Source organism: Pristiophorus japonicus, chromosome 1 (assembly GCF_044704955.1).
Source record: "Pristiophorus japonicus isolate sPriJap1 chromosome 1, sPriJap1.hap1, whole genome shotgun sequence".
In the NCBI taxonomy this organism is placed as follows: Eukaryota; Metazoa; Chordata; class Chondrichthyes; family Pristiophoridae; genus Pristiophorus; species Pristiophorus japonicus.
In genome coordinates, this window is record NC_091977.1 from 50,726,939 (window position 1) to 50,848,834 (window position 121,896).

Here is a 121,896-nt window from a genome sequence, read left to right on the forward strand (position 1 = left end):
GACTGCAGCTATTCAAGAAGATGGCTCACCACCACCTTCTCAAGGGCAATTAGGGATGGGCAATAATTGCCAGCGACGCCCACATCCCGGAATGAATTTAAAAAACATATATCTTGTCATAGGTAGTTAATGAGGTAATGTCTCCAGTGGTTCGAGGCCTGGCCATGCATAGCCATTGCAAAGTAAGTACTAATATGTGGATATATATAATATATATATATTAAAGAGATATATGGCTATTCAACCTAGTACACCTATTCTTCCACCCATGACCATTCTCGACTGGATTCTGCTGATTTTCCTTGCATTCATTTAAATGAAACGAAAATTAAGCAGGCTGTGTAATGGCTTCATAATCCTTCCCACCCAGTTTTCCTCTTTGCGCTCTGCACAGGTGATAATTTGTGCCCAGTTGGTACAGATGAAAATCTACGCCTGCCATGTATCCTGAACAAACTGCTGCAGTGGCCTCAGGATTTCTAGCTCAGAGCTTCACCATCAAGAGTTACAATCGTATTTACTTTAAGTAATGCTTTCTGGAAGGCTAACACCACTTGTGTTCTGTAGTTGCACTAGGAAAATCATGGAACGTAGTTGACTGTCCAACTGTTAACTGCGTACCTAATTTTAGCCCAGGAAAAATATACATTTTTAAGTGTAATAAACAGTAAAAACATACACATGCACACAGTATACAGTATGGAATTCGTGAAAAATAATAAAGCTGAGCGCTGAGCACAACCTAGCCTTCTGTCGACACATTGCAATGCAGATAACATGAAACTTGCCAATGTTGTAAACAGACTTTGGCCGGACATAGACAGACTGGTGAAATGGGCAGACACATGGTAGATAAAATTGAATGCAGACAAGTTTGCAGTGATGCATTTTGGTATGGAGAATGAGGAGAGGCAGTATAAACTAAATAGTACAATTTTAAAGGAGGTGCAGGAACAGAGACCTGAGGGGGTACGTACACAAATCTTTGAAGACAACAGGACAAGTTGAAAAGGCAGTTAACAAAGCATACGAGATACTTGGCTTTATAAACAGAGGCATAGAGTACAAAAGCACCAAGCTATGCTAAACATTTATAATCACTGGTTAGACCCCAGATGGAGAATTGTGTCCAATTCTGGGCACCACACTTTAGGGAGAATGTAAAGACCTTAGCGAGGGTGCAGAGATTTACTAGACTGGTACCAGGGGGGCAACACGTCAGTTATGTGGAGAGACTAGATAAGCTGGGGTTGTTCTTCTTAGAGGAGAGAAGGTTAAGCACTTTACAGCCAATGAAGTACTTTTGGTGTGTAATCACTGTTGTAATGTGGGAAATGCGCAATCAATTTGCACACAACAAACTCCTACAAACAGCAATGTAATAATGACCAGATAATCGTTTGTTTGTTATGATGATTGCGAGATAAATAATGGCCAAGAGACCGGGGATAACTGTCCTGCTCTTCTTCGAAATAGTGCCATGGGATCTTTTACGTCAGGAATAGAACGAGCAGAAAAGGCCTTGGTTTAACATCTCATTTGAAAGATGGTACCTCCAACAGTGCAGCACTCCCTCAGCACTACACTGGGAGTGTCAGCCTAGATTTATGTGCTCCAGTCCCTGGAGTGGGACTTGAACACACAACCTTCTGACTCAGAGGTGAGTGTGCTACCCACTGAGCCACAGCTGACATAAACATGAAGGACATATTTGGCAGGTGAGGTAACATTTAAAATGATTTTTCAAGATAATAAATGAAATGCTCACACATACAAATGAACAATTGCCATGCCAGCCTGTAACTGTTCACATTTTAAGGCTAAACTTACATGGAAAAACAGCCCAAAGACATGAACAGGATAATGGATTGTACTGTGGAAAGCCTTTAATTACACATGAACGTAGAATTGCCAAGCATATAGGAATAGATGTACATAAGACACTGTACCTTTGGAAGTTGAAAAACACCTAAATTAAACTATATTAAAAATATAGGATCCAAAATTCATGGGCCCCCGGTTCACCGCCAGAAGTGAGGGAGGGTCAGATTTCCATTCGCCAATCTGTTGCAGCCCCGGTCTGGTCCAAATTTCCTGGGTTAGAGTTAAAGTTTCAAATTGTGGGGCTAAAAGGTTTTGCTTCTAACGTGCAGAGAGAGTATGCAAAGGAGGCCAGAAGAAGAACAGCAGGTGCAAGCTGGCATGTAGGGCCGGAGGAGGTTGCTGAGGGAGAATGAGGTGAGGTCATGGCTGGGGTTGCAGATGCAGATGTGGCCAATGACATTTTGGATGCATCAGAGTTTATATAGGATAGACCTTGTGGTGACAAGTTAACTTGGAGGTGACAAAAGCATGGGTAAGGGTTTCAGTAGCAGTTGGGGAGAGATGAGGCAGAGGTGCGTGATGTTGTAGAGATGGAAATAGTTTGATCTTGTTGACGAATAGGATATGGGGTTTGAAGCTCAGCTCAGGGGCAAACAAGCCCAAAATTGTGCACGGTCAGATTCAGCCTGAATAACCTGAGGAAGGGGTAGAATTATGGGTTAGGGAATATGGTTTTTGGTGAGAACCAAAAGAATGACATCTGTCTTGCTGATGTTAAATAGGAAAAAGTTCAAGTTCATCCGTGACCTGATATCAGGCAAGCAATCAGAGAGCAGAGTGGTGATTGTGGAGCCAAGCATGGTGGCAAAGAGATAGAGCTGAATGTTGTTAGTGTATGTATGGAAGCAATATCAATGAATGATATGTCAGGAATAGAACAGAGCCACACTCAAGGTAACCATGCAGGGCAGGAGAAAAAGTCCTTGCTGACTACGCTCAGATAAGCAAACAAAGTACCATGGAGAAATGGTGGAGGACGATGGAGTAGTCAACTGTGTCAAATGCTGCGAAGAGAATGAGGAAGACAAGGATGGCTAATGTACCATGGTTACAGTCATGTTGTTGCTGAATTTGACTAGGTTGGTGCTGTGGCCAGGGCATAAACAGACTGAAGTGATTTTAGCAGTGAGTGATGGGAGAGTGAGCAGAGAGCTGGGTATTGATGGCATGTTGAAGAACCTTGAAGAAGAAAGGGAGGTTAGAGATAAGGCAATAGTTAGAGAGGACAGATAGGTGGGATGTTTAGAGGCAGAGGGCTTGATGATGGTAGTTTTGAAGGGTGGAGAAACAGTTCCTGGGGAAAGGGAGCCATTTAACAATGCAAGAAAATATTAGGCCAAGGAGGTGATTATGTGGCTAGAATTTGAGTTGGGAGGGAATCGAGGGTACAGGAGGTTTGTCTAATGAAAGAGATGAGCTTGAGAAGGAAGGAAGGAGTTGGGGAGAAGCTACAGAATAATTGGAGGGCATGTGAAGTACAGGGAGAGCTGAGAGGTGGCCATTGGTAGAGAAGGAAGAGGCCAAAGCAGCCAAATTAATAGTCTTAATCCTTCAGACAAAAAGTCAATGAGCTCCACACGCTTGACATTGGAGTTGATGATGGAAGAAGCAGAAGAAGTTTGTAAGATTTTGCTTTATCTTATTAATTAGTAGGTTAAAGAGCCTGGATTCAGCAACTTTAATACTTTATTACAGAATATAACCATTTATAAATTATAAATATAATAATAAATATAATATTTAATCTCTGCCTTAAGCAAGCAAGTGATATATGCCCACATACTACAACCATGCAACCCATTGTCCACACCTTGGCATTTGGTCTTTAGTTCAAGCTTCACACAGGCCACCAGGATGACCTAACCTTTATACTCACTAACAGTGCTGGAATGGTGATAACGGAGCAGGCCGGGGAGTGGAAGGAACAGCGTGGCGGCCTAGCCCAGCAGGCTGAGTGGCCCTGGCCCCCGAGCACCATCGGAGCAGGCCGGGGAGCGGAAGGAGCAGTGTGGCGCCATACCACTCCAGGGAGCAGCACGTGCTGGAGCAGGAGATCAACGGCAGTGAAGAGGGATGTCACAAGATCATAAGAACATAAGAATTAGGAATAGGAGTAGGCCATCTAGCCCCTCGAGCCTGCTCCGCCATTTAACAAGATCATGGCTGATCTGGCCGTGGACTCAGATCCAGATCGGTGATTGGAGCGTGGGCAGGTACAGCAGGAGCGGCGAGGTCAGGGCAAAGGAGCAGCGAGAGATTGTAGAGCGATGTGATCGGGGCCCAGAAGAGGCGCGAATTGCGGGGCCCAGAAGAGACGAGGGCCCAGGGGCAGCACGGGCCAGCCCACATTACGATATGTGTGTGCACTAGGTCCGTGCAGCAGAGCTGGTCTCCAGTCGTCTTGGATAACCCTTGCCACTGGACCAAGACCTAGCTCTGTCAAGCCCGTGTGGTGGCTGGTGTGCAACGGCCACCACACGTTAAAAAAATCCACGCACAGGCATCTTCCACCCTTCAAGATTTAGTTCGGGATTTGAAACTTTAGGTCCTTCATTGAAACACCTGTGAACTTTTTGACGTGGAAGCAAGTCATCCTCGATTCGAGGGACTGCCTATGATGATGACTCACTAACAAACAGACCATGTCACCTGACAGACCCTTGACCATGCTTGTTTTTAAACAGAAACTAGGCCCTTTTTTTAATCTGCGTTTCCCAAGGTCAATCTGGCAAGCTCAGCTCTTTCCAATATTTCTTCATCATCCCTAAACTACCTTACCTGCTGTCAATTATATTAGAGTATCAAAATCACATGTAACAAAATCATCTGATCTATTCTATTATTCATTCTGATTTAACCTACTTTATGATTAACCATAGACCGTCATATCTTTTGTTGTTTCTACCTCTTCAATTGCTGGCTGAGTGTCAAATTTTTTGTCTCAGTACTCCTGTGAAGTGCCTTGGGACCTTTCACTATGTTAAAGGTGTTATATAAATAAAAGTTTGTGTTGTTGTTGTCTTTGCTTCTCTTGTTCCAATGTTATCTGTTGTAAATGGTTACAGTTCCTTATCTCAAGGTCTCCAGTCTGTTTTCTCACAGAACTCATTGTACTTTCAAGCTAAGAAAGACTTCAGTGGAGAGGGTTTATCATTGCGACAAGAGGGTTGGCATTTACTTGACGATAAACCAGGAATAGTATCAGGATTTGGCAACGAAAACAGACAATGGTATGCAGACAAACCAGATGGTCATGTGCTTAAACATATAAAGACATGGGGCTAGAACCTCCACTTTTGAACTTATCGCCCAAAAACGGGCGTTATTTCCAGCATGGGCATTAAAAAAGGGTTTTCAGATCGCCGGCTTCTCGTCCATTCTCAAATCACCTAGTTTACATTTTTGAAAATGGGCATTACCGCGACCGATATCAAATGGGCGTTAGCGTTAATTTTTTTTGACCTTCTGCCATAAAGTGTGGCCGTCGTTAGCAACGGTATGGCAACGCTCAATTCCCGAGATTCTGGAGTCAAGGGTCACCATGACATGCGCAGAAGAGGAGACAGAGAGAGAGAGAGAGCTCAGAGACCCTGAAAGCGTGTGTGGCTGTGATGTGTGCTTGTTTGGCTGTTGTGGGAGGCACGACGGAGATTCACCAGCAGCAAAAATCCCACTAAGCACCAAGAACATAGTTGGCACCTAGTTTTTGTCCAAAAAAGAAGATATAAAATGGAAGGGATGGAGTAGGCCCTGGAGCCAGTAGCCAGGAACACCGGTGGCAGAGGGCTCCCAGTGGTCCCGGAATGTCGCACTGCACCCCAAGGTGCCGCACCCCCATTGCCAACCACACGAGAACCAGCAGCAACATCTTGCTTCTGGCTCAGAGCACGTTCCCACCTCAGGACCATTCTCTCCCGTATCCATCCAAGCAGCGCTTCGGCCGTAACCCCCCCCACCACCAATGAAGCATCATCTGAGGACCTCCTCGGCCAGGTGGCTTGGAGTTAGGAGGGTAAGTGTAAGGGGTAGAGATGGGGAGGAGAAGCGGGCGGGGGGGAGGGGGTGGGAGGAGGGTTGGTCTGTACAGAAATACTGATGATTTCAGATTAATGTTCGGTTTAAATGATTTTTATTTAACAAAACCTTGCAGCACATTGGCTCAGATAGCTGCACCATTACACGCTGGCGATTCCTTAACATTAAAGGGTATCATCACAACTTCAATCAACATAAACTTTAACTGTCACCAAGGTGATGCCCGCCATTGATGTATGACCTGCACACCCAGCAGTGTGTGAGCCTTGTAAATAACACCGTTCTTTCAGACAAAGCGATCATTGATGAGCTCCTGACGTAAGGCTCTTGCAGCTATCATGCCACCATGTGCCCTTTCATGCAGTGTACAGGGGGGCGGGGGCATGGCTTCAGCATCAGCCTGATTGTCTGGCCCGATGTCAGCATCCGCCTCCTCGTCCTCCTCTTCCTCTCTCTGGTGAGGTGGACTGTCAGGCTCATCAGGCAATTCTTGTCCCCTCCTGATAGCCAAGTTGTGCAGCATGGAGCAGATCACCACGAATTGAGCTACCTGCTCAGGGTGGTATTGGAGCTCGCCGCCTGAATGGTCCAGGCATCTGAAGCACTGCTTCAGCACTCCAATGGTTTTCTCCACGATATTGCGAGTTGTTCTGTGGCTCTCGTTGTATCGCCTCTCGCCCTCGGTGTGGGTGTCACGCAGGAGTGTCATCAGCCAGGTGGCGAGGCCATATCCTTTGTCCCCAAGTATCCAGCATTGACCTTGTGGCTCATTGTTAAACAAGTCAGATACAGTGCTCTCATGCAGGATGTGCGCATCATGGATGCTGCCTGGAAATTGAGCATTCATTGCCAGTATAATTTGCTGGTGGTCAACAACCAGCTGGACATTCAGGGAGTGGATTCCCTTGTAGTTCCTGAAAACCTCAGCATCCTGAAAAGGTGTCCGCATCGTGATGTGTGTACAGTCTATTGCTCCCTGCACCTTGGGGAACTTTGCAATTCTGGAGAAACCAAGAGCCCTCTCATTCTGTGCCTCCCTGGTCATAGGGAAGCTGATCAAGCCCCTCCTGCATACATACAGGGCTTCAGTGACCGGACTAATGCAGCGATGTGTGGCAAATGTCGCCAGCTGTGGCCTGAAAAGAACCCGAGGCATAGAACGACAGTGCCGCGGTGACTTTGACCTCGACGGACAGTGCAGTTCTGATGGTGCTGGCAGACTGCAGATCTGCCCTTATCAGCTGGCATACCTCAGTGATAACCTCTTTGTGGAAGTGCAGTCTCCGAAGGCAGGTGGTGTCGAGCAAGTCGAGGTAAGACTGCTTCTCTGTGTACTTGCGGGGGGTGTAACGTCTGGTCCTCCTCATCTGTTACTTCGTTCATTGGGCACAGTGCAGCGTTCCTTCGGTGATGTTGAATCTGCTGCATGTATTTGGTCACCAAGAGAGGGCGAGACAGTTCAGGCCCCATTGCAGTAGCTCTCTGTTTTCCATCGATTGCACACGAACAAGGAATGTCCCGACGAACACACCTCTTCAATTCCAATCGGTCACAGTGTGGTCAAGATGTTTTTAGAGATGTTCACGCCAACTCCAATGATCTGCAGAGTACATCCAAACTCCGCCGAGGTTGAAGCACAGCAGCCTTTTAAAGGACGCGACATGTGATCTAGAACATGGCGTCCATAACGCTGTGATTCGTCCCGGTTAGTTCCACTTTTTGTGGGTGTTTTTTTTGAGCGAGCGATATTGTGAGCGAAATGTGTTCGATGTGGTGAAATTGACGATCGCTGATCTCTATGGCCGCTAGTTTGGGTAAATATGCTCTTTTGCCGGGCGTTAATATTGAATTTGCCTATCCTGCTGATTCTACCCGAAAAAAGTGGGCGGGCAGTAATATTTTTTTTCAGCGTTAACCACATGGGGAAAGTAACGCTCGGCGATAAGTTTCCATTTTGTACCAAAATGGGCAATATATGGGCGTTATATGTCATTTCAGCGGTAAAATGGGTGTTAAGTGGGCGTTAAGCAGGCAAAAAAGGTGGAGGTTCTAGCCCATAAACATATAAATTGTACAAGGATAGCCAAGGAAACAGTGGGGGCGATTAAGGACCAAAAATATCTTCTTGTGGAGGCAGAGGACATGGCTGAGGTACTAAATGAGTATTTTGCATCTGTCTTCACTAAAGAAGAGGATACTGCCAATGCCATAGGAAAGGAGGAGGTAGTAGAGAAATTGGATAGGATCATAATAAAGAGGAGGTACTTAAAAGGTTGGCAGTGCTAAAAGTAGAAAAGTCACCTGGTCCGGATGGGATGCACTCCAGGATGCTGAGGGAAGTAAGGGTGAAAATAACGGAGGTTCTAGCCACAATCGTCCAATCCTCCTTAGATATGGGGGTGGTGCCAGAGGACTGGAGGACTGCAAATGTTACACCCTTGTTCAAAAAAAGGGGTGAGGGATAAAAATGGCAACTACAGGCCAGTCAACCTAACGCCAGTGGTGAGAAAACTTTTTGAGACAATAATCCAAGAGAAAATGAATTGTCACTTGGTAAAATATGGGTTAATAAATGACGCCTGCACAGATTTGTTACAGGCAAATCATGTTTAACTGACTTGATTGAGTTCTTTGATGAAGTAACAGAGAGGGTTGATGAAGGTAGTGTGGTTGATGTTGTGTACATGGACTTTCAAAACATGTTTGATAAAGTACCACATAATAGACCTGTTAGCAAAATTGAAGCCCATGGGATTAAAGGGCAGTGACAGCAGGGATACAACATTGGCTAATGGACAGAAAGCAGAGAGTAGTGCTGAATAGTTATTTTTCAGACTGGAGGGACGTATACAGCGGTTTCCCCAGGGGTCGATATTAGGACCACTGCTCTTTGACATATATTAATAACTTGGACATAATTTTAAGTTTTCAGATAATATAATATAAGTGAGGCACTAGCTTAAAACCTTAGACTAAATACCCACCCTGTCGGTTACGCTGAACCAACCCCCTTCCCAGAATCTAAGCCTAGATAATGGAAACCCTTCTAAATAAAACCCTCTCCCGGTTTGGTCAGAACCCACAGTTGGAAGCCTCCTCACACACACACGTGTTAGCCTGTGTCTTGGACACTTGCAGTTCCTCAGTAGCTGAACACACTGGTGGTCTTGGGAATTTCCAGAGGTGTATGTAGGATATAATTACCAGCCCTTGTTGTTGATTCACGCAGTCCTGGGTCCGTTCGACTCTAAAGACAAAACCGTGCTTAACAGAGGCATGCAGAGGTGCAACATGACCTGGGTGTCATGGTACATCAGTCATTGAAGGTTGGCATGCAGGTGCAGCAGGCGGTGAAGAAGGCAAATGGCATGTTGGCCTTCATAGCTAGGGGATTGGAGTATAGGAGCAGGGAGGTCTTACTGCAGCTGTAGAGGGCCTTGGTGAGGCCTCACCTGGAATATTGTGTTCAGTTTTGGTTTCCAAATCTGAAGAAGGACATTCTTGCTATTGAGGGAGTGCAGCGAAGGTTCAACAGACTGATTCCCGGGATGGCAGGACTGACATATGAGGAGAGACTGGATCGACTGGGCCTGTATTCACTGGAGTTTAGAAGAATGAGAGTGGATCTCATAGAAAAATATAAAATTCTGATGGGACTGGACAGGTTAGATGCAGGAAGAATGTTCCCGATGTTGGGGGAGTCCAGAACCAGGGGTCACAGTCTAAGGATAAGGGGTAAGCTATTTAGGACCGAGATGAGGAGAAACTTCTTCACTCAGAGAGTTGTTAACCTGTGGAATTCTCTTCAGCAGAGTTGTTGATGTCAGTTCATTGGATATATTCAAGAGGGAGTTAGATATGGCCCTTATGGCTAAAGGAATCAAGGGGTATGGAGAGAAAGCAGGAAAGGGGTACTGAGGTGAATGATCAGCCATGATCTTATTGAATGGTGATGCAGGCTCGAAGGGCCGAATGGCCTACTCCTGCACTTATTTTCTATGTTTCTATGTTTCAATGCGATGAGGCCTAGAGAGTTACGTTCAGTTGGTATGGCGAGGCGTTCTTGGAGAGTTGACGGACGCGTAGCCATGCGGGAAACCCCGTTCCAGATGGTCGAGAAAGTAAGCAATGAATCCCTCAAAGCTCAGCATGTTTATCATTGGCCTACTCCTGCACCTATTTTCGATGTTTCTATACACTGTATAATGCACAAAACTGGCTAGGTGATTCCTGGTTACCATAGTCGCAGAGCTGTTAGTTGGTCTTCCTGGTGACGTCTCTGTCCTGGATTAGTTATCTTGATGAAAACAATGGTAGGCCATTTCTGTAGATGAGCAGTTATCAAAGTGCTAACTGTTTGTGGAGTTCTTGACTGCTCCTTCATTGAAAGAGCCCAGAGGGGTTACATTTGGCCTGCAAACCTCATTGTCCATCCAGACATACCGGCTCCATGGACAAAAGGTGTTTTTTCACAAATCACACAAAGTTTGAAATGATAAGGCCTCTGCCTTTCATGATGTCAGCATTGAGACTGGTCCTATGGCAACCCAAAAGACAGACAGCTCCTGCTATACTTCACAGAAACCAAAAAACAGTCCTTTTAAAGTCCAAGAGTCCAAACTCTATTTTGAAATGCAGCCTTGTGTGTCTCCATTTTAAAAGAGTACAGATCCATTTTAAAAGTCCAAAAATCCTTCCAGCCCATACACACACTGATGTTGGTACTGGCCAAAGTCTACAAGTACAAAAGCAAGGAAGTTATGTTAAACCTTTATAAATCACTGGATAGGCCCCAGCTGAAGTATTGTGTCCAATTCTGGGCGCCACATTTTCGGAAGGATGTCAAGGCATTAGATTTTCTAGAATGGTACCAGGGATGCAAGACACCTGTTGCATGGAGAGACTAGATAAGCTGGGATTGTTCTTCTTAGAGGAGATTTAATAGACGTGTTCAAAATCATGGAGCGTTTTGATAGAGCAAATAAGAAGAAACTGTTTCCAATGGCAGATGGGTTGGTAACCAGAGGGCACAGATTTAAGGTAATTGGCAGAAGAACCAGAAGATGTTAATTTTTTTTTAATGCAGCGAGTATGATCTTTAATGCACTGCCTGATAAGGTGGTGGATGAAGATTCAATAATAACTTTCAAAAGGGAGTTGGATAATACTTGAAGATTTTGCAGGGCTATTGAGAAATTGGCAGGGGAATGGGACTAATTGGATAGCTCTTTCATAGAGCTGTCACAGGCATGATGGGCTGAATGGCCTCCTTCTGTGCTGTATTATTCTATGTTTCTATGAAAGATATAGAGGTCGAAATGATACCAGTGAACAGTAGGGAGAGGAGACCACAGAGGTAGAAGCAAAAGAACTACTGAAGAAGTTAAGAGTGATGTCATGGCACATGGAGCGATAGAGGAAGGAAAGAAAGGGAAAATACTTACATTTATATGGATCATATCATCATAGTAAGTCCCAAATTGTTTTACAATAAATTAATTACTTATGAAGTGTCATCTCTCTTAAGCAGGCAAACATGCCAGCCAAATTTATACACAAGATCTCACAAGCAGCATATGTGTGGCATTAATCTGTTTTTAGTTAAGGAAAGCAGGTTGGCCAGGAAAGGAAATTGAAATAAAAATGTAGGAAATAAAAATCTGCCAGTCAGCATCTGTGAAGAAAAAAGGCAGAGAGTAATGGTGTTTTGGGTGTGTATCTGTTTATTTCTTCGCCATCTGATTGATGAAAGTACACATCTTTAAAAGTAATCCTTCCAAAAACTATTAGTGGTAGACAACAGGAACAAAATGGGAACTTCAGAGGTAAGAGGAGAAGATGGAGTGTCACCTCCAGTGGCTGGGTGAAATAAATCTTGAAATATACCCTGGAAGCCTTGCACGAAAGTGTGCTATACAGTCACCATCTTAGTCTTCCAATTCAAAATACTAATAGCCAAATGGGTGCTAACAATGATCAATTTGCTCTCTTCATAGAGCTTAGTGGACCAAGTATGGCACCATTCACCAGAATATCGGTGCTAAGCGAGAACCTAGATGCAGTCACCATACATCTATTATTTATTGAATTGGATGAGGCAGCTCAAGCTGAGGCACAAGGCAAAGTTGCTGAAGGTGTAACAGACATGGGGAGTACAAAGGGGCAGCAGGTCTGGGTGGGGAGCCAATATTCTGCATGCCTGTGATGAGTTGCCGCATCTTAGTGAGCCTGCTTTCCGACATGGAACATGTTAAGTAGAGATTTGACTCCACGCCCATGGCAACACAGAGGATAGAAGAATGGTTGCCCACACTCCAGCCTCTTATTAAGTAGGAAGCAATAGCTCCATTTTACCCAAAGGAAATCCTGTAAACCTGGTTATTTAACAACACCAGTACAGCACTTTTATTGATCACATCATGCAATTGTATTCATGTGTAAGTGAGATTGTCAATTTATCACTAATTTTCAAATGTAATTTGTAGCTATGGGGAAAGGGCAGGGGAATGCGACTAATTGGACAGTTCTTTCAAAGAGCCAGCACAGATATGATGGGCCGGATGGCCTCCTTCTGTGCTGTATCATCCTAAGAGTGTATGAAACATCCAGAGGTGGAAATTATACTGGTAATCAGTAGTGAGGGTCTTGGTGGGAAAGAGGGCATCAAAGGTGGAAGCAAGAAAATTACTGAAGTGATGTCTTGGAGGTTAGAGGAAGGAAAGAACGAAAGGGAAAAATTTACATTTATATAGCATCATATTGTATCCATGGTATGTTCCAAAGTGTTTTACAATCAATTAATTACTTATAAAGTGTAGTCACTCTTAAGTAGGCAAACATGCCATCCAAATACGTACACAAGATCTCACAAGCAGCATATGATTTGAATGGTCAGTTAATCTGATTTTAGTTGAGGAAAGCATGTTGGCCAGGAAAGGAATTACCATAATCTCATTTCACTTATAGAGTTTTCTATCCCATCAGTCTAGTTTGCATGCATACTCTGGTCTGAGAGGTTAAACGTTAGCATGTTAAACCAATGCACTACCCAGTCTCCAGGACCCAGATGGGTTGGAGAGGGATCATGTGGTGTCCACCAGTACACTTGCTTCACTGCAGAATGGTAATCATAACATTAATCAGACGAAACAGATTATGATTTACAAAAGCAAAATACTGCGGATGCTGTCACTTTAATTCTCCGTTCCACTCCCACTCTGATCGCTCCGTCCTTGGCCTGTTCCAATGAATCTCAATGCTAGCTCGAGGAACAGTACCTCATCTTTTGTTTAGGCACTTTACAATCTTCTGGACTCAACGTCGAGTTCAACAATTTCAAACCATAACCTCTGCCCCTATTTTTAATTTTTTTTCCTGTTTTTTACCCTTTCCCACAGCAGCAGTTGATGATTCTGCCATCTCTATTTACACCCTATCTAGACACATCGTTTGTTTCTTAACTTGTCCCATTACCATCTCCTTTTGCTTTGCACCATAATCCCCTTTGTCGCTTAATCTCTTCTGCCTTCCACCCTATCACAGACCTTCCTTTTTGTTCTTTCCTCTCCTCCCCTCCCCCTGCCTCTATACTTGCTTAAAAACCTGTTACATCTCTAACTTTTTCCAGGTCTGATGAAGGGTCATCAACAACAACTTGTATTTATATAGCACCTTTAATGTAGTGAAACGTCCCAAGGTGCTTCACAGGAGTATTATGAAGATTCAAAATTTGACACTGAGCCACATAAACAATAGATGAGTTAACTCTGTTTCACTCTCCACAGATGCTGCCGGTTGAGTATTTCCAGCGTTTACTGTGCAGATTATGATTTAGGTTTTTTTGTGTTTGGGTGTGTTATGTATGTAAACATTGTAACTATGTGAGACTTGACACCAGAGGGCGCAACTGTTGGAGGCTCAAGGGTCACCTGCACACCTCGTGCAAGGGAGTATAAAAGGCTGTCTGCCATGCTGCTTAGGAGTTGTATTAAAGAGACTAAGGTCACATCAGTTTTAGCTCATAGTACTCAGTCTTGTGGAGTTCTTCCATATATAACAGGGTGGACCATTTGTACATTTGCAGTGACCTCCTAGAGGGTCACTTACAGTGAAACCCAATGCCAGTTTACCGGTTCACTCTCAGTCCCCAGGCAGGTTTAGCTTCTGGCAGATTTAGTACTTGGTTAAGTCAGTGCCACAGCTGAGAACTGGCAAAATCCTTCCTAGAGGTAAAATGGGAGAGTGAGACAATTCAAACACCACACATGAGGCAAGACAGGTGCACTCTGGATATATTCTCACCAAATGTACAGACTCCATCCAAACCTCTTTCTGCGAGTGGAATGCTGAATAAGAAAAATTACATTCGCTTAATTTACCCCTATGTTTACATCTCCTTCGTTATTCATTAAAATACTTGCATTTCTGTAGCGCCTTTCACGACCTCAGGGCGTCCCCAAAGCACTTTGCTGTCAGAGAAGCGCATGTGACGTGCAGTCCACTGCTGTAATGTAGGGAAATTATGCTTTGTAAAATGGGGCGGGGGGAAACATACAATGGAATACAAGCTAAACCCCAAAAAAATCTGTCAATTTAAAAACAAGATCCTAGGGCAAACTTCCACCTTGAAACAAAAAACATACGGCCAAAAAAAACCCAAATCAAAATCAGAGAACATGTTGTATGCAGATTTTAAAAAGAGTTCCCCTTTAACAATGGTGACTGAAATCTGCACCACAGAAACTGACGTCTCCGGAAGTGAATTGTTATCGAGGACGGAGTACAGAGAGAAAGAGAGGCAGAGGGAGTGATTTGGAGCCGGGCTCCGCCTGTATGTGTGGTGTGTGTGGACGGGAGGCTGGCGTTTGGCTGTTGATTCCGGGGCTGCCGCTTTTTTCTTTTTTGTTTGTGTGGCTGGAGCGGCCTCTTGGCATATTCCTCCTCCCTCCCTCTCCAAAACCCCTGCTCGTATTTAACCTGGTCCCCAGATCATGTTGGGCAGGGGGCAATCCGGCAGCCCGATCTTCCTCGCCCGTCTCTGAGATCCCTGGCTTCAAGCGCTCGGCTCACTCACTCACTCACTCGCTCGCTGGCTCGGCGGATTCCGGTGCTGTCGGTCGTGTAGGTTTCGCCTCTTGCAGAGATGTCCCTGCCCTGTTGTGCATCACAGGTAAGATGTCTTTCCTCATGCATTACCCATGGGGATTTCCACAGATCTGGAGGACTGAGTCATCCGCGTTTTATATATATATATATATATATATGTTAATATGCACCGTGCCTTCTACTGCTGCTGTTTGTTTAACCTTGATTTTTTTTGTTGCAACAAACCGGGACAGGGTGCTAGTGTCAACAATCGCTAACCAGTCCCTGCAGACCCGGGGCTCTGGTTGAGGTAATATTGCTGTTTTAGCACATGTCAGGCAGAGTTGGGGTGGATGGAGGTTATTCTGTCTGGCCCTGGGGAGATTGAGAGAGAGAGAGAGAGAGGAAGGAGATGGTCATCTCTCATCAGGCGGATCCGGCTGTATAAGTGTCTTGTAAACATTGCAGCCAGCCATCTCCCGAGTCTTTCCATTTAGCAGCATTCTGTATTGGTACATGAACTCAAGTGGAGAAAATTGTTACCATACAGCGACACCCTTAACAGTTAATAGATAACATGCCTGAACTCGTTTAAAGTTATTCACTCGGTCCCAGCCAGGTAATCCCGAGAATGACTCATCCTATTCCGTTTTAGTCACTTTTCAAAACAAAAGCCCACTGTTTTTGGATCTTGTTGATGGTGGATTAGTTAATCCGATTGTGGATATATATATTTTTTTAAGGGATTGTTTTCAGTTTTGTAAATACAGACGGTGTTGCCACACTAATCAGTAATTCACCAAAAACATTCCAAATGGATTTGTCTGTAACTACAGCCAAGGGACAAATAATGTGAGTAAAATCACTCTCAGCGCTTGACACATCAAAACGCTTGCTGTCCGCCGCCTTCCACATCCAGATACTGGGATATGTGGAGATCTTGGCACAGCTTATCCTCTAGACTCCAGAGTCTGATTAAGAATTCTTGGGGCCCTGGAGACCCTAGCACCCCCTTCTCCTCCCCCCCTCCCCAACCCCCCATATTCATTAAAACTCAAGTGTGCATAATAAAGTGCATGAAGAAATAAGTCCATAGACGTTACATCAATAATACAATAAGCCATATCACAATATATTACGCTTTAAAACATCTGCATGGGTCTCCTGAGCACATGCCCTGTTGGAAATGTGAATAAATATTTGAGGTAGAGTGAGATACCTGGCTATGAGGAGAGCTTAGGAGAGTGGAACTGGATTTGGATTGATAGTCTGAATTGTCTCCTTCTATAGTTTTATTGGAGCTTGCCAAAATTATTAAAATAATCCTGACCCCAGGAAGTCAGCTGAGAATCAGTGCCACAGCCATGTGCCAAGCAAATGCCCTGTCCTGTTGTGGTGGGGGGAGGGGCAGGGCAGAAAATAACCTCTTTTCCCTCCTCCCCCCTTGTATTTCAGACATTTTTGTAACTTCCAAAAGGTGGATCATTAATGAAGATTTGATTATAGAATCATGATTGTCTACCTCTGAGGGGGAATGCTGTAAATCCTAATTCAGTCCTGGGGCTCTGCCACAAATATTTGATGCTCTTGAGGACTCCCTCCTAACTTCCTAAAGACAGTGCTGGCTACCCAAAAATAAATAGTAATTACATTTTCTGCAATGATAGTACATTATAGAGACACAAATAATGTCAATAAATAAATAAATAAATCTGATGATTTGAAGAAGTACAATTACATGGAGTTAAGGTACAGATCAGCCAGGATCTAATTAAATAGTGGAATAGGTTCAAGGGGCTGAATGGCCTACTCCTGTTTTTATGTTGTTGAGCCCTGGGGTCTGGGGACCCTTAATTTTCTTTCATTTGCCTCTTTTGAAAAAACAAACTGATTCTGGGCTTCAGTTTTTCAAGGGTCTGCAGGCAATTCCTCCTGTAATAGATAACTCTTGTACTAAAGTGAGGAATTGAAAATAGTCCATTTTGGACATTTTTGTAATCTCATCCTTCAGATCATGAACTATATTCCAGGCTGTGAAGAGAAGCAAGAGAGGAAATAGCAGAAGCCGTGACCATCATTTTCCAATCCTCTCTGGCTACAGGTGTGGTTCTGGAGGACTGCTAACGTTGTACCATTGTTTAAAAAGGGAGAAAAGGATAAACCGAGTAATTACAGGCCAGTCAGCCTAACCTTGGTGGTGGGAAAATTATTGGAGGGACAGGATAAATTTTCATTTAGAAAGACATGGATTAATCAAGGACAGTCAGCATGGATTTGTTAAGGAAAGGTCGTATCTGACGAACGTGACTGAATTTTTTGAGGAGGTAAGAAGGAGGGTCGATGAGGGTAGTGTGTTTGATGTAGCGATTATGGATTTTAGCAAGGCTTTTGATAAGGTCCCACATGGCAGACTGGTCACGAAAGTAAAAGCCCATGAGATCCAAGGCAAAGTGGCAAGTTGGATCCAAAATTTGCTCAGTAGCAGGAAGCAAAGGGTAAAGGTCGATGAGTGTTTTTGTGACTGGTGTTTTGGAAGGATGTTTCCAGTGGAATTCCGCAGGTCTCAGTACTAGGTCCCTTGCTTTTTGTGGTGTATATCAATGATTTAGACTTGAATGTAGAGGCTATCATTAAGAAGTTTGCAGATGATACAAAAATTGACTGTGTGGTTGATAATGAAGAAGAAAGCCATAGACTGCAGGAAGATATCAATGGGCTGGTCAGCTGGGCAGAACAGTGGCAAATGGAATTCAATCCGGAGAAGTGTGAGGTAATGCATTTGGGGAGGGCTATCATCATCATCCACGCCAAAAACAGGACGAGTTCACAGGTGTTTCAATGAAGGACCCGAACTACATCCTGAAGGGTGGAAGATGCCTGTGCGTGAATTTTATTAACGTGAGGTGGCCGTTGCACACCAGCCACCACACGGGCTTGACAGAGCTAGGTCTTGGTCCAGTGGCAAGGATTACCCAAGACAGGGAATACATAATAAATGGTAGGACACTGAGCACTGTAGAGGAACAGAAGACATTGGAGTGCAGGTCCACAGATCCCTGAAGGTACCATGACAGGTAGATAAGGTGGTTAAGAAGGCATTCGGGATACTTGCCTGCTGAAGCATAGAATATAAGAGCAGGGAGGTTATGCTTGAACTATATAAAACACTAGTTAGGCCACTGCTAGAGTACTGCGTGCAGTTCTGGGCACCACATTACAAGAAAGATGTGATTGTACGAGAGAGGGTACAGAGGAGATTTACGAGGATGTTGCCAGGACTGGAGAATTTTAGCTATAAAGAAAGATAGGATGGGCTGATGTTGTCTTCTTTGGAACAGAGGAGGCTGAGGGGAGACCTAATTGAAGTGTGTAAAATTATGAGGGGCCTAGATAGAGTGGATAGGAAGGACCTATTTCCCTTGGCCGGGGGGGTCAACAACCAGGGGGCATAGATTTAAAGTATTTTGTAGGAGGTTTAGAGGGGATGTGAGGAATATTTTTTTCACCCAGAGGGTGGTGGGGGTCTGAAAGGGTGGTAGAGGCAGAAACCTCATAGCATTTAAAAAATACTTGGATATGAACTTAAAGTGCTATAACCTGTAAGGATATGGACCAGGAGCTGGAAAGTGGGATAGCTCTTTGTCAGCCGGCTAGAAATGATGGGACGAATGGTCTCCTGTAATGTAAATTTCTATGAGATCATTCTATCCACAATTCCTTGGTACAGCGCAGGCTATTAGTTAATAGAAACATAGAAACATAGAAAATAGATGCAGGAGTAGGCCATTCGGCCCTTCGAGCCTGCATCGCCATTCAATGAGTTCATGGCTGAACATGCAACTTCAGTACCCCATTCCTGCTTTCTCGCCATACCCCTTGATCCCCCTAGCAATAAGGACTACATCTAACTCCTTTTTGAATATATTGAGTGAATTGGCCTCAACAACTTTCTGTGGTAGAGAATTCCACAGGTTCACCACTCTCTGGGTGAAGAAGTTTCTCCTCATCTCGGTCCTAAATGGCTTACACCTTATCCTTAGACTGTGACCCCTGGTTCTGGACTTCCCCAACATTGGGAACATTCTTCCTGCATCTAACCTGTCGAAACCCGTCAGAATTTTAACGTTTCTGTGAGATCCCCTCTCATTCTTCTGAACTCCAGTGAATACAAGCCCAGTTGATCCAGTCTTTCTTGATATGTCAGTCCCTCCATCCCGAGAATCAGTCTGGTGAACCTTCGCTGCACTCCCTCCATAGCAAGAATGTTCTTCCTCAAGTTAGGAAACCAAAAGTGTACACAATACTCCAGATGTGGCCTCACCAAGGCCCTGTACAACTGTAGTAACACCTCCCTGCCCCTGTATTCAAATCCCCTCGCTATGAAGGCCAACATGCCATTTGCTTTCTTAACTGCCTGCTGTACCTGCATGCCAACCTTCAATGACTGATGTACCATGACACCCAGGTCTCGTTGCACCTCCCCTTTTCCTAATCTGTCACCATTCAGATAATAGTCTGTCTCTCTATTTTTAATACGAAAGTGGATAACCTCACATTTATCCACATTATACTTCATCTGCCATGCATCTGCCCACTCACCTAACCTATCCAAGTCACTCTGCAGCCTCATAGCATCCTCCTCACAGCTCACACTGCCACCCAACTTAGTGTCATCCGCAAATTTGGAGATACTACATTTAATCCCCTCATCTAAATCATTAATGTACAATGTAAACAGCTGGGGCCCCAGCACAGAACCTTGCGGTACCCCACTAGTCACTGCCTGCCATTCTGAAAAATACCCATTTACTCCTACTCTTTGCTTCCTGTCTGCCAACCAGTTCTCAATCCACGTCAGCACACTACCCCCAATCCCATGTGCTTTAACTTTGCACATCAATCTCTTGTGTGGGACCTTTGTCGAAAGCCTTCTGAAAGTCCAAATACACCACATCAACTGGTTCTCCCTTATCCACTCTACTGGAAACATCCTCAAAAAATTCCAGAAGATTTGTCAAGCATGATTTCCCTTTCACAAATCCATGCTGACTTGGACCTATCATGTCACCTCTTTCCAAATGCGCTGCTATGACATCTTTAATAATTGATTCCATCATTTTACCCACTACTGATGTCAGGCTGACCGGTCTATAATTCCCTGTTTTCTCTCTCCCTCCTTTTTTTAAAAAGTGGGGTTACATTGGCTACCCTCCACTCCATAGGATCTGATCCAGAGTCTGTGGAATGTTGGAAAATGACTGTCAATGCATCCGCTATTTCCAAGGCCACCTCCTTAAGTACTCTGGGATGCAGTCCATCAGGCCCTGGGGATTTATCGGCCTTCAATCCCATCAATTTTCCCAACACAATTTCCCGACTAATAAGGATTTCCCTCAGTTCCTCCTTCTTACTAGACCCTCTGACTCCTTTTATATCCGGAAGGTTGTTTGTGTCCTCCTTAGTGAATACTGAACCAAAGTACTTGTTCAATTGGTCTGCCATTTCTTTGTTTCCTGTTATGACTTCCCCTGATTCTGACTGCAGGGGACCTACGTTTGCCTTTACTAACCTTTTTCTCTTTACATATCTAGAGAAGCTTTTGCAGTCCGTCTTAATGTTCCCTGCAAGCTTCCTCTCGTACTCTATTTTCCCTGCCCTAATCAAACCCTTTGTCCTCCTCTGCTGAGTTCTAAATTTCTCCCAGTCCCTGGGTTCGCTGCTATTTCTGGCCAATTTGTATGCCACTTCCATGGCTTTAATACTATCCCTGATTTCCCTTGATAGCCACGGTTGAGCCACCTTCCCTTTTTTATTTTTACGCCAGACAGGGACGTACAATTGTTGTAGTTCATCCATGCGGTCTCTAAATGTCTGCCATTGCCCATCCACAGTCAACCCCTTAAGTATCATTCGCCAATCTATCCTAGCCAGTTCACGCCTCATACCTTCAAAGTTACCCTTCTTTAAGTTCTGGACCATGGTATCTGAATTAACTGTTTCATTCTCCATCCTAATGTCGAATTCCACCATATTATGGTCACTCTTTCCCAAGGGACCTCGCACAATGAGATTGCTAATTAATCCTCTCTCATTACACAACACCCAGTCTAAGATGGCCCCCCACTAGTTGGTTCCTCGACATATTGGTCTAGAAAACCATCCCTTATGCACTCCAGGAAATCCTCCTCCACCGTATTGCTTCCAGTTTGGTTAGCCCAATCTATATGCATATTAAAGTCACCCATGATAACTGCTGCACCTTTATTGCATGCACCCCTAATTTCCTGTTTGATGCCCTCCCCAACATCACTACTACTGTTTGGAGGTCTGTACACAACTCCCACTAATGTTTTTTGCCCTTTGGTGTTCTGCAGCTCTACCCATATAGATTCCACATCATCCGAGCTAATGTCCTTCCTAACTATTGCATAAATCTCCTCTTTAACCAGCAATGCTACCCCACCTCCTTTTCCTTTTATTCTATCCTTCCTAAATGTTGAATACCCTTGGATGTTGAGTTCCCAGCCCTGATCATCCTGGAGCCACGTCTCTGTAATCCCAATCACATCATATCTGTTAACATCTATTTGCACAGTTAATTCATCCACCTTATTACGGATACTCCTCGCATTAAGACACAAAGCTTGTTTTTTTAACACCCTTCGTCCTTTTAGAATTATGATGTAATGTGGCCCTTTTTGTTTCTTGCCTTTGTTTACTCGGCCTTCCACTATTGCTTTGTATCTTTCTACCATCTGTTTCTGACTCCATATTACTTCGCCCTGTCTCGCTGCATAGGTTCCCATCCCCCTGCCATATTAGTTTAAACACTCCCGAACTGCATTAGCAAATGTTACCCCTTGGACATCAGTTCCAGTCCTGCCTGAGTGCAGACCGTCCCTTTTGTACAGGTCCCACTTCCCCCAGAACTGGTTCCAATGTCCCAGGAATTTGAATTCCTCCCTCTTGCACCACTGCTCAAGCCACGTATTCATCTGCGCTATCCTGCTCCCTCTACTCTGATTAGCACGTGGCACTGGTAACAATCCAGAGATTACTACCTTTTGAGGTCCTACTTTTTAATTTAACTCGTAGCTCCCTAAATTCAGCTCATAGGACCTCTCCCCACTTCTTACCTATATCGTTGGTACCTACATGTACCACGACAACTGGCTGTTCACCCTCCCTCTCCAGAATGCTCGGCAGCCGCTCCGAGACATCCTTGACCCTTGCACCAGGGAGGCAACATATCATCCTGGAGTCTCCATTACAGCCGCAGAAACTCCTATCTATTCCCCTTACAATAGAGTTCCCTATCACTCTTTTTCCTGCCCTTCTGTGCAGCAGAGCCACCCATGGTGCCATGAACCTGGCTGCTAGTGCCTTCCCCTGGTAAGTCATCTCCCCCAACAGTATCCAAAACGGTATATCTGTTTTGGAGGGAGATGACCGCAGGGGACTCCTGCACTACCTTCCTGCTCTTGCCTTGTCTCTTGGTCACCCATTCACTATCTGTCCTAACCCTTACCTGCGGTGTGACCAACTCACTAAATGTGTTATCCACAACATTCTCAGCATCGCACATGCTCCAGAGTGAGTCCATCCGCAGCTCCAGTGCCGTCATGCGGTCTGTCAGGAGCTGCAGCTGGACACACTTCCCGCACAGATAGTAGTCAGGGACATTGGAAGCGTCCCTGATTTCCCACATAGCACAGGAGGAGCATGACATGGGTCCGAGCTCTCCTGCCATGACTTTACCCTTAAATTAATTTACTTTCTAAAATTTACTTAAACACCAAACAGCTACTTAGTAGTTCGCTGCCAATTAAACCAATCTAAAAGTCAGTCTAAAAGAGAGTTATACTTGCCAGCTTGGCTGTGACGTCACCTCTCGATTTCTCATCCCTCTATCTTTGTCTGCAGCTGGTTGGGCTGGTCTCTGGGCCTCCGTCTCCAACTCTCGCACTCCTTATCAGCTGCTCTAGTGTCAGCACTGGTAGGAAAAACAAGACAAAACAGCACCTGCTACTCTCACTTGCCTTTAAAACTCACCCACTTACCAAACTCACGAATGCCACTCTATGCTGCTGCACTCCATGCTCTGCACGAGCTGCCTCTTTTTAAACTGCATCTAGGTCCGATGACTCACTACTGGTCAGTCATTTACAGAACTGGTTTTAACTAGCTGCTAATTGCCTCCTACTGGTGAGTTACCTTGTTTTTCTCTGCCTAAGCCTGAAAGATTCCCAACTATTTAACTTTTCCCCTTTAAATTAAACTGCTACTTACTTAGAAGCTACTGGCAATTGCCACTAATAATTTACTCCAGCCTCCAAATGGTTTAAAGAGAATAACCCTTAAAACTCACCCACTTACCAAACTCACACATGCCACTCTATGCTGCTGCACTTCAATAGTTGAAGAACTTTGGCTGGCCAGATATTTGACTAGTTTTAATTAATGGAGCATACACTTTGGAGGCCAGTTGCTTGTGATATATGTCCCTTTTCCCTCAGCTGGAGTATTGTGCCCAATAATAGGGCTCAATTTTACCCAGTGATTTGCGCTGTTTTTTTTGAGCAGGCTGGTCTTTTTGGCATAAGTGGGGAAATCAATTTGCACCAACGTAACTCAGTTAGTGATGATTTTTTTAGGTCAGTTTTTTTTCCCAAAGGGGGCGTAACCAGCCACCTACGCCAATTTTGGCCAATTAGGGAAGTTTGGCCAGCTGAGAGTTACTCCAGTTGTGCTTAATCCAGCGTATGTGGCCTCTGCAGAAAAACCTTCTGGAGAGTTAAGGAAATCGGCACAGCAGATGCCCGGACACACTAAAAGAATTGAAAAACACATAGCAACAACTTGCCTCCAATCCCCGCCCAAAGGCTGTCCAGTCGAGAGAGAGAGAAAAAAATAATCCGGGGACCGAGAATGGGACACGACTGGGAGAATGGGGACCGAGAAGGGGACCGGACTGACAAGCCCTTTGGGCGGGGTTGGAGGTAAGTTGCTGCTATGTGTTTTTCAATTCTTTTATAATGTGTTGGGAGCTGGCTTTATGCTTCATTTTGCAGCCTCAGCTCGCATTGTGTCCCTGGTTACCATGGCAGCATGATCTTTTTGGTGCAGTTCAAGGTGCAACCCTCAAAACTAAAGGTCGGGTTACGCCATGCCAAAATGAAGAAATCCAACGGGGAAACTTATAATTTTTTTTTTGCTGCAATTAGGCCCCCAAAAATTGGGCGTAATTCTTCAAGTACGCCAAAAAAAATGCTTTGGGGAAAATTGAGCCCATAAACACCATACTTTTAGGAATGCCTTGGAAAGAGTGCAGAGGAGATTTACCGGCATGGTTTCAGGGATGAGGGACTTCAGTTTTGTTGAGGTTGTTCTCCTTACAGCAGAGAAGGTTAAGGGGAGATTTAATAGAAATATTCAAAATTATGCAGCATTTTGATATAGCAAATGAGAAGAAGCTGTTTCCAATGGCAGAAGGGTCAGTAACCAGAGAACACAGATTTAAGATAATTAGCAAAAGAAAAGAGGGGAGGTAAGGAAATTATTTTACAGCGAGTTGTTATGATCTGGAATGCACTGCCTGAAAGGGCAGTGGAAGCAGATTCAATAATAATTTTCAAAAGGTAGTTATGTATATATACTTGAAAAGGAAAAATTTGCAGAGCTATGGGGAAAGAGCAGGAGACCAATTGGATATCTCTTTCAAAAATCTGGCACAGTCATGATGGGCCAGATGGCCTTCTTCTGTATTCGATGATTCTATGACATCAAGTTACAGCTGACTGATGACATTGAGTCTGTCTGTTAGATAATCCAAAGAGCCCCTGAAGTGCTTTCTGTATTTACCACTGAGGTAGACAGAAACAATTGCAAACAATCAATATTTGATTGTCAAAGGAGATGAGAAAATACACTTGAATTTCTATAAAATCCGCCACCGCTTGGAGTGCCACCCAAAAAAACGCTAATATTATTAAATTAACGCCTGGTGGGAAAAATGGGACTTGCACGCAGATTCTCGGCAGAAAACGTGATCCTGGGCAAATTGGGCGGTTCTTGATCAAATTAGGCGCTACTTACTCAAATTTAGTCCAATTTGGGCCTAGGGAGGGGGCAAAACACACAAAATAATTTTTCCAAAAAGTAAAAAAATCAGAACATTCTCGGGAGCCTTTTCCACTTAATCGCTGTAAAAGAATTTTACAAGAATAATAAAAATCACTTTAATTTAGCTTTTTTTGCAGGGCTACTTACCTACCGCCCAGCTCTGGTTGCTTTCGCGTGGGCAGTTTTTTTTTCTACTCCTCTATGGGTCACCACTGAGACCAAACTTGGGCGGTAGCATTTTTTTCGGCAATGCTCGCCGGCGGTCCGCTCCCCAGCGGTATTTTGAAACCGCCTGCGGAACTCTGTGAAATTTTGTGGAAATTCTGGGCAGGGTGGTTTTCCACCAAAAACGAGCAGTACCACCGAGAAAATCCGGCAGAAATGGAGTGGAAATTCTAGCCCATAGTGTTATCGTCCATGATGCTGTGTCATCTCAAAGCCGTGGGGCGAGGGAAAAGAGAGTAAAGTAGCCAATAGAAACATAGAAAATAGGTGCAGGAGTAGGCCATTCGGCCCTTCTAGCCTGCACCGCCATTCAATGAGTTCATGGCTGAACATGCAACTTCAGTACCCCATTCCTGCTTTCTCACCATACCCCTTGATTCCCCTAGTAGTAAGGACTTCATCTAACTCCTTTTTGAATATATTTAGTGAATTGGCCTCAACAACTTTCTGTGGTAGAGAATTCCACAGGTTCACCACTCTCTGGGTGAAGAAATTCCTCCTCATCTCAGTCCTAAATGGCTTCCCCCTTATCCTTAGACTGTGTCCCCTGGTTCTGGACTTCCCCAACATTGGAAACATTCTTCCTGCATCTAACCTGTCTAACCCCGTCAGAATTTTAAACGTTTCTATGAGGTCCCCTCTCATTCTTCTGAACTCCAGTGAATACAAGCCCAGTTGATCCAGTCTTTCTTGATGGGGTCAGTCCCGCCATCCCGGGAATCAGTCTGGTGAACCTTCGCTGCACTCCCTCAATAGCAAGAATGTCCTTCCTCAGGTTAGGAGACCAAAACTGTACACAATACTCCAGGTGTGGCCTCACCAAGGCCCTGTACAATTGTAGCAACACCTCCCTGCCCTTGTACTCAAATCCCCTCGCTATGAAGGCCAACATGCCATTTGCTTTCTTAACCGCCTGCTGTACCTGCATGCCAACCTTCAATGACTGATGTACCATGACACCCAGGTCTCGTTGCACCTCTCCTTTTCCTAATCTGTCACCATTCAGATAATAGTCTGTCTCTCTGTTTTTACCACCAAAGTGGATAACCTCACATTTATCCACATTATACTTCATCTGCCATGCATTTGCCCACTCACCTAACCTATCCAAGTCGCTCTGCAGCCTCATAGAATCCTCCTTGCAGCTCACACTGCCACCCAACTTAGTGTCATCCGCAAATTTGGAGATACTACATTTAATCCCCTCGTCTAAATCATTAATGTACAGTGTAAACAGCTGGGGCCCCAGCACAGAACCTTGCGGTACCCCACTAGTCACTGCCTGCCATTCTGAAAAGTCCCCATTTACTCCTACTCTTTGCTTCCTGTCTGACAACCAGTTCTCAATCCATGTCAGCACACTACCCCCAATCCCATGTGCTTTAACTTTGCACATTAATCTCTTGTGTGGGACCTTGTCGAAAGCCTTCTGAAAGTCCAAATATACCACATCGACTGGTTCTCCCTTGTCCACTCTACTGGAAACATCCTCAAAAAATTACAGAAGATTTGTCAAGCATGATTTCCCTTTCACAAATCCATGCTGACTTGGACCTATCATATTACCTCTTTCCAAATGCACTGCGATGACATCCTTAATAATTGATTCCATCATTTTACCCACTACCGATGTCAGGCTGACCGGTCTGTAATTCCCTATTTTCTCTCCCTCCTTTTTTAAAAAGTGGGGTTACATTGGCTACCCTCCACTCCATAGGAACTGATCCAGAGTCAATGGAATGTTGGAAAATGACTGTCAATGCATCCACTATTTCCAAGGCCACCTCCTTAAGTACTCTGGGATGCAGTCCATCAGGCCCTGGGGATTTATCGGCCTTCAATCCCATCAATTTCCCCAACACAATTTCCCGACTAATAAGGATTTCCCTCAGTTCCTCCTCCTTACTAGACCCTCCGACCCCTTTTATATCCGGAAGGTTGTTTGTGTCCTCCTCAGTGAATACCGAACCAAAGTACTTGTTCAATTGGTCCGCCATTTCTTTGTTCCCCGTTATGACTTCCCCTGATTCTGACTGCAGGGGACCTACGTTTGTCTTTACTAACCTTTTTCTCTTTACATATCTATAGAAACTTTTGCAATCCGCCTTAATGTTCCCTGCAAGCTTCTTCTCGTACTCCATTTTCCCTGCCCTAATCAAACCCTTTGTCCTCCTCTGCTGAGTTCTAAATTTCTCCCAGTCCCCGGGTTCTCTGCTATTTCTGGCCAATTTGTATGCCACTTCCTTGGCTTTAATGCTATCCCTGATTTCCCTTGATAGCCACGGTTGAGCCACCTTCCCTTTTTTATTTTTACGCCAGACAGGAATGTACAATTGTTGTAGTTCATCCATGCGGTCTCTAAATGTCTGCCATTGCCCATCCACAGTCAACCCCTTCAGTATCATTCGCCAATCTATCCTAGCCAATTCACGCCTCATACCTTCAAAGTTACCCTTCTTTAAGTTCTGGACCATGGTCTCTGAATTAACTGTTTCATTCTCCATCCTAATGCAGAATTCCACCATATTATGGTCACTCTTCCCCAAGGGGCCTCGCACAACGAGATTGCTAATTAATCCTCTCTCATTACACAACACCCAGTCTAAGATGGCCTCCCCCCTAGTTGGTTCCTCGACATATTGGTCTAAAAAACCATCCCTTATGCACTCCAGGAAATCCTCCTCTACCGTATTGCTTCCAGTTTGGTTAACCCAATCTATGTGCATATTAAAGTCGCCCATTATAACTGCTGCACCTTTATTGCACGCACCCCTAATTTCATGTTTGATGCCCTCCCCAACATCACTACTACTGTTTGGAGGTCTGTACACAACTCCCACTAACGTTTTTTGTCCTTTGGTATTCTGCAGCTCTACCCATATAGATTCCACATCATCCAAGCTAATGTCCTTCCGAACTATTGCCTTAATTTGCTCCTTAACCAGCAATGCTACCCCACCTCCTTTTCCTTTTATTCTATCTTTCCTGAATGTTGAATACCCCTGGATGTTGAGTTCCCAGCCCTGATCATCCTGGAGCCACGTCTCCGTAATCCCAATCACATCATATTTGTTAACATCTATTTACACAGTTAATTCATCCACTTTATTGCGGATACTCCTTGCATTAAGACACAAAGCCTTCAGGCTTGTTCTTTTAACACCCTTTGTCCTTTTAGAATTTTGCTGTACAGTGGCCCTTTTTGTTCTTTGCCTTGGGTTTCTCTGCCCTCCACTTTTCCTCATCTCCTTTCTGTCTTTTGCTTTTGCCTCCTTTTTGTTTCCCTCTGTCTCCCTGCATTGGTTCCCATCCCCCTGCCATATCAGTTTAAATCCTCCCCAACAGCACTAGCAAACACTCCCCCTAGGACATTGGTTCCGGTCCTGCCCAGGTGCAGACCGTCCGGTTTGTACTGGTCCCACCTCCCCCAGAACCGGTTCCAGTGCCCCAGGAATTTGAATCCCTCCCTGTTGCACCACTGCTCAAGCCACGTATTCATCTGCGCTATCCTGCGATTCCTACTCTGACTATCACGTGGCACTGGTAGCAATCCCGAGATTACTACTTTTGAGGTCCTACTTTTTAATTTAGCTCCTAGCTCCTTAAATTCGTTTCGTAGGACCTCATCCCTCTTTTTACCTATGTCGTTGGTACCAATGTGCACCACGACAACTGGCTGTTCTCCCTCCCTTTTTAGAATGTCCTGCACCCGCTCCGAGACATCCTTGACCCTTGCACCAGGGAGGCAACATACCATCCTGGAGTCTCGGTTGCGGCCGCAGAAACGCCTATCTATTCCCCTCACCATTGAATCCCCAATCACTATTGCTCTCCCACTCTTTTTCCTGCCCTCCTGTGCAGCAGAGCCAGCCACGGTGCCATGAACTTGGCTGCTGCTGCCCTCCCCTGATGAGTCATCCCCCTCAACAGTACCCAAAGCAGTGTATCTGTTTTGCAGGGGGATGACCACAGGGGACTCCTGCACTACCTTCCTTGCACTGCTCTTCCTGTTGGTCTTCCATTCCCTATCTGGCTGTGGACCCTTTCCCTGTGGTACGACCAACTCGCTACACGTGATACTCACGTCATTCTCAGCATCGTGGATGCTCCAGAGTGAATCCACCCTCAGCTCCAACTCCGCAACGCGGTCTGTCAGGAGCTGGAGGTGGATACACTTCCCGCACACGTAATCGTCAGGGACACCGGAAGTGTCCCCGAGTTCCCACATGGTACAGGAGGAGCATAACACCCGACCGAGCTCTCCTGCCATGACTTAACCCTTATATACACTTAAATTGGCAACAACAGTGTTAAAAGTTACTCACTGATATAGAAGAGAAAAAAGAAAAACTACTCACCAATCACCAGCCAATCACTTACCCTCTTGGCTGTGACGTCACCTTTTGATTTCTTTCTACTTCTTTTTTGCCTTCTCCCTGTAGCTGCACAAGTACGCCTTTTATAGGCCGCTCCACGCACCTCCTCGACGCTATATTATAGGAAGCCACGGTGATTAGAGCCAGAACAATGACAATGTGAGGAGGAAAAGCGGGATAGCAATCAGCAGCTATTGTTACAACAAGTGAATTTTCTTGGCAAAAACTGCTGAAAATTGAGAGAAATTGCTAAAATGGTGAGCAATTGTGAGGAATATCTTTCTGGTGGTCCCAGTCTGTTCCTGCCCCCACCCCCTTTGCCAGTACAGCAAAGTGTGCTCTGATTAAAATCAAACTGCTGCTGAGAGTGGAAGGAAACAAGTCATGGTCGGTAAGGTAAATGATCAAAGCACAACATCCCATGGTAAATCTGTGATTTTCACCCAAGCGCATAACTTTCTCGTCAACTCCTGTATTCGGTGTGTTTTGAAGTGCAGTATTTTCTTGGGCCATGAAGGAAGTTTCTGTAACAGCTGCTTGTACAGCCAACATGCACATTGCTCTGCTTCCTGCCGCTTTAAATTCTAATTTTAAACCGCACCGATAAGCTGACCACTTTACACCGCATGACTTGTACCAGCTTCTAATATAAGGGTACGTTGTTCCTTTTTTTTAATGAATCTGCAGTGAATTCAGACACTGCCTGATGTACTCAATTGGTTGCAAAAAAGTAATTGCATCTGGTGTAGTAACTGTGTGCTGTTGGTGTCCGCTGGTTTGAATATACCCTGTACTTATTTTACTGATTTGAATCTCATGGCTTCGAGGAATCATATTTAAGAAACAAAAGTGAAAATCAATTGTGTTATGTCAAGAACTAAGCAGTGGAACATGTAGTGTAAATAGCTTCCATGCGGACTTCAGTATCCTGAATATACAGGGAATGTATGCTAATCATGTATTAGTAAGCATCAGTAGCAATAATGTATCAATGAAATATAAGATATTGATTGAAAGATTGTCCAGCAAAACTGTAATCGAACAGTGGGCTGCTTTTTAAAGAGGAGATGGTTCAGGTATAGTCGAGGTACATTCCCACAAGGGGGAAGGTAGGGCAACTAAAGTCAGAGCTCCCTGGATGAAGGTAGAGATAGAGAGTAAGATGAGGCAGAAAAAGGCGGTGTATGACAGATGTCAGGTTGAGAATACAAGTTAGAAACAGGCTGAATATAGAAGGTTCAGAGGAGAAGTGAAGAATGAAATAAGAGAGAGTATGAGAATAGACAGGTAGATAACAACATAAAAGGAAATCCAAAAGCCTTCTATAGGGATATAAATAGTAAACGGGTTGTAAGAGATGGGGTGGGCCGATTAGGGACCAAAAAGGAGTCCTACACATGGAGGCTGAGGGCATGGCTGAGGTACTAAATGAGTACTTTGCATCTGTCTTTACCAAGGAAGATGATGCTAACAAAGTGATGGTGCAAAAGGAGATAGTTGCAATACTGGATGGGCTAAAGAGGAGGTACTAGAAAGGCTGGCTGTACTTAAATTGGATAAATCACCAGGACTGGATGGGATGCATCCTAGGATGCTGAGGGAAGTTAAGGTGGAAATTGCCATAATTGGCCATAATCTTCCAATCCTCCTTGGATACGGGGCTGGTGCCAGAGGACTGGAGAATTGCAAATGTTATATCCTTGTTCAAAAAAGGGTGTAAGGATAAACCCAGAAACTACAGGCCAATCAGTTTAACCTTGGTAGTGGGGAAGGTTTTAGAGACAATAATCCGGGTCAAAATTAACAGTCAATTGGACAAGTGTGGATTAATTAAGGAAAGCCAGCATGGATTTGTTAAAGACAAACCGTGTTTAACTAACTTGATTGGATTTTTTGATGAGGTAATAGAGAGGGTTGATGAGGTCAATGGGGTTGATGTGGTGTACATGGAATTCCAAAAGGCATTTGATAAAGTGCCACATAATAGACTTTCCAGCAAAGTTAAAGCCCAAGGAATAAAAGGGATGGATTTGAAATTGGCTTAGTGACAGGAAACAGAGAGTAGTGGTGAATGGTTGTTTTTTGGACTGGAGGAAGGTATACAGTGGTGTTCCCCAGGAGTCGATACTAGGATTACTGCAGATGACACAAAACTTGGAAGTATAGTGAACAGTGAGGAGGATAGTGAAAAACTTTAAAAAGACAAAGACAGGCTGGTGGAATTGGCAGATGAAATTTAACACAGAAAAGTGTGAAGTGATACATTTTGGTTGGAAGAACGAGGAGAGGCAATATAAACTAAAGGATACAATTCTAAAGGGGGTGCATGAACAGTGAGACCTGTGGGTATATGTGCACAAATTGTTGGGTGGCAGGGCAGGTTGATGTGGTTAAAAAATACAGGTTCCTGGGCTTCATAAATACAAAATTGAATACAAAAGGAAGGAAGTTATGATGAACTTTTATAAAACACTAGTTCGACTGCAACTGGAGTATTGTGTCCAATTTTGGCCACCATACTTTAGGAAGAATATAAAGGCCTTGGAGAGGGTGCAGAAAAGATTTACAGGAATGGTTCCGGGGGGGAGGGACTTCAGTTACATGGATAGACTGGAGAAGCTGGGGCTGTTCTCCTTGGAGCAGAGAAGGTTGAGGGGAGATTTGATAGAGGTGATCAAAATCATGAGGGGTCTGGACAGGGTAGAGAGAGAGAAACTGTTCCCATTGGCAGAAGGGTCGAGAACCAGAGGACACAGATTTAAGGTAATTGGCAGACGAACCAAAGGCGACATGAGGAAAAACATTTTCATGCAGCAAGTGGTTACGATTTGGAATGCACTGCCTGAGAGGGTGGTGGAGGTAGATCCTTGTAACAAGTGCTCTACTCAGAACTCCTTCATGGCAAACCAGCCAAAGGTGGGCAGCGGAAATGCTACAAGGACACCCTCAAAGCCTCCCTGATAAAGTGCGACATCCCCACTGACACCTGGGAATCCCTGGCCCAAGACCGCCCTAGGTGGAGGAAGTGCATCCGAGAGGGCGCTGAGCACCTCGAGTCTCAACGCTGAGAGCATGCAGAAATCAAGCGCAGACAGCGGAAAGAGCATGCGACAAACCAGTCCCACCCACCCCTTCCCTCAACGACTATCTGTCCCACCTGTGACAGGGACTGTGGCTCTCGTATTGGACTGTTCAGCCACCAAAGAACTCACTTCAGGAGTGGAAGCAAGTCTTCCTCGATTCCAAGGGACTGCCTATGGTGATGATGGGTGGAGGTAGATTCAATTGTGGCTTTCAAAAAGGAATTGGATAAGTACCTGAAGGAAAAGAATTTGCAAGGCTATAGGGAAAGGGTGGGGGATTGGGATTAGCTTATGTGCTCTTGCAGACGGTCGAATGGCGTCCTCCTGCATTATAACCATTCTATGATTCTATGAGCGAAAAGGTGGTATTTCAGTCAACATTGGCGGGTTGGATTTTCTTGAGCCTTAATGCATGTCAATGGAACTATGTGATTGAATTAGTACCATACATTTATTGCTAGCTGATCTTTAAGCTTTTTAAGGTATTATATTTTAATTAATGGCCACCGATGAATTAACATGTTGATGTCATGGAGCACGTTGAAGTCATTGAGTTCATATGTGACAACGGCATGGATGAGGTTTTCAGTGGCAGATGGGCCGAATTAGTTGCTGGAGTGGAGGCAATGTTTTGGAGGGGATATGGGATCAGAAACTCAACTTGGGGAGCTGCCTTTTTTTTAGTTCTCGAGGTTAGCTGAGGTCCAAAGCTGCGAGTAAGAGGTTTGTAAAAAGAAAAGCAGAACTTGCAAGAGTTTCACAGCTGTTCATTTGAAAGGAAGTCGGAGAGCACCTCTTGGACACCCCTGCTTTACAGATGTAGTGTTTCACTTCGGAATTTACTTCACACAGCACGTATATGATAATGGTGAATTTTTAAAGATCTAAATTTTGCCTTCAATCTTCATCCAACCAACTGGAAAAATGTAGAGTATGGGGGTAATACAGCAGTGTAGGTTTTATGTTACTTAATTATAGAGATAAGGCAGTTGGCTACCTCCAAGAAGGAATTGCTTTTGTGAGGGGTACTGTGCAAATTGGCTGCCGCGTTTCCCACATTACAACAGTGACTATACTGCAAAAGTACTTCATTGGCTGTAAAGTGCTTTGAGATGTCCGGTGGCCGTGAAAGGTACTGGATAAATCGAAGCCTTCTTTCTTATTAATGTGGAAATCCCCATTTAAAAAAAAATTAAGTTCCAATTACAATCAGTTGCATAAGTGTAGTGCTCACATTATTGTGGTTAAAGGCCCAACCATCCTGAGCTATCAGGCCCTCCATGGCCAGGCCTTGTGGCCTGTGGAGTTGTGGTGTAATACTTGTCAATCTATTTGTGTAGCACTCTGCTCTATTGATCAAGGAAACACATGCTGTCTTCAGATTCTAGTGTTCAGTTCTTGGTCCTTCACACACACCAAGACTTTCTTCAGTTTTCAGCATTGGCATTTTTTTCACCCCCCACCGCCCTACTTCCTCTTTCCTGCTATTCAAATGCCAATGAGATACCACTGCAATCAAAAAGCTAACTTAAAAGCAGCAAGCAGACAGTAACTTTTGCATGCAATAAACATCCTGTCCCTAGATAGAGGGTAGACATTGTCTAGCCATGCAATTGTAACATCTCAAAAGGATACATTTTACAAAATGCTTAGTTACTATCAGGAGCTCTGTAGCATCACTGGACCCAGGCTGGTCTTGGAACCTGTACATCATTTCCATGTTTTGCTGAATTCTATAAGAAATTGTTTGTTCCCTGGTAATGAATGTATGTTTATGCTAATTTCACCTGCTAACGCAATCACTGACCAGGCTTGCATATGAAGTGTGGCCACTTGGACAAAGTACCAAAGGGTGTTTAGCAAACCTTAGCAAGGAGTCAACGCCTTTTGTGGGGAAGGGAAAAAAATTGACAGAAGCAAAAAAACTTCTACATTGAGTTTTGGAAGCTGAATTAGATGCTGTGATTGAAAAAAGCTATCAATCTAGATGAGTCTGTCACATGGCCTTCCTTATCTATGCTCTATTTGCAGCTATAAAATGCTTTGTTACACTAGGCTATAAAACATGCAATAAAACCTGTTTAGTAACAGTAATAAAGAAACATTAATCTCCATGATTATTTATTATGCCTGAAACCTGTGCTGAAATGAGGTGCCTTACAAAGATCTAAGGAATGTGCCCGAAAAGATATATAGTCTACACCTCTCAATTCAAAGTCTCACTTCAGTCTCTCAATTTAAAGTCTCTTAATTCAAGCGATCTGGTACTTAAAATTTGTTTTAGTACTAAATTTCTACTTTCCTGTTATTAATTTGTCACTATGGAATCCAATAGGGAATTCAGGAGAAACTTATTTACTCGGAGAGAGTGGTTGGAATGTGAAACTTGCTTCCGCATGAAGTAGTTGAGGTGAATAGCATAGATACATTCAAGGGGCAGCTAGATAAGTAATTGAAGGATATGCTGATGGAGTTAAATGGAGTAGGGTGGGGGGGTTAAATGGAGTAGGGTGGAGGGGAGGTTAAATGGAGTAAGGTGGGGGGGGGGTTAAATGGAGTAGGGTGGAGGGGAGGTTAAATGAAGTAGGGTGGAGGGGAGGTTAAATGGAGTAAGGTGGGGGGTGTTAAATGGAGTAGAGTGGGTGGAGAGGGTTAAATGGAGTAGGGGGAGGGTTAAATGGAGTAGGGTGGGGAGGGTTAAATGGAGTGGGTGGAGAGGGTTAAATGGAGTAGGGGGGAGGGTTAAATGGAGTAGGGTGGGGAGGGTTAAATGGAGTGGGGGGGGTTAAATGGAGTAGAGTGGGTGGAGAGGGTTAAATGGAGTAGGGGGGAGGAGGCTTATGTGCAGGCAATTGTGCGGAATGGTTTGTTTCTGTGCTGTAAATTCTATGTAATTGGAAAATTCAATTAGACAGTTTGGATGGTTTAATATAATTCATTGCCATTTTTTGTAAGATTAGTTGAAAGATGAAATTTCTCTCGTCCACCTATTGCGATCTTACCGTCTGGACGATGGGAAGATGAAGTTTCCATTGTCAGCTGTCAAGCGTTGCTCCATGATAATTCAACAGAGTGTATTTCTGTGGGGCTGGAGTGGTTTTGCCAGTTACGTAAGTTTTTCCATCCTTTTCTCTTCCCCGCCCCCCCTTCCCATCAAAATAGCACTGTGCTACTTCACTCTAATCCTATCTCGGGCCTGACTGAAAAAGATGAACTTGACCTAGTGAAAGTTACTGAGGTTGACTGCCAATCAAGTTTTGGATGACCTAACTCCCCAGAGATCTATAAAAGAGCATCATAAATCATTTGGCTAGGAGTTTTTTTTAAACTGAGTTGAGAGTATTTCTTAATTCACTGATATGCACAAATTATGATTGTGTGCATGTTGGCCAGTTCTTTTGGGCCCAAGTTTCCACACGAAAAAAAACGGGCGCCCCTCCGAGCTGGGTGCCCGTTTTTCGCGCCTAAAACGGCACCTAAAAAAAAACCTCGCGATTCTCGAGTGCTTTGCAGCTCCTTGTCTGCCTGGCACGGCGCCCAGGGGGGCAGAGCCTACACTCGCGCCGATTTTGTAAGTGGGAGGGGGCGGGTACTATTTAAATTAGTTTTTTTCCTGCCGGCAACGCTGCGCGTTGGAGCGTTCGCGCACGCGCAGTGTGAAAAAAACATTGGCACTCGGCCATTTTTGTAGTTCTTTGTAGCTGTTTAGTTTTTGAACATTTTTTTATAAAAGTACATTGCCATCAGCACTGAGGCTTCTTGTAGCAGTGAGAAGGCTGCAGGAAGCCTCAGAAAGTTGAGGCAGCCGTTTCCCGACAACCTCCCCCTTTTGCCGTCGGGAAATGGCTCCTCAATTTTTGAGGCTTCCTGCAGCCTTCTCTCTACCCCCCCCCGCGTTCGGTCGGCTCCCCCCCCCCCGCGCATTCGCTCGGCTCCCTCCCTCCCCCCCCCCGCGCATTCGCTCGGCTCCCTCCCTCCCCCCCCCCCCCCCCCCCCCCCGCATTTGGTCGGCGTCCCCCCCGGTGAATTCGCTCGGCTCCCTCCCTCCCCCCCCCCCCCCCCCCCCCCCCCCCCGCGTTTGGTTGGCTATCTCCTCTCCCTCCCCCCGCGTTCGGTTGGCTATCTCCTCTCCCCCCCCCCCCCCCCGCGTTCGGTTGGCTATCTCCTCTCCCCCCCCCCCCGCGTTCGGTTGGCTATCTCCTCACCCCCCCCCCCCCCCCCCCCGCGTTCGGTTGGCTCTCTCCTCACCTCCCCCCCCCCCCCCCCCCCCGCGTTTGGTCAGCTTCTCCCGCCCCCCCCCCCCCCCCCCCCCCTGCGTTCGGTCGGCTCCCTCCTCCCCTCCCTCCTGCCCGCATTCGGTAACGGCTGCCTTGTTTTGTGACGCTTGCTGCAGAATTCTCCCTGGCTGAAGCACTTTCACACAGGTAGGAAGATGGTTTATTTAATCTTTTCTTTGCTTATAATTGTTTATTCAGGTTGGATTTATTTGTATAATAATTGTACAAGTATAAATAAGGATTTATTGTAGAATTTAATGAGTTCCCCTCCCCCCCACCTCATTCTGGACGCCTGATTTGTAACCTGCGCCTGATTTTTTTAATGTGTAGAACAGGTTTTTTCAGTTCTACAAAAATCTTCACTTGCTCCATTCTACTTTAGTTTGGAGTACGTTTTCACTGTGGAAACTTTCAAATCAGGCGTCAGTGGCCGGACACGCCCCCTTTTGAAGAAAAAATTCTGTTCCAAACTAGAACTGTTCTAACTGACTAGAACTGCAGAAAAAAAAATGTGGAGAATTGCGATTTCTAAGATAGTCCGTTCTCCACCAGTTGCTCCTAAAAATCAGGCGCAAATCATGTGGAAACTTGGGCCCATTGATACTATTCTCTCAAATAGTTCATTTATTAAGAGTTTTCAGTGCTCATTTAAAAAAAAATGGTACTTATTTCAGACTTTTTTTTTGGTTGCATTAAATTGAACCTTCTTGATGTTTCTGTCTTTCTTTAGTTTAAAATAAATGGTAAAATTAGGTGCAACCCCCACCACCCCCAAGGTAGAGCAATATTGTTTCATCCCAGTCTGGCCCATTTTGCTGCTGTTTTGACAGATTGAGTTAAGAAAACGAACAAATTTTAGGGAAACATTGGGTCAGCATTTACTGTAACCAGCAAATGAACAGTGCCTACTCTTGGTTGAGACTTGCCCGTTTAACTTCCATGAGCTTTTTACACTGGAAGTTGGGGATCCAAAAGATGGGGCGCCCTCTACAGGGAATCTGTGACCTGTGTGAACAGGGCAAGCAACTGTGTATCGTCATAACCAATCAGATTGAAGAATTGTTAAAAAGCAGTGCAGAGTCTGAACAAAGAAGTGTCAGTTAGAATATTGAATTCAATGTCAAATCAGGTACAGAAAGCAAAATAAAGAGGGAAATAAAGATTGGATTAAGAGAGAGAAAAAAGAGATAAAGAAAAACTTAAAAAAAAAAATTTAATTTAAAAACAAAAACTCCAAAAATTAAAAGCTGAAAGAATGAGACTGCACACATGTAAAGTTAATTTTCAATGCCAGAGCATTTATTGGGCAATAATCAAGACTTACCAGGCCATTAAAACGGTACTTGGGCTGAAATGGACAAGCGCTAACTTTCGGTGGCGAGTTTAGTCTATATCCACAATGTCCGTGCAGGACCTTCACGCATTCAATATATTTGAATGGGGAGCCAGATGATGAGATGCCATTTTCGCGGAGCATCTCTGATAACAACTCAGGATTTTCACATTTAGCTGCGCACGTCCACTCGCCGGAAGTTGCTGTCCAATTTGCATATAAATAATGGTGAACACCGTTGGCCTCACTGATGTTTTTACAGTAAATTCTGGCCCATAAATATCTCGTTTAATGTCATAAAATAGGTACATGTTTGAGTTATTTTACCTTTTCCCCCCCCCTCTTAATTATGGATGTTTCATTAGTATAGGAACAGGAGTAGGCCATTTTGTCCCTTGAGCATGTTCTGCCATTCAATTAGATCATGGCTGATCTGTATCTTAACTCATCGACCTGCCTTAGTTTGGATACCCCTGCCTAACACAAATCTGTCAATCTCCGTTTTGAAATTTTCAATTGACCTAACCTCAACAGCTTTTTTTTGGTGAGGGCGTGGGGGAAAGAGTTCCATATTTCCACTACCAAGTTGAATATTAATATTTTATTTGGATGAGGGAGTTTATTGGGGTTTTTTTAAATCAGTTTTTTTTTAAAAACAGATATGACCAATGCTTTTAGGAGAATTCTAACAATAGACAGAACAATATCTCCTGCAGCCAGTTTTGAAACTTAGACAGATATACAATCCAGCCATACCCACATCAGCACAAAGCAAGGGTCTACCAGATGAGTCAGTATCCTGGCATGTTAAATCAGTAGAAATTTTAAAAATTATTGGCATACTTGCTTTTTTTTAAATCACAAACTGTAACATCAACCAACCTGGAGACTAAAGAGTTTCTGACTATTGGGCCTGGGGTGGATTTTGGATGATGGATTATGCTAATTTGCCCCCAAGATTATGCCAAGACCAGCCTTCAGGTGTACAAATAGAATTGTGATACTTCCTCTTTTTTTAACCCCCTCCCCAAGGAACCCATCTTTAACCACCCGTCCCCCCCATGGCGATTGGAAAACCTAGGAGAGAAAATAAAATCGCACCCTAGGACAGAGTCTATTTTTGAAATGTGCTTTAGCACCAGGATGTTTTGCGAAGGAGTAATTTGGTGGAAACAGTTGGGGAAAGCTGGTGTGATGACTGGCACACATCACTTGTGTATTTGGCTTAAGTTGTTTTGCTTTTAATTACAAGCAAATAATTCTGTTAATTCACAAAATAAAATACTCTTCATTCTTGTTCACGTGAATGTCCATCCCGGTGACCAAACAAAGCATGCAATGTAATATTTGCTTAGGCAGATTCAGCCAAAAGGGCCCATGTTGAAAAGTACGGAAGCATTTTACGAATCATTGCTTTGATCAATAAAGTAATCAAATAAAAATATGAGTGAAATACAGTGGTGTTTAGTGTACTTGCAACTAAATAAGTGACCTTTTTATTATTGTTTAAATTCCCTGAAACTAGTAGCAGCCGACTTTATTTTCTTCAAACCACACGTACACTGGGAGGGTATGTTTTTTTTTCTATGTTTCTATGTTTCTATGAAATCTGAAGTCCATGAGGCACTTAAACCCAAATTGAACTTCTGTGACTTTAGTCTGGTCCCTAAGCACGTGTTTCAGTGATCCCATAAATAAACAGGAAACGAATTTATAAAAATGTACCAAAGTCTGCCCACGTAAATGTACTTGTGAACATAAGAAATATGAGCAGGAGTAAGCCACCTCCTGCTAAAGCACGTTTCAAAAATAGACTCTCTCCTTGGGTGCGGTTTTATTTTATCTGCCTACTCGAGCCTGCTCCGCCATTCAATAAGATCATGGCTGATCTGATCATGGACTCAGCTCCACTTCCCTGCCCACTCCCCATAACCCTTCATTCCCTTATTGCTCAAAAATCTGTCTATCCTCGCCTTAAACATATTCAATGACCAAGCCTCCACATCTCTCTGGGGCAGAGAATTCCATAGATTTACAACCCTCTGAGAGAAGAAATTCCTCCTCATCTCAGTTTTAAATGGGTAGCCCCTTATTCTGAGACTATGCCTCCTAGTTTTAATTTCCCCTATGAGTGGAAATATCCTCTCTGCATCCACCTTGTCGAGCCTCCTCATTATCTTGCATGTTTCGATAAGATCACCTCTCATTCTTCTGAACTCCAATGAGTGTAGGCCCAACCTACCTTCACAAGTCAACCCCCTCATTTCCGGAATCAACCTAGTGAACCTTCTCTGTACTGCCTCCAATGCAAGTATATCCTTCTTGGCTATGGAGACCAAAACTGTACACAGTATTCTAGGTGTGGCCTCACCAAAACCTATACAGTTGTAGCAGGACTTCTATGCTTTTATACTCTATCCCCCTTGCAATAAAGGCCAACATTCCATTTGCCTTCCTGATTACTTGCTGTATCTGCATACTAACTTTTTGTGTTTCATGCACAAGGACCCTCCGGCCCCTCTGTACTGAAACACTTTGCAATTTTTCTCCATTTAAATATATAATTTGCTTTTATATTTTTTCTGCCAAAGTGGATAACCTCACATTTTCCCACATTATACTCCATCTGCCAAATTTTTGCCCACTCACTTAGCCTATCTATGTCCCTTTGCAGATTTTTTGTGTCCTCCTCACAATTTGCTTTCCCACCCATCTTTGTATCATTAGCAAATTTGGTTACATTACACTTGGTCCCTTCATCAAAGGAATTAATCCAAAACTCTGATGGATGATGAAAGACAAACAGTCAGGCAGGTGCCAGACAACCTCATGGATAAGTCCCACTGTGGATTCAGCTCAGATTAGTCATTGGTGGAGACAATTCCTGAGCTTCAAATGAGAGAGTTGGTGGAGCTCAGCAACCAGTTGTATACCAGATGTTGTAATGTGTTGGAAATTAATTTCTGGTCTTCTGGATAAGTGTGTTCAAAAAATGTTTCCAGACCTTCATGTTTTTTTGGCCCTTTCATCCTATCAACTATGTTTGGTTAACTATTTCTGTAGACTGCATATGTTCATCTGTACTGTCACCAGGTATCTGTAGTATGTTGTTACCAATAAGCTACAAGAAGAATTTGCTTTTGTAACCTAACATTCATCTTCCTTTGCAAAGTATGATTTTTCCTCGGTGTTCTCCCGCCTCCTCCTGCTCAGAAGACATTAACTCCTTGGTGAACAGTTGCATGAGTTCCAATTGTCTTCGGACATCTTGTCCAAGTGCTCATTATTCCTCCTTTGCGTGTTGACAATTCCACCACAAAAACAACACAACCAAAGTCTAGCCTGTCCTTGTGGTGTCCACATTAGCACCTCCACCAATGATTGGCAGGGCAGCAATTGTGAGCGGGAACATAGATTTAAACGCCAACTGGTTACTGCATAATCAATATGTCCTCCGCTTCCAGTCAGGAGAGAGCGCCACACTTTAGAGAGAAAAAGTGCCTTGGACAGAGTGTTATCATATAAAACCATCGTGGGCCACCCTGACCTGCGAGAGACCGGCGAATGTTAGGCGTGGAGGTGCGGTTGGAGATCGTGGTGGAGGTGCGGTGAGTGTTTGTGGCGGAGGAGCGGCAAGAGATCGTGGCGGAGAACTGACTGCAAAAGCTTCGATAGATAGGTGAAGAGAAAAAGATTAGTGAAGACAAACGTAGGTCCCTTGCAGTCAGAATCAGGTGAATTTATAATGGGAAACAAAGAAATGGCAGACCAATTGAACAAATACTTTGGTTCTGCCTTCACGAAGGAAGACACAAATAACCTTCCGGAAATACTAGAGGACCGAGGGTCTAGCAAGAAGGAGGAACTCAAGGAAATCCTTATTAGTCAGGAAATTGTGTTGGGGAAATTGATGGGATTGAAGGCCGATAAATCCGCAGGGCCTGATAGTCTGCATCCCAGAGTACTTAAGGAAGTGGCCCTAGAAATAGTGGATGCATTGGTGATCATTTTCCAACAGTCTATCGACTCTGGATCAGTTCCTATGTACTGGAGGGTAGCTAATGTAACACTTTTTTAAAAGGGAGGGAGAGAGAAAACGGGTAATTATAGACCGGCTAGCCTGACATCAGTAGTGGGGAAAATATTGGAATCAATTATTAAAGATGAAATAGCAGCGCATTTGGAAAGCAGTGACAGGATCGGTCTAAGTTAGCATGAATTTATGAAAGGGAAATCATGCTTGGCAAATCTTCTAGAATTTTTTCCAAAGTAACTAGTAGAGTGGGTAAGGGAGAACCAGTGGATGTGGTGTATTTGGACTTTCAAAAAGCATTTGACAAGGTCCCACACAAGAGATTAGTGTGCAAAATTAAAGCACATGGTATTGGGTGTAATGTATTGACGTGGATAGAGAACTGGTTGGCAGACAAGAAGCAGAGAGTCGGGATAAATGGGTCCTTTTCAGAATGGCAGGCAGTGACTAGTTTGGTGCCGCAGGGCTCAGTGCTGGGACCCCAGCTATTTACAATATACATCAATGATTTTAGATGAAGGAATTGAGTGTAATATCTCCAGGTTTGCAGATGACACTAAGCTGGGCGGCGGTGTGAGCTGTGAGGAGGATGCAAGAGGCTGCAGGGTGACTTTGACAGATTAGGTGAGTGGGCAAATGCGTGGTAGATGCAGTATAATGTGGATAAATGTGAGGTTATCCACTTTGGTGGCAGAATATTATCTGAATGGTGACAAATTAGGAGAAGGGGAGGTGCAGCGAGACCTGGGTGTCATGGTACATCAGTCATTCAAAGTTGGCATGCAGGTACAGCAGGTGGTGAAGAAGGCAAATGGCATGTTGACCTTCATAGCTAGGGGATTTGAGTATAGGAGCAGGGAGGTCTTACTGCAATTGTACAGGACCTTGGTGAGGCCTCACCTGGAATATTGTGTTCAGTTTTGGTCTCCTAATCTGAGGTAGGATGTTCTTGCTATCGAGGGAGTGCAGCGAAGGTTCATCAGACTGATATAAAATTCTGACGGGACTGGACAGATTAGATGTAGGAAGAATGTTCCCGATGTTGGGGAAGTCCAGAACAGGAAGGACAGAGATGAGGAGAAACTGCTTCGCTCAGAGTTGTAAACCTGTGAAATTCTCTACCGCAGAGAGTTGTTGATGCCAGTTCGTTAGATATATTCAAGAGGGAGTTAGATATGGCCCTTATGGCTAAAAGGATCAAAGGGTATGGAGAGAAAGCAGGAAAGGGGTACTGAGGTGAATGATCAGCCATGATCTTATTGAATGGTGGTGCAGGCTCGAAGGGCCAAATGGCTTACTCCTGCACCTATTTTCTATGTTTCTATGTTTACGGGACCCAGAAGTGGCCTACCCACACTGCGATATGTGTGCGCACTAGGTCTGTGCAGCAGAGCAGGTCTTATGTCGTCCTGGTTATGGATAAAGGCCTAGCTCTGTCAAGCCCGCATGGTGGCTGATGTGCAACGGTCACCACATGTTAAAAAGATCCACGCACACGCATCTTCCACCCTTTCAACTGGAGTTCAGGACTGGAACATCAGGTCCTTCATTGAAACATCTGTGAGCTCATGTGGAAGCAAGTCATTCTGGTTCGAGGGACTGCCTATGATGATGTAAATAGTTGAGGACCCAGCACTGATCCCTGCGGTACCCCACTAGTCACTGTTTGCCAACCAGAAAAGTGTAATTCTCTCTAAGCAAATTTTGCCATCTAGCAACCGAATAATTTAAATGATAGGTAGCTTGTTTGTCAGAAAGTACACACTAAAAGAAAGAAAATCACATTTTTAATTCAGGGTTTAGTAACTACAAATTTGGATGGGCATTTGAGGTTGTTCTGATTTTCCATCTGTCTCATCAGTCTTTCAGATCAGACATCACCACTGACTTTTTTTTCTTTATCTCTCTTTAATATCCTTGTTACTAGTGCTACTGCTGGTTCCTAAATTGGGATACAGTAGTGAAAAGTATTGGTGCCAAGCTTTAGGAAAAATTGTGCGTTTAATAAGAGAGCAGGAATGGGATGCTGTTCATTTTCTGCATGCGTTTCCTCTGGGCAGGATGACTTCATTGTGGCTCCCTTCTGCTCTATCGTTCTTCTGTAAAACCTTCCAGAGGTTTGACTCATAAACACAACTGTATTTTTTGGAGCCAAATTCTGTGGAAAGTTTTGCTGTACAGCTGTGAGAGCACAAGGCGCCTACTGTGGTGCCGCCCTTTTGTAGAATTGCATGAATGAGACACGGCAGCCACCCCTTGGGTAGAAGAGCACAAATAGGATTTCTGCGCCACATAGTGGGGCTTGGCTCTGAGCCCTTGGTTGAAAATCGTGTCCTTGGGGAAACTATTGACAGTGAATCTGGAAACAAAATCTTTTTTTAAAACGATCGGCTGCTGCATGGGTACTAATGCCAGTATTCAAAGACTCTTAATTAGACACCATGTCGTGTTTTGGCCTACCAATCTTGGAGAAACCGTAACCGAGTTGACGAGATCAAATTGTTGTGTTGGCACTAATGTAGCAATCAATGTGCAGCCTTTGTTCTGGAATGGACCTCGAAATAATGGTAACTTGCCAAAATAAGTCAGTCTCCTCCAACAGGAAGTTGCTTTGCCTTATTACCTTTTACGCTAGTATTTTACCATTTGGTAGAGAGAATGCCATCATTGCTCAGTCTTCCGACGTGTAAATGGCAGAAGGAGGTAAAGAAGAGAAAACCTATGCCTACTTTCCTTCATAGAATAAAGAGATTGAGGGTAGAAACTGAGCTGGGAACTTTTCTTTCGTTTTTGGAGCTGAAATGCAATTGCTGTCCTTTTTTTAAAAAAAAGTGTAATCATTTGCCAGAAATATTTAAAGTCTAGGTAACTTTTCTGTCTTTCATGACTGGTAAAGTGCAGCTTACAGTTCAGGCTGCGGACAATAGTTAACCCGCCTTTTTTTTTAAAGGCTGCTTTTCTTTACTATTACAGCAGTGGCCTTTTACGAAACAAAAGTAACTGGGCACTAAACCATTTAAGGCTTGAAGAGCTGTTCAAACTGCACTGCCTGCCCTTTGACAGTGAAACAAATGCATAACACTCCTGCTAGTTAATGACTCTGTTAATGATTGACCATCCGGTCTGGCTCAGTAATGAGTCCTGAAGAGGTAGGATTCCTGCTGGGGGATGCGATTCTTCCCACTCCGCTTCACATAATCCTGCAAGCCAATACCCTAACGGGTCAGTGCTTCCAGCTGGAGAAGCAGCAAGGGTCTGTGAAGCACTTCAGTAGGATTGGCAGCAATGCCAGTGGATCTCGGGCAGAATGCCTGCTCTTACAGACAGACTAGTAGCATTGTTCTCCTTAGAGCAGAGACGGTTAAGGAGGGATTTAATAGAGCTATTCAAAATTATGAGATGTTTTCATAGAGTAGATGGGGAGTAACTGCTTCCACCGCAGATGGGTCAGACACAGATTTAAGATAATTGGTAAAGAACCAGAGGGTTTCTTTCCATACCTCGGGAGCCTATTATCAGCAAGGGCAGACATCGACGACGAGGTTCAACACCACCACCATTGCGCCAGCGCAACCTTCAGCCGCCTGAGGAAAAGTGTGTTCGAAGATCAGGCCCTCAAATCTGGCACCAAGCCCAAGGTCTACAGGGCAGTAGTGATACCCACTCTCCTGTATGACTGAGAGATGTGGACCATATACAGTAGACACCTCAAATCGCTGCAGAAATACCACCAGCGCTGCCTCTGCAAGATCCTGCAAATCCACTGGGAGGACAGACGCACCAACGTCAGTGTTCTCGATCAGGCCAACATCCCCAGCATCGAAGTACTGACCACACTCGACCAGCTCCGTTGGGTGGGTCACATTGTCCGCATGCCTGACACAAGACTCCCAAAGCAAGCACTCTACTCGGAGCTCCTACACGGCAAGCGAGACCCAGGTGGGCAGAGGAAACGTTTCAAGGACACCCTCAAAGCCTCCTTGATAAAGTGCAACATCCCCACCGACACCTGGGAGTCCCTGGCCCAAGACTGCCCTAAGTGGTGAAAGAGCATCCGGGAGGGCGCTGAGCACCTCGTGTCTCGTCAGCGAGAGCATGCAGAAAGAGCATGCGGAAAGAGCGCGTAGCAAACCAGACTCCCCACCCACCCTTTCCTCCAATGACTGTCCCACCTGTGACAGAGACTGTAATTCCCGTATTGGACTGTACAGTCACCTGAGAACTCACTTTTGGAATGGAAACAAGTCTTCCTCGATTTCGAGGGACTGCCTATGATGATGGAGATGAGGAGAATTGGAGAATGAGATGTTCAACATTATGAAGGGTTTTGATGGAATATATAGGGATAAACTGTTTCCACTGGCCCTCATCCCTCAGCTGGAGAATTGGGTCCAATTCTGAACATCACACTTTAGGAAGGCCTTGGAGAGGGTGAAGAAAAGATTTACCAGAATGAGAGCACGGATGAGGGACTTCAGTTATTTGGAGAGACTAGAGAAGCAGAGATTGTTCTTCTTCGAGCCGAGAAGGTTAAAGGGAGATTTAATGGAAGTGTTCAAAATTATGTGAAGAGAAAACGGTTAGTGAAGACAAACGTAGGTCCCTTGCAGTCAGAATCCGGTGAATTTATAATGGGGAACAAAGAAATGGCAGACCAATTGAACAAATACTTTGGTTCTGTCTTCATGAAGGAAGACACAAATAACCTTCCGGAAGTACTAGGGGACCAAGGTTCTAGTGAGAAGGAGGAACTGAAGGAAATCCTTATTAGTCAGGAAATTGTGTTCGGGAAATTGATGGGATTGAAGGCTGATAAATCCCCAGGGCCTGATAGTCTGCATCCCAGAGTACTTAAGGAAGTAGCCCTAGAAATAGTGGATGCATTGGTGATCATTTTCCAACAATCTATCGACTCTGGATCAGTTTCTATGGACTGGAGGGTAGCTAAAAAAGGAGGGAGAGAGAAAACAGGTAATTATAGACCGGTTAGCCTGACATCAGTAGTGGGGAAAATGTTGGAATCAATTATTAAAGATGAAATAGCAGCGCATTTGGAAAGCAGTGACAGGATCAGTCCAAGTCAGCATGGATTTATGAAAGGGAAATCATGCTTGACAAATCTTCTAGAATTATTTGAGGATGTAACTAGCAGATTGGACAAGGGAGAACCAGTGGATGTGTATTTGGATTTTCAAAAGGCTTTTGACAAGGTCCTGCACAAGTGATTGGTGTGCATAATTAAAACACATGGTGTTGGGGGTAATATATTGACGTGGATAGAGAACTGGTTGGCAGACTGGAAGCAGAGAGTTGGGATAAACAGGGCCTTTTCAGAATGGCAGACAGTGACTAGTGGGGTGCCGCAGGGCTCCGTGCTGGGACCCCAGCTATTTACAATATACATCAATGATTTAGATGAAAGAATTAAGTGTAATATCTCCAAGTTTGCAGATGACACTAAGCTGGGTGGCGGTGTGAGCTGTGAGGAGGATGCTAAGAGGCTGCAGGGTGACTTGGACAGGTTAGGTGAGTGGGCAAATGAATGGTAGATGCAGTATAATGTGGATAAATGTGAGGTTATCCACTTTGGTAGCAAAAACATGAAAGCAAAATATTATCTGAATGGCGGCAGATTAGAAAAAGGGAAGGTGCAGTGAGGCCTAGGTGTCATGGTACATCAGTCATTGAAAGTTGGCATGCGGGTACAGCAGGCGGTGAAGAAGGCAAATGGCATGTTAGGGGATTTGAGTATAGGAGCAGGGAAGTCTTGCTGCAGTTATACAGGGCCTTGGTGAGGCCTCACCTGGAATATTGTGTTCAGTTTTGGTCTCCTAATCTGAGGAAGGACGTTCTTGCTTTTGAGGGAGTGCACAAAGGTTCATCAGACTGATTCCCGGATGGCAGGACTGGCCTATGAGGAGAGACTGGATCGACTGGGCCTGTATTTACTGGAGTTTAGAAGAATGAGAGGGGATCTCATAGAAACATATAAAATTCTGACGGGACTGGACCGATTGGATGCAGGAAGAATGTTCCCCATGTTTGGGGAGTCCAGAACCAGTGGTTACAGTCTATGGATAAGGAGTAAGCCATTTAGGACTGAGATAAGGAGAAACTTCTTCACTCAGAGAGTTGTTAACCTGTGGAATTCTCTACCGCAGAGAGTTGTTGATGACAGTTCATTGGATATATTCAAGAGGGAGTTAGATATGACCCTTATGGCTAAAGGGATCAAGGGGTATGGAGAGAAAGCAGGAAAGGGGTTCTGAGGTGAATGATCAGCCATGATCTTATTGAATGGTGGGGCAGGCTCGAAGGGCCGAATGGCCTACTCCTGCTCCTATTTTCTATGTTTCTATGAGAGGTTTTCATAAGTAGATGGGGAGTAACGGCTTCCACTGGCAGATGGGTCAGTAACCAGAAGAGACAGATCTAAGATAATTGATAAAGAACCAGAGGGGAGACGAGGATAATTTTTTTAATGCAGTGAGTGCTAAAGATCTGGTTTGCATTGCTTGAAAAGATGGAGGAAGCAAATTCAATAGTAACTTTCAAAAGTGAATTGGATATGCAGCAGACTTGAAAAGGAAACATTTGCAGGGCTTTGGGGAAGGAGCAGAGTGGGACTAATTGGATAGTACTTTCAAAGAGCCAACACAGGTACAATGGGCCGAATGGCCTCCTGCGCTATATGATTCTAGTGAGCTGCACCGTTTGAGCTGGTTAAGTCCAGCATTACCCTTGCACATATTTGGAGCTGTCTCAGCTTTGGCTGTTACTAATTTGTATGTGAAGCTCTCAGTCTTGAGGTAAGTGTGGTTTGCCCGGATAAACAGAAATTCGACTGTGTGGATTTCTCAGCAGCTTGGTTTGGAGACTCTTGAGCACAGAGGTGCATTTAGATGAATACCAGTCTTGGTTGACCAAAAGATGATAGTAAATAGCAAACCAAAGAAAAAAAATCTCTTATCGAACATGCGCCACTGTACGGGTATGGTAATGATCAACATTTCTTTGACCGTACAAAGGCCTTTGACACTGTTAACTGTGAGGGACTATGGAGCATCCTCCTCCGTTTCGGCTGCACCCAAAATTTTGTCGCCATCCTCCGCCTGCTCCACGATGGCATGCAAGCCGTGATCCTGACCAACGGATCCACCACAGACCCAATCAACATCCGAACCGGGGTCAAGCAGGGCTACATCATTGCGCCAACCCTCTTCTCGATCTTCCTCGCTGCAAATCTCCACCTCATACTCAACAAGCTCCCTGCTGGAGTGGAACTAAACTATAGAACCAGTGGGAACTTGTTCAACCTTCGTCCCTTCCAGGCCAGATCCAAGACTGTCCCATCCTCTGTCGTCGAACTACTGATGCGGATGACACTTATGTCTGCACACATTCAGAGGCTGAACTCCAAGTCGCCGTCAACATCTTCACCGAGGTGTACGAAAGCATGGGCCTTACACTAAACATCCGTAAGACAAAGGTCCTCCACCAACCTGACCCTGCCACACAGCACCCCCCCTCCCCAGTCATTAAGATCCATGGATCGGCCCTGGACAATGTGGACCACTTTCCATACCTCGGGAGCCTATTATCAGCAAGAGCAGACATCGATCACTAGGTTCCAGTGCGCCAGCGCAGCCTTCGGCCGCCTGAGGAAGAGAGTGTTCACAGATCAGGCCCTCAAACCTGGCACCAAGCCCAAGGTCTACAGAGCTGTAGTGATACCCACCCTCCTGTATGGCTCAGATGTGGACCACATATAGTAGACGCCTCAAATCGCTGGAGAAATTCCACCTATGATGTCTCCGCAAGATCCTGCAAATCCCCTAGGAGGATAGACGCACCAATGTCAGTGTTCTCGATCAGGCCAACATCCCCAGCATCGAAGCGCTGACCACACTCAACCAGCTCCATTGGGCGGGCCATATTGTCTGCATGCCAGACACAAGACTCCCAAAGCAAGCGCTCTACTCGGAACTCCTACTTGGCAAGCGAGCCCCAGGTGGGCAGAGGAAACGTTTCAAGGACACTCAAAGCCTCCTTGATAAAGTGCAACACCCCACTGACACCTGGGAGTCCCTGACCAAAGACCGCCCTAAGTGGAGGAAGAGCATCCGGGAGGGTGCTGAGCACCTCGAGTCTCGTCGCCGAGAGCATGCAGAAAACAAGCGCAGGTAGCGGAAGGAGCGTGTAGCAAACCAGACTCCCCACCCACCCTTTCCTCCAATCACTGTCTGTCCCACCTGTGACAGAGACTGTAATGCCCATAATGGACTGCTCGGTCACCTGCGAACTCATTTTTGGAGTGGAAGCAAGTCTTCCTCGATTTCGAGGGACTGCCTATGATGATGATCAAAAAAGATCTAATGGAATCCTGACATCTGTTGTACATCAGCATGGGCAAATTGGAACTTGTCTGTAAGTCTTCAGCAGCTTTCTCCCTGTATTAGCACATCTGTGGATTTGACTACTCAAACTGATAGTAATTTAAGACTTTCTCAAAGAAGCAAAAGTTTGAAAAGTAGAGGTTGCCCTCGATGAAAGGTTTGTTTAGACTTTTGTTGCAGAAGTGTGAGCGACTGCTGGCATCTGTTAGAGTAGACAGTGCTGTGATCTGCAGCTGCATCATGGAAACTCAGTATCGCATGCTAATATTGAGGTAATTAAAAGTTTCTGAGATTAACCAAACTCTCTCATTCGTGCCAAGTTGCATGAATAAAGCCCACTGCACACTCAAATCTGTCGGCTCGTTCATATGAATTTTGTGATTTGAGGCAAGCTTTTAATTAAAAACAAGCCTGTTGAGTCACAATAAAAACTTCAAAAAGTAGGGATAACAGTAATAAAGTTCATTTGTTTGCTGTTCTATCTCAGAACAGTGAAGATTCTACATAAGCGAAATACTGTGGATGCTGTATAATTGGCCAGGTTAGATTTATTCTGTGTTTTGTGGAGTAGGCATCCCCGGGACAATTTTCCTTATTGTTGGATAGATACCAGTATCATAGCTGCAGGAGAGCACTTTGTTCGGGTGTGCGGGTCTTCATCACTACAGCTGGGATGTTGTCAGGACCTATAGCCTATGCTGTGTCCAGTGCACTCAGTCACTTCTCACTGTTCCTTGGAATGAACCAAATTGATTGGACACTGGCATCCTAGATGGCTGTGTGCTCAGGAGTAGAATTGGCCATGTTTTAGCTAAAGACTCTTGAAACACTTCAGCCTTGTCTCTTGCATTCATGTGCTTGGTGGGTTGCATCCTGATTGAGGATGTAGATGTACATGGGGCTATCTCCTCTTATTTACCTGGCCGTACATTCTCAACTGGATGTCATTGGAGCTTTGCAAAGTAAAGAGCCGCCAGCTACTAATGAAGATAATGGCCAATTTGGGCATACAACATGTTACAACTGTCCACAATGTTCAATTTTATTTTCTGGTTGGAAATGCATCCCAAATTAATCATCTGGTGATTTTTGGTGATTTTGCTGAGAGCTCCTGTTACTGAAGTGCCTCTGGAGCAGTACCATTTGTGACTGGGAGTTCCTTACTTTGCTTTTACTACTACTGTTGACACTGAGGGACGTCCCACGATGACTCAGAGCAGGGCAGAGACAGGAAGCTCATTTGTGTGTATTTTACTGGAATAGAGATTTTATTTACATTCGAGGACTGATGCAGTTCTGTGAAATATTAATGGGGTAATTATTGATGTGTGCCAATATTGGTTTTATTAGTGGAATAGAGTTAGTAACAACTATGTCCTCTATTTCTGTCTTATGGTGCCTGAGAATCAAAAATCAAAAGCAACTTTTTTTCAAATGAATTAATGAATAACATGGCATTCAGTTGATAATACAGTTGAAGAGCTGCACTTTGACTAGGTCACAAGAAAGCTTTGATTTAACCAAGTGACAGGCACACATAGAGGCTATTCTATGGATTCTTTCTTATTCATTCATTTCACTGGCAGTTTTTATAGTTTTATTTTAATATACAAAGGAAATTTAATTCAATTAAATATAATAAGGCTAGGGCTGTCTTGTGTCTAGCTAGCAGTTGGCTTTGGTATACCATTTAGAGGAAGAAGTCACTGTGATGGCTCATAAACTTTCTTCAGCTAAACTGACTAGGTTTAGAGACAGCGCATCCTCTCATCTAGTCTAGGATTATTAACTTGAGTGGACAGGAAGATTTCCGATGAAACCTACTCTTCTGTATGTGTAAATTGCATGCTTTCTGTTATCCACCCTCTACTATTTACACACGGGGAATTCTGTAACCTGTTGAGAATGCTCTTTCTGTCTAAACCTTTGCACACGTTGCCACGCTGCTATTCACGAGGCTTTCTCACCTTCTACAACTAAAGGAAAACCACACCTGTTAAACCACTTTTATATTGTTCTTCATCTGCTGGCTCGGGTCCAGCACCTGCTGAAGGTCTAATTGCCTCTTGTAAAAGCGCAACATTGGGGTGTAGGGACAGCCCTTTGATATTGTGCTATGTTTTGTGCTCATGACGTTACTAGTTTATGGCATCATTAACTTTAAGAATTGAGTGAGAAACTACAGACCTGTCAATTTAATGGACGTGATTATTTGCACTGTGAAAATGGCCACCATGCTCCAAGTTTATCTATGATTGTTCCCCTTGGAGGATAAGCCACACCCTGAAGTTTCACTGGAATGTGTAACTGGAACTGGCTGAGTCAGCATGGATTTATGAAGGGGAAGTCATGTTTGACAAATTTGCTGGAATTCTTTGAGGATGTAACGAACAAGGTGGATAAAGGGGAACCAGTAGATGTGTACTTGAACTTCCAGAAGACATTTGACAAGGTGCCACATAAAAGGTTACTGCACAAGATAAAATTCATGGGGTTGGGGTAATATATTAGCATAGATAGAGGATTGGCTAACTAACAGAGAATAGAGTCTGGATAAATGGTTCATACTCTGGTTGGAAACCAGTAACTAGTGCGGTGCCACAGGGATCAGTGCTGGGACCCCAACTATTTACAATCTATATTAATGACTTGGAAGAAGGGACGGAGTGTAACATAGCCAAGTTTGCTGACAATACAAAGATGGGAGGAAAAGCATTGTGAGAGCTGTGAAAGCGGGGACATTGAATAAATTTAAGACAGAAATAGAAAGTTTCTTAAATGATAAGGGGTTATGGGGAGAAGGGCAGGGAGGTGGAGCTGAGTCCATGATCAGATCAACCATGATCTTATTGAATGGCAGAGCAGGTTCGAGGGGCCATATGGCCTACTCCTGTTCCTATTTCTTATGTTCTTCTAACCGCCCATCCCAAGGTCTTACGACTTTGCAAATTGTAGCTAGATCCACTTTGACTTTCTGAAATAACAAAGGCCAGAGCTCCCCAGAAGATAGCAAGGGCCAGCCGAAGTGCCTTACCCCAGTCCAAGTACATCCATTCCCCAGCCGAAATCCCGTACCCCAGTCCAGGTACAACCCTCCCCCAGCCAAAGTGATTTACCCCAGTCTAATTACATCCACCCCCCCCCCCCTCCCCCCACCATAGATGGGGCATTGTATACGGATTGTTAACAGGTTTATTGGGCATGAAGTCAATAGTGACAGTGTCATGACTTATGGATATCATCCATTTCAATGATGTCTCTTGTAGGAGGTTGGAAGAACGTGATCCGTCTTCTCCCCCACCCCACCCCATCCCACCCCACCCCACCCCACCAGTGTCTTCCCCCACCCATGTCTTTCTCTCTTTCTCCCCCCCTCCCCCCCACCCCATGGAGGGAGGCATCCAGGTAGAGCAAGAATTTAGAAAAGGTCAGCTGTGCAGGGGGAAGACTCCTGATCGAAGAAGTGGGCATGGAGGCGCACGGAAAAGGAGCTCAGCATCGTGCTGAGCTCTAAATGCATTGAGGTGGGGGCGTAAGAGGATGAAGCTCAGGCCTTTGCTGAGGACTGATTGTTCGGGGTCAGAGAGGATAGTGAAAACACTGCGGGGGGTGAGATTGGAAGAAGGGATGGATCAGAGGGAAGTGTGGGGGAAGAAGGTTCCGGAGGGGTGTTGGTGGCCAAGAGTTGTTGAAGTTTATGATCCTTGATACCTGAAAGGAAGGAAAAAAGTTTTTGGTGCGGGATGAGACGAAGGATGAAATGGAACTGCGGACCAGGTCAGCTTAGAGATAGTGAGTCGGTGCTGCTGAAGAGAGACGTCGCGAGTGTGCATGTGACGACGCATGGCGTTGAGTGTAGATCCCAGGATGCGGCGAGAGCAGTGGTTGGAGGAACGCTGACTATCTCGGAGATATCTGTAATCCTGGGTGGATCCAAAACATGAAGGATGGAATTTCAGTTGGAATCCATTTGGATTAAGTCCGAGGCGGAGACAGTTTCTGAGGAAGGAGGATAGTTGCTGGTTGTATGCTTTCCTATGTTCTTGATAAGGACCTGTATAAATCATTATTATTCAGAAATAAAATACCATGCCTCTCCCCCACCATTGTATTGAATACTGATGACTTTACCCAGAGGCCAGATTAACTAACTCCTGTTGCATTTCTATCTTCTTCCAGCCATTTCTCTACAGAAGCTTCTAATGTGATTTTTGCCAGAAGTTCAGCAAAACAAGCCAGAAAAGTTTCTCTCTTTATCTCCCGACAAAGTATTTAATATGAAAACATGGGGAAAACTAGTACAAACACAAAAAACAAACTTCTTAAGGAGTCCTTTTGCTGCTGTACAGATGCACCAACACCAAAACCCACATCTCAATCACCCCAGCACTCTGGTATGTGACCGGCACACTACTGTACTTGACTGCAGCTTGTCCAGAAGGTTGGGAGGGAAAGCGGAAGGTTTAATTAATGTGACCGGATGCTTACATAAACATTCATATGTACAAGATTTGTCAAAGGAAAGAATGCTTCTTTCATGCACAAGTTATTCGAAAAAGCAAATATTTGATGTTAACATGAAACATATGGAGAGAGATGGAAATAGAAATAACCAGAAAGTGAAATGTAAAAAGTCTCCCCACCCTTCTTACAGTTCGAAGGATGTAAAACACCAAAAATGTTTTTCATTTGTGGCTTTCTGAAATCATTTTTTTTCTACGCTCGTGTTAGCTTATTTTTATGTGAAGGCTCGGCACGGAACTTTCCAAATGCTGCACTGCTGAAATGTGATGTTCATGTGTTCTTCACTGGTCCCATAGGACCATGCACTGTCTATAATCTAAAAAGCTCTTAACATTTCTGGGGGTCAGGTGGCCCACACCCAGGTCTCTGCTGATGCTGCTGTCTGTTACCTTCTGTTGCCCAGGCCCTAGGCTCTGGAACTCCATGCCTAAACCTCTCCGCCTCTCTACCTCTCTTTCCTCCTTCAAGACGCTCCTTAAAACCTACCTCTTTAGTCACCTGCCCTAATTTCTCCTTATGCATTTCGGTGTCAAATTTTTAATCTCATAATACTCCTGTGAAGCACCTTGGGACGTTTCACTACGTAAAAGGCGCTATATAAATACTTGTTATGTTAGGAGATATGCAAGAACAGTCTAGTGTCATAGAGCTGCACCTAGTCGTCGTCGTCATCATCAAAGGCAGTCCCTCGAAACGAGGATGATTTGCTTCCACGCCAAAAAAGGATGAGTTCACAGGCGTTAAAATGAAGGACCTAATATTCCAGGTCCTGAACTACATATTGAAGGGTGGAAGATGCTTGTGCGTAGATTTTTTTAATGTGTGGTGTCTGTTGCACACCAGCCACCACACGGGCTTAACAGGGCTAGGTCTTGGTCCAGTGGCAAGGATTAACCAAGACGACTGGAGACCTGCTCTGCTGCACGGGCCTAGTGCGCACACACATATCGCAGTGTGGGCTGGCCCTAGTGGACTACTGATGTAATGCAACTACTGATGGATTAACAATAAAAAGGTCATGTTGCAAAGTCACATGATGACAGTTTCTGTTGAGGAGCCATCTTGTAGTGTGTGCTGTTCGTGGTCTCTAAAGATATCACAGATTGGCCATGAGGATAGGATGTTTGGATTCCCTAGCTGTTACTTTTGTTGGTGGATAATCCCGCCAACTGACTGAGAGACTTTGAGAGGCTCTTTGTTTTTTGAGAACAACTAAAAATCCAAGGTAAATTTCAGGCACACTTGGCTGAACTATCAATGTTGCCAGAGTCCAGATGGCCGCACCTGTGGGAACAATAGGGTGCGTGGATGAGTTCCATTGTGACTGAGAGACTTTCGGAGCATATGTGGAGCGGCTAGAAATATTTTTCACTGAATAGTATCATCGGAGCCACCGATGATGAAAACCGCGTTTTAGAAAGAAAACGGGCTATTTTCTTGACTGAAGCAGGCCGCAAGGTGCATGAATCCCTGAAAAATGTGCTTGTTCCCAACAAGCCAAGGGACATGCCTCTGACGGAGATTCTAACCAAGTTGGAGCAGCACTACAATCCTGAGCCCCTGGGAATTGCTGAAAGTTATCTTTTTGGAACACAGAATCAATTCATTGATGAGGGTATCAGTGAGTACATTGTAGCTTTAAAAAAAGCTATTCATTCACTGTCATTTCGGAAACTTTTAGGACCAAGCATTGCGTGACCGCTTTGTTTGTGGGTTGAAAAATGAACAAATCAGAAGGAAAATGTTGGCAACCCCTAACTTGACTTTTTATTTAGCTTGTCAGACAGCTATGTTGATGGATATGGCCGACCAATACCCCCGAGAATTTCACGCCTTTTCCAGTCGACGGAAAACCGAGGTGAATCGCCTACAGGCTAAAAGTAAAAGTCAGTTGGGCCCTGAGGCCTCAGCAACTGGCCATGGTAACAGTGCGTTGAAGTTGTGCTATCAGTGCCTCGGACAACACATTGCTCAAAGCTATCCATCTGTGAAGGCAGAATGTTTCTGCTGCAAGGAAACTGGGCACCTTGCGTGCCGACTGAAGAGTAAACCGACCTTCAATGCTAGAAGTAGAAAGCGGCAAACACTACATCGCATTGAAGAGAAGCAACAGGACGAGCAGGTTTTGGAGAAACATGTCATCAGGAGCACTAAGGTATCTAACAGCGATTCGCGAAATATCGTCATCCAAGTAGACATTGCAGGAACCAGGATACCGTTAGAAATCGACACTGGTGCATCTATGAGTTTAGTACCCGAAATCGCTATATCTCAACAAGTTGAGTGATTTTTCGATGGAGAAATCAAAGATAGAGCTGCGAGGCTACTCAGGAGGGCAAATCTCTGATGTAGGACGTATCACCGTACCGGTGAAATACAAGAATCCTTTTCGAAGCTTGGCTTTCATAGTAATGGCAGGAGACAAGCCTGCCATGATAGGTAGAGATTGGTTGGGATCACTGACGCTGGATTAGAATGAGATTTTTCGTATGGAAAGGAAATTTGCATCGAAAGCTTGACGTCATCAAGCAATATCCAAAGGTATTCCGCAAAACAGGCAGTTCGATCCAAGACTTCAAGGCAAGTGTCAGAGTGCAGAAGGACGCAAGACCACAATGCGCATGCGCTGAAAACCGGCTTTTCCGATTTGTCAAGCTGGAGCTTGACAGATCCTCCGTATCTCGGGAGCGAGGATATTTGCAGGGCAAGATTGCGGTATTTACCCATATCTTGCCCAGCAAATGTCCTCAAAATTCTTGCGCCTGATTTTACAGGCGTAAGTGTTTAAAAACATACAAAAATATAAAAAATTATATTTAATAAAAACACATTTTATTTTTTAAAAACCCTGCCCACTACGTTACATTTACTTTTAACCATAATTAAAACAACTTTTTAAAAACACGGAATTTTTTTTTCGATAAGATATTTATTAACTTTAATTTTAATTATGTGAGGTCTGTTTTTTATTTTTTATGTGTTTGGGTTTATTTTCTCATTAATAGCAATGAGAACTCATAGATACGGAGTTCTCATTGCTATTAATGGGAAAGTTGTGGAATACAGTACCTGATTGGCTGAACAGTCACATGTGACTGCACCTTCTGCGTGGGAATCTGGAGGACGGGAGCGCGCTTCGCAGCGCAGGAAGAGACGGCCTCCCCAACGGAATTCCATGCTCCTCCCGGACCACGAGGTACTTTTGTAGAAATATTTCAGGTCGGAGGCAATTGCCCGCGGGAAGCCTCCGACTGCAATTTCAGCCCCATTATTTCTTAAGGTAGATCTAAGTCATTGGGCTATACCCATTGTTGTACTGAAGTCAGATGGTAAGGCAAGATTGTGTGGTGATAAAGTAACCGTAAACCAAGTTCTAGAGAGTAATCTCCCCAATACATTGCCAAATGTGGAAGATTTGTTCACAGCACTGACACATGGTCCGATCTTCTCAAAGTTGGATCTCACAAATGCTTACTTACAAATTGAGCTAGATGAGGAATCCAAGTCATGCTTGACTATAAATACTCATCTATGCCAATATCAGTTAAATAGGCTACCATTTGGAGTGTCTTCTGCCCCCGCCATATTCCAAGGGGTGATGAACCAGATTCTGCAAGGTATTGAAGGGGTAATATGTGATTCAGATGACATAATCATTTCAGCGCCAAACAGGCAAATCCATAATAACGTATTGAATGAAGTGCTCAAACGGCTAGAGAAGCACAGAGTACGAGTGACTGCTCACGAGTATGAGTTATTTCAAAACTCAGTGGAGTACTATGGGCACAGAGTAGAAAAAGATGGGTTTACATTCCAACCAAGGGAAAGCTGGATGCAATCAGAAATGTACCCACTCCTAAGAATGTCACTGAACTTCGATCATTTGTTGGTCTTTTGAACTATTATGGGAAGCTCCTACTAAATTTGGCTACAGTGTTACATCCATTGAATGAGCTGTTGACAAAACCGGTCCATTGGAAGTGGTATCAAATCTGGCAGCAAGTTTATGGTCTACAGGGCTGTAGTGATACCCGCCCTCCTGTATGGTTCAGAGACGAGAACCATATACAGTAGATACCTCAAATCGCTGGAGAAATACCACCAACGATGTCTCCGCAAGATCCTGCAAATCCCCTGGGAGGATAGACACACCAACGTCGGTGTTCTCGATCAGGCCAACATCCCCAGCATCGAAGCACTGACCACACTCGACCAGCTCCGTTGGGTGGGCTGCATTGTCCGCATGCCCGACACAAGACTCCCAAAGCAAGTGCTCTACTCGGAACTCCTGCATGGCAAGTGAGCCCCAGGTGGGCAGAGGAAACATTTCAAGGAAACCCTCAAAAGGCTCCTTGATAAAGTGCAATATCTCCACCGACACCTGGGTGTCCCTGGCCAAAGACCGCCCTAAGTGGAGGAACAACATCCAGGAGGGCGCTGAGCACCTCGCGTCTCCTCGACAAGAGCATGCAGAAAACAAGTGCCGGCAGCGGAAGGAGCGTGCGGCAAACCAGACTCCCTACCCACCCTTTCCTCCAACGACTGTCCCACCTGCGACAGAGACTATAATGCCCATAATGGACTGCTCGGTCACCTGAGAACTCACTTTTGGAGTGGAAGCAAGTCTTCCTCGATTTTGAGGCACTGCCTATGAGATGATGAGGATTGGAAGTGGTCAGAAACATAGAAACATAGAAACATAGAAAATAGGTGCAGGAGCAGACCATTCAGCCCTTCTAGCCTGCATCGCCATTCAATGAGTTCATGGCTGAACATGAAACTTCAGTACCCCCTTCCTGCTTTCTCGCCATAACCCTTGATCCCCCAAGTAGTAAGGACTTCATCTAACTCCCTTTTGAATATATTTAGTGAATTGGCCTCAACTACTTTCTGTGGTAGAGAATTCCACAGGTTCACTACTCTCTGGGTGAAGAAGTTTCTCCTCATCTTGGTCCTAAATGGCTTACCCCTTATCCTCAGACTGTGACCCCTGGTTCTGGACTTCCCCAACATTGGGAACATTCTTCCTGCATCTAACCTGTCTAAACCCGTCAGAATTTTAAACGTTTCTATGAGGTCCCCTCTCATTCTTCTGAACTCCAGTGAATACAAGCCCAGTTGATCCAGTCTTTCTTGATAGGTCAGTCCCGCCATCCCGGGAATCAGTCTGGTGAATCTTTGCTGCACTCCCTCAATAGCAAGAATGTCCTTCCTCAAGTTAGGAGACTAAAACTGTGCACAATACTCCAGGTGTGGCCTCAACAGGGGAATAAAACATATCCACTGGCCATTCAAACCACACTAAGTTGTGGGACCTTGCTGTGTGCAAAATGAGTGCCAACATAACGACAAACATTCTGCATCAAAATAAGGAGAGGTGACTATCGAGCCATAGAAGTTTGCTGTCCAGAACAGGCCCATTGTGTCAGTGGCAGCTCTGCTAGCTGAATCCAATCCTGGTGCACTGCCTTCTCCCCATTGCCCTGATAAAACAGTGAAAGTTAGAATTCTTCTTGTCTGTATTTTGATGAAGTTTCTATAATAAGCAGAGATTTATTTTTCCATTTGTCACTTCTGGGTGTGTCCCCAGAACCCTGACTCTGAATCGCCACTTTTCCTTGAAGAAATGCTTACACTTTTAAGGCTGTCTTGGATCTGGTAATGTGTAATGAGACAGGATTAATAAATGATCTCATAGTAAAGGATCCTCTAGGAAAGAGTGGCCTTGGCATGGTTGAATTTCAAATTCAGTTGGAGGATGAGAAAGTTGGATCTCAAACCAGTGTCCTGATCTTAAATAAAGGCGATTACAAAGGTATGAAGGCAGAGTTGGCTAAAGTGGACTGGGAAAATAGATTAACGTGTAAGATGGTTGATTAACAGTGGCAGACATTTAAGGAGATATTTCATAACTCTCAATAAAAAAATATTCCAGTGAGAAGGAAAGACTTGAGAAGGGAGAGAACCATCCGTGGTTAACTAAGGAAGTAAAGGATGGTATCAAATCGAAAAAAATGGCACACAAACATACCATGATTAGTGGGAGGCCAGAGGATTGGGAAATATTTTTAAAATCAGCAAAGGATAACTAAAACAATTATAAAGAGAGGGAAGATAGAATATGAGAGTAAACTAGTAAGAAATATAAAAACGGATAGTGAGAGCTTCTACAGGTATATAAAAAGGAAGAGAGTAGCTAAAGTAAACGTTGGTCCCGTAGAGGATGAGATTGGGAAATTAATAATGGGGAACAGGGAAATGGTGGCGACTTTGAACAAATATTTTGTATCGGTCTTCACGGTAGCAGACACTAAAAACATCCCAATAATGGATAATCAAGGGTCTACAGGGAAGGAGGAATTTAAAACAATCACTATCACTAAAGAAAAAGTACTCAGTAAAATAATGGGACTAAAGGTGGACAAGTATCCTGGACCTGATGGCCTGCATCCTATGGTCTTAAAAGAAGTGGCTGCAGAGATAGTGAATGCCTTGGTTGTAATCTACCAAAATTCCCTGGATTCTGGAGAGGTCCCAGCAGATTGGAAAACCGTAAATGTAATGCCCCTATTTTTTTTTTAAAGGAGGAAGACAGAAAGCAGGAAACTATAGACCAGTTAGCCTAACATCTGCATTGGTAAAATATTGGAATCCATTATTAAGGAAGCAGTAGCAGGACATTTGGAAAAGCATAATACAGTCAAGCAGAGTCAGCATGGTTTCATGAAAGGGAAATCATGTTTGACAAAATTGCCAGAGTTCTTTGAGGATATAACGAGCAGGGTGGATAAGGGGGAACCAGTGGATATGGTGTATTTGGATTTCCAGAAGGCATTCGATAAGGTGCCGCATAAAAGGTTACCGCAGAAGATAAGAGCTCACCGGGTAATATATTAGCATGGTTAGTAGATTGGTTAACTAACAGAAAACAGAGAGTAGTGATAAATGGGTCATTTTCTGGTTAGCAAATAGTAACTAGTGGGGTGCTACAGGGATCAGTGCTGGGGCCTGAACTATTTACAATCTATATTAATAATTTGGATAAAGGGACCGAGTGTAATGTAACCAAGTTTGCTGATGGTACAAAGATGGGTGAGGAAGCAGGTTGTGAGGAGGACACAAAAAATCTGCAAAGGAATATCGACAGGCTAAGTTAGTTGAGCAAACATTTGGCAGATGGAGTATAATGTGTGAAAGTGTGAGGTTATCCATTTTGGGAGGAAAAATAAAGCAAATTATTATTTAAATGAGAAACTACAAAATGCTGCAGTACAGCGGGATCTCTGGGTCCTTGTGCATGAAACAAAAAGTTAGTATGCAGGTACAGCAAATAATCAGGAAGACAAATAGAATGTTGGCCTTTTATTGCAAAGGTGATTGCAAGGATAAAAGTAGGGAAGTCCTGGTACAACTGTACAGGGTATTGGAGAGGCCACACCTAGATTATTGCATACAGTTTTGGTCGCCTTATTTAAGGAAGGATATACTTGCATTGGAGGCAGTTCAGAGAAAGTTCACTAGGTTGATTCCGGAGATGAGTGGGTTGACTTATGAAGTGGAATTTTCTGCCCCAGAGAGCTGTGGAGGCTGAGTCATTGAACATATTTATCATCATCATCATCCTAGGCAGTCCCTTGGAATCGAGGAAGACTTGCTTCCACTCCTGAAGTGAGTTCTTTGGTGGCTGAACAGTCCAGTTCTTTGGTGGCTGAACAGTCCAATACGAGAGCCACAGACTCTGTCACAGGTGGGACAGATAGTCGTTGAGGGAAGGGGTGGGTGGGACTGGTTTGCCGCATGCTCTTTCCGCTGTCTGCGCTTGATTTCTGCATGCTCTCTGCGTTGAGACTCGAGGTGCTTTCTCCACTTAGGGCGGTCTTTGGTCAGGGACTCCCAGATGTCAGTGGGGATGTCGCACTTTATCAGGGAGGCTTTGAGGGTGTCCTTGTAATGTTTCCACTGCCCACCTTTGGCTCGTTTGCCATGAAGCTCCGCGTAGAGCACTTGCTTTGGGAGTCTCGAGTCTGGCATGCGAACTATGTGGCCTGCCCAGCGGAGCTGATCGAGTGTGGTCAGTGCTTCAATGCTGGGGATGTTAGCCTGGACGAGGACACTGATGTTGGTGCGCCTGTCCTCCCAGGGGATTTGTAGAATATTGCGGAGACATCGTTGGTGATATTTCTCCAGCGACTTGAGGTGTCTACTGTACTGTACACTACTGAACATATTTAAGGCAGAAATAGACAGATTTTTGAGCGATAAAGGAGTGAAGGGTTGTGGGGAGCGGGCAGGGAAGCGGAGCTGAGCCCAAGATCAGATCAGCATGATCTTATTAAATGGCAGAGCAGGCTCGAGGGGTCAAATGACCTACTCCTGCTCCAAATTCTCATGTTCTTATGCTTCACACGGTTGTCCCAAAGTGCTTTCGTATAATTACTTGTTTTGAGGTAGAATGTTTGTTATAAGAACATAACATAAGAAATAGGAACAGGAGTAGGCCATACGGCCCCTCGAGCCTGCTCTGCCATTCGATAAAATCATGGCTGATCTGATAATGGACTCAGCTCCACTTACCTGCCCGCTCTCCATAACCCCTTATCCCCTTTATCGTTTAAGAAACTGTTTATTTCTGTCTTAAATGTATTCAATGTCCCAGCTTCCACAGCTCTCGGAGGCAGCGAATTCCACAGATTTACAACCCTCAGAAGAACTTTCTCCTCCTCACAGTTTTAAATGGACGGCCGCTTATTCTAAGATCATGCCCTCTAGTTCTAGTCTCCCCCATCAATGGAAACATCCTCTCTGCATCCACCTTGTCAAGCCCCCTCATAAACTTATACGTTTTGATAAAATCACACCTCATTCTTCTGAATTGCAATAAGTAGAGTCCCAACCTACTCAACCTTTCCTCATAAGTCAATCCCCTCATCTCCGGAATCAACCTAGTGAACCTTCCCTGAATTGCCTCCAAAGCAAGCATGTCCTTTCGTAAATATGGAAACTAAAACTGCACACAGTGTTCCAGGTGTGGCCTCGCCAATACCCTGTATAACTGTAGCAAGACTTCCCTGCTTTTATACTCCATCCCCTTTGCAATAAAGGCCAAGATTCCACTAGCTTTCCTGATCACTTGCTGTACCTACATACTATCCTTTGTGTTTCATGCACAAATACCCCCAGGTCCAGCTGTGCTGCAGCACTTTGCAATCTTTCTCCATTTAAATAATAACTTGCTCTTTGATTTTTTTTCTGCCAAAGTGCATCACCTCACACTTTCCAACATTATACTCCATCTGCCAAATTTTTGCCCACTCACTAAGCCTGTCTATGTCCTTTTCCAGATTTTTTGTGTCCTCCTCACACATTGTTTTTCTCCCTATCTTTGTATCATTAGCAAACTTGGCTACATTACACTCCGTCCCTTCTTCTAAGTCGTTAATATAGATTGTAAATAGTTGGGGTCCCAGCACTGAATCCTGCGGCACGCCAGTAGTTACTGGTTGCCAACCAGAAAATGAACCATTTATCCCGACTCTCTGTTTACTGTTAGTTAGCCAATCCTCAATTATCCTCAGTCATCATATTGCCCCCAACCCCCTGAACTTTTATCTTGTGCAGTAACCTTTTATGTAGCACCTTGTCAAATGCCTTCTGGAAGTCCAAATACACCACATCCACTGGTTCTCCTTTATCCACCCTGTTCCTTACATCCTCAAAGAATTCCAGCAAATTTGTCAAACATGACTTCCCCTTCATAAATCCATGCTGACTCCACCTGACCGTATTATGCTTTTCCAAATGTCCTGCTACTGCTTCTTTAATAATGGACTCCAACATTTTCCCAACCACAGATGTTAGGCTAACTGGTCTATAGTTTCCTGCTTGTTGTCTGCCTCCTTTTTTAAATAGGGGCGTTACATTTGCAGTTTTCCAATCTGCTGGGACCTCCCCAGAATCCAGAGAATTTTGGAAAATTACAACCAATGCATCCATAATCCCTGCCACTACTTCTCTTAAGACCCTAGGATGCAAGCCATCAGGTCCAGGGGATTTATCTGCCTTTAGTCCCATTATCTTACTGACTACTACCTCCTTAGTGTTTGTGTTAAGTTCCTCCCCCTCTATAGCCCCTTGATTATCTACTGTTGGGATATTGTTAGATTACTCTACTGTAAAGACATACAAAATATTTGTTCAGAATCTGTAGCCCTTATTTTGCTGCACTCAATTTGCACACAGCAAGATCCCACAAGTTAATGAGTTTTGAATAGCCAGTGGATATGTTTTATTCCCCTGATGTTGGACTGAGGGAGAAATGTTGATCAGGAGACAGAACTCTCAGTCACAGACAATTGTGCAGCCCAGACAACCCGAGTTTAAAAACTCCGAATACAGTGTCACAGACGGTAATGCTTTTCCTTTTTACTTGACAATCTAATATCACTGTTCACAATTTCTCATAACATTGGGGAATCGGCCTGTAAGTGTCTTTTCATGCCACAATGTACTGTACCAACTTTGGGCTAGAATAAGGGGGCTCAGATTCACACTAGTAGAGGCAAATTAGGGACTGATGCCAGGACTTTCGTCTTCATACAACACACGATCAATAGATGATATTTTCTTCAGGATAATGTAATAGAGGCAAAATCCTTGAAATTGTTTAAGAATGAGCTAGGTGTTGTGATTGGCGGTTGATAGGCATGGATGAGCTGAAATAGGCTGAATGGTTATCTCATTCGCATTGTAGTTTTTAACTACATAGCGGCTTTTTGCCGCTTTGCTAATTATAGCAATTCAACTCTTTGCAGGATTTATATTTAATTCAAACTAGGAGACTCTTGTTCAGATTATAACAAATGCTTTTAATACAGGTATATTGAGTAAAAGCAACTGAGATTTATCAAGTAAATTATGTTCTGTTACAAAAAGTAATACTTAACAAATTATAGTCACAGCCTGAATCTCAATAGCGTCCTCTCGAGTTGACCGTGGAGCTGACTCCTTATCTCCTGTTGTCTTGATTCACATTGCCTTCCTGATGGAAGAGCTGTTACTTTATACCCTTTTCCTCCCATTGAAATGCTGTGAAAATCTGCAGCTGTTTCAGCCTTACAATAATGTTATCTCTATCTTCCCTCCCTCTCTGTGGCAAGAATCACTTCTCTGAGAACAATTATACAGACTATGTCACACAGAATTATACTCAGCTTGGCTTTACAAAATTATGATAAGTAATGGTACATGCTGCATACCTTTATCTTATTGATTAATAATTTTGGCCTTGATCATTCTAGTTCTAAATGAAGCTGTATCAGCAGTAACATAATAATGGCTCAATTTACCATAATGCTTTGTTTCTCAGCCTTTGGCCATTTTCTATCAATTATAAGCGAGTTTTACATCCAATCAATGCACATAAAGGAAGTTACAAACATAAAGGTTATTCATTAATTAAAGACATGTAAAATAAGCTTCTTAATTCTAACTTCTAACATCTGTCAATCGGCGATATTGGAAAGCAGCTAATGTAACGCCTCTGTTTAAAAAAAGGGGGCAGACAAAAGGCAGGTAACTATAGGCTGGTTAGTTTAACATCTGTAGTGGGGAAAATGCTTGAAGCTATCATTAAGGAAGAAATAGCGGGAAATCTAGATAGGAATAGTGCAATCAAGCAGACGCAACATGGATTCATGAAGGGGAAATCATGTTTAACTAATTTATACTGGAATTCTTTGAGGATACAACGAGCATGGTGGATAGAGGCGTACTGATGGATGTGGTGTATTTAGATTTCCAAAAGGCATTCGATAAGGTGCCACACAAAAGGTTACTACAGAAGATAAAGGTATGCGGAGTCAGAGGAAATTTATTAGCATGGATCGAGAATTGGCTGGCTAACAGAAAGCAGAGAGTCAGGATAAATGGGTCCTTTTCGGGTTGGAAATCGGTGGTTAGTGGTGTGCCACAGAGATCGGTGCTGGGACCACAACTGTTTACAATATACATAGATGACCTGGAAGAAGGGACAAAGTGTAGTGTAACAAAATTTGCAGATGGCACAAAGATTAGTGGGAAAGCGGGTTGTGTAGAGGACACAGAGAGGCTGCAAAGAGATTTAGATAGGTTAAGCGAATGGGCTAAGGTTTGGCAGATGGAATACAATGTCAGAAAATGTGAGGTCATCCACCTTGGGGGAAAAAAAACAGTAAAAGGGAATATTATTTGAATGGAGAGAAATTACAACATGCTGCGGTGCAGAGGGACCTGGGGGTCCTTGTGCATGAATCCCAAAAGTTTGTAGGTGCAGCAGGTAATCAGGAAGGCGAATGGAATGTTGGCCTTCATTGCGAGATGGATGGAGTACAAAAGCAGGGAGGTCCTGCTGCAACTGTACAGGGTATTGGTGAGGCCGCACCTGGAGTACTGCGTGCAGTTTTGGTCACCTTACTTAAGGAAGGATATACTAGCTTTGGAGGAGGTACAGAGACGATTCACTAGTTCACTAGGCTGATTCTGGAGATGAGGGGGTTACCTTATGATGATAGATTGAGCAGACTGGGTCTTTACTCGTTGGAGTTCAGAAGGATGAGGGTGATCTTATAGAAACATTTAAAATAATGAAAGGGATAGACAAGATTGAGGCAGAGAGGTTGTTTCCACTGGTCGGGGAGACTAGAACTAGGGGGCACAGCCTTAAAATACGGGGGAGCCAATTTAAAACCGAGTTGAGAAGGAATTTCTTCTCCCAGAGGGTTGTGAATCTGTGGAATTCTCTGCCCAAGGAAGCAGTTGAGGCTAGCTCATTGAATGTATTCAAATCACAGATAGATAGATTTTTAACCAATAAGGGAATTAAGGGTTACGGGGAGTGGGCGGGTAAGTGGAGCTGAGTCCACGGCCAGATCAGCCATGATCTTGTTGAATGGCGGAGCAGGCTCGAGGGGCTAGATGGCCTACTCCTGTTCCTAATTCTTATGTTCTTATGTACAGCATCCATCTCGCGAAGTGATTCCAAAATTGGATTGTAGCAACTAGTTCAACCTGGCTAAAGGGCCAACCTCACCAGAGCCGACCTTGTGAAGAACCGATGAATGTTTATAGCTGATGTAACTGGTTTTCAATAAGTTGCTAAAAACTTCTGTTTCCTTTCTACTCTCAGCTGGCCTGTTTCTGCGGCTCCAACGATTGCTCTCTCTGCTGCAGCTGCTGCCCAAATATTAAAACCTCCACGGGGACCCGAGTCATGTATACTCTCTACCACATTCTAGGAACCATTGTCTGCTTTCTCATGATGTCGCCGACTGTAGGTAAAGTGTTGAAGACGCATGTAAGTAACCAATCATGCCATTGCGTCTTTAAGGCCAGCTTGATGTAAGCTTTACGATAAATTGCCATGTGACTGTCTTGACACTTATCCGTACTGTCTGTAACCACATTCAGCTCCAGTAAATCCTGAATTACCAGATAATAGATTTACACTAATTAAAGTTATTGGGACTTTACATACCGACTCAAATCAAAAATATGGAAGTTGTATAATTTAATAATCTTTAAGGAAATTAAGTAGAATCTATAAAATCTAAATTGATGATGCAATATTTGAATAGTTCATCGAAGTCTGATTTATTCCTTCCCTAAATGACATTAGTGAACCAGCTGGGTTTTAATGTCAATCCAGCAGCTTCATGGACACTTTCACTGATACTAGCTTTTTCTAAATGTTCAGGTTTTGTATTAAACTGAATTCATATTCTCAAACTGCCATGGTGGGATTTGAATTTTGGATTATTAGTTCAATCCTCTGGATTATTAGTTCAGTAACGTACCATACCTGTTTTGGATGTTGTTGAACTTAGTTTAACCTTCATTTAGATGCTTGCTGAATTGTGTTTCATTTTAGAAAGTCCTGAATTTGTTTAGCCACTAACCAAATGATGGTTGGGAAGAGAAAGGGAGGGGCGGGGGGCGAGGAGGGGTGGGGTGTGGGGGGGGGGTAGGGGCGGGGTGTGGGGGGGGGGAGGGGCGGGGTGTGGGGGGGGAGGGGGGGTGTGGGGCGGGGAGGGGAGGAGTGTGGGGGGGGGGAGGGGAGGGGCTGGGTGGGGGGGAGGGGAGGGGCGGGGAGGGGAGGAGTGTGGGGCGGCGGGGGGGGAGGGGAGGGGTGTGGGGAGGGGGGGAGGGGCGGGGTGTGGGGGGGGAGGGGCTGGGTGGGGGGGAGGGGAGGGGCGGGGTGTGGGGGGGGAGGGAGGGGTGTGGGGCGGCGGGGGGGGGAGGGGAGGGGTGTGGGGCAGAAGTGGTGAGGGGTGTGGGGCGGAGGCGGTGGGGGGGGTGGGGCGGGAGGGGAGGGGTGTAGGGGAGGGGTGTGGGGCGGGGTAGTAAGGGGTGTGGGGCGGGGGCGGGGGGGGTTGGTGAGGGTGTGCAGAAAAGCATAAAATGACAATAAAATACTAAGTGTTGGGAGTGTTCTGATTTATAATGCTTCATCAGAGAATTGTGGATTTTTATATGAAGGGGAACTTGTATATCTGTTCAGAACCAAAAGGCCTTTATCGTACTCTCTAAGGGTTATCCCGTTCCCAATTTGAAATGTCCATGTATTGGGAATTGATCATTTTGGGATGTTAAAGGATTAAATATTCAGTACGTCCAAAGGTGAAGGTTGCACACAAAGGCTTCGAAGCTCAGCTTGAACCTTCCTCTTCCCTTTTGGATTCTGAAATGGGAAAAGTTGAGAACAGTGCAGGAACTATAAACAAAGAATAACGTGCATTGTACTAATGGATTTGCAAATTGCTGCCCTCTAAGTGAGCGCAATAAAAGTTTTAGAGCTATTTAGCACTTGCTGTTGTTTGTTGTTTCCTCAGTGGGCACTAATTATTTTATTAACCTTTATTATTCAAAAAGGAGTTAGATGAGGTCCTTACTGCTAGGGGGATCAAGGGGTATGGCGAGAAAGCAGGAATGGGGTACTGAAGTTGAATGTTCAGCCATGAACTCATTGAATGGCGGTGCAGGCTAGAAGGGCCGAATGGCCTACTCCTGCACCTATTTTCTATGTTTCTATGTTTCTATGTGAGCAAATATTACAATATTAACACTCCATCAAAATTTGGACCGAGTTGCGTGTTCTTGTCTTTGATTCCCTTATAGCAGCAACTTATTGTTTCTGCATCCTACAGCCACTGGCCAAGATGGTTTGGACAGATCCTTCCACGGACATAGACATAGTGCTCTGTGATGGATCAACATGAGGCAGAATACAAGGTGTAGGTGAAATACAGGAGCAGTTGATCAGCCAATGGTAGAAAACAATGATCTTTTATTATTTTTGCTCTCCTTTTTCCAGGTTCCCTTCTATAGTCAATTTTGTAAAACTATTCAGGCAGGTGCTGGTTGTGAAAGGCTTGTCGGCTACTCCGCTGTTTACAAGGTCTGCTTTGGAATGGCCTTGTTCTTCTTCATTTTATTCCTCCTGATGATCAATGTGAAAACCAGTAAAGCTTGGCGAGCGTACCTCCACAATGGGTCAGTGTCCTTTATGGCCCCTGGGCCTACTTGATGAATGATTGCATTGAAGTTCCATTTTAGAATGAGGCTTTTCTTTATCAGAGTGTTAATGTTTGTATTCTGTGTCTAGGTTCTGGTTTATGAAGCTTGTGGTGTTGGCTGGAATGTGTGCAGGAGCTTTCTTTATACCCGACCAGGACACCTTTCACAAAGGTAAAGCTATTTAACAACAAAACCAGTTGGCGGTTTCATTTTGTCCTTTTGGGGACTTCAGCATTTTTGTGTCGAGGTCTTTCCTAAAGTAACGTAATTTAATGTGTTTCAAGTGTATTTTATTAGTACATCGTGTTAGTCCAGTGGGCTCATTATTATTAAAAGTCCCGTAGAAGACAGATATCAAAAAATGGACTGTAAACTGATAGTTACAGAATTGTTTGTAAAGCAGGCATAAGAAATCATTTACCTTTTTTTTTTACTGAAATCTTAAGGCCTTGCCTAATTAACACCATCCAGAAATCAACGAGGTAATAAAAATCCAAAACCTGTTGCCTCGGCAACTTCGATTACGGACCGACAGATACCAGTAATAATAAGGCCAGTTGTTTCCAGACCAGGCTTCCACAGTTTCTTGTTCTCAACCTTCAGCTGCGAAGGCTACAAGAGCTTTATCTTGAGTTGAACTGCTTTATTTGTCTAATCATATCTATGTTCAGAAGCTGTGGAATGCAACAGGAGGAAGGTCAAACTTTGATGCAACCAAACTGATCCTGCTTAATCTGAATTCCACCAGAAACTACCAAGAAATTGTGCAAAGCTGGTCCAGAGACAGCTTGGTTATTAAATCTGAAGAGGGACTTTAGTGGCATTTATCTGTAATTTGTAACTTGGATAACGGCGTAAGGATTTTTGTTGATGGTTTCTGGTTACCTAGGTGATCGCTTAAGGCTGATTACACCTTTTTCAAACCTTGCCGCAGTAGGTTTTGTTACTGCAGAAGAGGTTGCCTGTAAGAGCAGTGAACTGTTGACTTTTACCGTTTCTCTTTCTTTTGATCTTTTGATTTGTTTTGTTTTACCTTTTTGGCCTTTTTTGAAAAAATAATAATTCTGTAACCAGCAATGTATATACAGTTTGTTTTTTTAAATGCCATTCTTGAACAATAAATTGATGGTCCCTGCTTTGTAATTCTGTTTTATAATGCTTCATCAGGAAATCGTGGGCTTTTTGTAAGAGAAGCTTTACCATCTGTTTAAAACTGAAATCCCCTCTCGGCACTCTGAGGGTTATCCTGTTCCAAATTGGAAGTGTCCCATCTATTGGGAATTCATAGAATTATGTAGAATATGTAGCACAGAAACAAGCCTTCAGCCCAACCAGTCCATTTATGCTCCACTGGAGTCTCCTCCTGTCTTTCCTCATCTAACGCTTTCAGCACAACTCTCTATTCCCTCCTCTCTCATATGCTTATCTAGCCTCCCCTTAAATACATCGACACTATTCGCCTCACCCACTCCCCGTGGTAGCGAGTTCCACATTCTCACTGCTCTGGATGAAGTAGTTTCTTCTGAATTCTCTTTTGATTTCTTGGTGACTATCTTATATTGATGGCCTCTAGTTTGCTCTTCCCCACACGTGGAAACACCCTCTCTGTATCTACTTTATCAAAACCTTTCATAATTTTAAAGATGTCTATTAGGTCACCTCTCAGCCTTCTATTTTTTAATTGAAAAGAGGCCCAACCCCTGTTCATCCTTTCCTGATAGGTATAAGCTTACATTTCTGGTATCATCTTTGTAAATCGTTTTTGCACCCTCTCCAGTGCCTCTATATCTTTTTATATAATATATGGCAACCAGAACTGTACACAGTGCTCCAAGTGTGATCTAACCACGATTCGATACAACTTTAGCATAACTTCTCTACTTTTCAATTCTATCCCTTTAACCCTAGTGCTTGGTTTGCTTTTTTTTTATTACCTTATTAACCTGCCTGGTTTCCCCTCTGAGTCAGAAGGTTGTGGGTTTAAGTCCCACTCCAGAGTCTCGAGCACAATCATCTAGGCTGACACTCCAGTGCAGTGCTGAGGGAGTGCTGCATTGTCAGAGGTTCATTCCTTCAGATGAGACATTAAACCGCAGCTTGTCTGCTCTCTCAGGTGGATGTAAGAGATTCCATGGCACAATTTCGAAGAAGAGCAGGGGAGTTATCCCCTGTGTCCTGGCCAATATTTATCCCTCAACCAATGTCACTTATCTGGTCTAGATCACATTGCTGTTTGTCAGAGCTTGCTGTGTGCAATTTGGCTGTCACATTTCCTACATTACAGCAATGACTACACTCCCCCCAAAAAAAGTATTTTCATTGGCTGTAAAGCACTTTGGGATGTTCTGAGATAGTGAAAAGTGCAATAGAAATAGAGGGGTGTGATCAAGGCCCAGGAGAGGCACGAGTTTGGGGCCAGAAGAAGCATTGGCTCAGGGGCAGCACGGGTCAGCCCACACTGCGATATGTGTGCACACTAGGTCCGTGCAGCAGAGCAGGTCTCTAGTTGTCTTGGTTAATCTTTGCCACTGGACCAAGACCTGGCTCTGTCAAGCCCGTATGGTGGCTGATGTGCAACGGCCACCACATGTTAAAGAAAATCAACGCACAGGCATCTTCCACCCTATACCATGTAGTTCAGGATCTGGAATATTAGGTCCTTCATTGAAACACCTGTGACCCCATCTTTTTTTGGCATGGAATCGAGTCATCCTCGTTTCGAGGGACTGCCTATGATGATGAGAAATGGAAGTCTGTCTTTTAATGATTTGTGTATTCGCACTCGCAGATCCCTTTGCTCCTCTACCCTATTTAGCTGCTTCTTTTCCAAGTAATGTATTACCTCCTTATTTTTCTTACCAAAATGTAATACAGGTTTAGCTTCTGAAATCCAGAGTTCCGAAATTCAATGTTCCGGGCCGATCCGTGGCGGGGTCATCCGGAATCTGGAAAATGTTCTGAAATCTGGACATTTTTTAAAAGCGATTTCCGCTGCAAGTTGGGCCCAGGCAGTGGGAAAGACATCCTCCAAAAATTCCAAAAATTAAAATTCACAAAACCCTTAGAAACTAAATAATTTAAAAATAAAAACTTTTAACTTGCCTTTTTGGCAGGTCTTCAATGCAGGTTTTTCCCGACCGCTGACGCTGCTGAACCTGGAACCACCGATTTCTCCCCCCCCCCCCCCCACTTACCTCGCCTCACCTCGGCCCGGGCGTTTCTGGACTCAGGACGTCGGAAAGACATTCAGAAATCCAGAAATACTCAAAATCTGGAACGGCCTCGGTCCCGAGATTTCTGGATTTCGAACGCTCCAACTGTACCTCACAACTGTGTTGAAATTAATTGCCAATTTTGCAAGTTTATTAATGCCGTCTTGTAATTTGTTGCCAATCTCCTCAGTTTTCTATAGACCATCAAATAGTGGGAAAGATATGGAGGGGCAAATTTGCAGAGAAATTACAAAGAGGTGCAAGAACTATAGAGTAGTAATAATGAGTGACTTCAACTATCCTAATATAGACTGGGATTGTAATAGTGTCAAGGGCAGAGAGAGGGGAAGAATTTCTGAAGTGTGTTCAGGAGAACTTTCTTGATCAGTATGTTTCCGGCCCAATGAGGGAGGAGGCCTTGCTGGATCTGGTTCTGGGATCAAGTGGAGCAAGTGTCAGTAGCTGAAAATTCAGGAAACAGTGATCATAGTATCATAAGGTTTAAATTAGCTGTGGAAAAAGACAAGTAGCAATCTAGAGTAAAAATGTTTAACTGGTGGAAGGCCAATTTCAGTAGGATGAGAACGGATCTGGCCCTCTTAAACTGGAATCAAAGATTGGCAGGCAAAACTAGTGGAACAATGGGCTGCCTAAGAGGAAATAGTTCAGGTACAGTTTAGGTACATTCCCACAAGGGGAAAGGTAGGGCAACTAAAATCAGAGCTCCCTAGATGATGGAACAGACCGAGAATATAGTGAAGCAGAAAAAGAGTGCGTATGACATATGTCAGATTGCAAAATACATCTGAGAATCAGGCTCTATGTAGAAAGGTCAGAGGAAAAATGAAAAAGAAAATAAAGAACCAAGAGAGAGTATGAGAATAGAATGGCAGCCAACATAAAAGGTGATCCAAACGTCTTCTATAGGTATATAAATAGTAAAAGGGTTTTCTTGATATATATTAATGACGTGGGTGTACAGGGCATAATTTCAAAATTTGCAGGTAACACAAAACTTGGAAGTATAGTGAACAGTGAGGAGAGTGTTAGACTTCAGGAAAACATAGGCTGGTGAAATGGACGGACACATAGCAGGTGAAATGTAACACAGAAAAGTGTGAAGTGATGCCTTTTGGTAGAAAGAATGAGGAGAGGACATCTAAACTAAATGATACAATCCTAAAGGGGGTGCATGAACAGAGAGACCTTGGGGTATGTGTGCACAAATCATGGAAGGTGAGAGGGCAGGTTGAGAAAGCAAATAAAAAGGTTTACCAGATCCTGGGCTTCATAACTAGAGGTGTGGAAATTATGATGAACCTGGTTCGGCCCCAACTGGAGTATTGTGTCCAATTCTGGACACTGCACTTTTGGAAGGAAGTGAAGGCCTTGGAGAGGGTGCAGGAAAGATTTACGAGAATGATTCCATGAATGAGGGACTTGAGGTGCATTGACAAACTGGAGAAGCTGGGGTTGTTCTCCTTGGAGCAGAGAAGGTTGAGAGGAGATTTGATAGAGGTGTTCAAAATCATGATGGGTCTGGATAGAGTAGATGGAGATAAACTGTTCCCATTGGCAGAAGGGTCGAGAACCAGAGGACACACATTTAAGGTGATTGGCAAAAGAACCAAACGCGACGTAAGAAAATACTTTACACAGCGAGTGGTTAAGACCTGGAATGGACTGCCCAAAAGGGTGGTGGAGGCAGACTCAATTTTATCTTTCAAAAGGGAGTTGGATAAGAATGTGAAGGGAAAAAAATTGCAGGGCTATGGGGAAAGGACAGGGGAGTGAGACTAGCTGAGCGTCGGCATGGGCTCGAAGGGCCGAATGGCTTGCTTCCATGCTGTAATCATTCTATGATTCTATGTATTGACTATTCCCCCCCCCAAATTTGGTGTCCTAAATCGTTAATATAAATTGTGAACAATGGTGGTCCCAGCACTGTTCCTTGTGGGACCCCACGTTCCAGCTTATGCCACTCTGAATAACTACCCTTTTGCCCCTACTCTCTGCTTTCAGTCTTTCAGCCAGCCATGGTTTGGGGATGGTAAAGGGTTACATATTCAGTCAGGCCAACATTCAGCACAATCAGTTCAAGGCTATGGTTGCAGTGCTGCACAGAATCAAATGCTTCAGAGCACAGCTTGAACCATCCTCCTGTTGTTGGTGTTTTGGAATCAATGTTGGAAAATGTTTTGAGAACAATGCAGGATCTGTAAGCAAAGAATACCGAGCACTGTACTAATGGGTTTGCAAACTGCAGCTCTCTAAGTGAGCAGAATAAAGTTGGTAGAGTTAAAAGACTGACTTCCAAATGCAGCGCCATCACAAAGGTTTCTTCTTATCAGCAGGGTTTTAGGATTGCGCAAGTTTGTGACTATTGAGGGTGTTTTGTTCCGCTGGTCCAAATCCAATTTGCGGTAGATAGACTACCCACTAGCAATGGTGAGAACCTTCTGGAATAATAATGGGGGTAAGGTTTCTGAATGAATAGAAAGTACTTGAAGCAACAAAGGCCCAAGAGCCAGTTGCTTGGGCAGCATCCACAGTTTACAGGAGTGTATTGGTGCTATGCTCTGTATGTCAGCTGTGCTGGTGACTTCACTTCATGGATTTTGAAGAACAGTAAGTGCTTTGTATCTACATTTCCATGTGACCGTCTGCTAAGAAAAAAATACTGAAAACAATGAAAATCTTGTTCTTATCTGTGGATGGCATTTTTTTCGTATAAAAAGTTTGCTACATTTTTTTTCCCACTGAATTTTAACATGTTGTATCTTCTCTGCAGTTCTGAAGTTGCACTTAACTTCACTCACAGGCAGCACACCAGCAAACTTTCCGAAATGCACCCATTTTAAAATTGCTGTAGGTGTTCAAATTCTTTTAAATGGGTGCCTGGAGTGATAGCAACAACAATTACATATTCCTCACCAGAAATAATGGCAAGTTGATCAGATTGGAGGTTAGAGATGAATATTGAACGTCATCTTGTTGCCATTTTCTCCGGTGAGCAATTGCTTTCATGTGTATAGATTGCTAAAAGCTAAACACAAGTGAATTCCAGAAAGAGTTAGCATCCTGAATTTAAGTGTTCATAGCGATTTTTTTTTTTTTGCCTTCCATATATTAAAATGCATTCTTTTATCCTTGGCTGCAAAGTTACGACAATTTATTTCTGTGCATCACAGATCATATTCACGGAAAAAGTCACTGTTTGCTATTTATATTGCTGCAAGTCAATCAAATCAGTCCTGGCTTAAATCCAGATAGCTTTGGGCTGTCTGCAGTCAGAAGATAATTAAAATATTGACAAGGACACGTCTGCCCTCTCAAGTGAATGTAAAAAAAATCCCACAACATTATTCGAAGAAGAGCAGGGTAGTTCAGACCAAAACTTATCTCTCAACCAACAATTCCTCAATCAACACCACGAAGACAGTTTAATTGGTAATTTATCTAATTGCTGTTTGTGGGATCTTGCTGTGTGAAAAGTGGATATCGCTTTTCCCTTCATTACAACAATGACCACACTTCAGAAATAATTAACTGGTTGTGAAGTGCTTTGGGATGTTCTCGGGTTGTGAAAAGCTCTATATAAATGCAAGTTCTCTCTTATATTATTTTGTATGCATTTTACTCACTGCAAAAGAAATTTGTTTTGTGCTGATCTGCACCACAAGAGGTTTTAAGGTTCCATTGCTTCCACTAATGTATCCAAACTTATTATAAATCATTATAGTACATCTGACCAAGTAAAGGACAGTATTTTATAAAAGTTAAAAATAGTCTCAACACACTGATCCTATATAGGCAGCAATCAGTTTCTATTGCAATTCTTTGGCCGGCCAATAACACTTTGCATTTATATAGCACCTTTTTAATATAGTAAAAAGTCCCAAGGCGCTTCACAGGAGCGTCGTCAAACAAAATTTGACATCGAGCCACATAGGACAGGCGACTAAAAGCTTGGTCAAAGACATAGATTTTAAGGATGGAGAGATAGAGAGGCGGAGAGGTTTAGGGAGGGAATTCGAGAGCTTGGGGACCAGAAAGCTGAAGGCACGGTTCCCAATAGTGGAGTGATTAAAATCGAGAATGGCCAAGAGGCCAGAATTGGTGGAGCACAGACATCTCGAGGGTTATAGGGCTGGAGAAGGTTATGGAGATAGAAAAGAAAGAGTTGCATTTATATAGCGCAGTTCATGATCATAGGACAACCCAAGTGCTTTACAGCCAATGAAATACTTACAAAATGTGGTCACTGTTGTAATGTAGGAAAGGCGGCAGCCAATTTGCGCACAGCAAGCTTGCCGTGATCCGCTTGCACTCCCAGCAACTTCCAGGCAAAAATGTTTTAAACTTAAACGTGCTTGAACAAGTTGTGCAGACACCGTTAAATGCCCTGCTACAGCAAAATCTGGGCCACTGTATTTTAACTTCTCTGTTAAACCAAACAGATTAGTGAAGAAACGAATGCTATACTTCTAACCCCCAAACTGCAGCATCTAGCCAATGTTGGCTAGTCATGCATTCTAATGGTTTGTTTTGCTTTGTTGCGCACAGCATGGTTGTACATTGGTGCTGCTGGAGCCTTCCTCTTCATCCTGATTCAGCTCATACTGCTGGTGGAGTTTGCACACAAATGGAACAAAACTTGGTGAGTTGCCTCTTTTACAATGTAGTAGTGTGCCCATTGAGGTTTGCATAGGCCCTGACACCATGTTTTGGAAAGGTGACCAATTGGTTTGTTGTTGTACAGCATATTTTATACATTTATGTTTTTGTTCACACTAGATTGTTCCGAGAGAGTACGAAAACCTTTTTCTTTCCTCAACCTGATGTTTCCTATTATAATATCACGCGGTTTGTTTCCGAGACTGGGGTCCATTCCTGGTTACAGAGAATTGTGGTGCTGTTGGCTAATGTCTTGAGGCTCTTTTTCATGGGACTTTGTGCTCCGCTTTGAATGCTGCTGTTAACATTCTTGTTGCCATAATGATCCAGAGTGTAAAGAAGAACTGAGTGCACAATCTTAACATTCTCAAAACAGTACAGTGAAAACACAAGATAGTTTCAATTTTGGTGCGCAAGTAGCTTTCTATCAACTCGACAAGAATGAAGCATACTAACATAGAAACATAGAAACATAGAAAATAGGTGCAGGAGCAGGCCATTCAGCCCTTCTAGCCTGCACCGCCATTCAATGAGTTCATGGCTGAACATGAAACTTCAGTACCCCCTTCCTGCTTTCTCGCCATAACCCTTGATCCCCCGAGTAGTAAGGACTTCATCTAACTCCCTTTTGAATATATTTAGTGAATTGGCCTCAACTACTTTCTGTGGTAGAGAATTCCACAGGTTCACCACTCTCTGGGTGAAGAAGTTTCTCCTCATCTCGGTCCTAAATGGCTTACCCCTTATCCTCAGACTGTGACCCCTGGTTCTGGACCTCCCCAACATTGGGAACATTCTTTCTGCATCTAACCTGTCTAAACCCGTCAGAATTTTAAACGTTTCTATGAGGTCCCCTCTCATTCTTCTGAACTCCAGTGAATACAAGCCCAATTGATCCAATCTTTCTTGATAGGTCAGTCCCGCCATCCCGGGAATCAGTCTGGTGAACCTTCGCTGCACTCCCTCAATAGCAAGAATGTCCTTCCTCAAGTTAGGAGACCAAAACTGTACACAATACTCCAGGTGTGGCCTCACCAAGGCCCTGTACAACTGTAGCAACACCTCCCTGCCCCTGTATTCAAATCCCCTCGCTATGAAGGCCAACATGCCATTTGCTTTCTTAACCGCCTGCTGTACCTGCATGCCAACCTTCAATGACTGATGTACCATGACACCCAGGTCTCGTTGCACCTTCCCTTTTCCTAATCTGTCACCATTCAGATAATAGTCTGTCTCTCTGTTTTTACCACCAAAGTGGATAACCTCACATTTATCCACATTATACTTCATCTGCCATGCATTTGCCCACTCACCTAACCTATCCAAGTCACTCTGCAGCCTAATAGCATCCTCCTCGCAGCTCACACTGCCACCCAACTTAGTATCATCCGCAAATTTGGAGATACTGCATTTAATCCCCTCGTCTAAATCATTAATGTACAATGTAAACAGCTGGGGCCCCAGCACAGAACCTTGCGGCACTCCACTAGTCACTGCCTGCCATTCTGAAAAGTACCCGTTTACTCCTACTCTTTGCTTCCTGTCTGACAACCAGTTCTCAATCCACGTCAGCACACTACCCCCAATCCCATGTGCTTTAACTTTGCACATTAATCTCTTGTGTGGGACCTTGTCGAAAGCCTTCTGAAAGTCCAAATATACCACATCAACTGGTTCTCCTTTGTCCACTTTACTGGAAACATCCTCAAAAAATTCCAGAAGATTTGTCAAGCATGATTTCCCTTTCACAAATCCATGCTGACTTGGACCTATCATGTCACCATTTTCCAGATGCACTGCTATGACATCCTTAATAATTGATTCCATCATTTTACCCACTACTGAGGTCAGGCTGACCGGTCTATAATTCCCTGTTTTCTCTCTCCCTCCTTTTTTAAAAAGTGGGGTTACATTGGCTACCCTCCACTCCATAGGAACTGATCCAGAGTCAATGGAATGTTGGAAAATGACTGTCAATGCATCCGCTATTTCCAAGGCCACCTCCTTAAGTACTCTAGGATGCAGGCCATCAGGCCCTGGGGATTTATCGGCCTTCAATCCCATCAATTTCCCCAACACAATTTCCCGACTAATAAAGATTTCCCTCAGTTCCTCTTCCTTACTAGACCCTCTGACCCCTTTTATATCCGGAAGGTTGTTTGTATCCTCCTTAGTGAATACCGAACCAAAGTACTTGTTCAATTGATCCGCCATTTCTTTGTTCCCCGTTATGACTTCCCCTGATTCTGACTGCAGGGGACCTACGTTTGTCTTCACCAACCTTTTTCTCTTTACATACCTATAGAAACTTTTGCAATCCGCCTTAATGTTCCCTGCAAGCTTCTTCTCGTACTCCATTTTCCCTGTCCTAATCAAACCCTTTGTCCTCCTCTGCTGAGTTCTAAATTTCTCCCAGTCCCCAGGTTCGCTGCTATTTCTGGCCAATTTGTATGCCACTTCCTTGGCTTTAATACTATCCCTGATTTCCCTAGATAGCCACGGTTGAGCCACCTTCCCCTTTTTATTTTTACGCCAGACAGGAATGTACAATTGTTGTACTTCATCCATGCGGTCTCTAAATGTCTGCCATTGCCCATCCACAGTCAACCCCCTAAGTATCATTCGCCAATCTATCCTAGCCAATTCACGCCTCATACCTTCAAAGTTACCCTTCTTTAAGTTCTGGACCATGGTCTCTGAAATTACTGTTTCATTCTCCATCCTAATGCAGAATTCCACCATATTATGGTCACTCTTCCCCAAGGGGCCTCGCACAATGAGATTGCTAATTAATCCTCTCTCATTACACAACACCCAGTCTAAGATGGCCTCCCCCCTAGTTGGTTCCTCAACATATTGGTCTAGAAAACCATCCCTTATGCACTCCAGGAAATCCTCCTCCACCGTATTGCTTCCAGTTTGGCTAGCCCAATCTATGTGCATATTAAAGTCACCCATTATAACTGCTACACCTTTATTGCATGCACCCCTAATTTCCTGTTTGATGCCCTCCCCAACATCCCTACTACTGTTTGGAGGTCTGTACACAACTCCTACTAACGTTTTTTGCCCTTTGGTGTTCTGCAGCTCTACCCATATAGATTCCACATCATCCAAGCTAATGTCTTTCCTAACTATTGCATTAATCTCCTCTTTAACCAGCAATGCTACCCCACCTCCTTTTCCTTTTATTCTATCCTTCCTGAATGTTGAATACCCCTGAATGTTGAGTTCCCAGCCCTGATCATCCTGGAGCCACGTCTCCGTAATCCCAATCACATCATATTTGTTAACATCTATTTGCACAATTAATTCATCCACCTTATTGCGGATACTCCTTGCATTAAGACACAAAGCCTTCAGGCTTGTTTTATTAACACCCTTTGTCCTTTTAGAATTTTGCTGTACAGTGGCCCTTTTTGTTCTTTGCCTTGGGTTTCTCTGCCCTACACTTTTCCTCATCTCCTTTCTGTCTTTTGCTTTTGGCTCCTTTTTGTTTCCCTCTGTCTCCCTGCATTGGTTCCCATCCCCCTGCCATATTAGTTGGCCACATTGAAAATAAAACTTTCTGCATGTTATGGATATTTTGTGTTGAAGAAAGGGATGAATGATGGGGCATGTAGTTTTTCCCACTGCTGGTGAAGGCTTAATCAAGTAATTAAATTAGATTAATTCTACACTCCACTGTTCTTTGTGTTTGGATTATATTATGCCTAAAATTACCATGTGCTTCCTTAAAAAGTTTATACGCCTGCACCCCAAGCATCTCGATAGGAGAGAGCAAACTATCAAAGGAGGGGATTTCAGGCAAAGATATTGATGCCCCTTCCAATCAACAGGAAGACTGATTAGGAAGGATTCCTTTTTTCTTCACACATCTTGGACCAACTAATCATAAGAACATAAGAAATAGGAGCTGGAGTAGGCCATTTGGCCCTTCGAGTCTGCTCCACCCTTCAACAAGATCATGGCTGATCATCTACCTCAACTCCACCTTCCCACACTATCCCATATCCCTTCCTCCAAATTTATCGACCTCTATCTTGAATACACTCAACGACTGAGTATCCACAGCTCTCCGGGGTATAGAACTCTAAAGATTCATAACCCTTTGGGCCATAATTTGTGCTCCCTACGGGTGCATCCCAGGTGCGCACACGCTCGTAGGGCCCGCACACGAGCCAGGGCGTGCACTGCGCATGCGCTAAAACAGAACTTGCGATCTGTCAAGAATTCTATTGACCGATCGTACGAATCCCTGGGAGAAGGGCCTCCGCGGGTGGAGAGTTGGACTATTTGCCCAACCTCTGCCCAGCGAATGCCTGTGAAATTCTTACACCTGGTTTTACCAGCGTAAGAGTTTCAATAAAACATAAAATGTTTTCATTCATTTATACATTAAGAAACCGGTGCAATTAGGTAAGTTGAGTTTAGCCCTGTTAAAATATGCAAACTTATATTTCACAAAATTATATTTTTGCTTTAAATATTTAATTAAATGCCATTTTAATTGATTTTACATGTGCAATTCTTTTTAAATTTATTTGATGTGTAGAGGTATATTTTTATGTGATCCCTATTCATACTTCTGGGAGTTCCGTACATTCAGAATCTCCTGAGTATGAATGGAGATTCACTTTGTTGATTGGCATAGAGGCCCAGGAGCACAAGTCGGCGAACCTCCTGGACCACCAGGTAAGTTTGTAGATTTTTTGCAGGTCGGAGGCATCCGGTCGATATTGACGAAGAAAGCTGCGGACTGCAGGAAGATATCAATGTACTGGTCAGGTGGACAAAACAGTGGCAAATAGAATTCAATCCGGCTAAGTGTGAGGTAAAGCATTTGGGGAGCTCTAACAAGGCAAGGGAATACACATTAAATGGTACGACACTGAAAAGTGTAGAGGAACAAAGGGACAGAGTGCAGGTCCACAGATCCCTGAAGGTAGCAGGCCAGGTAGATAAGGTGCTTAAGAAGGCACATGGAATATTTGCCTTTATTGGTCGAGGCATAGTTTACAAGAGCAAGGACGCTATGCTTGAACTGTATAAAACACTGGTTAGGCCGCAGCTGGAGTACTGTGTGCAGTTCTGGTCACCACATTACAGGAAAGATGTGATTGCACTGGGAAGGGTGCAGAGGAGATTTAGAAGAATGTTGCCTGGACTGGAGAATTTTGGCTTTGAGGAGAGATTGGAGATGCTGGGTCTGTTTTCTTTGGAACAGAGAATGCTAAGGGGGGACCTGATTGAGGGGTATAAAATTATGAGGGGCCTGGATAGAGTGGATAGGAAGGACCTGTTTCCCCGGGCAGTGGTGTCACAACCAGGACGCATAAAGTAATTGGGGAGAGGTTTAGAGGAGATACGAGGGGATATTTCTTCACTCGGAGGGTGGTGGGGGTCTGGAACTCCCTGCCTGAAAGTGTGGTAGAGGCAGAAACATTCACATTTAAAAAAAATACTTGGATATTCACTTAGAAACATAGAAATATAGAAATCTACAGCGCAGAAGGAAACCATTTCGGCCCATTGTGTCTGTGCTGGCCGACAAAGAACTGCACGGCCCTCGGTCAGCAGCCCTGAAGGTTACATATAAACCTATGAACAATGAACAATGGCGGAAAGGTAAAGAGCACCCAGCCCAACCAGTCCGTCCCACATAACTGCGAAACCCCTTGCACCGCAATATTCTACACTCCAACCCAACCAGAGCCATGTGATCTCCTGGGAGAGGCAAAAAAACAGATTAAAAAAATCCAAGCCAATTGGGGGGGGGGGGGGGGGAAATCAGGGAAAATTCCTCTCCGACCCGCGCATCCAGGCGATCAAAACTAGTCCAGGAGATCACCCTGGCCGTATTCGATTCCCTGCATACTTACTATTGTACCTGCGCCAGCCAACAAGAGGTTATCCAGTCAAATCCCAATTATTAGCTCTAGGTCCGTAACACTGCAGGCTACGACACTTCAAGTGCCCATCCAAGCACCTTTTAAATGTGGTGAGGATTTCTGTATCCGCCATCCTTCCAGGCAGTGAGTTCCAGACCCCCACAATCCTCTGCGTGAAAAAGCCTCCCCTCAAATCCCCTCTGAACCTTCCACCAACCACCTTAAAGCAATGCCCCCTTGTAATTGACCCCTCCACCAAAGGAAATAGGCCCTTCCTATCCACTATATCCAGGCCCCTCAAAATTTTATACACCTCAATGAGGTCTCCTCTCAGCCTCCTCTGTTCCAATGAGAACAAACCCAGCCTATCCAATCTGTCTTCATAGCTAAGATTCTTCATTTTAGGCAGCATCCTAGTAAATCTCCTCTGCACCCTCTCTAGTACAATCACGGCGACCAGAACTACACGCAGTACTCCAGCTGTGGCCTAACCAGATTATACAATTTAAGCATAACCTCCCTGCTCTTGTATTCTATGCCTCGGCCAATAAAAGCAAGCATTCTGTATGCCTTCTTAACCATCTTATCTACTGGCCTACTTTCAGGGATCTGTGGACAAGCACTCCAAGGTCCCTTTGTTCATCTACACTATTAAGTGGCCTACCACTTAATGTGTATACCCTTTCCTTATTAGCCCTCCCCAAGTGCATGACCTCACACTTCTCCAAATTAAATTCCATTTGCCACTGTTCTGCCTACCTGACCAGTAGACTGATACACTCCTGCAGCCCATGACTTTCCTCTTCATTATCAACCACACAGCAATTTTAGTGTCATCTGCAAACTTCTTAATCATAGTTCCTATATTCAAATCTAGACAATTGCTGTATACCACAAAAAGCAAGGGACCAGCACTGAGCCCTGTGGAACCCCACTGGAAACATCCTTCCAGTCACAAAAACATCCATCAACCATTAAGCTTTGCTTCCTACCTCTAAACCAATTTTGGATCCAACTTGCCACTTTGTCCTGGATCCCATGGGCTTTAACCTTCCTGACCAGTCTACCATGTGGGACTTTGCTTTGCTAAAGTCCATATACACTATATCGTACGCACTACCCTCATTGACTCTCCTGGTTACCTCCTCAAAAAATTCAATCAGGTTAGTCAACCACGATCTTCCCTTAACAAATCCGTGCTGACAAAAGCAAAAGACAGAAAGGAGATGAGTAAAAGTGGAGGGCAGAGAAACCCAAGGCAAAAAACAAAAAGGGCCACTGAATATAAAGGGGCTGCAGGAGGGGTCAAAACTAAAAATCATGGTTTAAAAACTAGGATTAAAACACTCTACCTAAATGCACGCAGCATTCGAAATAAAGTAAATGAGTTGACGGCACAAATCATTACAAATGGGTATGATTTGGTGGCCATTACAGAAACATGGTTGCAGGGTGGCCAAGACTGGGAATTAAACATAGAGGGGTATCTGACAATTCGGAAAGATACACAAGAAGGGAAAGGAGGTGGGGTAGCTCTGTTAATAAAGGATGATATCAGGGCAGTTGTGAGAGACGTTATTGGCTCTAATGAACAAAATGTTGAATCATTGTGGGTGGAGATTCGAGATAGTAAGGAGAAAAAGTCACTGGTGGGCGTAGTTTATAGGCCCCCAAATAATAACTTCACGGTGGGGCGGGCAATAATCAAGGGAATAATGGAGGCATGTGAAAAAGGAACGGCAGTAGTCATGGGGGATTTTAACCTACATATCGATTGGTCAACTCAAATCGCACGGGGTAGCCTGGAGGAGGAATTCATAGAATGCATACGGGATTGTTTCTTAGAACAGTATGTTACAGAACCTACAAGGGAGCAAGCTATCTTAGATCTGGTCCTGTGTAATGAGACAGGAATAATAAACGATCTCCTAGTAAAAGATCCTCTCAGTATGGTTGAATTTGTAATACAGATTGAGGGTGAGGAAGTTGTGTCAGAAATGAGCGTACTATGCTTAAACAAAGGGGACTACAGTGGGATGAGGGCAGAGTTGGCTAAAGTAGACTGGAAACACAGACTAAACGGTGGCACAATTGAGGAACAGTGGAGGACTTTTAAGGAGCTCTTTCATAGTGCGCAACAAAAATATATTCCAGTGAAAGAAAAGGGCGGTAAGAGAAGGGATAACCAGCCGTGGATAACCAAGGAAATAAAGGAGAGTATCAAATTAAAAACCAATGCGTATAAGGTGGCCAAGGTTAGTGGGAAACTAGAAGATTGGGAACATTTTAAACGACAGCAAAGAATGACTAAGAAAGCAATAAAGAAAGGAAAGATAGATTACGAAAGTAAATTTGCGCAAAACATAAAAACAGATAGTAAAAGCTTTTACCAATATATAAAATGGAAAAGAGTGACTAAAGTAAATGTTGGTCCCTTAGAAGATGAGAAGGGGGATTTAATAATGGGAAATGTGGAAATGGCTGAGACCTTAAACAATTATTTTGCTTCGGTCTTCACAGTGGAAGACACAAAAACCATGCCAAAAATTGCTGGTCACGGGAATGTGGGAAGGGAGGACCTTGAGACAATCATTATCACTAGGGGGGTAGTGCTGGACAGGCTAATGGGACTCATTGTAGACAAGTCCCCTGGTCCTGATGAAATGCATCCCAGGGTATTAAAAGAGATGGCGGAAGTTATAGCAGATGCATTCGTTATAATCTAGCAAAATTCTCTGGACTCTGGGGAGATACCAGCGGATTGGAAAGGAGCTAATGTAACGCCTCTGTTTAAAAAAGGGGGCAGACAAAAGGCAGGTAACTATAGGCCGGTTAGTTTAACATCTGTAGTGGGGAAAATGCTTGAAACTATCATTAAGGAAGAAATAGCGGGACATCTAGATAGGAATAGTGCAATCAAGCAGACGCAGCCTGGATTCATGAAGGGGAAATCATGTTTAACTAATTTACTGGAATTCTTTGAGGATATAACGAGCATGGTGGATAGAGGTGTACCGATGGATGTGGTGTATTTAGATTTCCAAAAGGCATTCGATAAGGTGCTACACAAACGGTTACTGCCGAAGATAGAGGTATGCGGAGTCAGAGGAAATGTATTAGCATGGATAGAGAATTGGCTGGCGAACAGAAAGCAGAGAGTCGGGATAAATGGGTCCTTTTCGGGTTGGAAATCGGTGGTTAGTGGTGTGCCACAGGGATCGGTGCTGGGACCACACCTGTTTACAATATACATAGATGACCTGGAAGAGGGGACAGAGTGTAGTGTAACAAAATTTGCAGATGACACAAAGATTAGTGGGAAAGCGGGTTGTGTAGAGGACATAGAGAGGCTGCAAAGAGATTTGGATAGGTTAAGCGAATGGGCTAAGGTTTGGCAGATGGAATACAATGTCGTAAAGTGTGAGGTCATCCATCTTGGGAAAAAAAACAGTAAAAGGGAATATTATTTTAATGGGGAGAAATTACAACATGCTGCGGTGCAGAGGGACCTAGGGGTCCTTGTGCATGAATCCCAAAAAGTTAGTTTGCAGGTGCAGCAGGTAATCAGGAAGGCGAATGGAATGTTGGCCTTCATTGCGAGAGGGATGGAGTACAAAAGCAGGGAGGTCCTGCTGCAACTGTATAGGGTATTGGTAAGGCCGCACCTGGAGTACTGCGTGTAGTTTTGGTCACCTTACTTAAGGAAGGATATACTGGCTTTGGAGGGGGTACAGAGACGATTCACTAGGCTGATTCCGGAGATGAGAGGGTTACCTTATGATGATAGATTGAGTAGACTGGGTCTTTACTCGTTGGAGTTCAGAAGGATGAGGGGTGATCCTATAGAAACATTTAAAATCATGAAAGGGATAGACAAGATAGAGGCAGAGAGGTTGTTTCCACTGGTAGGGAAGACTAGAACTAGGGGGCACAGCCTCAAAATACAGGGGAGCCAATTTAAAACCGAGTTGAGAAGGAATTTCTTCTCCCAGAGGGTTGTGAATCTGTGGAATTCTCTGCCCAAGGAAGCAGTTGAGGCTAGCTCATTGAATGTATTCAAGTCACAGATAGATAGATTTTTAACCAATAAGGGAATTAAGGGTTACGGGGAGCGGACGGGTAAGTGGAGCTGAGTCCACGGCCAGATCAGCCATGATCTTGTTGAATGGCGGAGCAGGCTCGAGGGGCTAGATGGCCTACTCCTGTTCCTAATTCTTATGTTCTTATGTTCTAATTATTCCTTTCCTTACTAAATGTAGATTTATCCTGTCTTTCAAGATTTTTTCCAATAATTTTCCCACCACTGAGGTTAGGCTGACAGGCCTGTAATTACTCGGCCTATCCCTTTCTCCGTAAACAAGGGTACCACATCAGCAGTCCTCCGGCATCATGCACAAATCCAAAGAGGACTGGAAAATGATGGTCAAGGCCTCTGCTATTTCCTCTCTAATTTCGCTGAACAGCCTGGGATGCATTTCATCTGGGTCTGGAGATTTATCTACTTTCAAAGCTGCTAAAACCCTTAATACCTCCTCTCACTGTGTATTTCATCCAGAATATCAAACTCCTCCTCGATAACAGTATCTGCATTGCCCCTTTCCTTTGTGAAAACAGACGCAAAGTATTCATTAAGAACCATACCAACATCTTTGTCTCCACACAGAGATTACTCTCATGGTTTCTAATAGGCCCTACCCTTTCTTTAGTTATCCTATTGCTCTTAATATATTTACAGAACATCTTTGGGTTTTCCTTAATTTTACTTGCCAAGAATTTTTAATGCTGTCTCTTAGCATTCCTAATATCCTTTTTACTTTTACTTCTGAACTTTCTATATTCCTCCAAAGATTCTACAGTATTTAGCCGTCGGTCTATGACATAAGCTTCCCTTTATTTCTTTAGCCTCCCCTGTAAGTCCCGACACATCCAGGGGGCTCTAGAATTGCTCTTCCCACCTTTTTTTTTTTAAGGGCCCATGTTTGGCCTGAGCCCTCCGGATCTCCTCCTTGAATGCCTCCCACTATTTGGACACTGATTTACCTACATGTAGCTGTTTCCAGTCCACTGTGGCCACGTCACTCCTCAACTTAGCAAAGTTAGTTTTTCCCCAATTTGGGACTTTTATTCCTGGTCTATCCTTGTCCTTATCCATAACTACCTTGAATCTGACTGAATTATGGTCACTGGCACCCAAGTGCTCTCCCACTCATACCCCTTCCACCTGCCCAGCTTCATTCTCCAAAACTAAATCCAAAACTGCCCCCTCTCGTGTTGGGCTGACTACATACTGACTTAAAAAAGTTCCCTTGAATGCATTTTATGAATTCCCTTCACTCTAAATTTGTCCCAATCAATATTTGGATAGTTAAAATCCCCTAATATTACTACCTTCTGGTTTTTGGACTTCACAGCAATTTGCCTACATATTTGCTCCTCTATCTCCCACTGTTTGGGGGTCTATAATACACGCCAAGCAGTATGATCGCACCTTTTTTTATTTTTCAATTCAACCCATATGGCCTCATTTGATGATCCCTCTAACATATCATCCCTCCTCACCTCTGTAATAGTTTCTTTTATCAATACCGCGATCCCCTCCACCTTTTTATCCCCTCTGTTGTCTAAAAATCCTGTAACCAGGAATATTGATCTGCCAAACCTGCCCCTCTTTCAGCCATGTCTCTGTAATGGCTATAATGTCATACTCCCAAGTGTCTACTTGTGCTCTTAGCTCATCCACCTTATTCACTATATTCCTTGCATTAAAATATATACCATTTAGACCTCCTTGCTTACTACTTACTAACCCTTGTTTCCTCTGTCTTACAGATTCACTTTCTAAACTCTTACTTTCCAATTTCAGCTTTACTTCCTTCTCTATTGAATTTGTTCTCCAATTCCCATCCCCCTGCCAAGCTGGTTTAAACTCTCCCCAACAGCAGTAGCAAAACTCCCCACGAGGATATTGGTCCCGGCGCTGTTGAGGTGCAACCAATTCGGTTTGTTCCCCCAGAAGCAGTCCCAATGCCTCAGGAATTTAAAGCCCTCCCTCCTACACCAACTCTCCAGCCACGAGTTCATCCTCTCTATCCTTCTATTCTTGTACTCATTAGCATGTGGCATTGGTAGTAACCCGGGGATTACTACCTATGAGGTCCTACCCTTTAATTTTTCTCCTAACTCCCTAAATTCTTCCTGTAGGACCTCATCCCTCTTTCTACCTGTGTCATTGGTCCCGATATGGACCACGACCTCTAGCTGTTAACACACTCCTCCCAGAATTCCCTGCGTCCACTCTGTGACATCCTTGACCCTGGCACCAGGGAGGCACCATACCATCCTGCAGTCACGTCAACAGCCGCAGAAACATCTCTCTATTCCCCTAACTCTTGAATCACCTACCACTACAGCTCTTTTAATCTTCGTCCCTCTCCCTGTGTAGTTGAGCCACCCGTGGTGCCTTGGACTTGGCTCTGGTTGCACTCTCCAGAGGCACCATCGCCCTCACCGGTGCTCAGAAGAGAATATCGGTTGGAAAGCGAGAGAGAATCACTGGGGGGCTCCTGCACTACCTGCCTAGCGTTCTTACTCCGTCTGGTGGTCACACACTTCCCTTCTACTTGCACGCTTTTAAGCTGCGGGGTGACCACCTCCTGAACCGTGCTACCCACGTAGCTCTCAGCCTCGCGGATGCACCGTATTGACGCCAGCCGCTGCTCAAGCTCCAAAACGCGGAGCTCAATTAGTTGAAGCTGGAGACACCGCCTGCACCTCCTTGTCGAGGCTGTGTGTAGCATCCAGGACTTCCCACATGCCACAGGAATTGCAGTCCACAGGACTGAGCTGCCCTGCTATCCCTCTAATTAGACTTATCTAATTAAAATCTAATTAAAAAGAAAAAGAGAGAGAGATACTTCCCAATCAAACAGCCAGCCACTTACCTGCCTGGATGAGGGCTGTGAGATCCTCGACTACCGCCGGCCCTCCTGCTCCTTGGACTCCTGGCCTCCCGAACTCGCCAAACTCTCTGCCGCTCGGACTCACCGGGGTCGGGGCCGCTCGGACTCACCGGGGTCGGGACCGCTCGGACTCATCGGGGTCGGGGCCGCTCGGACTCACCGGGGTCGGGGCCGCTCGGACTCACCGGGGTCGGGGCCATCCGAACTCACCGGGGTCAGGGCCGCTCGGGCTCACCGGGGTCGGGGCCGCTCGGACTCACCGGGGTCGGGGCCATCCGGAATCACCGGGGTCAGGGCCATCCGGACTCACCGGGGTCAGGGCCGCTCGGGCTCACCGGGGTCAGGGCCGCTCGGGCTCACCGGGGTCAGGGCTGCTCAGGCTCACCGGGGTCAGGGCCGCTCGGGCTCACCGGGGTCGGGGCCGCTGGGACTCGTCGGGGTCGGGGCCACTGGGACTCTCCGGGGTCGGGGCCGCTGGGATTCTCCGGGGTTGGGGCCGCTCGGACTCACCGGGGTCAGGGCCGCTCGGACTCACCGGGGTCGGGGCCGCTCGGACTCGCCGGGGTCAGGGCCGCTCGGACTCACCGGGGTCGGGGCCGCTCGGGCTCACCGGGGCCGCACGGACTCACCGGGGCCGCTCGGGCTCACCAGGGTCGGGGCCGCACGGACTCTCCGGGGTCGGGGCCGCTGGGACTCTCCGGGGTCGGGGCCGCTGGGACTCTCCGGGGTCGGGGCCGCTCGGACTCACCGGGGCCGCTGGGACTCTCCGGGGTCGGGGCCGCTGGGACTCTCCGGGGTCGGGGCCGATCGGACTCTCCGGGGTCGGGGCCGCTCGGACTCTCCGGGGCCGGGGCCGCTCGGACTCACCGGGGTCGGGGCCATCCGGAATCACCGGGGTCAGGGCCATCCGGACTCACCGGGGTCAGGGCCATCCGGACTCACCGGGGTCAGGGCCGCTCGGGCTCACCGGGGTCAGGGCCGCTCGGGCTCACCGGGGTCAGGGCCGCTCGGGCTCACCGGGGTCAGGGCCGCTCGCGCTCACCGGGGTTGGGGCCGCTGGGACTCGTCGGGGTCGGGGCCACTGGGACTCTCCGGGGTCGGGGCCGCTGGGATTCTCCGGGGTCGGGGCCGCTGGGACTCTCCGGGGTCGGGGCCGCTAGGACTCTCCGGGGTCGGGGCCGCTGGGACTCGTCGGGGCCGCTGGGACTCACCGGGGTCGCTCGGACTCACCGGGGTCAGGGCCGCTCGGACTCACCGGGGTCGGGGCCGCTCGGGCTCACCGGGGTCGGGGCCGCACGGACTCACCGGGGCCGCTCGGGCTCACCAGGGTCGGGGCCGCACGGACTCTCCGGGGTCGGGGCCGCTGGGACTCTCCGGGGTCGGGGCCGCTGGGACTCTCCGGGGTCGGGGCCGCTCGGACTCACCGGGGCCGCTGGGACTCTCCGGGGTCGGGGCCGCTGGGACTCTCCGGGGTCGGGGCCGATCGGACTCTCCGGGGTCGGGGCCGCTCGGACTCTCCGGGGCCGGGGCCGCTCGGACTCACCGGGGTCGGGGCCATCCGGAATCACCGGGGTCAGGGCCATCCGGACTCACCGGGGTCAGGGCCATCCGGACTCACCGGGGTCAGGGCCGCTCGGGCTCACCGGGGTCAGGGCCGCTCGGGCTCACCGGGGTCAGGGCCGCTCGCGCTCACCGGGGTCAGGGCCGCTCGCGCTCACCGGGGTCAGGGCCGCTCGCGCTCACCGGGGTTGGGGCCGCTGGGACTCGTCGGGGCCACTGGGACTCTCCGGGGTCGGGGCCGCTGGGATTCTCCGGGGTCGGGGCCGCTGGGACTCTCCGGGGTCGGGGCCGCTGGGACTCTCCGGGGTCGGGGCCGCTAGGACTCTCCGGGGTCGGGGCCGCTGGGACTCGTCGGGGTCGCTGGGACTCACCGGGGTCGCTCGGACTCACCGGGGTCAGGGCCGCTCGGACTCACCGGGGTCGGGGCCGCTCGGGCTCACCGGGGTCGGGGCCGCACGGACTCACCGGGGCCGCTCGGGCTCACCAGGGTCGGGGCCGCACGGACTCTCCGGGGTCGGGGCCGCTGGGACTCTCCGGGGTCGGGGCCGCTGGGACTCTCCGGGGTCGGGGCCAATCGGACTCTCCGGGGTCGGGGCCGCTCGGACTCACCGGGGCCGCTGGGACTCTCCGGGGTCGGGGCCGATCGGACTCTCCGGGGTCGGGGCCGCTCGGACTCTCCGGGGCCGCTCGGACTCACCGGGGCCGGGGCCGCACGGACTCACCGGGGTCGGGGCCGCTCGGACTCACCGGGGTCGGGGCGGGGCCATTCAGACTCCGAGGTCGGGGCCCCTCGGGTTCGGATCGAGGCCGCTCGGCGCTCGAATTTTAGTCCAGTTTGACCGGTAAGAAACTAAATTGGCACTTAAAGTGCCACAAATTACAGGACTACGGACCAAGAGCTGGAAAGTGGGATTAGGCTGGATAGCTCTTGGCTGGCCAGTGCAGACACGATGGGGCGAAATGGCCTCCTTCTATGATCTATATAAATCTCTATGATCTATGATTGTATGAGCCTCTAACCACAAATTCAGCTCCATTGAGTGAAGAAATTTCTCCTCATCTTAGTCCAAAATGGCCGAGCCCTTATTCTGAGACTGTGACCCCGGTGTTTTAGATTTCCCAGCCAGGGGATCTTCAACAACCAGGAACAAGTGAGTTGTTTCAGCCTTTAAAACTAATTACTCTCAGCACAGGCAAAGGCAAGCCTGCACACTTACTTTGTTGTTCTCTCCTGCAAGTACCATATAATCAGAATGTATCTTGGTGCCGATTTTTTTTTTGTGTAATTATAATGAATACATTGGAGCTTCCCATCTACCCTGCAATGTTGGTGTGTGACTTTGTGCAGCAGTTCCACATGAGTTGGGTTCTAGTGTCGGTCATGGTGGCCAAAAGGAGGGATGAGTGGAGGTTCCATTTTCATTCAGGTCTGAATGGGGAAGCCTGAAGTGAGATAGATCAAAGACAGATCTTGCACTGTTCCTAGTTAATGGTTACAGAACGGCATTGCCAGAAGTTTAAAATGGGGCAACTGCTGGCTTTTTTGGCCTCATATGAAAGGAAACAGATGGAAAACTGGCATGGAATATAATTGTATTCTAAATTTGAATAGAATTTGAGCTATTTTTTTCTGACCTCATAGGTTACTATGCCCTAGTTTGGAAAGGTTGCTGTCTTGGTGTAATAGACTTTTAAGACTTTGGGCACCATAGCCTCATGTCCGATAACGTGTGGGCTTTTGCTTCTTGCCTGCTAGTCAAATGACAACTGACCAGTTTCCTGTTTTGTGTATTTTGCTAATAGGTGGGCTGGAACAAAACAAAATAAATGCTGGTATGTTGCCTTGGCCCTGGTTACATTCATTCTTTACTTGGTCGCTGTTAGTGCTGTTGTTCTGATGGTGATATTTTACACCGACCCCGAGGGATGCCAGCTGAACAAGATTTTATTGGGTGTCAACACTAGCCTCTGCTTCATCGTCTCCATGGTGGCGATTACACCCTGTGTTCAAAAATGTGAGTTCTTAACTTTGAATCCTGACTCTAATACTACTAAACTAGCACTTCTCCAGTGCTTTTATTTTCATCCCTGTGTTACTAACTGATCTGCATGAGGCCTGATTTGAAATTCGCTTGTTTGTACCTGCTGAAAATGTTATAGAAACATAGACATTTACAGCGCAGAAGGAGGCCATTTCGGCCCATCGTGTCTGCGCCGGCCGACACAGAGCCGTACGGCCCTTGGTCAGTAGCTCTAAAGGTTACATATGAACCTATGAACAATGACGGAAAGGCAAAGAGCAACCAGTCCACCTCACACAACTGCGACACCCCTTCTACTGAAATATTCTACACTCCACCCCAACCGGAGCCATGTGATCTCCTGGGAGAGGCAAATACCAGATTAAAAACCCAGGCCAATTTACTATTTCAGCTAGTATTCTGATATTTAATGAGAGCGCCTGTCACCATTCCCACTGGGGTTTGTTTGGAGGAGGTGGGAGAGGGCCAGATGGCTTTGTGTGGGGAACAAGTCAATCCAGTCTGGCTGCTCCTCCTGGAGTTCACCTCACCATTCACGGTAGTGCCTACTACACAACGCCCACCTTATTTTTTATTATAACTGGAATCCCATACTAGAGCATTCCCCAATTACACTGTGAATTCTCTTCCCCACACCCAACAAAGCCGTATGGTCCTAATGTTTATTTTTAAAAAAAGAAACGTTGCATTTATTGCCGTCAAATTACAAGGCTATGATTACATGATCGCACTGAGACACATACGGGCATGATGCGGTACTTTGTGCTACACTACCCGTGCAGAAATAAGCGATTATGACTGTTCGAATGCTTAAGAGGAGCTGTAGACATTGTAGAAAGGTGATACCATCCCCGAATAGAAAAATTGCTCGGAAGAAAAGAAATCCAATCTGACTGGAAATGGAATTAGGTCATGCGAAAGTAAAAGAATGTCAGTGTCTCCACTGAAAACCAGCAGATAAAGCCACGTGGTTGTGTTTGTTTTAGCAAGGCTGGTTGGCAAAGACAAGTGAACAGTAATGCTCCATTTGAATAGGGCGTGTCTTGTTACCAAGGGGTTAGAAATGCTTTTATTAAAATCATGCTTTGTTTCAACACATGTTTCCCTGCTGTCCTTGAGGCGCAAGACTTGATGTTGTGCTACCCTTGCCACAAACTAACCTACAACATTACAGTTGTAAAAACAAAATCCCTTTTGTGTGTCTCGGTTGGCTTTTGGCTTCAGTCCCTCCAGTGACTCTGCATCCCACTGTGTGTGACATTCCACATGTCGGCCTGAAACAGCCGTCCTTGCAACGTGTCTTCAGTCTAACTTGTGTATCTCTTCTGTGCAAGTCCTGAAGTGAAGTTCATTACAGAAGGAATGTTTTCATGGGTATCTGTGTCTGTGTGTTCCCATTTTAAGAACACATCAAGGATGCATTCTGGATTCTGGTCAGTAGCGTGACCCAATAAACATTTGCTCAGACCAGTCCGAATAATTAAAAAAAAATGATTGTCAGCTTTTTCCTCTCTCTCTATTCCTCCCGCCCATCTCTCCTGGAGAGATTGACTCTTTGCTGGGATATGGTCCAAAGGTGCCCTCTGAACTTCTCCCCTCCAATTGGCCATTATACGTGTATGAACTCTGACAGTGAATACAGTATCGGCAGACTGTTGACGTGTCAAACCCCTTGCCACTGAGCCAATGTCATCTTCATCTGATGTCTCCAAATGCACGTCAACAAATTTACTGGTAGCAGCAACCGTGGTGGATTGGTATTAGTTGTATCTCTCCGTGTGGACCAGAGGATCTGTGGTCAATTGTAGCCCCCTAGTGCTGTTCTGCTAACTCAGTACAGATGAGGAATAGAACCTGCAACTTTGTTGACTGTTTGGCTCAGTTACTCGCTGCCAGAATGAGCAAAGTGGTGGAGACTTGGGTGGGGTGGGTTCCATGATTCGATATTCATGTTCAACATTGTAAGGGACTGGTTGGGTTTTTTTATTTCTAAACAGTTAAGTACTTTCTCAGCTGAAAAGACAATTGAATATTTAATTAATTTCTTAACCGTTGAATTCTGTTCACCCCTTATAGCAGTGACAAGATACATCTTATTCTCACTAATATCTCTAAGGGTAGAGTTTCTGCTTTGGGCGCAGTTAGCAAAACAGGCGCAAATGGAACCCAAAATTGAGCTCGTTTTGAAAAGTGTTTTATTCCCTTGGATTTCCGCTCACTCATTTGCACATCGCCAAAAGCAAAAACTGCCATGAACCAGCACAATCGGGCAGCGTTTTAAAACATAATTGAAAAAAGCATTGCTTTAAAAAATATTACTTGGTAAGAGTTGTAACTTGGTGCAGTTTGATATAATAAATGGGTTTATTACAAAAAAAGTGTTTTTAATTAGTCAATCTACCACCTGTGAGTAACCCAATTTTAAATGACTGAAAATAACCTTTACCTGTTTCCTAGTTATATTGGGGTGCAATAGTTAGTTTCTTAGTAATTTAAAAAAAATTACATCGAAAAGCTTTTAAAACATTCCTATTGATGTTCTTGTGCCCAAAAGAAGCAGCTTAATTTTTTGAAGGCTTGTAAACAAGCGCAAATAGTGGAAACTCCCAATAGTGCTAATTCATCCTGGGGGCGGGGCCGGCTTCCAGCATGATGTTTTTTTAAACTAGCTTAAAAGATGGCGGAAACTCGATTTGCGCTGAACGTAATTTGCTCTTAAAAGCTGGCGATCTTTTGCGCCGATTCCGGCTGAATTACACCGATTTTAAAAACTGGTGCAACCAAGCGGAACTCCAGGCCCTTGAGTTTAAAGTCATACAATGCAGTCTCCCTTTAAATATTTCTCAGCTACTGCTGCTTTTATTTCTTCTATCTTGTTGCACGTTTCAGCCAGTTGATATAAAATCCTAGTAAAAGAGAAAAGCAGAGTGGTTGCATAACCAAGTTCCTCCACAAGTATTGCATTTTAGACATGTTTGTTATCTAATCAAATCCGTGGGTGAAATTAGGGCTGGGTGGAGGCATGGATTTGGTGTTTGAATTGTGTACCTCAGAAACTGGGCATTCAAACCATGGCCGTGGAACACGTGCGGTCCTTGAGCATTACCAATCTGGCCCCCAGAGCCACTCGGTCCTATTGATGCTTATATTTTTTGCTAATTGGTTTGCCCTATTTGAGTTTACTGGGCAGGACTGTTGTTTAACTCTGTTGCCTCATTGGTGGATCTGTTAATATTGGCAAGTTATACGCCAATTAATAGGGCCATGAATTTATATACAGCCCCCAAGTTCCATTGTAGCCCTAAGTGGATCACACAGAGAGCCCCTTCTGTGCAGGATTCTGTTTTATTGAATGAAAGCAAAGACATCATTTCCTTGCTCTGTACTTCACACATTAGCTATTCGTCTTGCACAATTCTTTTAAAGGATTCGCTATTTGCATTCTGTTTTAGATCAGCCTAACTCTGGTCTCCTGCAATCTGGAGTAATCAGCTGTTACGTGATGTATCTTACCTTCTCTTCACTGGCCAATACATCTCCAGAATATGGTACGTACATATTTTGGTAAAAATAAAACATTTTAAATGGGCTATTTTGTAATGCATGATTTATTTTGTTTGCAAAAAAATAGAATTGTCATGTCTCTAAAGATTTTGTGGAACTGACTGTTTTTAATTTCTCAACAGTTATGAAGAATGGAGAGAATAGAACAATATGCATTCCTCAGTTATTGGACAACGGTCTGCAAACAGATGACAAGCTTGTTTCTGTGCTGGGGGCCATTATCATGTATGGCTGTGTGCTGTATGCCTGGTATGTTAATCTCTCTCTTTGCTCTTCAAAACTGATAAACCAATATCTGGATGTGGTTTACGGACTGGGACTTTTAGATTGAAGCTGACCGTGAGCATGTTCATTACGTCAGTGAGAAAACCCCACCAATCAAATACTCTATTGACTGCAAACTTGCTTCCAGCACATTTTAATTATGGAATTTGAATTGATCAAATGGAGGCAGCTTGTATTCATATAAAATAAAATAAACCAAGGACAAGTTCTTATCCACCATATCAGTAATTGATTCAAGTGTTGCTATTTAACTCTGAAGCTGCCAATGTTTGCAATTGTACAGCCCTACTCGGGTCATTTGGAGGGAACTTAACAGGCTGTTGGGTGAAGAGAACACATTCTAGATATGGGAGGGTAAATCAGGACTCTTAAGTGACACTATAATCACTGAAAGCTGCTTTTTAGACTCTGGCTCATTCCGTTTTCATTTCTTCATTAAGATGGAGAGTGTCACAGTTAATTGAGAGACTAGTCCTGAACTTAAAGAAAGGTAACTTCGATGGTATGAGACGTGAATTGGCTAGGATAGACTGGCGAATCATACTTAAAGGGTTGATGGTGGATAGGCAATGGCAGACATTTGAAGATCACAAGGATGAACTTCAACAATTGTACATCCCTGTCTGACGTAAAAATAAAACTGGAAAGATGGTTCAACCGTGGCTAACAAGGGAAATTAGGGATAGTGTTAAATTCAAGGAAGAGGCATATAAATTGGCCAGAAAAAGCAGCAAACCTGAGGACTGGGAGAAATTTAGAATTCAGCAGAGGAGGACAAAGGTTTTAATTAAGAGGGGAAAAATAGAGTACAAGAGGAAGCTTGCCGGGAACATAAAAACTGACTGCAAAAACTTCATCAGACTGATTCCCGGGATGGCAGGACTGACTGATGAAGAAAGACTGGATCGTCTAGTCTTATATTCACTGGAATTTAGAAGAATGAGAGGGGATCTCATAGAAACATATAAAATTTTGACAGGATTGGACAGGTTAGATGCAGGAAGAATGTTCCCGATGTTGGAGAAGTCCAGAACCAGGGGTCACTGTCTAAGGATAAGGGGTAAGCCATTTAGGACCGAGATGAGGAGAAGCTTCTTCACTCAGAGAATTGTGAACCTGTGGAATTCTCTACCACAGAAAATTGTTGAGGCCAGTTCGTTAAAAAGGGAGTTAGATGTGGCCTTTACGGCTAAAGGGATCAAGGGGTATGGAGAGAAAGCAGGAATGGGGTACTAAAATTGCAAAAATGATCAGCCATGATCATATTGAATGGTGGTGAAGGCTCGAAGGGCCGAATGGCCTACTCCTGCAACTATTTTCTATGTTTTCGCCATAGTTGTTTTTGTTAAGTTTTAAATTGAAATTAAAATTGAGGTTGTAACGGAAAACATAAGCTCTGAAAGCAACTATTTAAAAAATGAAATCATAGAATCATAGAAATTTACAGCAGGGAACGAGGCCATTTCGGCCCATCGTGTCCGCACCAGCTGACCAAGAGCTATCCAGCCTAATCCCACTCAAATACTGGATGGATTCAGGCATAATTTTTTTGATTACAAAAAGTGCCAATTTGTAGTTTTACAATGTCCTGTGCAGTGGCATGTAACAGAATCTTCCATCACTGGGGAAAAATGTAGCTGCCGGTGTTTACTGATGCCCAATCGAACTGTACTGGTGAGAGGTATGGGGGAGGCAGTATACTTCAAATCGTTGCTAATGAGCTTATGCTTAAAAGCAGAGTAGAGCTGAGCCTAATTTCAACCAGTTTTCAGGCCGATTAATTATGACCTAATGTGGACTGCTCTAAAAATACATTCATGCAACTAAAGGACAAGTAGAAACAAAATGACTAGGAGCCAGATGTAGGGTGTTGGAAGAGAAGATATCAGATGTACTGCTGGCTGTTTGAGGAGACGAGCTATGTGTGTTGGACTTTCTAATTATGCAACTTAAAAAAAAAAATATACGAGCAGACAATGGACACACAGACTTGGGGAAACATTGCATCTCCACGCTGAGTTTATTAAGGCTGCGACAACCTGGGAAACCATGGGAGTAGATAAATGGGACATACTTTGGTGTGTTGGCATTTTGTGATAAATGGTTTCCCAAGTGGGATACCCACAAGGGGCCTTCAAGAGATTCCAATCTTATTTGAAGAGGTTTTTTTTTTGTGTTCCTATTTTTAGTCTAAGCTCCACAACGCGTTCCAGCTCAGTAACCCTGGGAGTGAGCAGAGTCCCGAACTCTGAACCGACTGTGAGTATATCTCTGATTTGCCAAAGTGGAAGAAACTGTAGCCTATGTTAGTACCTAAGTCTGATTGCAAGCTGTTACGTTGCTGATTCTCAAATGTTCCAATGCTGATTCATTGACTTTTGTCCAGTGCAAACGCTGTCTGAGTGACATGTTTGTGCAAGGTGCCCTGGTTTGGGAGATGGGGAGGAGGGCGTGGGAGAATTTATCAGTTTTAAAAATATATATATCACCCACTTGGAACTTTGTGGGGTTTTAACCAGTGGAACGTTTTGTTAAAATATTTTACAAAATGGTCTTGGACATTTTAAAAGGAACCTTTTTTCTTTATTGAAATTATAATCATTAGCCCACTGGGGGCCGTCTCAATAAAAATTGTTTTCTTTTTAACTTTTAAAAGTCTGTCTTGGCCTGTTTTGGGGAAGGAACCTTCCGGCTTTAAATCCATTTTTAGTGAGTGGGTCCAACAGGAATTTCAGTTAATGTGCTGCCATCTGCATATCATTGAACGTGGATTGATTCAAGGCTGAACTATCCCACCGCAAAAAGTTATTGCAGATTCTGGGGCCTACATCTCTTCATTTTTATCAAATCTGAAACCCCCTCCACGTCTCTGCATTAAAAGTTGTACTTCCGCAGGAACATTCTGAGCAAAGTTTATGGTTAAAATCTCGTGTTGCTGTTTCAGGGGTGTATAAAAAAAAATCTTGGATACTATTTTAATGGAATTTATTGGTGTGTTCTCTGCAAAATATTTATATTGAGGGCTTGGTGTGTGGAATATGTTTAATTATGTATGTATGCATAGTGTGTTAGTGCAAAATTCCAGCCTCTGCTGGCATTCAAATAGACTGAGCTGATACGAGTTTGTAACCGCCTGTTGGTATGCAGCTATGATCTCTCACCATGGGCAGTGCCTTGGGTTCAGAGCATCTGCATATTTACACCTACAGTCTGCGTACTTGTGATCCAATCCACCCATGGCGTGGCATGCAATGTGCTTACATTAACGGTGATCAAACAAAAATCCTGACATGGCAGTCACTTAAAAATACGTTTGAATAAAGTGCTGAGTGAATTTTTAAAATGTATTATGTAATAATTAGCATCACTGCCTTCACACTTTGGAGGTGGTTGCAGTCTGGCAGTTGAGCTCCTGATCGTTGGTTCTGATTTTGCAATTACCTAATATAAAGGCTGGCATTTATTGGACATCCCGAGTTGCCCTTGAGAAGGTGGTGGTGGGCCAACTTCTTAAAGCACTGTAGTCTGTGTTGTGAAGGTGCTCACACAATGTACTCAACAAACAAACAATTTAATGTAAAGAATCAGTCACACTGTGGTATGGAAGGATGTGGGTTTACCCTGATCAGCAAGCTGTTCTCTTTCATTCCCCCCCTCCCAGCAACCCCAAAATGGGAGCATTAAGGACGGGGAGGGTGGGGGGGGGAATCTGGGGGAGGTGGGGAGCCTTTACAGGCTGCTTACACTTTTTTTTCTGAATGGTTACTATAACTGAGTCCTAGGTAGCGGCCTAAGGTTGTCCACTTTCTGTGGAACTGGGTGGGACTCCCAACAGACCTGAACAGGAGGATAAACGAAAAGCATTTCAAAATAAGGAAGAAAAACCACTTTATATATCGACCAAATTAAAATTGAAAGTTAATGTAAGGCTGTCATTTGCACTCCTATTTGCACATGTGCTCTGAAAGGGAAAAATCTCACCCAGTATTGTTCAGTCAGTCTGCCTTTAACATTAATATGCGTCTGAATGAAACCATTCTGCCCAAGACCCTGTTCCGTGCCGTGGCTGGCGTTTAATGTGACTCCACATTCTGTTACAGGAGGCTCGCTGCTGCTTCTGTTTTACGCCGGATGAAGAAGGTAAGATTACTCCTCCTTTACTAGAGTCTGGAAAAAAAATAAACTGGGGGTGAAAGGGCGGGGACACAAAACAGGCGGATTTGCATTGGTCGCCCGGTATACGGCAGGCCTGATACTCAGTCCTATTGAGGTCAGTGGTACTGAATATCGTGCGCAGAGTACAACAGGCACCAAAATGCAATACGCCTGTTTTCCGTCCTGCCCATGTCCCAATTTCATCTCCACTGTCTCGAGTCACAAGTCAACACACCAGCAGTTGGCAGTTTGTAGCCCAAAATTTATTTTGCTATTTAAATAGCAAGTAAAACATTTCATATTAAATGTAGCCTTTTCTTAAGGATACTCAGACTGTTATAGTTGCGACGAAGACAAATTCCTGAGCGTTAGAGAGCAGTGGAAAGTTATTTATAATACCCAGCGATTTGCTATTATCCAAGTAAAACAAGGAGGCTATATCAGGTTACTGGCCAAGGATTTCGAGGTTTAGAAATCCATTACCAGTGCTGTTCCGATCTTAATCTGTGGCTCTTGTCATCCTCTGACATTTAAATATGTAGCTCTAGGGATTGTTCTACGAAACAATAGCACAACTTGTATACTTGTGCAATGTTATGCTGAGTTAGCAAGAAGTATGTCCCTTCAGTAATCTGTTATTCTAGTTTGATGTTATAAATTTACCATGTTTGCCCCTCCGCACTCTGGGCCCAAGTTTGCCCCCAGGGTTAGAATGGCGCACCTCCATGTGGTGCGCCGACTTTTTAGAACAGAAACGACGCCTATTATTTACCTTGGTATTCTCCCCTCCGTCCGGTCGATCCAGACGCAGCGCAGCAGAACGCGTGGGGGGCGGAGTCAGATCTTGGCTCTGAGAACAGCACCGGGACCTCTGCACATGCAGTAGCTCCTCGCAGCCCGAATCTGTGCAGGCTGCGTGGGAGGGGCTCGAAGAACGCCGCACCTAACCCTGGTCGAATGGGCTAACCAGGCATTGAAGATCGGGACTCGGGCTTCCCTCCCGTTCAGCTCCGCACCCGCCCCCCCATGCCGTTCAGCTCCCCCTCCCTCCCTCCTGTTCAGCCCTCCCCCCTCCCTCCCGTTCAGCTCTTCCTCTCCCCTCTCCCGCTTCCCTCCCTCTCCCCCTTCCCTCCCTCTCCCACTTCCCTCCTTCTCTCTCCTCCTCCCCCCCATCTCCTCTCCCCTCTCCCCCTTCCCTCCCTCTCCCCCTTCCCTCCCTCTCCCCCTTCCCTCCCTCTCCCCCTTCCCTCCCTCTCCCCCTTCCCTCCCTCTCCCCCTTCCCTCCCTCTCCCCCTTCCCTCCCTCTCCCCCTTCCCTCCCTCTCCCCCTTCCCTCCCTCTCCCCCTTCCCTCCCTCTCCCACTTCCCTCCCTCTCCCACTTCCCTCCTTCTCTCTCCTCCTCCCCCCCCCATCTCCTCTCTCCTCCTCCCCTCTCTCCTCCTTCCGGGAGGAGCTCCTCGGCCACAGGGTGAAGACGGTTGAGGAGAACTCTAGCGACAACCTTCCCAGTGGCTGATAGCAGGGGGATTCCCCTGTAGTTGCCGCAGTCGGACTTGTCCCCCTTTTTTAAAGATGGTCACGATCACTGCATCTCTGAGATCTTCCAGCATGCTCTCCTCCCTCCACATGAGAGAGATGAGGTCATGTATCTGCGCCAACAGCGCCTCTCCGCCATACTTTAATGCCTCAGCAGGAATTCCATCCGCACCCGTAACCTTGTTGTTCTTGAGCTGTTTTATGGCTTTGCCTACCTCGTGCAACGTTGGGGTTTCACTGAGGTGGTGGCGGGTCGCATGCTGCGGGATGGAGTTGAGAACACTCGAGTCAAAGGCAGAGTCTCGATTGAGGAAATCTTTAAAGTGCTCCTTCCAGTGGGCCCTGTCAGCCTCGGTGTCCTTGATGAGTGTTTCCCCGTTCTTTGCCAGGAGTGGGGTGGGGCCTTGGGAGTTTGGACCGTAGGTGACCTTGACTGTAATGAAGAATCCTTGCATATCGTGGCTGTTGGCCAGTTGTTGTATCTCCTGTGCTTTCTCCACCCACAACCTGTGCTTTAGGTCCTGGGTTTTTTTCTTGCCCCCAAAAGTTTGTCAACATCCTTCGCCTGCTCCACGATGCCATGCAGGCTGTGATCCTTACCAGCGGTTCCATTACAGATCCAATCCACATCCGGACTGGGGTCAAACAGGGCTGCGTCATCGCTCCAACCCTCTTCTCAATCTTCCTCGCTGCCACAATCCACCTCACCGCCAACACCGCTGGAGTGGAACTAAACCACAGAATCAGTGGGAAGCTGTTTAACCTAGGTCGCCTCCAGGCCAGGTCCCAAGATCACCCCAACCTCTGTCGTTGAGCAGTACGCGGGCGACGCCTTCGTCTGCCCACATTCTGAGGCTCAACTCCAGGAAATAATCGATGTATTCACTGAGGCATATGAAGGCATGGGCCTTACGCTTAACATCCTTAAGACAAAGGTCCTCCACCAGCCTGTCCCCGCCGCACAGCACTGCCCCCCCAGTCATCAAGATTCACGGCGTGGCCCTCGACAACGTAGACCATTTCCCATACCTCGGGAGCCTCTTATCAACAAAGGCAGACATTGATGCGGAGATTCAACATCGCCGCCAGTGCAGCCTTTGGCCGCCTGAAGAAAAGAGTGTTCGAAGATTAGGCCCTCAAATCTATCACCAAGCTCATGGTGTACATGGCTGTAGTAATACCCGCCCTCCCGTATGGATCAGAGGCATGGACGATGTACAGAAGACACCTCAAGTTGCTGGAGATATGTTACCAACGATATCTCCGTAAGATCCTGCAAATCGTCTGGGAGGACAGGCGCACCAACATCAGTGTCCTCGACCAGGCTAACATCTCCAGCATTGAAGCATTGACCACACTCGATCAGCTTCGCTGGGCAGGCCACATAGTTTTCATGCCAGACACAAAACTCCCTCAGCAATTGCTCTATGTGGAGCTCCTTCACGGCAAACGAGCCAAAGGTGGGCAGCGGAAACGTTACAAGGACACCCTCAAGGCCTCCCTGGTAAAGTTTGACATCACCACTGACACCTGGGAGTCCCTGACCGAAGGCCACCCTAAGTGGAGAAAGTGCATCCGGGAGGGCGCTGAGCTCTTCGAATCTCAACGTCGCGAGCGTGACGACGTCAGCGGAAGGAGCGTGCGGCAAATCAGTCCCTCCCCCCCCACTTCCCCCGACGAATGTCTGTCCCACCTGTGACAGAGTTTGTGGCTCTCGTATTGGACTTTTCAGCCACCAAAGAACTCACTTTAGGTGCGGAAGCAAGTCTTCCTCGATTCTGAGAGACTGCCTATCATGATGATGGTTTGCCCCTCCCAAAACAATACTAATTTTGCGAGTGGGTGGGGTTTCTTAAGATTAGCTTCTTTACATTAGAATAACCTGAAGTGATGCCATAAGGATAATCCAATGAAGAGTACAGGTTGAATCTCTCTAATCCGGCACTCTGGTCCGGCATCATTCCCGGCGAGGGGTCGCGACCCGCGCTGTGTCCTGTGTTCATCAAGTTGAATCATTTTTAAGATTATGGATAGTAAGAAAGATGATGGGGAAAGGCCGATTGCTGTTTTAGTACAGATCCCTATATGCGATAAAGCACTTGGGTGCCCACGAAAGCCGATTCCTCCAAACGGCACAGACATCAACCAAAGCAAAACAGGCTGAAAGCTGCCACAGGTCTGGGGCACAAACACCGGTGAGCGGGCGGGCGGCCCTTGGGCCCAGTGACATCGTTGCTACCCCCTCCCAACAACACCCGCCCTGAGCTGCCGCTCACCTTTTCGATGTTGGACTTGGAGGCCGGATGGAAATCCTTTTTATACGTGAAATTGGCGAATTGATTTCCTATGTCCATGGGAACTGCTTCACAGCCGGCACGCCTGAAAATGGGGTTGGGATCAGGAGGAGCTGAGGGTTCCCATCGAGACGGAACGAGGCACTACAGAGCGGGCGGGAGCACTGCTGGGTCAGAGAGGAGGTGAGGGCTCGACCGGGTGTCAGGTGAGGGAATTTTGCTGTTTATTTGAACCGGGTGCTGCTGACTGGGTCGTTGTCAGACCCTGTGATGGAATCGGCCTCCTCCACTACCAAAACTAAGGAAGCAAATGCTGACATACAGCCCAGAGAAGCCGCCGTATTCCTACATAGCCCTGATTGTGATGGCTATCCAGAGCTCTCCACCAAGTGGCTGATTCTCAGCGAGATCGGCCAGTTCCTCCTGAGCCGCTTCCCCTTATTCCGAGGCTCCTACCAAGGCTGGAAGAACTCCGTGCATCACAACCTCTCCTTGAGCAAGTGCTTCATCAAACTGCCCAAAGACCTGGGCAGACCCGGCAAAGGCCTTTACTGGACCATTGACCTGGCCGGCGAGTTCATGTTTGAGGGGGGCTCCTTCAGGCGCAGACCGAGGGGCTTTTGCAGGAAATGCCAAGCCCTTAAGTCCATGTACTGCATGATGAACAGATAGGGGTTCAACCACACCCCAGAGACCCATAACTTCCAAGGGTCAAGAGGACCCATCCCCTGCGCCCCCAGCAGCCTTTCTATAGATCGGCATGATGAATGGACATTTGCCCAGCAACGTTGATGGGATGGGATGGGTTTCCGGGACATTCTGTCTCTCATCTCTCGGCCAACAATAGTCACTATATGTGAAGCTGTATAGGATCTTCAGTTGGAGACTACGCCAACCATGCCGGCAGCTCACTGCCCGCGTCTCCCTTGCTGACCAGCGGTGGAGTGTTGGAGCCACACTCCATGTACACTACCTCGGCATCAACATGGGCTCTTTCGGCCTCCGCGCTGAACAACGGGGCTCCTTACATCAAACAGCGGCCCCTTTCGCCGTGCAACCCGTCGGCGAATCTCACTTCCAACCTGCTAGCACGCTCCCTAGATCAGTCCTATTTACATCAAAATAGCCACAACATTGCCGATATACAAGGTACGGAGCCCATGGTACTACAGTTACAGATTAGCAAAAATAGTTTTTGCAGGAAGCAATTCTAAAACTTTGCTGACGGTGGGATTTTTAAATGGGGTCGGTGTGACCTTCCGTGGTCCGGCAAATTCTCTGATCCGGCACAGGCCAGCTCCTGGGAGGGTGCCGGATTAGAGAGCTTCAACCTGTATTCTGTGCCATTTTCTGTTGTCCGGGACAGCACTGCGATGCTTAGCAAATGTGTCCAGCCACACAGGTGTGCCACATCAGGCTCTTCTATATAACATGCAATAGCATTACAATTTAAACCCTTTTTCTTTCACTTCCAATTATAGTTTTCAGAAGGAAACCATTTTGTAGTTCAGTGCCAACTCACAGTAAAGACCACAAACTGCACTCATTTTAGCTGCTATTTTCCTTCCATAAATGGCAGTTTACCACTTCTATGTTTTCTCAACTTCCTTGGGGTTTCTTTCACCATTGAGCAAGCAATGGCAGAATATGTAGAACCTGAAAGCAATCTATTAGACAGACATGACCTCTTTCTCTCTCATTTTTCAAACATATGTATAAGTGTGCCCTTTTTTAAACTCCCTTTCTCCCAATACTGGTGTTCCATGGGCCATTTACTACCTATGTCCACGGGGGTAGTTGAGCCGCTCCCAGGACTTTGTCAAGTAATGTGGGAGAATGGCCTCGCATAATTTTTTCCCTGGATTTTAATTCCATTTCTCTCTCTGCCCCCTCACCCCAAGGTGAGGCAGTGCCTGAGCTCCATTTAACACTTTCCCCATAGCAACACTGGCTGCCATCTGCAACTCACGAGAGTGGGAGACTGCAGCCAGGAATCCATCTTACCTCACGTTGGAGTTGCAACATGACCCTGTAACTTTTTATCATCATAGGCAGTCCCTCGAAATGAGGATGACTTGCATCGACACCAAAAAAGGATGAGTTTGTAAATTCCCGGATTCTTTTACCTCAATCTGGTTCAGTAAAATTACTGAGTCGAATACCTCTTGTGCTTTGAACAAAGCAGTCTTTATTACCGGCCAGTAAGACCTATCAGACAGAAGATATACTCTCAGGATAGAGCGTACACACTCCCTACGGATAGGTGAAGTTACATCGTAAAGCGTTAACAGTTATACAGTTTTGAAATCAGATAACAAAATACAAATGGATTGACAGTCTAACTCAGCCACTCATTAGTCAATCTATATGAGATGTTCTTCTTGAAAGCACAAGCATTGCCTCTAAATGTTTCAATCTAATGGTGTGACTACTAATTCTGCAGATGTATTTCATGTTACAATTATATATTATTGGCAGGATTAGTGACTTGAAACCTTGAGAAAGACTGTTAGCTATGCTGATGTTGCACTATTTGCAATCTGACATTCTCCCAGCTATTCTTCCATGGCTTATACATATCCCGTTTACCTTACTGTCCTTAATTCCATATATTCCGTTCAGATATCCACAAGTTCACAGGTGTTTCAATGAAGGACCTAATATTCCAGGTCCTGAACTACATCCTGAAGGGTGGAAGATGCCTGTGCGTGGATTTTTTTTAACGTGGGGTGGCCGTTGCACACCAGCCACCACATGGGCTTGACAGAGGTTAGGTCTTGGTCCAGTGGCAAGGGTTATCCAAGACGACTGGAGACCTGCTCTGCTACACTGACCTAGTGCGCACACATATCGCAGTGTGGGCTGGCCCGTGCTGCCCCTGGGCCCTCGCCTCTTCTGGCCCCGAACTCACACCTCTCAATGCAATTTTCCTGTGGAGTACAATGGTCCATCCTCAATATTCTGCAAATGTTCTGCATACTTCACAACATAGCCACACAGAGAGGCCTGCATTTGGAGGAGGCAGAGCAACAGCAACTTTTTATTAATAGCAATGCAGTAATGGTATGAAACAAAAATGCTATTTTCAAAGCCATGGAAATAGATAATAGCTGTTAGTTGACAGGAGCTTGTTCTACGCTTCTGTGTCCCTTCTTTTGTGAACAAAGTGAATCTCTGGCACGGTCCTAAATTCACCCCGAGTTCTTGTGCTGGCTTGTGTGTTGAATATAAAAATGTATTAACGTATGTGCTGGTGGGACACTTGTCATTTGCTGCACATAGTCAATTTGATAACTGTGCGGTTTCATGCACTGACCTATATATTCACCTCCATGTGCCAGGTAACTATAAAGTAGATGGAGGTGAGACAGGAACCCAGAAGGTGATCCACAATGAGATTCATGGCGTTGTCTACAGTTACGCCTTCTTCCACTTTGTCTTTTTTCTTGGCTCCCTGTATGTGATGATGACCTTAACAAACTGGTTTGAGTAAGTAAACTGCAAGCAATTTCTGTTAAGCTATCATAAAAAGGACTATACATACATGTACTGCTAGATTTCCTGTGGTGTTTGTCACAAATAACAACTTTAAGAAGGAACAATTGACTGCTTAAATAAATTTGTCCCCCCCCCTCTCAGCCAGCCTACGTGCATAAATAAATCTGTCAATCACAACCACAGCTCCTGTTTATATAATTAGAAAAGAAATAGACAAGCATCAAAATATTTGATCTAACTGTATTATGAATCTAAATATATTGGAGACTGGGAACACTCACTCTGTTTGCATGTTGTTTATTCTTGCTACAAAATTGGTAGCCAGCCAAGAAAAGTAACCCTGAAGTTTCTGCATGCATTTCTTTCCATATGTTCAAGCTTGGGTTTGGGCTGTGGTGAAGAATCGCAGATCATGTACCCAAGGTCATACCTTTTAATTGGACTGGGAGGGAAGCATTGGACCATGTCAGGGAAGGAGTTAGTATATTATCAATTTTATTATGTCCATCGCACAGGATACAATTATTTTTGGTAGAATGTAATGGTGGGGGGAGGAAAGCGGGGAGAAAAGTTTGGGTAATATGATTGGTGAATAGGAAACAGAAAATCATACATCACAGAAGGAGGCCATTCGGCTCATCGTGCCTGTGCCGGCTCTCTGAAAGAGATACTAACTCGTCCCACTCCTGTGCTCTTTCCCCATAGCCTTGCAAATTTTCCCTTATTCATAATCAATTAAAAAAGTTGAAAAACAAAAGATTTAAATCATTGAGAAAGAAGGAACCTGCCGCTACATAGACAGCAGTCACAAGTTCAGTTAACATGAGAGATAGTGTATGTATATCCTTTTGGTTTACTTTAATTGCCCTGGGGTCTTGCACAGCAGGAGGCCATTTTTGCCATCATGCCTGTGCCATCAAATGGCAGAAAGTGACCCCACTCCAGGCTTTGCCAAAGCCAATACTTAACTAGTTGCTACCAAAGGTGCGTGTGTGGCTGCCTGCTCTTTCGCTCACCTGGTCAGTGATCCCGTATTGACCTAGCGGAGATTGAATTGCAGGTATAATCCCATGTCTTCATGCTACACCATGTACAGCATCGCTATGCTGCTTGTAGCTGGAGTTGTGCTTATTGAGCTAATGTGAAATCAGTAGGATATTTGCCAGAGTCTTTATTGAAAGCTGCTTCTTCACGGGTATGCTGTATAATTCTATAAGGTATGAACTTGTGGGAAAGAAGGGACGCTGGTGTTCAATTTTGGACATGATTTGTAAGATTAGATGGTAACAATTTCATGGTTATGCAGCATAAAAGTAGATGTCTGAATTGCAGCTGAATAATCATTGAATCATAGAAATTTACAGCATGGAAAGAGGCCATTTCGGCCCATCGTGTCTTGCATTGGCTGAAAAAGAGCTAGCCAGCGTAATCCCACTTTCCATGGTCCGTAGCCATGTAGTTAATGGTACTTCAAATGCATATCCAAGTACTTTTTAAATATGGTGACCATTTCTACCTCTACCACCCTATCAGGCAGTGAGTTCCAGACTCCCACTACCCACTGGGTGGAAAAAAGTTCTCCTCAGCCCCTCCCCACTAATCCTTCTACCAATTACTTCTATGTCCCCTGGTTGTTGACCTCTGATGGAATGCCGGTTGAATTGGAAATGATGAGCATGAAGATACAAATTGAACCACTTTTAAATTTCAGTGGTTTCTACTGTATTGAAAGGGAGCAAACATTGAGATTTAACCATATTGCCTAACAGATTTGAAAATAAAAGCAAGTAATAGCAAATGTATTTTCTTTCTAACCTTCCTCAAAGACAGTTCTTGTTTTAAAATAAATAAAACCATGTTTCTCTGTTCACAGGTACAATTTTGTTAATTTGGAAAATTTATTTGTACCTGGGAACTTGTCCACCTTCTGGATTAAGATGGCGTCCTGCTGGCTATGTGTCTTGCTGTTTTTATGGACCCTTATTGCTCCCATGTGTTGTCCAAACCGTGAATTTTCAGTGTAATTTTTTTTAAATCTTCCTGGAACTCCAGTTTCCAACATCCCTCTTCCATCTTAATTTGTCATGTTAAATACCTACCCTGTTGACTATTGCAAAGGTTTGATCCATCTTACTGTAATTTACTCTAGCTATGGGATTTTTTAATACTATCTGTCAACAATGTTTTATATGTTAAATTACATTTCTTCAGGTTTCTATAGGGATAGTATTTCAGAGTTGAATGGGGTTAGAGAGTCTCATCAGTAACTCCAGTGAGTTTGATTGGGAAACATGATACAATTGATTGGTCCAGCAGTTCCAGTGAAGGGGGAGGGGAGGGGAGGGGAGAGGTTGGGGATGGGTGAGTCGAAAACATTACTTAGAAGGGGAAGTCTGGAAGTTCACAAGAATAATGTTGCGTTGTTGGCTTATATTGAGGCAGCATTAGGAAAATAAACAATTTGAACTTGGCAAGATTAGGTAACAATTTCAGCACCATCCATATATACAGCACAGTACCAGATTACATATAAATAGAATTATTGGGCCCGAACTTGGTCAAAGCTAAGGCCTGCCCAAGTGCCACCCAAAGGACTACCGAGAGACCCAGCGGTATTTTGGCAAGGAGATTCCTCAAAAAGATCGGCAAAGACCGCCTGGCGGCAAATAAAAAACTTGCGCCCTGAATGTGGGCAGCAGCGGGCGGGAGCTCCCAATCTCGGTGGCAAATGCAATCCTCGGTAAAGTGCCGCCGAGGATTGAGTCGGGCTCAGGGTGGGAGGAACACACAAAAATAAAAATTTACAAAAAAAAAAACTCACTCGAAAACTTTCAGGGGACCCCATCCACCTGAATTGCTGTTTTTTTTTAAAAGAAGAGTTTACGAACCCTTTCCTGCAGGTCTTCATACTTACCGTTGGGGTTAGACCTGCCTCCATGCGCCGGTCCTTCGCCCTGCTGCCGCCGACTCCCGCCCGGAGGAATCTGGCAGCTCGGCGGGCGGGAGGACACTTGCATGCCTTGTGCGCTAGCGGACGTCAGCGGGCGGTTCCCAGCAGTCCTCCCCTCCCGCCGGCAGGGGGCCGAGAGGAAACATTACTTGGAAGGGGAGACCACCCCAAAAAACTCAGCCGCAGCGGGCGCTGAGTGCACCAAGTTCGGGGCCGCTATGTAAATTGACATGTTAAGTAACCTAAAGGTTGTCAAGTAACAATTGGTCAACCTAGCTGTTGTGGTAAATTGCAGTCCAGCAAGTTGCCACTGAATCCCAATTTGTGTCTGACCCAATCTACAGTGGTACTGTTATCTGTGTATAAACCTGAATAAGGATGGCTCTTTTTGTCTGTCTCACCTAAAGTGTGTACAGAGATGAGATTCTACACCTTGACAACTTCTAGACTGAAAAGGAAAACTGGAAGTTTTAGTGCTTAGAAATGAACAATAATGTAAAATATCAAATCTTTTCAATTAAAATAAACAGAATTCCGATGTATAGTGGATGTAAAGTAGTCTGAAGTAAGATTTAGGGACTTATGCAAAGGGGGTGTGTAGTTACTTGGAATATATATGGGGAAGTGGGGTTGTTATTCAAATAATCAACTTAAATTTAATGCAAGTGTCTCCTCTTTTTGGATTTCATTGTCTACCTCTCTTTCCCCCTCCCCCACCCCCACCCCCCGCCCATGCTAATTATTTAATTATTTTGTTTGTTGATCATGAAGAAATGCCACCATATTAAGACAATTGCATCAGAACCGTGTGGTAATGTCACATTTATGCAGCACTTCGGACCAAAATATTCTGGCTGTATGTATCACAAATTGCCAACAGGAGTGAACTGTAAAGAAGATGTATGTGGAAAAATTTTAAGGTGCTTGGGTTAAATCAAAGAGTTGCGCTTCCTGTGATATGTTAATATATGAAGAAACTGAAAAGGGTTGATTGTATGGAGTGTTTTGATGCGGGTATTCGTGTGTATTTATTTAACTTGTAGATTTTTTCAAAAATAGTGTTTGATGCAAAATTAATTAGTGTTACAGCAGCCAAGTCGGTCAAGAAAACTTGGTCACATCAGACACTAGGTCAGATGTGTGGCTGTAAATTAAGTAAAACTACTGGAACAAATAAGTTTATGCTGCCTTTTACCAAATGCTAGTCTTAGTTTGGCCAAATTTTTCCTTTCATTTTAGCCAAGTGGTAACTGCGTTGGCATAAAAATCTATTCTAAATATTTGTTTGATTAAACTTGTAAATCTCTAATAGGCCAAATAAAACAGACTCTCTGCTGCCCAGCTTAAACCCCATATGACATTGCTGAGCCAAATTGACAAGGGCAGCTTGTGCTCACTGCCTCTCCAAATTGTTGCACTGTACTCAACATCCTCTTTTAAGATTGCACCAAATGGGGGAAGAAAAGCTTCAGTAACTAGTATTTATGGTCTTTCTAAATAATCCCTCATGGGGAATTGATAAAGTGAAGAAAAATAGATTATGAAGTGGGCCAGAAGTAATTATGTACATTTCATTTTTTTAATCTTTTGGAGCAAAGACTAAAGTTTTTTTTAAAAAGTGGAACAAGTTCAGAACAAATTGTGATTGTGCCATTTGCAGTCTGGTCTGAGGAAGTGGAGGAAAGCAGATTTTGTTTTTTGTGTAATACTACTTGAGATTGGGACTTTCTGAAACCCATTTCATACAGAAGCTTGCAAAGTCACTCTATCTAGTGGAGGGGAACATACAGTATCACATTGACACTGACAAGAACTGAAGCATGCAGTTGATGTCTGAATCTTGCTCTTTATCCTCAGTCCTGTGGAGATGGGGGTTGGGGGTTGGTGGAGATGGGGCTTAAATGGCCAACTGTCTTATGACGTCACCAGAATAAAATTGAATTGCTTTACTTACTTCAATTTTCTCATTCCACCTTTTCCAGAAGCATTAATGGCTGGTGGTAACTATGTTCTATGGAGCTCTTTGCTCATTTCCAGCAAGAGTTAACTTGAAATGAAGAGGATAAATGCAGCTGTTAAAATCCACTGACAATCGAGTATTGCGTCATTTAGCCGCCCACCAGGCCTGCTAACCCAGTAAACCCTGAGTTGATTACTAAAATTTTCAGCTTCATATATGTTCCAACTCAAAACTATATGACAACTTTTTAAAAGGAGCTGCAACTTTGTTGCATGTGGACTGTTTGTGAGAACTTTGAAAACAAAGTTGACAGTGTTTTTGCCTACTGCAGCCTTCCTACAGTGTTTCATGCAGTAATAGCAAAAATGTCTGAGCTAATGTTCACCTTCTGAGGCACACCCAACAGTATATTTCAAGAATAATTGATTAAACACAGTAACATTTGGTTTATCGGCAGTGCCTTTTGTGGATGTTTTGTTTCTGTGAATTATGGGGAGGGGGAATGAGTTTAATGCAGAACTGCAACTTGCAGACTTTCTGCTGTAATAGCCCCGGTAGGCGGGAAAAGAGTTACAATTTTATAATCCGGATTTTATGGTACCTGTACCTGAAATCGTATTTCTGGAAAGACGAAAGTTTATAAAAAAACGTTACTTGGAAACCGGGCATGCTGAAGTGTCGCCTGTGTAAGATTACCTGGGTATCTCAATTATTTTCAAGTCACAAGTTAATGTGCACTTTTGACTGGTATTTGCCGCCCCCCCCCCCACCCCCATTGGGTACAAATGTTATTGTTGATGGAGACTGGTTTGCAGCATCTGCAGAATTCGTTCCCTGTGAATTTTTATTCCCATACTGGTGCTAATGACAGGTATGCTTGTCCAATTGGGGCTTACAAGTTTCATATGTTGGACGATTTTGCTTCTCCCTGTGGCCATATCTCATTGCCTCAGATTTTCTGCAAAATGCCTCATTTTATAACCGTTTCGTATGTAATTGATGGCACTCAGTGTCCCAAGATTTAAATAACTTTTTACACCATGGACTCTAATCTGAGGCAACATTGCCTGCATTTGTGTCCAACTATTTGCCTGCGCCAAACAACAACAAAAGTCCTGTCCTTTAATGTGCAGGTTTTGTTACAGGGCAATTGCATATTTTTATAAAGATGTGGCAAAGGTTCTTTACTACATTTATGTTTTTTTTAAACACAAGAGTATCTCCATTAACTTTTGCAATAGTAATCTTTTGATATGACTGTTTGTTTATTTGTGCTTGTCATTGTTTTAATATGGCTTGCTTATTGTCAGGTTATCAGTCGTCTTTAAAATACGCTAATTTAAGGTGGATGTTTTATTTATCCAGCTCCTGAATTGCTGATACTTCTTAAATGTACTGTTCACAAGTGGTTGATTCTCTCAGCTGCCAGTTATCTATTTTTAAGTAAATTTCACTAAATGTTCTAATGGAGTTCTTCAATTTTTTTTCACAAGTTATTCCTGGCTATACAATTAAATGTTTTCATGTAAAGATTTATACGTTTAATATTTTTTTCTTGTATACAAGTTCCAATGTAATGTGGCTTTACTGATTTTCTACCTTACAAGCACACATTCTGTTTTTATTAAAATACTCAATAAATTGGAGTTCTTTTTTTTCTGAACTGTACTGCTTTGAAGTGTGTTTGATGAGAATCTACAAAATACTACACTAATCTGGAGAGGCTTTACTTGATTTTATTTTAATAAAATTGCACGAACTTGAGTGAAAGAAAAATAAAGTCTTGCATTTATATAGCGCTTTTCACGACTGCAGGACGCCCGAAGCACTTTACAAGCACTTTTTGAAGTGTAGTCACATTTGTAGGAAACTCTGGCAGCCAATTTGTGCATAGCAAGCACCCACTTCCCACTTAGGTGTTGCTGAGGGATAATTGTTGGCCAGGATCCCTGCTTGACTTCAGATAGTGCCTTGGGATCTATTATGTCCACTTCAGAGGGCAGACGAGGCCTCAGTCTAACGTATCATCCAAAAGACTGACCTTTGACAGTACAGCACTCGCTCAATTCTGCACCAAAGTGTCGGGCTAGATAATGTGCTCAAGTCTCTGGAGTGGGACATGAGCCCAAAACCTGCTGACGCAGAGGCGAGAGTGCTACCACTGAGCCACAGCTGATGAGAGTGCGCTGCTAGATCAAAATATAGGGGTACTGCACTCCCCGTTTTCCTCTGCCGTTGGATTTATTTCCAGTGCTGACTGATGGGAAGAAAGCGCAATATCTGCCGCTCTTTATGATCCAAAGAAAAGAAAGGTTTGCATTTATAAAGTGACTTTCACGACCACCGGACATCTCATAGCGCTTTACAGCCAATGAAGTACCTTTTGAAATGTAGTCACTTGTAATGTAGGAATCGTGGCAGCTAATTTGCGCACAGCAAGCTCCCACAAACAGCAATATGATAATGACCAGATAACCTGTTTTTTTTTAAAGTGATGTTGATTGAGGGATAAATATTTGCCAGGACACTGGGAATAACTCCCTTGTTCTTTTTTTTTTAAAATAGTGCCATGGGATCTTTTACGTCCACCTGAGGGAGCAGGTGGTCTCATCCGAAAGACGGCACCCTCAGTACTGCACTGGGATGTCGGCCTAGATTTTTGCACTCAAGCCCCTGAAGTGGGACTTGAACACAGAGGTCCAACCTTGTGACACAGAGGCGAGTGTGCTACCCGCTGAGCCGCGGCTGACAAAGTCTCGCTGCGTTTCCATGGAATGTGTCTGGGAGAGCAGGAGTTCTGGAACATCAGGGTACAAAATCTTCTGATCTGAGTAGCAGTGCCGTAAACATGTTCTTTTTGAATACATTAATAATCTACTGAGAGGGACCAGCACACCTCTTCTTCATTGTTGGTTTTCACAAAGGCAGCATCCACGTTTGACACAGATACTGGGTGGAAAAGTTCTCCATTCTTCAGTGTTAACCTTCCTGTCCTTGAAGAATACAAAAGTTTAACTTGGGTGGTTGGCACCTGCTGTAACTTGTATTTGTGAATAACTTCCCCCACCCACCCCCCCCCCCCCCCCATGAAACTGTCGATTTTTATCAGTTTCTAGATGAACGATATAAATAGAATTTAATATGCAAACAGTTGGAAGCAATGAATGGGCTTGAATGATGTGGAGTTGTGATACTGTCTTAAGTTCTACTCAGACAATAACAAAACTACAGAGATTCCAAATAAATTCCTCATCCTAGATTTCACTGGTTAGAATTATAGAAGTTTGCAGCACAGAAGGAGGCCATTTCGGCCCATCGTGTCTGCGTGGCCAACAAGAGGCTATCCAGCCTAATCCCACCTTCCAGGTCTAGGTCCGTAACCCTGCAGGTTACGGCACTTCAAGTGCACATCCAAGTACTTTTTAAATGTGGTGATGGTTTCATACTTTACCACCCTTTCAGGCAGTGAGTTCCAGACCCCCACAACCCTCTGCGTGAAGAAATTGCCCCTCAAATCCCCTCTAAACTTCTACCAGTTATTTTAATTTATGCCCCCTGGTTGTTGACCCCTCTGCTAAGGGAAATAGGCCCTTTCTATCCACTACATCCAGGCCCCTTATAATTTTATACAACTCAATGAGGTCTCCCCTCAGCCTCCTCTGTTCCAAGGAAAACAAACCCAGCCTATGCAATTTGCCATGGTAACTAAGATTCTCCACTCCCTGCAACATCCTCATAAATCTCTGTACCCTCTCCAGTGCAATCACATCCTTCCTGTAATGTGACCAGAACTGCACGCAGTACTCCAGCTGTGGCCTAACCAGTGGTTTATACAGTTCAAGCATAACCCACATGTTAGATGGAGAAAGAAGATTTGACTAACAGTGTAAGCTTTAAATGAGGCACAAACTGACTACTTGCATAGATGAAATTTTCTCTAAAGCAAGTCTTTCTAAGAGGTTCATCTTTTTGGCCAACCCAATGAATGATCAGCAGATAGCATGTTGTGTATGTAGGGAAAGTATTTTTTAAAGAGCTACAATACAGTAATGTGCTGTAATACAGAAGCAATTAATAGACAGGACAAAATATTCCCCTCCACCCAGATGGACCAAAATAGTAATAGAAAGAATTTGAGGCTCGCATTCAATTTTCAGTGAGTTTAGGTTCTTGTGACAATTGTTTTAAATTTTACATTCGCTGCAGAAAACTTTTTCCAATTATCTACATTTCTTCGAAGTGACTCCTTTTAATGTCTTTTGCATGTGAAAAATTCTGCCAAATGTTAGCACATTCCAGATTTATTTTTTTAGCTTCGAACAAAACAGAAAACCCAGCAGCGTGTAGAATATTTTTACATAGAGCCAGCTTCCAGCTGGAATCAGATAATGTGGTTCTTGTCGGGATCAATTATTTTGTTATTTTGCTGGCACTTCCAGTGTTCTAGCCAGGCAGCAAGGTCAAGCGAAAAGCTAATGCAAGAGCTCTACCATTAATACCTTTGTAGTCAGAGAGTTAGAACTCCCAGACGACCTTCACAGTTCAAAGTACTGGCATAGAGCCCGTGCATTCTACATCAGCTATTGACAAATCTCTCCGCATCCATTGATTTCTATGTCATTTTTATATAGTTTATTCTCAATGTTCTATTATAACAGTAAATAATGCAGTGCACATTAAATTATATGGGATGGATTTCATTCATTTTCACCCTTTTTTATAAAATCTCATAAAGCCAAGAATCCTTTGATTTTTCCCAGTTGTGCAACTTAGTAAATTTACACTCTATGCTCTCAATGGCTTTAATGTCCTTTCCATATTGCGACAACCAGAACTGCACGCTGTACTCTTAACTATGGTCCAACCAATGTTTTGTACACATTCACCATTACTTCTTTACTCTTGTATTCAATGCGGCTGAAATTCTGGCCCACCAGAAAGCTGGCGCACTTACGACTTTTTACGTGTTTTTACCGTCGTCTCGGAAGAGATTGACTCTTGATTGATATTCAGGTCTTAGTCTTTATTTTTTTTGAAAAGCAGACCGGAAGTCGGTCATAATGATGGCGCACACGTCACTGACGTCACCACCACACCGCTGTCACTTAACGGCGGAGCGGTGGTGATATCAGTGCATGTGTGCATCACCAAGTATCTCCCCTCATTTAAAGGGGTTTTTAGGTTCGGCCATTGGGCCAACAGGGAGGGTTTCGGCCGGGCCAGCAGCCTGGCACCCAAGAGGGAGTGCCAGGCTGCCTGTTGGGGGCCCGGCCAAACCCAGGGCCATAATTATCCGGCCAATCGGAAAGTCGGCCAGCAAAAAAAAAACACGCCGCCCATGGCAGTGCGCCCTCACCTTGGAGGGCTGCCGCACTGCCGTGGCTCACACACACAAACAAGGTGCACCGACAGAAAAGACTGTCGGGGGCACCTCGCAATGGATCAAAGATTTTCTGAGATAAAATTTGCGCGGAGTGTGATGAAGGTGCGGGAGATTGGTGGTGTGCGTTTGATGATGTACTTGGGGCGGTCGGCAGCAGTGGGGCGGAACTGGAGAGTGCCCAAAAAATCCCCACGGTGAATTTGGATCCTGGTGGCTAATCAACTGCAACGCGGTGGCCACTCGATTCTGCCGTAAAATGGCTGTAATGGGCCTTATTTCAGCCCCTTTACCTCTTTATAAAACTTAAAATACTGTTGGCTTCTCTGTATGGCTTTACCTACCTGCACTGGCACTTTAAGGGAATTATATATTTGAAACCCTAGGTCTCTGTTCATCCATAACTTTTGAGTGTATATTCCCATTCTTTGCTTTTCCTCCCAGATTGTATTATTTCTTGGTTCACCATTGCACCATTTAAATTGCATCTAACACCTGTCTGCCCATTCTGCTAACCTGCCTATGTCCTTATAAATCTTTTACAGTTCTACTCGCTGTTTGCCATACTTTTGTGTTAACACCAACTCTTATTATTGTGCTTCCTATGTTCGAGTCTAAATCATCCCTCTGTAGCCTGGCTCCTCCACCTCTGTAACCTCCTCCAGATCTACAACCCTCGGAGAACTCTGCGTTCCTCTAACTCGGGCTTCTTGTGCATCCCCCACCATTAGCGGCCGTGCCTTCAGCTGTCTAGGCCCCAAGCTCTGGAATTCCCTCCCTGAACCTCTTCGCCTCGCACACCTCTGTTAAGATGGTCTTTAAAATTTGACCACTCTATTGGTCACCTGTCGTCCTTGTTTGGCATAGTGTCAAATTCTGTCTGATTACACTCCTGTGAGGTGCCTTGGTACGTTGTATAAGGCATTATATAAATGTGAGTTGTTAGCGATCTACTTAGAACAAAAGTGAACCCAGCATCGACCCCTGGGCCACACCACTTCCAAATATTCAA

The 121,896-nt window shown here is 44.7% G+C and overlaps 1 protein-coding gene and 1 pseudogene across 2 annotated transcripts; both read left to right on the forward strand.

Annotated features, from left to right (window-relative positions):
• The first annotated feature begins 14,681 nt into the window (after positions 1–14,681).
• On the forward strand, positions 14,682–117,167 carry serinc5 (serine incorporator 5). 2 transcript variants are annotated; one of them, XM_070879740.1, is made up of 12 exons: positions 14,682–15,088; positions 68,535–68,702; positions 70,719–70,897; positions 71,010–71,092; positions 78,700–78,793; positions 95,024–95,235; positions 98,715–98,810; positions 98,949–99,075; positions 101,301–101,370; positions 103,212–103,251; positions 110,438–110,585; positions 112,468–117,167. In XM_070879740.1, exons 1-12 carry the CDS (start codon positions 15,062–15,064, stop codon positions 112,616–112,618), a joined length of 1,395 nt encoding a protein of 464 aa, XP_070735841.1. In that variant the 5' UTR covers positions 14,682–15,061; the 3' UTR covers positions 112,619–117,167. The 2 variants fall into 2 exon arrangements, with proteins under 2 accessions (XP_070735841.1, XP_070735840.1); XM_070879739.1 differs by lacking the exon at positions 14,682–15,088 and adding an exon at positions 55,111–55,242.
• LOC139263554 (forkhead box protein F1-A-like) lies at positions 104,739–110,431 on the forward strand (annotated as a pseudogene).
• Positions 117,168–121,896: the final 4,729 nt, after the last annotated feature.

Excerpts from the sequence above, each read along its gene's own strand:
- serinc5 (XM_070879739.1), top strand. The coding sequence starts at position 55,126 with ATGAAAACATGGGGAAAACTAGTACAAACACAAAAAACAAACTTCTTA. Across the intron at positions 71,093-78,699 it reads CCAGGACACCTTTCACAAAG|CATGGTTGTACATTGGTGCT; the intron begins GTAAAGCTATTT and ends TGTTGCGCACAG. Across the intron at positions 78,794-95,023 it reads CACAAATGGAACAAAACTTG|GTGGGCTGGAACAAAACAAA; the intron begins GTGAGTTGCCTC and ends TTTTGCTAATAG.